Source organism: Pelobates fuscus, chromosome 13 (assembly GCF_036172605.1).
Source record: "Pelobates fuscus isolate aPelFus1 chromosome 13, aPelFus1.pri, whole genome shotgun sequence".
NCBI classification, from domain to species: domain Eukaryota; kingdom Metazoa; phylum Chordata; class Amphibia; order Anura; family Pelobatidae; genus Pelobates; species Pelobates fuscus.
Window position 1 is genome coordinate 74,335,564 of NC_086329.1, and position 144,179 is coordinate 74,479,742.

General features: G+C 40.8%; 3 protein-coding genes across 6 annotated transcripts in view; 1 reads left to right on the forward strand and 2 right to left on the reverse strand.

Moving 5' to 3' along the window:
* LOC134583566 (fibrinogen-like protein 1-like protein) overlaps positions 1 to 3,518 on the reverse strand; it is a 12,879-nt gene extending 9,361 nt beyond the window's left edge. The window contains exon 1 of the mRNA XM_063440522.1: positions 3,465 to 3,518. The gene's annotated coding sequence lies outside the window, so the exon portion shown is untranslated. The remainder of the gene's footprint in view (positions 1 to 3,464) is intronic.
* Positions 3,519 to 9,214: 5,696 nt separating this feature from the next.
* On the reverse strand, positions 9,215 to 21,828 carry EMC7 (ER membrane protein complex subunit 7). Its single transcript, XM_063440357.1, has 5 exons — positions 21,546 to 21,828; positions 13,394 to 13,513; positions 11,820 to 11,958; positions 10,648 to 10,728; positions 9,215 to 10,020 (listed from the first exon to the last, which is right to left on the reverse strand). Exons 1-5 carry the CDS (start codon positions 21,764 to 21,766, stop codon positions 9,871 to 9,873), a joined length of 711 nt encoding a protein of 236 aa, XP_063296427.1. The 5' UTR covers positions 21,767 to 21,828; the 3' UTR covers positions 9,215 to 9,870.
* Positions 21,829 to 23,305: 1,477 nt separating this feature from the next.
* Positions 23,306 to 95,481, forward strand: FSIP1 (fibrous sheath interacting protein 1). Of its 4 annotated transcripts, none has more exons than XM_063439016.1 (11): positions 23,306 to 23,361; positions 24,437 to 24,617; positions 26,685 to 26,889; positions 27,486 to 27,581; positions 44,033 to 44,175; positions 49,694 to 49,787; positions 61,956 to 62,054; positions 63,448 to 63,566; positions 70,980 to 71,087; positions 73,784 to 73,918; positions 95,214 to 95,481. In XM_063439016.1, the coding sequence occupies exons 2-11, from the start codon at positions 24,459 to 24,461 to the stop codon at positions 95,388 to 95,390; spliced, it is 1,335 nt and encodes a 444-aa protein (XP_063295086.1). In that variant the 5' UTR covers positions 23,306 to 23,361; positions 24,437 to 24,458; the 3' UTR covers positions 95,391 to 95,481. The 4 variants fall into 4 exon arrangements, with proteins under 4 accessions (XP_063295086.1, XP_063295087.1, XP_063295088.1 ...); XM_063439017.1 differs by having other exon boundaries at positions 61,959 to 62,054; XM_063439018.1 differs by lacking the exon at positions 73,784 to 73,918.
* The last annotated feature ends 48,698 nt before the right edge of the window (positions 95,482 to 144,179 follow it).

Below are 144,179 nucleotides of genomic sequence, written 5' to 3' on the forward strand. Positions count from 1 at the left end.
TCCTCTAGCTATATCTTTCCTACTCGAATGGGATACTTTGATGTCCTGTTACATTGTATACTTTTCTGAGATATAGATATAACAGTTATGAACTACATTTCTAGTGGCTTACTTTGAAACATAATTTAAATTTCAATCAAACTCTACATTTAGCCATTTAAGTCTCCATTCCTTTTTAATTGTTATTGTTTATATTTTTTCATCACCTTCACTTTTTTGGTTGCAGAATTTTTTGGCACTAAAGATTATTACCTAAAATGATTTTTAGGGAGATCTCTGACCTCATTAGTTCTCTTTTTTTGCCTATTTGTATTTCCAGGGTTATGCCCCCATTACCGCTGTAACCTACCCTTAGCAACAGAGTAAGTCTTTCTTATGTCTGTGGCTAGGTGGTGTTTCTTACTTTACTTTTACTCTCCTTGAGTGAGGCATATTATTACATTTATCTCAATCATACGAAGAGTTCTATATTGTTTTACTTTCATCCTATATACTGGTGAATTCCTATTGCCATAATGCTGCACATTGAAGGAGAAGACTCCTGATTGCTTGGCATCAAGAGTGACTGATTGGCCTGGAACATCTTCCTGTAAGGGAACGGGACTATCATCAAATCCAGAGACAGGTATTGTATCGCCAAGTGCATACATCTGGAGATGATCATGAGCTCCAGTAAATTGTAAGTGTTACTCCATTTATTGAATTTATCAGTTACCAAAGATACTATATAACATTATATACTGTTTTTATTCTCTTTTCTTTCATACTACCTCAACACTACACGGATTTGAGGATACTCTAAAGGCGCTGCTTCCCTGCATCCAGGGCCGGCCTTAGGCCTTTAGGCGCCCTGTGTGGAACAGGCAGAGTTACAGGCAGACAGTCACAAACACACACAGGTACAGATGGACAGTCACACACATACAGCCAGCCAGTGTAACACACACCACTACATGCAGACAGCCACACATACACAGGCAGACAGCCACATACACACAGGCAGAGAGCCACACACAGACAGACAGCCACACAGACGTACAAAGGCAGACGGCCACACGCACACAGGCAGACAGCCACACACACAGGCAGTCAGTCACACACACAGAGGCAGACAGTCACACACACACACACACACACTCAGAGGAAGACAGTCACACATACACACAGGCAGTCACAAACACATACAGACAGACAGCCACACACAGGCACAGGCAGACAGTCACAAACACACGCAGACAGTCACACACACGCAGTCACACACACATAGGCAGACAGACACACACACACACAGGCAGACAGTCACACACAGGCAGACAGTCTCACACACACACACACAGGCAGACAGTCACACACTGGCAGTCACACACACACACACACACATTTAGACAAGCACATACTGTTACCTCTATTCATTATATAGGTTGAAGGAGTGCAGTTCCTAGATTCTGCTTGTTGGGGAAGCAGGGACTCCTTCCTGCTTCCCATGCAGCAATTGCCCGGTCCGGCACATCTAGCCCCGTCCCCACACACACACACATTTACTCCCTTCACCCTGCCAAACTCACATTAAACCATTTTAATCCTGTCACACTTGTCCCCTCCAACCATGCCACACTCACTCCCAAATCCTATCACACTCACCCGAACCAATCACGACAAACCTGTCACCCCCCAAACTGTGGCTCTGCCTCAATCACCCTATCACAATGACCCCCTATCAGACACTTGTACAGTTATTTTCTGTCTTATTTATTTTTTAGATTGTATTATATTGATACTGTGTCTTTAAGAAGACACTTATCAGCATAACGGGGTGCGTTATTTAAACATACGTCATCAGTGCTTTGGCGCATTATTGATGTGTTCCTCAATATGTCAGTTTCCATTATAATATTCTCCCTTGTACAGGTACCTCCTAATTAGGCCCCACTGCTTCGTCTTCAGGACAAACTTGAGGAATCTACTCCTACCATATCAGAATTCTTGTTGCGGATATTGGACTACTCTAGACAACTCATTTTCAACACTCTTGCTAATCCAGATGTATTTCACATTGCCAACCTGGACTGTTGTACGGATTACTCTTTTATGCCTTTACCTTTTATGCCATTGAACTGATACATGGTTACAACTCTGACTGTAATACTGAATTATCTTTACCTACTTTAATTATTTCTGGTTCCCTTAAAGGATCTCGACCTTCGTCTTTCTTTCCTGGATTACGTTTTTTTTTCTTTTTTCCTTGGACAGATACCTGGATTTGAAATCAGCCCTGGATTTGAAATCGTCTGTCTCATTTGGATTAAGGAATCTTCTTGTTCTGACTAATTTCTTCTTATTACTGGGTTACCTACTTGATTTCTTAATTTTCATTTTACAAGCATCTCCAGATTAGTTGTCATTTAGTTCTTCTACTGCAAACATTCTAAAAGTAAGTAGTCTTATTTTTATTTGTTTAACAATAGATAACAATAGATAAAATATTATTACACACCACTTAAAGGGATCCTATAGTGCCAGGAAAACAAACCCATTTTCCTGGCACTATATGCTCCTGGGGTGCCCCCCTCACTCGCGGTCCCCCTCCCACGGGGCTGAAGGGGTGCAGTGATTTACCTGAATCCAGCACCGATGTCCCTCGGTGCTGGGTCAGGCTCCACCAACTCTCCTCCCCCACCAATGTCAGCCGGCAGGGGAGACCTAATGGGTGTGCGGGCAATAAAAAATTTGACTCTGGAGGTCCTTGAGGACGTCCAGCGTCAGATAATGGACCAAAATTAAGTTTGGATTCCGGAAGCCCTCTAGTGCCTGTCTGCAGACTCAGAGCTGCAATGTAAACATCAGGAATACACACACTCATGTTTGAGTTTGCCAAAGGTGTCGCAAAGTCTAGAGCTGGGCATCAGACTTACTTTATTGGAAAAAGGAGACACATAGACAGCAGACAGGGGGATACTTGTAAAACAAATTAAGAGGGAGATGTTTGGGGGATTAGCCAGGTGCTGGTGGGATAAATAAATTGAAGAGGTTAATGAAAAGAGTGCAAGGCAGCAGTTAAGAGATGAAGAGGAGATGATGTAGAAATATAACCCTTCTTGAGTTTGTCATATGACATTCTCACTAGCTGAGGTGACTCTATGTAAAGCAATAAATAGCGTTATGTTGATGCCAGAGAACAATAATTGTGATGTAGAAGAAGAGGTAACATGTCTGAGTGCATCACAAGTGCCCACAGGTGAGAGAGGGGCAGCAGAATGAAACAGTAAGCGTGAATTGTGTCTAAAAAAAAAAAACACTACCTAATATACTTTTTAGTGAACATCATTTTTCCAATTATTTGCTAAAGTGAATATTTAGGGCTAGAGTCTTTCCCCCAATAACCCCATACAAAACAAGCACACCTAACGTCACAGAGTGAAACATCAAAAAATACAGCAAATATAAGGGAGAAGGGAGAATTTTACCTGTTCTTCACAACAAATGGCAGCAGAGTGGTTGTGTTTGATTGTTTATATATGTGCAACCTGGACTTTGCTTTATCCTGACAGCATTAATACCAGCAGAGCACAGGCTGCCTGCTAATTCATTTATCTCGAGATGAACTTTAACCTGACACCTCACATCAGCTACTACAACATGATTCATTTCAACAAAATATTATTGATCCTCAGATTTCACCATTATGGACCTTGGGCACATTAGACAATACTTATTGAAATCCTCATTCACTCTAATGTCAGACATTTTAGAAAAACAGAGTATAGAAAAGCACATTGTTGTGAAATACCTTTTTAGACTGCATGTGGTACACAAATGCAAAATCTAATATAAAGATCAAAGAGGACTTGCACCGTACAAAGTTTGCACCCTATTTATTTATTATTGGTATTTTTTATTTATTTATTTTTTTTAGCACAATTTTCCAATGGCTAGTCTATAGAATATTAAGAACAAAAAAAACAGGGTTGAGACATTACCAGCTCCTTAAAGGTACACAGTAGGTACACTATAACCATTTAATCTCATTGAATTGGTTATAATACCCAGAATGCCCTGGCTCTGTTCCTCCATTCAGTGTTAAACTATTTCAAGCCGTTAAGCACTAAATAGGGGTGCGTGGCCACCCCATGCCCCTACTAGAGGTATAGCTAAAGCAGTGATTGCATACTTCCTTCTAGCCATATCAATTCAGCCAATAACAGCTACCCACTGCTTCTCAGGCTAATGCCTCCTCATTAATCCAAGCAGAGTGGACTGCTGTGGATGGGCTGCTGTGGACTCTCATTCAGCATTAAAAATGATTTGATGCTGAATGGAAGGATGGCGCCAAGAGACTCTATAACCACTTCAATCAAACAAAGAGTTACAATGTCTGTCTACACTGTCCCTTTAAATGCCCAAGATTACCAGTGATTTCCTATCCCTAAATTAGTTTTGGCATTCAGACAATATTGAGATGTTATTTGTTCAGTCCACCCCATAGGAGTTAGTAATTGCACCACTACACAATTAAGATAGCTGATTTACAGTATACATAAAAGACGACTAATGTAGTTATATATCATGCTGAGATAACCAGCAGAACTGACATAACATAAATACGTTAGCACATTGACTACAGCACAATGCGTTATTTCATCAGCACTTGGGTTTAAATGGCCTGTCTGACCAATTCACCTTCTATATACCAATAATTTGCATCCATGTTACAACCCCCTGTTTCAGTTAGTAGTATGTTTATCCAATATGTTGGGTCCATGTTTTATTTAGTCTGTGAATATGCTTCTGGATTCTGGTGTATTTCTTTTATTGGGAAAGGAGTAGATTTTTTTTTTCCTGATTGGCGCATTTGGCGTGCTCTGCAAGTCCGAATGTAAGCACTAAGCAGGGTGGCAGTAGAGAATCAGAAGGTGGCACTTCCTGATCGTGAGCGCAGGAAGCAAGAGCAGCACGTCAAACGGGTAAGTACTGAATAAGCCTAGCTCTGATCAGCTTGGCAATATGCCTCCACTCACATGGCAACGCAGCTGGTTGCATTGCTGGTCCAGTAGCTATCAAACCCTTCCATTACAACGGATTCTTTTTTTTATTTTGGCACTTCCTGTTTTTATAAGCTGCTGGTCTGTCTGATATACATAATTTCAGTAGTTGTTTTAAAGGGACAACAGACAATAGTCAACAGAACAACTTACAGCTTAATGTGTATAGTCAGTCACTGCAGGCATTTTCATGTAAACACTGCCTTTTCAAAGAAAGCACAGTATTTACAATGCTTCCTAGGGACACCTCCTGTGGCAGGCACTCAGACGGCCAATAGAGGTGCTTCCTGCATTGTGCAGTACTGACGTACAGCATCTCCACGCTCTACAAGGAGGCACTGAACTTTTTCCATAGAGATACATTGATTCAATGTATGACCAACGTCTGCATTTATTAGATATCTTTTAGTATGACATGAATCCAGTTATCTGTAATCCTCACTAATATAAACACAGCCTTTTCTAACATCTAGGTATCTATAATCCTCACTAACTGCTTTATTACTCTTGCAACCTAAACCATGTCTGTTTCTGGCCATCTTTCTGGGATTGATTATTGAATTGAACATTGTCAAACAACTTCTGTGTTAGTTTATTTTTAATGACTGGTTTGTATTCTGATTTGTTTACTAGTATTATATCAAAACCAGGTTTCAAGGTTTTGTTTTTACTTGCCATGTTATTGAAATAATGTACCTTGTTTTACACCACAGGGGTGTGTTGAGTAGTTGAACAGGGCCAGATAATTTCTTAATGAATTTACTATCATATAGGCTGCTGCCACTAGAGTGGTGCTCCAATCATGTCTTTATCAGTTTTCCACTAGTCACTTTGCACATTGGCTGGGCTTCATATTGTGTGTGTAGCTTCAAAGCCAGATAGGTCCAGCAGTGGGATAAACATTTTTTAGTAACCAGTTCTGAATTTTCATATGTAATGCATGCAGTCATGCACGCCGATGCAGTCACACTTATATACCCTGGGGGGGCAAAGGGAATGCTATTCATTCATTAATGTATAAACCTTGTCTTTCAAGCCAATGTGCATTAAAAGCATAAACCTTGTATATCATGAGAATGAGTGGTATGCATAAACCTTGTAAATGATGCCAATTAATATCAAATGCATAAACTCGGTATATCCAACCAATTAACATTAAATGCATAATTTTGTGAGAGGGTGACAGTGCATGTGGGATTGTGATAGTGTGTGTGGGAAGGTGACATCCCCCTTCCATCCATGTCTTGCTACCCTTTTTGTCCCCTAACCCCTTGCATCAATGTTCCCCTCCTCTCCATGTCGCCCTCGCGCTTCCATAACTGTCCCTCATCTCCATGTCCCCCACCTCTTCTATCCACTCCTCCTCTCCATGTCCCCTAACCCATTCAATACATATCCCCTACAATACATTCCCCTTATCCATTCCATCTATATCCTCCTCCTCTTCATGTCTCCTTACCCCTATCATTCCTGTTCCCCTCCACGTCCCCTTGCTCTTCTCTCCATGTTTCACTACCATTCCTGTCCCTCTCTCCTCCATGTCCCCTACCAATGCTGCCCCTTCTCTCCATGTCCTCCTATCATTCCTGTCCCCCCTCCATGTTCTCATATCATTCCTGTCCCCCTCCCCTCCATGTCCTCCTATGAATCCTGTCCCCTTCCTATCATTCCTGTCCATGTCCCCATGACCCTTCTCTTCATGTTCCCTAAAATTCCTGTCACTCTCCCCTCACCTAGCCCCTACTCTCCATGTTCCATTATCAATCCACCCCTCCATGTCCCCTTGTTTTTCTCTCCATGTCCCCCTATCATTCCTGTCTCCATATCCCCCTATGATTCATGTCCCCCTTCTCTCCATGTCGCCCTATCATCCCTGTCCCCCTCCCCTCCATGTCCTCTTTCTCTTCTCTCCATATCCCCCTATCATTTCTGTCCCCCTCCCCTACATGCTATTTATACATTTTCAGTATGTCTCTATAAGTGCTTATTTTCATATTTATTTACATGAATGTTGTATGTCAAGCCTGTCAGGTGAGAGAGGATGGTGTAACTACCCATTTGTGATTGCTGCTTGAACTATGGAAAATTGCATTTACAGTAAACTTTTTCTTTTATCTTCTGCAAACTATTTTCAAAAAGTAAAAGTGTGAAATAACAATTGATACATACTATACGGTTTTCATTTTAGGTCTATTTAGAAATAGAGCACTGTTAAACTGCTTCTAGGACACAAATTGGAACTGGATTAATTGTAATGAAGAAAGAAAAATACAGGTTTGTTTGATCCACCGAACCCACAGACCTCAGGAAATAGCAAATCGCAAGTCTTTCTTGCTACGTTGGTGAAGTGTTATAAATGTAATATGAGAACATTAAGTCACTAATCTCAATAGTGGGTGCAAACATAATGATATACCTCTTTAGAGTAACTAATAGCAATAAGCTTTTATTAAATTCACTTAAGCGTTATACTATATAAGAAACAAAGTGGACACAGCTAAATAATAGCCTAGCAGGGTGAGGCATGCGTCCTCCTCGAGGGACAGTCACAGGGTGTGTGCGCTGATCCCTTGGGGGTTCTGTGACATCACAATTTTATGTCTTGCTTGTTCACTTTATTTGTTTTTTGTATAGTATTGCTATAACTGAATTTTAGAAATATTTTTGCTGTAGTTGGTGAGCTTCCTTTTGTGTTTCCAGTATATTGCAGTTGGAGAGTAACATTGTACACAAAATAAAATGTCTCACAAACACATCCATTAGTTTTATATTTATTATTAATTTAAAACAAACCCTTTTACAACATAGCAATTTGTCATACACGCACTTTCATTACACAACAAAGATGCACAAGCAGAAGACACTCATACTAGCCCAAGAAGCCTTTTGCATCTCTTTACTAAACTAAAACAAAATGGTTTCTCATTTTACAGAGCGAACTTATTCCCATAGCGTAGGCTACGTGTTTTTCAAATTGCATCTCTATTTTAAGAAGTGCCCCAGGGGACAAAAGGATGTGACTTGGGATCTGCTGTACTCGTGCTGTAGATACATCTATGCCTGCCTTACAATGTATTGTATTAATTTTTGCACTCACTTAAGGCAGTGAAAAAAAAAAAATTAAAAATGATCTTCTAAAGAATTACATTAAAAATAAAACTAACAAATTGCTGAGTGTTTAAACTAAAATGTGGAAGAAAAGCAAAACTTAGCACTTAACTGAGACAGGCTCGCCCTATCGTACTAATCCTATAATATCGCTAATTAAACAGCTGTAGTGTTTGTAATTTTCATGCAAACATCTACAGCTTTTAATAGAAATGCGGATTGTAAGCAACATGTGGTGACATGCCAACTTCTACACTAAACATGTTTCGCTGTGTCACAAATGGCTGCATATTGTGAAAGAAACAATATCAGCAAACCCATCATCATGAACGTGAAAATATGCAATAAAATATAAAAAATTAAACCCCTTACTGTCCAGAACATGTTTTGATTAAGAATGTTTTTGAGCTATATACCCACTTGAATGGTTTAACACTAAGCAAGAGTTCCTAGCTGTTAAGCCCGTAATGTGCTGCTCAGGCTATTAAGGAAGCATTAGCCCAAGCAACAAAGGATTGCGGTGATTGGTTCTTTGTCAGTGCCCATCAACTTAATATTCACCTTCACCCAGCGGTATGTCATCAGTTGTCAGTTTTCTCTATAGGAAGGGCAGTGGAGGAGATCGGGTGCCTGCTTATGCTGTGGGATTGGGTACAAGGACAAAGAAACATTAAGTACCATAAACCCTACAGCTGTGGTCCTTAAAATGATGTGTTTTAATATGGTGGCTATGGTGCTACATACTTTGTATGAATAATCACATTCAAAGTAACAATGCCATAACTGAGCACCTTCTTTAGCAATATTCTGCTTTAATAAACCTGTTTCAGGGTGATGGAAATTGTAGTTTAACAGTAGCTATTTAAAAGAACACTAAGTACAATAACCACTACAGTAGGCAATAGTGGTTATGGTGCCAGGGGTGCCCCCAGAGTCTCAATGTAAGTTGTCAAGCACTCAGTGCTGAGCTAAAGCCCAACAGTGCAGAGCTTAGCTCAGGATAAATGGATACACAAATAGGTGAAAGCTCAGGATAGCCAACAAAAATGGCTAAACAGTAGCTTCTGACTCTCCTAAAGGCTGAAGCAAGGAGTGGCAGCCAGCGAATACAAGGTAGTAAGGTCAAAACATTAAAAAAAAAAGTGTGCCTACATACAATGAGTCTATTTTTTAAGGTATATTTATTTTCACAATTACATACTTCTGGTTACTTTTTTTTTTAGGACAGAATTATTTGAGTTTAGAGGTATATTGCAGTAGATTAAGAACTGAAAATGGTACTTAATATACAATATACAGAATATATTAGAGCTTTATAAACAATATTAATTACACTATGCATTAACTTAATATCCTCGGTAATAAACCAGGTCTGGGTTTTACATTGTGTAACAAACGAACCATAACGTGAATATCACTCCATGAATAGTTCTACTGTACTGAACTTAAATTTATTTTTTTAAATAGATAAAAGACGGTTTAAATTTGCAATCCTGAATAACCGGCCACGACAGAAACTTTTTACATGAAGTACCAGGACAAAGGAACGTTACCAGATGAAAATGAATATCCTAAAAATTCAAGGTATCAAGGTAACAAGGACAGCAAGCAGGAATTAACAGCAAGTACATGCCATGTAGCTAGTCATAGTGGCCAATTCCTGCATTCAGATTTTGCAGATTCCATTGAGATAGTTTGATGGTTAGATAATAGGCATCTTGCACTACCTTCTTTTCCCAACCCCAGTCTTCCCCGCTTTGCCACTACTACTAGACTTGCTTGAAGATTTGGACGTGAATAGTCTGGTCATAAACTCAGAAACATCAGGGAGCTCTGGGTTTGAATTCAGCATGTTCATGGATTGTTCCATTTCCTAGGAGAGAATAAATACAAAGTCAAATTGTAGATTTACAAAAGAAAATCAATTGAAAGATACCCCAAATGGCATTTCCCTACCTTTTTAACGTATTCTATAGATAATGTGTTTGTAAAACAGATTTTAAAAAAAAAAAAAGGGGGAGGGTTCAGCTTCATTAATTACCTTTTGCCAATTAAGGAAGTGTAGCTATACTACAACTCCCATAAACCTGTGCTGTTTAGTTACAGTAAATAAGTGGGCTTATAGTACAGAGCAGTTAGGGCTTTTTGTTTTTATAATTAACAAAAACAAACCCAACCAGGTTAACCTAAGTGTTACCTAATCCCATTATTACACATGTAGAATCTTGTAGAATATATCGGAGAATATATCGGAGTGTGAGAGGTGTGTCGAAAAATTGTGTTGGGCACACATTTGACATTCAGATAGTTAAATTTACCTCTGTGGGTCCTTGGCAAAACAGATCTTCAGACAAATAAACATGTACACTTTTAAAAGTACACCTGCTTGTAGAATGTCTCAAACCTATGTCCAATAACTATTAGCGCATTTATGAATATATACAGGGGAATGGACAAACATACTGTGCTCAAACCAAGATCATCAAGGTGTATTACTTACCCTTCGCATTTCAGGATCACTAGTGTTCACAACTTTAGGTAGCAGCACAAAAATTAGAAGAGGTAGGACCATCATCATTACCTAGACAAATGACAAAGGGGATGAATGGCAGCTTTTGCATACTAAATTCAGTGCCAAATATGCTATCACTGCTCATACTGAGGCCCTTAATTTCACTAGGGGGTTTAAACCACCATAAATTATGAACTAATGTAATATATAGTATCTTAAATAACTTAAAACCTGGCTCTTCCCATTATAATAGAGGTCTTCATTAATTGCAAGAAAGTGTTTTTGCAGTACACTAATGATAGTGGGTATATGTCTTTGGCACTAGCTTGTCTGACCTATTAGAGTTCCACTAAAAACAGCATGAGGAACCAATTGCTATGCCAGATCAATGAGGTGATGATCAGTTAATACGAACATCTTCACTGGGTAAACACTGGGTAAGCAATCTCTGCATTACAACATTACAGGCAGTATAGAGTACATTACACACAAGGCTATGCTGTAGTACATAGCTCCTGAAATTGCCGAATTATCTCCTACATATGCTTCAGGATGCCTTTGGAGTATTTTTTTTTTTTTTTTTTTTAAACAGCAAATCTTCCATTTAAAATTTATTCTTAAGGTATTATAGTTGGCACTATATCAATAATTAAATTTAAAGCTTATGCTAGCCAAACTTGCTTTAACCCCTTAAGGACCAAACTTCTGGAATAAAAGGGAATCATGACATGTCACACACGTCATGTGTCCTTAAGGGGTTAAATGCATGGATTCAATTTTAAGAATATCTTCTTTGCCCTTTATGATATATAATCTGTTAACATGGCTGCTATTTGAATGTTCATGCACTTTGGCTCCATACCTTCAGGGACTCCTATCTTCATTTACTAAAGATATTTTTTATCATACATATGAAATTTGAAATGAAAATTGACAAGTCACATTCCATAAAATCAAATGGTATACGAACACTAGCACTTTAGAGCAAATACAATACCTCCCAATTCCAAGAGGATGTAGTTAAGAAAATATTTTTAATGTAGATATTTAATAAATATGCATACTTAGTGGTGTTTGCTAGTATACAAAGTTTCAGTCTTCCACGAGGGAGAACAAAAGCACTGATTATCAAGAATACAATGTTTACGGCACAAACATACCATTGGGTTCATTAGAAAGTCTGTCCAACCCCAGGTTTCTCTCTTAATAAAGTAGGACGGGGGACCAGATGATTTCATCTGAAGAGGATAAGGAAGTCGAAGAACTTCTGATGTCTTTATATGGTTGACATATCTAGCTCTAGAGAGAGAGAGAGAGAGAGAGAGTCATTTTCAAAGCATTAGAACAAAAATGAGTAAATCAAACAATACCCCATTGTAATCATAAGTAACTAAAAACAAAAAAACCCCACCATGTTCATTCAGAAATATAGGATTGTAAGCGGTTGTGGCCTTTAGGGCAATAGGCATGGTCATTGCGGCATGGCTAATGACTTAAGCCATTTTGGTTTTACAGGAAGATATTTCTGGTCAGATCTCTGTTAGACAGTAAGGGTTCATCGCGACATATGCATATTAATATAAGTTAAAGATAAGAGGGCGGAAAAAATTAGATGGCTTAAGTTCCATTTATATGTTTGTTCAAAAAGTCATCAAGGAAATTATATATAAAGAGACTTCCAATTATGCCCTTATTTATTTGCCCTTAAAGGGGGGTGTTAAAAGTACTCTGACACAGAGTTGCAGAAGCCAGACACCAATTTCACTTCTGTGCAGACTAGACGACAATAGCCAGTCTTTTAATCTGGGCAGGCTAATGAAGTACTAATGAAGCTGCTAAAGGTGGAGTTACTTACAGCAGAAACATAAAACATCTCTGCACATGCAGTGTTTCATACCTAAATGCAGCAAATACAGACTGCAAGCACTTTGTTAAACCTTTTCAATGCTACCTGTCCTGTGGGAAATGGGCAACTACATCCCACTTGCTATGACTGCCGCTTGGACATCTGGAAAATATATTCTTAATTGTATAGCTTCCCTCCACATTCTTGATGATTTTTGCCAATTCAAAGATTTAATACAGGGTGTAAAACGCTCCTCCAATCAAAAGCTCTCTAAGAGAAGCATCTGATTGAATAATCGAGTCTGACCTTGTTATTCCAGTGGAAGGGCCTCTACTGGCTGTCAGGAAGACAGTCACTAGATTACAGGGTTAAAACAACAGGTGCACTGCACCCAGGTCACTTCATTGAGAAGAAGTGGTCTGTGTGGCTTTAGACTCCTTTTAAAATATCTCTAACTCTACATTATATATTTAATAGGTCTTCATTCCAAAATGTGTCATTTTGCATTTATGAATAGCAAATCCCATGCCACTTGCCTGACAGTGTATGACTAAAGAAAACAAATGTGAAGGATAAAGCAAGTATGTAAACAAGAAGTGTACCTATACAAACAGGGTAATTCGCTAAATGGCAAATTTTAGAAAATTAAAACCGAAATGAAATCTAGGCTAAAATTTCAGATTTGGAGAAACTCTCCACCTCAGCTATACGGTCTACTTGATTATTTTTGCCTCAATTTCACCATCAGAATTTGTTTCCTAAAACCCTAAGCGAATAATTCTGAGAGATGAAGCAGCTACATTCTTTTACAACATACATGGATGAGCCCTTGAAAAATAATTGTTGAATCATGAAACAGCAATAGTGTTTTTTAAATGGATGCTTTACCTCATTTTTCCTTTGGAAGTGATGTCTACTCTAGCAGGCTCAAAGCGGTAGGCTGGTGAAAATATTTCTACAACATAGGAGCCAGAGGGGACATCGTGAACCACAAAGCTGCCATCTGTCCTATAAGCAGGTAAAGAAAAAAAACAAAACACTTTACATTATCAATAAAACATAAAGCAGGCTAAAAATAAACTTTGTTTTAACATGTTTCACAGTGCTACACTGCAAATGACAGATAGATAGATATATATATATATATATATATATATATATATATATATATATATATCTATCTTTGATGATCATTTTAAATATGCTTTAATAAAATTTGTTTTTTTTTATCTGGACCGTGAGTGCTGCTACCTCTTGGGATTTCTTGGATATTTAACCCCTTAAGGACCAAACTTCTGGAATAAAAGGGAATCATGACATGTCACACATGTCATGTGTCCTTAAGGGGTTAAAGCCTTGGCTTAGCACCCGGCACACAAGGGACATTTAAAGCGTGAGTGCAAGAGCATTTATTTATTTATATATATATTTGTGTAAGGGGCAAATAGCCATATATGGAGTAAGGATCCAGCATAAGCGTAGGATAGTATAAAGGGAGCAAGTCGGTTGTGGTGTGCCGAGACCGACGATACGGTAGGCCTGTAAATAAAGAGGGCAAAAAGGAATAATCAAAGATTTAATACAGTCAACAAATATAAACAAATTAACCAGACATTTCCTTAAATGCATTACAGTATTTAATTCCTGGAAGAATTTTGAAGGTAGGAATCTAGGACCGAAAGTGGACACCATTTGTTGTGGGTAGGATAGTATGTTATCTCTACTGTTGGTCCGTGTTGACTCGTTTCAGAATGTGGTAGAGCCAATAGGTAATGATATATGTGTTTACGTACGTGGGATCGTTGAAGACAATGATCTGTCTGAGTGGTGGTGATGGTAGTGGATTCTCTGGCCCGAGAAAGGCATAAAAGGCAATGCGCATGGCTGGTAATGGCCGACTTGGTAGTATAATTGAATGGTTGTAGATCTAATAGGTCCGATAAGGATGAAAAGTTGGATGGCTATTGGTAATCTCTGAGAGTATTGTGGGGGAATGGATTCCTGAAAACCTCTGAGTATATTCTTGTCTGTTATGATAGCATGAAGTTATGGTAGTTTTGGCCATAGGTTATCCTGTGTTGTTGAATGCCTGTAAAATATATAATTAATGGTGTGTGAGATAGTTTAAGGTGGCAAAAAGAAGCAAAACCTAGGAGAAATGTTATGACACAGGTTGAGCTATGTTGTGTTCCAATGAGATTCTTTAAGCCAGGTAAAAAGCTGTGTTATGTGTTCTACAAGTATGGGATGAAAGTGCTAGATGGGATAGTGCATGCTATGCTGCGTGAGTATGTCTAATCCATGATTTTGTCTCTGGAACGAAAGAGTGGCCGTGACTGTATGGGCGGCTGTAGGAAGCGTATGATGAACATGCCTGGAATATAAATGAGACAATTGTCGGCAGGGATGTATACCCCCGTCTGGTACATGAAAGTGAAATGTGATAAGTGGCCAACCAAGTGAGTTCCCCAGAAATATCATGACCTTATGGATGAGTAGTGGCGTTTGTTGATGATATGACATGTGCCTAGTTGTCTGAGTAACAACGGATTGATGACCCTGACCATGATTTACCCCATGCCACAGCAGCTGCTACAATGGGGTAGATCTCCCAAAGGGGCTGAGGTGGTGCAAAAATTTCCAAACCTGGATGTCATGACCAACAGCTCCAAAGCAATTGTTCCCGGTAGATCGCTGCCAAACCCGTGGTAGACGCCGCATCTGACCATCTGGTTGGAGAAGTGTCAGACAATCCTGGAAGGAACATGCTTTTACCATGCCAAGTGGTTAAGAAATTCTCCCCTATGTGCAGGTCTGCTGTTGCTGAGGTGTCTAGGGACATCCTCTGATCGTCATGTTGGAAGTGTGGAAAAAAGGGGAAGTACTCTGGATGTGAAAGCGTGGTCTTGTGGTATGATTGGCATGGCAAAATTAAGGAACCTGGTAGGGATTGTAGTTCCTTGCAGTTTGTAAGTACTAAGCAGGAGGTAGTGATTGATGTAGTTGAGAATGTTCCCTATTTGCCTTGTGGTAACTTGCGTGTATGGATGCCGACTCAAGTCATATGCCCAGTAATGTGATGATAGTGTCTGAGCCTTCTGTTTCTTATGGGGTACTGGGACGCCCAAGTGGTCAACCAGACTAAGCTGCCGTGAGGCTTCTAGTGAAAAATATGTTATCTTTGATCAACAAGAAGTCTTCTAGATAGTGTATGACTGTAAGGCCTCTGGATATGTTATCATAACCAGAACAGAGTATCTGCGAATATCGATAGTAGGCTAATCTGTAGCTCGAAAGTTGAGCAGGGAAAGGATTGCCCAATTTATGCCATGTAAGTGCCAGTGTGTAGGGTAGATGGTAGCCGTTTACTGCGTTGATGATATTGGTCTTACTTAACCAAGCTTCAACCCATGCTTGAGTGATAGCTGTAAAGGTAGATCAATGGTGTTGTATAGTAAGGAAACTCCTCGGAGGGTATAAGGGAGTTGAGACTTGGGGTAGCGGAGGTGTGTGGTGCCAATAAGTCTATGGTTAGTCTTTGTTTAAGGGAAGATTCCTTGTGACAATACCAATGTGTTTGGTGCCATGCTGTAAATGGTGGAGATTGGAAGACCCCTCTTCAAATCTTGGCTATGAGTGTGTATACAGCCAATGGTTTTGTTGTGCTGACTGTAAGTGAGGGCATGCTATATTCCTTGAAGGTGTGTTTATGATACCTGTATGGGAGCCCTTTGAAGCTCCAGAGCTTTAGTAAATATACTACAAGTCTGGAAGGGTGATGAGTCAGTAGTGTTGAAAATGCATTAGTGTGTACAGATGGTGAGTACGTTATTTGTAAGTTGTATTGGGACACATGGTTTGTCATGTGCCCTGAACCATTTGAACATATATTGAACAGTCTATATGCAATGCAACTACTCATATCAATTGTCTCTGGTAGTTCAGAGGTGCTGGTACCTGGAGCCTGAGAGTGCTCGTTCATTTGTTTGGGACAAACTCCCTTCTGTATGGGTACCTGCACAAATAAACATCTCTACATATTCCAAATGCCAACCCAACCAAGGGATGGTCAGTTCCCGATTTACCTGGAATCCCTGGATATGACCATCACAGATACATCATCATACATATATATGCCTTGCTTCCCCAATGTGCTGGGATCATACGTGCAGGGTTAACGTCTTGTGTGTCATAAGAATTGATTGTACCAGGTAACCGAGTTTCGGTTGGTGCTGGTTGTAGAGTAGCGTGAGGCCCATCCTTGTGAGGGCTGTGGTGACCAACTCGAGATTGCCAGTCTATCATAATTTTTTTTTTGGCTCATGAGTTTATGAGTGAGGCTAGCATAGCCTGGGTGTCACCTGAGTTGATGCAGCTGGGCCTTCCCCTGCCTCCGTGTTGTCTGTTGATGTATGGAGGAGTTTGAATAACTCTGCTTTCCTTGCTGTAGCAGGGTAGGGGATTTGTCACCTCCTTAGGTCGGTGGTAATGTGTGGGATCGTCCAGGATCTGATTGCTGCTGGACTAGCAACATCTCCTCTGCTTGAAGGTGTATCAATTCTAGCCAGGGTGCTAGGAAGAGGTGATTCTTCACCATCTTTTGGAGAAATACTTAAATAACAATAAAGATTGCAATTATTATTTGTACCCAGGGTTCTTGTACTGGCTTGCTAGCTAAGCCGTAAGGCGAAACGATTAGGCTTGGTGTTTTTTGTTTTGTTTTGGTGACTGGTGAGGCCCTGCTAGTTGCCAAGTGGCTTGAGAGGCTCTATCTATGCTTGGCGCGAGGGGATTTTGTGTGGCCACGGAATGTTGTGGCAGGATGTTGGCCTCTCGGTGACAGTAACCAGAAAATAGGAAGGGGAGTGACAGGTGAGGCCCTCTCTATGATACAATGCGAGGCGGCTAGCTCATGAGTGGCCCGAGGGGTGTATGCCTCCGAGTGTGAGGCGGGGTGTTGGCCTTGCGGGACCACTAACCGAAGCATAATGCAGAGAAAAAAGGGGGTAATACCTATTGGGCCCTAGAACCCTAATTGCCAGTACACTATTACTATTCCAGGGAAGGTAAGAGATGAATAACTATGTGAGCAGGTGTATGTACCTGGTAGTATGGTATTGAACCGGACAATCCGTATAGGTTTTTAGTAGTAACTGTAACCTGAATGGATAAAACCGTATGGCATAAGGAAATGTGGCATAGACCAAGCTTATCTTAATACGTACAGTATATGTGAAAAGTAAAGTGCCGTGATGTGTAAATATTAAACATCGTAGACATACTGGTTAAATATGTATCAATCTTAACCCATTAAGTGCCGTATGTACAAGTGAAAATGTGGTCTGTCCCCAGCTTGTAAGTTGTATGTCCCCTTGCTAGGGGAAAGTCTGTTGTGTGAGCAGCGTGCTGTGAAAAATGTATGTGAACTATATTACCAGTTACGTATATACAGATGCGTCTGCTACTGTGTAATAATATATGTATTTAAACCAGATGTTGATATAGTGCTTGCTATGAGAATTGTTGTATGTCTTATTGAATGGTAGGGGTCAGTGAACATGGTGTTGCAAAATGCAAGTGCACTGGAGATCTGCCGAGTGCCCTATAGGTGGCAGTGTAGTTGGATACTGATTGGTATGTGAAATGTTGTTTGTCTGTTGACCTATAGGTGTCAGTGTTTTGGTGTTTGTAAAACCCCATGAAAATTGTCAATGTACTTGACAGACCTGTAGGTGGCAGTGTTGATAGAACCACTGTTGGTCTTGATGTGAAACGTAAATTATTGTGACTTAAACCTGAAGTTGAGCCCGTGCTGGAGTTTAATTTATGGTTTATGGTTATGTTTAAAACAATCTTATGTGTAATTTATATTGGCTGGTAAATTGTATATGACATGTGAAGACAGTTTTGCTGTTGACCAGTAGGGGTCAGAAATGCTGATGTATGTTAAAATACCCTTTAACCCCTTAAGGACCAAACTTCTGGAATAAAAGGGGATCATTACATGTCACACATGTCATTTGTCCTTAAGGGGTTAATCCTACCGTTTGACAGATAGGAGTCAGTATAAAAGCGAAAATGCTGTAGTTAGTTTGTTTGCTTATGAAGTGAAATAAAGTCTGAGAAGCCTGTAGTATACCGATTGACCGGTAGGGGTCAGCATGTAGGCGAAAATGCCGTGGTTAGTTGGTTTGTACATGAAATGCAATAATCTCTGAGAAGCCTGTAGTACACTGAATGACCGGTAGGGGTCAGTGTGTAGGCACAAATGCAGTGGTTCGTTGGTTTGTACATGAAATGCAATATTGTCTGAGAAGCCTGTAGTATACTGAATGACTGGTAGGGGTCAGTTTGTAGGTGAAAATGCAGTGGTTTATTGTTTTGTACATGAAATGCAATATTGTCTGAGAAGCCTGTAGTACACTGAATGACTGGTAGGGGTCAGTTTGTAGGTGAAAATGCAGTGGTTTATTGTTTTGTACATGAAAAGCAAAAACGTCCTAGAAGCCTGTAGTACACCGAATGACTGATAGGGGTCAGTGTGTAGGTGAAAAATGCAGCGGTTTGTTGATTTGTACATGAAATGCGATAATGTCTAAGAAGCCTGTAGTACACCAAATGACCAGTAGGGGTCAGTGTGTAGGCGCAAATGCAGTGGTTTGTTGGTTTGTACATGAAATGCGATAATGTCTAAGAAGCCTGTAGTATACCAAAAACCGGTAGGGGTCAGTGTGTAGGTGAAAATGCAGTGGTTTATTGGTTTGTACATGAAATGCAATAATGTCTGAGAAGCCTGTAGTACACCGAATGACTGATAGGGGTCAGTGTGTAGGTGAAAAATGCAGTGGTTTGTTGATTTGTACATGAAATGCGATAATATCTAAGAAGCCTGTAGTACACCAAATGACCAGTAGGGGTCAGTGTGTAGGCGCAAATGCAGTGGTTTGTTGGTTTGTACATGAAATGCGATAATGTCTAAGAAGCCTGTAGTATACCAAAAACCGGTAGGGGTCAGTGTGTAGGTGAAAATGCAGTGGTTTATTGGTTTGTACATGAAAATGCAAAAAACTTCTAAGACGGCTGTAGTACACCAAATGACCGATAGGGGTCAGTGTGTAGGTGAAAAATGCGGTGGTTGGTTGGTTTTTACATGAAATGCAATAATGTCTGAGAAGCCTGTAGTACACCCAAAGACCAGTAGGGGGTTTAAACAAATGATATGCATGAACATGCAATGGTTTTAGAACAGACTTAGACAAAATGCAGCCTTAAAGTGAGGACCTGACCCGTGCGTGGTGCCGTGGGACTGATGCCTGGCGTAACGGGTAGGTCAACTTACGGTTTGTGAGTCACTTGGACACCATCCATGGCGATGGATTGAAGAAAGAAGGTGGTAGGCCGGAAATGCCTGTGGCTGGATTCCTGACACAGCTCTGCTTAGAAAACCTCATGGAGTAATCAGGTAAAATGGCGTCTGGATGACCCGGAAGTGGAAATCATTCTGATGCTGACCTCAAGCGATATGAGTCAGGTAAGGGGTGTCCCTTATATAGGGGAGTGAATTAATTTAAGCCCCTCCCACAAATACAGGCCAAACGGCCTTAATACATACATATATATATATAGTATATTTTCTTGTCCTGATGAAAGCTCAATGTGGGGGCTGAAACGTTGACTTTTTATATGGATTAAAGTTACATTTTATTTATAAACTATCACAAAGACCTTGGAGTGCGGTCCTTTCTACTATATTTACATGATTTATATTATTTATAACCCTTGCATTCCCTTTAGTAAGTAATAGAATAGTTTTAGAATGGCTTCACTTCTTACCTGGTGTCCACTAAATGCTGCCCTCCTTTCCTCTCTGCAATCAGGAGAGACAGAAGCTCCTGCTCAGGAGTTTCTTTAGCTCTCCTGAACTGAGGCCTGCAGTGCACATCTAGCTCAATGACCATTGTGCATAGCTCAGAACTTCTGGCTCTTTGAAGGCTGAGTCTAGAGGACGCATGGACCTGCCTGACTCCAGGTAAGAAATCATATGGTTCTAAAACGGTTTGACAACTTATATGTGGGGTGCCATGGCACTCCAGAAACCATAACCACCACAGATCAATTTAGTGGTTATGGTTCTTAAAATGTTCCTTTCCATCCAGGTCATTTATGTCCTATCTGGTTGTGCTGATGAGTCAAGTATTTTAAAGGCATGTCTACTATTACTGTCTCAGTATATTTTCCCAGGAAACAATAGATCAAAATACAAATACCCCTGCCCTATTCTAAAAATTTAGTTTCCAACTGAGGTGCCCCATTTCCAGTAAACAAAGGATACAATACATGAAATGCAGTACTTTATCACATTAGCTGTTTAATAGATAGCATGATGCAAGTGTATCTACATTGTTGACTGTTACACAAGAACAATAAATAGAAGGGCACTTTCAAATTGACAAAGAGTGGAGTTCATTTGAAAGTAATATGGGCATTAGTATCATACAAAGGCAGATTTAAATAACTGACAATAAAAGTAACATTCATTATTGTATGAAAACAGGTACACGGTGCAACAATAAGTCAAGGTTTATAGAGACACCACTGTGGAAGGGCCTTTATAATTTGACACTGTCGGCTCTTTTCCCAACGCCACATCCTAGTATTATAGGTGTACATACTTTATAATTCTAGGCCGAGCTAGCCGAATAAAGGGGGGCAGTGGGGGAGCACCTCCAACAGGGTTATTCACTAAAGTGAGAATTGTGGGGAATCCAAAGTGAATGTCCAAATTTAGCCAACTTGGAAAAAATTTTTCCAAGTCAGTTGTTTTCAGCTTGGCTATTTTGGTCTGAAATGTGAAATTTACTTTGAATTTCCAGTAATTCTCACTTTATTGACTAACCCGAAATTCAGCTATTCTGACCCAGCACTAGAAACTCACTTTAGTAAATAATCCTGTACTTTCGTAGAGATATTGACATGATCACAGGGGCTTAATGCTCCATGTCAGCCCATTATGTCCATTCGGCTCTTTATATCGCCATACCTCAAGAAGCCGACATGCTCTTCCCCATCCACCAGGACCCGGGCACTGTTCACCCAGTCCTGCGGTCTGATCCCTGGCACCACAGCCCGGCCTTCCACCTTGAACTTATCCCCAGCCGACCCGGGGCTCAAGATATCAGTGTCCGCCCAGCAACACGACAGGACAGCAAGAAAACATAATATAAACCGACGACAACCGACAGCGGCCATCACAGCAGCCATGATCAGGACAGGACAAGCAGTGGACGCCTGTGACACTTCCGCTTCCGCTCTTCACAACCCCCTCCACTTCCGCCAGCTTCCAGCGTCAGCACTGGAAAACGTCATGCGTCACGTGACGAGAGCCCTGTTGCAGAAATAGAATATGCTGCTGTGGTAGAACTACAATTCCCGTGATGCTTTGCCAGTCACGGACATGCAAAACATGATGGATGTTGTAGTTCTACATAAAACTGGGCGGAGCTACATTTTAGGCACGCTCCATGTTGCATTGACTGTTTTACAGTACTGTAGTTACTGAGGAAGTAGCAGGAATAATGATTAGTAGAAATAATTAAAACCAGCCAGTTTACTTGTTTTGTGCACAATTTAATTAGTTGAACTTACCCAGGGACTATAGTGGCAACCCTTTCAGGAATACTAACACACCTGTCCAGTTTATTCACAAAGAAACCTTGAATTGCCAGGAATTAGTATAAGCATTGCAAAAGCAGGTCAAAATGCCATATTGGAAAAATTCTGTCATGTTTGTAGCTGAACTATTTTTTTGTGGTTCTCTAACGCAGGGTTTTCCAAACTCTGGCCCTCTAGAAGTTGAACTACAACTCCCATGATTCCTTGGCTAACTATTTCATTCACAGAATTGTGGGAGTTGTAGTTTAGCAACATCTTGAGGGCCAGAGTTTGGAGACCCTTGTTCTAGTTCATTCCTGACGCCACTGTCTAGTGAATAACCCTGTGCAAAGTAATCATCTAGGGTTCTAGCTTGGATATTTTTTTCACTTTGAATTCTCACAATTCTCACTTTGGTGAATAACCCTGTATATGTTTACAATCAAATGTAAACAAATCACGACACCGTAAACATTATTATTATTATTATTATTAGTGTTATACCACTGTTTATTTTCAGTGTTGGCAAATTATGGCCATAGTACGATGATACTCGCCCTTTTCATGTAAGAACGTTTTAAAGTGAAAACAAGTTGTTGTTTTTTAAAGCTGCTTTCTTGAGCAACCTATATCCTTCTGGCAGTGGCACCTTGTGTTCTTATTCATTTACCATTCACTCCACGGTCTCCACCTATATGGCATTTACTATCTGTCTATATTCATGTGGTGTTTAATGCGAGCCATATAAATATCAGCTTGTGGGAGATATCCATGCAATTGAAATGAATGGAGAAAATAGGAACCCAAAATATTTTTGCAGACTATTTAAGTAAAGGATACAATGTTTAAAATATATATATTAAAAAACAGCAAATACAAAACTTGAGTGGGGAAATTGATTCCATCTCATAACAAAAATTACAAGAGTTTTTTTTTTTTAAATTAAAGTAAAAATAGAGCATAATTATAATATGCACTATTCTTAATAAATAATTATCTTGGTAATTCTAAATTATATTTAAAAAGACAATTTTGCTTAAAATGTTTTTGACAATAATAACCAACATTATATTTTATAAACACACACCACAGCTGACTGTAAAGCTGTATTTTGGGCGGCCACAAGGTGGCGATATGAAACTGCAGCGTCTGGTAACCTAGTAACGGACGACACCATGTTCGGGGCCTGAAAAAGCCGACGTTGGGTAAGAAATTATAAACAAATGGGTTTCGATTTATCGATTAGGGGCAGAGGGGATTATGGAATTGTGATAAAATATCGATGTAGTGAGCGTGTTTTCCTTACAAAGGAGGTATTAATGGTGGTTGAATCGTTTTCAAGCCTGTGTTTGAGTGGGCTGCACTCTCCTATCAGCCAGCTCTTTATATACTGTATTGCATTAATGAGACAACTGCTGTTGGTGTGGACTTTCTTTGCCTAGATAATCAGCATGCAAAGTGTCTGGCTGAGCATCATGGGAAATGCAGTCCACTTCAGTTGGAACTCCAAAGTATGCATTTCCCTGTTGTAAGGAGTATTAGTATGTGTAAATATTCTTGCAAAATGGAGTTCATTCACCAAACTCCATATTGTAGATAGTCATAACCATAATGGAAAATTGAAGATTTAGATTGAAAATGTTCGTTTAGTATGTCTTTGTGTGTTCATTATAGCTAAACATGGGAACTAGGTTAGTAAACTAAAAGCTGTTTTGATATTTTACTAAAAAAATAAAAATTCTGCCATAACAGCTTGCAATTGCTACCATATTTGACATTTGAGTTTATCCACTAAACCTGGTATTACTGAAAACTGAATAACAAAATGTAGTCAATAACAGCTGATTTGAGAAAAAAAAAAAACACATTAACACAGCAATACATACAGCTTGGCTATTGTAGCCTAAATTTTGCAATCCAGTTTGCATTGTGCTTGTCTTTGGGATATTATGTATAAAGAGTGAATCTGGGGCAAAGTTCGAAAAGTGGAGCAGTCACCATAGAAACCAATGGAATGTTTCTGATCATTGCTTCACTTTTAGAACATTGCACTATAACTACTCATTATACATATAACTCCTTTAGTATTTATTCAATAAACCCCAATATTTTGGTTATAAACTGCAATCCTATTTAGCTAGTGTCTTTCTTATTTAAGGGACTACAAACCATTTCATAATCCCTTATCTAAATACGTTTTTTTATTTGTATACTTGGATTGGGAAATTTGAATCTATTATTTTAAAATATACGTGTGATTGGGTGTTCATCTATTCCCAGGTCTGTGCTTTGACGTCTTGATATGAATATTATAAAAGGAGAACTGGATTTCGATTGCAAGGCTGCAGTCTCTAAATCTCGTCCCGGAAGTCGTATTTCAAGTTCACGTTATGAAGATAAACCGAGAATAAATCCTGTTACTGGATCTTTGGAAGTATTAACTCCTGAGCTGGTGTCCCAGGTTTGAAATACCTAATCCGAAATTTGCCCGATCAAAGTCAATAGTCCTTAAAAAAAATAAATCATCAAATAAATCCCCAAATAAATAACAAAAATCACTTTTTTAGTAGATGTAGTCACAATGAAAATATGCATTCATTTAATAATAATAATGCATTTTTTTCATTGGGATTATATGTAAAAAAATGTTTGCAAAAGCTGCAGATCTTTTGTCTCCTGCTTTTGTGCCTTTGCATTCTCCCCTCTTCTATCCCAGCCCAGTCTTTCTTTGGCTGTTCAATCACAGGATTCTCAATACAGCTCAATAAGAAATCTTTGCAAGGCAGGCACACTATGCAATTGTCTGCCTCTTGAGTTTAGCTCCACTGAGCTAAACAAACTAGTAAGTATAATGGCAGTTTGTCTGATTGACAGCCAAGGGAGTGTTACAAGCTAAATATAAAAGTTCTATTATTATCTGCACTTTTTATACAGTGAAAAAAGAGGACACAATGTTCACGCATAAAGTGGTCTAAAGTGTCCATTTAACCTCTTCACTGCTGAGATAATTTCATTGAGAAATAAGGATATATTTTTTTTAAACATGAGACATATAGCTAACACAAAATACAATCTACTAATTGGTTACAGTTACCTAAAATAAAATAATGCAAATGTACAGAATTTTTATTTTTCAGTTATGCATGAATTCTTTGCAAATGTATGGGCTGGTTATAACACATATTATTTTGTGTTTCTTGTTCTGTACAATATACAGGTGCTGAAAACTTTTGTGAACAGATAAAACCTGCCTAATACCTTGCTTTTGTTTTCTCTTTGTATTGAATATTTTTATTAAAAGACCATAGTGTCAGGAAAACAAACTAGTTTTCCTGACACTTTATAATCCTTGGGTTCCCCTCCACCCTCAGGGCCCCCCTCCCGCTGGGCTGAAGGGGTTAACACCCTTTCAGCCACTCACCTTTATCCAGTGCCGGGCTCCCTCGGCGCTGGTGACCTCTCCTCCCCCTCCGACGTCAGCTCCCAAGTGGAGCCGAATGCGCATGCGCGGCCATTGAGAAAAAAAAAAATATCTATGCTTTCCTATGGACGTTCTGCGTGCTCAATGCGATTTTCACATTGAATGTCGGGGAAGCGCCTCTAGTGGGTGTCAGAAAGACAGCCACTAGAGGCTGTATTGACCCTGCAATGTAAACATAGCGGTTTCTCTGGCACCCAGACTACTTAATTGAGCTGAAGTGATCTGGGTGACTATAGCGGTCCTTTAATGAATTCAAAATTGACAATCAGATCTCTAACAACACAGTGTAAAAAAGCATAGCAATTATTAATTTAAATTAAGGGAATAATGATCTCAAGTGTATACAAAAATATCAAAAAAAGATTTGATGAGCAAGCAGTAGTATGGTAAGGAATCAGTAATACAAGATTTAGCAATGGCATTCAATATTAATATAAATATTTTAGGATACAATAAAATTAGAATGTAGGTAATATGAAACAGGATGTAGAGAAAGAAGGCAAGGCATCAAAGTGGAAGCGAGAAGGAAAGGCGAAGAGAAAAGAGAAGAAATATAATGAAGGGGCAGGGAGAAGATGGATCCCTTTTCCATTCTCTCTCATTCCGTCTGAGCCTTTCTCCAGGCCAAGGCTGATAGACTTATAGAGACAGAAGAGACCAGTAATTTATGGTACATTGCAAACTACTACTGCACCCTGTATATTGTACTAATATATACTGAATACAATAAAAATATAATAAAATACAAAATTAAACCTGCCACCACTGAAGTTACACTAAATTCAACAGAGCCTGAAGATTTTGCTTAGGAGCTTTGGTTAGCTCTGCTGTGTGAAGTCCTATGCAGGGCTTGCTCATTGGCTGAGAGAATCAGCATATCACTTTTCGCTAATGAGTTAAGCCCTGTGTGGTTTATGTTAAAGAGAGAGGTGTAGTGGTTATGGTGCTTGAGGTGTTGTTTTAATTTATCTAATTTCTTGATATATAGTTTTTTAATTTCATCACAAAATACAAATGAATCCTGCTACTTGCCATATTTTACTCTAGATGCAATTTTGTGAAATGAAAGTATCATCAGATGATGGACGAGGGACTCCTGGAGAAGATAGACAAGAGGACCTTCATGGAGAAAAAATGCCTCAAAGAAAAGAATACGTAGAGAACTCTGATGAAAATATTTCAGAAAATAATACAAATGGAGATGATTTTGAGGACATTTTTCAACTTCCATTCTCTCCTGTGGATATAACAGGTATTATAATTGCTTACTCTCATTTCACTTTACAGTTGAAAAATTACAAACATTTTTGTATTTTTTTAAATTTGTTTATGTGTAGTAATTAGTGTAGCAAACAAATCTTTATTTATGCGTTTCCCTCCACCTCACCTAATATATAATATTGACAAGGGTGGCTAATGGCAAAGCCCCCTCTGATTATTCTCAGGGTCCTGAGTCTGGAGACCCCACCATCCATGTGGATTAGCGGGATTCTGCTTTGCTGATTGTGGCTGTACTAGGCTACTTTCTCACTACTTTGTCCCATGTCACATCAACAAAGCACCTATGCCAGAGTAACCCAAGAAGTAGGAATAGTCGTTGGAGGTTAATTTGCAAATTAGATATTATTCTTATGTGCCGTGTCTCTGTCTATGTCTGCAAACATAATATTAATTTTATGTACTTCATCTGGAAATGTTGTAATGGGTTACCAACTCATCAATGTGTGTTAGCAAACAGCCTGTCAGGGTCAATTATCCACTAAATTTGTTAATTGTTTATGAGTTCATTTTAGCTAAACCTGATGTTGTAATGTAATCCCACTAACAGCTGTTTTATATCATCTGCAGATATTAGTAGACCCTCTATCGAAGCACAAGATATCCAGGATCTCAGGGAATCTGAGTCCCCATCATCAACCACTTTTGATTCCACATCACCACAAGGTAGATTTGTGTTTTTAACCTATTTAATCTGCTGCCCACAGAATGCGTTTGTCTGAAAGTGTCTTTACGAGATTCAATTCAGGACATGTTGGCCAGATAGTATCAAGGATATGCTGCAAACAATGTGGATAAAAATAAAGTAATGGTTGCTTTTATTCCTTAATTAACACAAGCTATAAAACATGTCTGTTCTCCTCTACCAACAAGTTACCTATGCTGTTTTTGTTTTCCCAATAAAATTATTATGCTTTTATTTGTTCTTTTAAATTTACGCTATTGAAAGTTAAATTTCATAATTTGCAATTTAGCGGAGTCAGCAAAGATTTATGGGATCTGTAGTTCAACCCTTGAACCTGCAGTTCTACTTATCAGATCTGATTTGTGAAAGTACTCTGTATGCTGATTGCTGCCACACCAGAGCATTTATCAGTTTAAGTATAGCACTATTGACAGTTTTAAGCTTAGCATGCTGTGTACCAATCAATGATGTCATCTACAAAGTTATTAGTAGATACCCAGTCAGTTATGGTACTTTTGATGAATGACTAACAAGGACCTTGATTTAATATTTTTGGATTAGCTTTCCAAATGGTTTAATGTTTTGCCAAAAACTTGTAAATTGAATGAGTGTTTTGACACTATTTTAGTATTTTTCGATATATTGATATGTTTAATATATATTATATATTTGGTAAAATTTAAATATTTTCAAAATAATAATTTAAAACATTTATTCAAAAATATTAAATTATTTGAAAAGCTTAGCCAAAAATATAAAATCAAGGCCTATATCCCGTGTTTCAGAAGGTAGGATAGTAGAATAGCCATTTGCACTCACAATACATTATTTAATGTTTTCAGTATACACTTACGGGTGTAGTAACCGTACAGTGACGTGGAGTGAGTTAATAACCCACTGAAAAAAAATAGGACAAAATAACAGAATATTGCTGTATTCAACTGTATCATGGTTCTTTACATGTTATATGTAGCGGTACTTACCTTATCCGGGGGCCGGACGCGGTCCTCTCTTCAAGCCGCGCGCGGTCCTGCGGCTGCACGAGCCGCGCGCGGCTCGTCCGACTGTTCTGACAGGAAGGCGGGCAGTGACCGCGAGAAGCGGTCACGTGTCCCGCCTGCAGCTAAGAGCGCGCCGCGAATCTCGGGCGCGCTCTTAAAGAGACAGTGGGAGCCTAAATTGCAAAAAGGCTCCCATTGGCTCCTGTCATGCCAATCACCCCATACACTTACCTGTTGGGGGAGTGGAAGTGACAGGAGCCAATCACATTAGTTTGAAGGCTACTTATACTTACCCTTTTCCCTTAGTTCCTTGCCCTATCGTGGTTTCTGCTACAGTTCCCTTTAGTGCTTGTTGTGTTCAGTTGTGTTTCTCCGTATTTGACCTTGGCTTTGTATTCTGACTTCGTTTTCGCTTTATCCTATTCTGTACTGTTTGCCGGCTTGCTGATTCCTGTGTACCAGTCCCCGGCTAGTTTTCGTTTACGCTGTCTCTTTGTGCCCTTGACCTCGGATCGTTCCTGACTCTGTCTTATCCTATTACGTCGAGTCCGGCCACTCTAAGGTCCGGTAGACGTATCTCTCCTCTGTACTGTCATCTGTTAGGACTGGATCCTGCGTGTAGGGGTATATACTCGTTACATTACGATAGGGCCATGGACCCCGCAGATTTAGCTCAACAGATGGCGACCCATGAGGCTAGATTTGTAGAGCAGGATCACCGTATGGATCAAATAGCTCAGGCTCTCCAGACGCTCTTAGCTAGAACCATTCCAGCAACCGCACCTAACCCTCCTGCACCCCTGCTTCCTGAAGTATCGACTATGCCTAACGCTACAGCACATTTAACGCCTCCTCCTAGGTATGGAGGGGATTCTAAAACATGCAGAGGGTTCATTAACCAAATAGAGTTTCATTTTGAAATGTATCCACGTTCATTTCCCACAGAGAGGTCTAAAGTTGGGTTCTTTATGCACCAACTTACCGACAAAGCACTTGAATGGGCAAACCCTATTTGGGAGGCTAATGGACCTATGGTGCATAACTTTCACAGTTTCCTAACAGCTTTTCGCAGAACTTTTGATACTATGAAAAGGTCTAAGAATGCCGCTAGAGCATTAATGAGGGTTAAACAGGGTTCTAGGTCTGTGGCTGATTACGCTATACAGTTTCGTACCCTTGCCTCACAGGTCGATTGGACCAATAATGGGTTAACTACGGCCTTCATGGAAGGGTTATCAGACTCTATATTGGATGAGGTAGCAGCTAAGGAGCTTCCTATTGCCTTAGAGGACCTTATTGACTACCTCATCGATATAGATAATAGGATTCGTGACAGGCTCTATACTAAGAACAGGAATAGACGTTTTGTTACACCTATTCAACCCAGAGTTAATATACCGGAGAGTGTTAAAGTACCTGAAGAGGAACCTATGCAATTAGGGGTTGCCAAACTCTCAGATACTGAGAAATTACATAGGAGAAGGGAGGGACTCTGCCTATATTGTGGTAAGAGAGACCATATGGTAAAGGAGTGTCCTCTGCTCCCGGAAAACTCTCGCACCTAAGACCTTATAGGGGACTGGCCTTGGGTGTGATTTCTAAGTCTCCTACTTTGCCTCCTAACCGACTGCTTCTCCCTGTTTCTTTACATATGGGAGAGAGTTGTATAGTTGAAAACATATACGCCCTGGTTGATTCTGGGGCAGCCGAGAACTTTATAGACTCTGGTTTTGTAAAGAGAAACAATATTCCCATCAGAGAGAAGGAGATACCCTTGGCCGTTGAGGCCATAGATGGTAGACCATTGATATCTCCTGTTGTTACTCACGAGACTGCACCGCTACACATGTACACAGGGGTTCTACACTATGAAACCATTCGGTTCCAGGTCATCACCTCTCCCTCTTCACAGTTGGTGTTAGGGTATCCATGGTTACGTGCCCACAATCCCATTTTTGACTGGGAGACAGGGCAGATAAAATCATGGAGTGAAGCCTGCCATGAGTCATGTACTATTGAAGTCACGCCTGTGAATTCTATTAACGTTCCTACTGTTCCTCCTTTATCTACGACTATACCCTCTCAGTATTTAACTTTAAAGACTGTCTTTGATAAAAGAGAGGCTGACAAATTACCGCCTCACAGACCCTACGATTGTGCTATTGATTTGTTGCCTGGTACTATACCTCCTAAGGGCAGGGTGTACCCCCTATCGGTTCAAGAAAACCGTGTCATGGAGGAGTACATTAAAGAGTCATTAGACAAGGGATTTATTAGAAGATCCTCTTCTCCGGCTGGAGCGGGGTTCTTCTTTGTATCAAAGAAAGAAGGTGATTTAAGACCTTGCATTGATTATAGAGGTCTTAACAAGATCACCATCAAAAATGCTTACCCTATACCTCTAATAACAGAATTGTTTGACAGGCTCAAACATGCTACGGTATTCACCAAATTAGATCTTAGAGGAGCATACAATTTGATACGTATTAAAAAGGACCACGAATGGAAGACAGCCTTTAACACTCGGTCAGGTCATTATGAGTATACCGTCATGCCATTTGGGCTTTGCAATGCCCCAGCAGTGTTCCAAGAATTTATTAATGATGTCTTAAGGGATTTTATTCACTCATTTGTTATTGTGTACTTGGATGACATTTTAATATATTCTACAGACATTCACGCTCATCACAGACATGTTACAACAGTTCTGAAGACCCTTCTTGCTAATGGTCTTTATTGCAAATTAGAAAAATGTCTATTCGACCAGTCCGAGGTCCAGTTTTTAGGGTATTTGATTTCCGCCGAGGGTTTTCGGATGGATCCCCAGAAGCTCGCTGCAGTCATAGAATGGCCTCTGCCGCAAGGTCTGAAAGCCATCCAGCGTTTTCTGGGGTTCTCTAATTATTATAGACGTTTTATCAAAGGTTTTTCGTCTATAGTAGCGCCTATAACTCGTATGACTAAAAAGGATGGCAATACACGTGTCTGGTCTACTGAGGCACTTCAGGCTTTTGACTTTCTTAAGACTACGTTCGCCTCTGCCCCTATTTTACAGCATCCTGTCCCCTCATTGCCATATATACTTGAGGTTGATGCTTCCGATATAGGGGTAGGTGCTGTCTTATCCCAAAGAGAGTCTCCTGACAAGCCATTGCATCCTTGTGGCTTCTTTTCTAAACAAATGTCCAAGGCAGAGAGGAATTATGATGTGGGTAATCGCGAACTCCTTGCTATCATTTTAGCACTCAAAGAATGGAGACATTTGCTAGAAGGAACTAAGGATCCTATTCTCATATTTACAGATCATAAGAACCTATCCTACCTTAGCGAAGCTAAAAGATTGTCTTCAAGGCAGGCTAGGTGGTCACTGTTCTTGTCTCATTTTAATTATATAATCACCTATAGGCCAGGTGACCGGAACACTAAAGCGGACGCTCTGTCCAGACAATTCGAGACTATTGACAAACAGGAGATTGATGTCACTCCTGTCATTCCCCCAGACAGGATAATAGCAACTACTATATTGTCTATTTCCTCGTCCCTCTTGCAGGCCATACAAGCGAAACAAGGCATGGCACCCAGCGAGAGGCCTAATGATAAATTGTTCGTTGACATTCCCGAGAGACGGGATATTCTGTCACTTTATCACGATACTAAGACTGCTGGACATCCTGGTATTTCCAAAACAGTGTCAGCCGTTTCTCGGTATTTCTGGTGGGATACCTTACGTAAGGATGTTACTGACTATATAAGTGCTTGTACTACTTGTGCATGTATGAAAACCTCTCGTAGAGTTCCTTGTGGGCTGTTGCATCCGTTGCCCGTTCCCGAGAGACCTTGGTCTAATCTATCAATGGATTTTATTGTTGAATTACCCCCTTCGAATGGTAACACAGTCATCCTAATGATAGTAGATCGGTTTTCCAAAATGGCTCACTTTGTGTCTCTTCGCAAGTTGCCCACTTCCAAGGAATTGGCTCTTATCTTCGCTAGAGAAGTGTTTCGATTACATGGTATTCCCTTATCTATTGTATCCGATAGGGGTAGCCAATTTATTTCCAGGTTCTGGAAAGCCTTTTGTTCGGAGATGGGTATTTCCCTCTCATTTTCTTCCGCTTACCATCCCCAGTCTAATGGAGCTGCTGAACGTGCCAACCAGTCTCTAGAGCAGTACCTCCGTTGTTTTGTGTCTCACCATCAGGACAATTGGTCTGACCTGCTTCCTTGGGCTGAATTTGCTCGGAATAATGCCACTCATGATTCTTCCGGCAAAAGCCCTTTTTACGTTGTCTATGGCCAGCATCCCGTTGTTCTTCCGGCTGCATTCTCCTCTCAGGACATGCCAGTTCTGGATGAGCATTTGGCTGGTTTGCGTAATACTTGGGAGCAGGTTCAGCGTTCTTTGGTGGACTCTGCTGCCCGCCAGAAGGCTCAGGCTGACAAGCATCGCAGAGCGGCTCCTTCCTATGTTGTGGGGGACAGGGTTTTGCTTTCCACACGGAATATTCGCCTCCGGGTGCCTTCTATGAAATTGGCTCCCCGCTTCATTGGTCCTTATCGCATTATACATAAGGTTAATCCCGTTTCTTATGCCTTGGGTCTGCCTAAGAATCTGCGTATACCCAATGTATTTCACACCTCTTTGTTGAAGCCTTACGTACACAACCGCTATACCCGGCATACTCCCCCTCCCCCTCCTGTCTCTGTGGAGGGTCATGAGGAGTTCGAAGTATCTGCTGTTATTGACTCTCGTTTTCTTAGGGGTCGGCTTCAGTACTTGGTACATTGGAAGGGTTATGGGCCTGAGGAGCGCAGTTGGATTTCTGCGGATGCTGTTCATGCTCCCCGCCTTGTACGTTCTTTCCATTCGCGTTTTCCTGCCAGGCCTGGTCCTGCCCGCCCGGAGGGCGTGTCCTCAGGGGGGGGTACTGTAGCGGTACTTACCTTATCCGGGGGCCGGACGCGGTCCTCTCTTCAAGCCGCGCGCGGTCCTGCGGCTGCACGAGCCGCGCGCGGCTCGTCCGACTGTTCTGACAGGAAGGCGGGCAGTGACCGCGAGAAGCGGTCACGTGTCCCGCCTGCAGCTAAGAGCGCGCCGCGAATCTCGGGCGCGCTCTTAAAGAGACAGTGGGAGCCTAAATTGCAAAAAGGCTCCCATTGGCTCCTGTCATGCCAATCACCCCATACACTTACCTGTTGGGGGAGTGGAAGTGACAGGAGCCAATCACATTAGTTTGAAGGCTACTTATACTTACCCTTTTCCCTTAGTTCCTTGCCCTATCGTGGTTTCTGCTACAGTTCCCTTTAGTGCTTGTTGTGTTCAGTTGTGTTTCTCCGTATTTGACCTTGGCTTTGTATTCTGACTTCGTTTTCGCTTTATCCTATTCTGTACTGTTTGCCGGCTTGCTGATTCCTGTGTACCAGTCCCCGGCTAGTTTTCGTTTACGCTGTCTCTTTGTGCCCTTGACCTCGGATCGTTCCTGACTCTGTCTTATCCTATTACGTCGAGTCCGGCCACTCTAAGGTCCGGTAGACGTATCTCTCCTCTGTACTGTCATCTGTTAGGACTGGATCCTGCGTGTAGGGGTATATACTCGTTACATTATAATTATTGTGAATGTAACATTTTAGGACAAAATTGCAGAAATAGTCAGTTAAGTTTTAAGATAGGCTAATTTGTCCTAAACTTTGAAATTCACCTTAAATTCATATACAGTTTACACCAGGGGTAGTCAACCTGATCCCTACCAGGATTTCAGGTAGGCGGTGGTGTGTTCTGCAGAAAATGCCCGGTGGGCCTCGATGGCCGTGGACCAAGACTGGCAGGGGAGATCCTTCTGCCGGCCCATGCGAAGCCCATGCTGTAAGCCCTCTCAGGCTGATGATGAGATCAAAGGTCTCCCTCACCGGCCTGCTGGCACTTGGCTCCAGCAGAGATAGAGAATGGCCAGGGATGCTCTGTGTTCCTCCCGAGAGCAGGGTGCTCGGAGCGTTGCTACGAACTACCATGGCAACGCTCCGATACAGTGCTCTGCTCACAGGAGGGCAGGAGAGTCAGCCTGCAGCCAGAGGAGCTGCAGGCTAAAGTAAACATGCCACCACTGGACCACCAGGGCTTGCAGCATTATGTCCCCCCTACCTGGTAAGAGGTAAGAAGACGAGAGGGGGAGACATTAAGATAGATTTTCACATCTCACCCACCTACACACAGCATAGACCCTATGCACCCTTCACACACAAACACAGACTGCCCCCCTACACACACACACTGCCCCCTCACATACACACAGACTGCCCCCTCACACACTTCACCCCTCACACACACAGACTGCCCCCTCACACATTGCACCCCTTACTCACAGTGCACCCCTCACACACACACTACCCCACAATGCACCCATCACACACACTGCCCTCACACACGACTTACCATGGCAACGCTCCGATACAGTGCTCTGCTCACAGGAGGGCAGGAGAGTCAGCCTGCAGCCAGAGGAGCTGCAGGCTAAAGTGAACATGCTACCACTGGACCACCAGGGCTTGCTGCATTATGTCCCCCCTACCTGGTAAGAGGTAAGAAGAAGAGAGGGGGAGACATTAAGATAGATTTTCACATCTCACCCACCTACACACAGCATAGACTCTATGCACCCTTCACACCCTTCACACACACTACACCCCTCACACACAGACTGCCTCCCCCCCACACACAGACTGCTCCCTCATACACACACACTGCCCCCTCACATACACACAGAATTCCCCCTCACACACACAGACTGTCCCCACACACACACACACACACACACACACTGCACCCCTTACTCACAGTGCACCCCTCACACACACTACCCCACAATGCACCCATCACACACACACTGCCCTCACACACACACTGCCACCCTCACACACACAGCACCCTTCACACATACACTGCACCCCTTACACACAGCACCCTTCACACACTGCCCTCTCACACACGCACATACTACCTACACACACAGCACCTTTCTCACATACAACACCATTCACACACACACTTCACCATTCACACACATCACACCTCTCACACACACACTACACCTTTCACACCCTTCACACACACACACACACACACACACTGCACCCTTCACACACACACTGCACCCTTCACACACACTGCACCTCTCACACACACACTACACCCTTCACACACAAAAACACACAGCACTCTTTATACAAACACAGCACCTCCCAGACACACATAGAAAAGAATAAAAAATAGAAAAAAGGAAAAAAATAGATACATTTCAGTACATATATATTAAACCCTACCTTCTAAAAAAAAAAAAAAGAATCGCACTTGCACTGGTGGACGGTAAGGACATTTTACCATCAACAAAGATGCAAAAGTGGGCTGTAGGTATTAAAAGGTTGACTACCCCTGGTTTACACGAACAGCATGCCAGTGTAAAGTTCCTATGATTAGGTACTTGCAAACTCAAATACTTTATAATTCTTCCCACCCCTCTCAGTCAAAAAATTCCCATATGCTATTACTTCCTATATTTACTTTTGTGCTTTGACTGCTGTGGACATTGCTCATATACTTATCCAGAAACTTTTAATTCACTTTAGATTCCTAACACTTGAATGTGGAAGTAAATCACTCTGGGTACCATGTTGCATTATGACATTATGTAATAATATATGTATGAAAGGGTGCACAGTTATTGCAAATATTATCTTTACATATTTACATTTGTCCACAATAATGCATTAACTCAAATCTTTACTCAGTTTAGGAGCCATGGTCATCTGTGCTGAAACCAGACTGGAAAGTGGTATATCAGTAAAGTACTATAGAAAACTAGGTGGACCTAAAGTAAATTATATTATTCCAATCCTAAAGGGACACTCTCAATACCAAAACTACTATATCTTAATCTAACGTTTTGGTGCTTATATGCTGCCCCTTTTGTTTAACAATGTAAACCATTGCTGTTTCTGAGAAGTGTCAATGTTTCCATTTTGCGAAAAACATACCTCTCTTGGGTCCTCTCCCATCTTTGATTTTTGAAGGTCTTCATATTTAGTGTTAACATGCACAGCATAATCACTCCCAGTAAAGCTAATGGCAATATTAAATCCCACGATCTCCGCTGGTATTAAAGGTAATCCACAGTCAGCGCTGAAAAGCAAGGCAATATCCCCAATCCCCCAGTAACCGGACGAAACACAGTTCTGGGAGTCAACTGAGGTCTTTATTCACAGCTTCCAGTATTTATGCAAGTCCCCATGCAAGGGGTTTCCTTACTGACATAGCAGGGGTAATACAGTAAGGGACTACATGGGGGACTTAACATTTGGAGCATTTCTCCCATCAGGCACTGCTGCACGAGAGGGACACTCCCACTGAAATACACCGTTAAGTGGATTATCCCTCCGTGCAGCAGAACCGGCATTTCACATTTAAATCTATAACTCCAACAATATTCACATTATTTGCCCGAACGGACGTTCGGTAGATAGCTGGGGTCTGAGTGCACATTTCGTGTGAATACCGCTCAGATCCCAGCTAAAACAACCGAACGCCGCACAAAATACATTTGCTTATTAAATTTGTTTAAAAGTACCGAACACCGATGGGGTGTCACGACAGTGACCCCTTCACGCAGAGTGCAACCTAACTATAGAACGTATACCGGACCTTAGAATGGCCGGGCTCACGTTAGAGTAGTCAAATGGGATAGCCAGAGGTCAAGGGATAACAGAAGACGGAATAACGATTAACAAGCCAAAGTACAGGGAACCAGAGAGTAGAATAGTCAAATAGAGTAGCCAGAAGTCAAATACCAGGAGAGAATACCAATAAACATAAAGAGCACTATGGGAACTAGCAAGAACCACACTAGGGCGTCTTACTGCTGTCAAGACAGCCCTTTTATAGTGTGGTGTGTTTTGCTTTAAAACCACGCCCCCAAAAGGTCCGGGTGCGTGGTTGCGTCATGATTCTGTCGGCTTCCAGCCGACGGCAGTGGCGCGCATGCGCCGAAGTTAGAAATTCCGCTCTGAGTGAGCGGCCGGCGTCAGAGGTGCCGTGCCGCTCAGTGAAGGAGGATGCTGTACTGCGTGGGTCCGAGGATGACAGGTAAGGTATCGTGACAGTACCCCCCCCACAAGGACCGCCCCCAGGGCGGTTAGAACGCCTCCTTTCAAATAAACGAATCAGGCGGGGGGCGTGCACATCAGAAGCGTCCACCCACGAACGATCCTCAGGTCCATAACCCTTCCAGTCTAAAAGGTATTGAAGTTTACCCCTAGAAAAACGAGAATCCAAAATAGACCTCACCTCATATTCGTTTTGTCCCTCCACAACTTCAGGAAGAGGAGGAGGGGTATTACGAGTAAACCGATTACAAATTAATGGTTTGAGAAGTGAGACATGGAACGAATTCGGTATTTTCATATTAGAGGGCAAACGAAGACTGTAACAAACAGGGTTGATACGCTTGAGAACCTGAAATGGACCAATGAATCTGGGAGCGAATTTCATAGATGGGACCTTAAGTCTAATGTTACGGGTACTTAACCACACTTTATCCCCGATCATGAACGTGGGAGCAGGTTTCCGATGCCTATCCGCATTGGCTTTGTACACACTAGCCCTTTGAGTCAATATTTGTTTAACCCCTAACCAAGTCTCCCTCATGTTCCTAACGGTGTCATCTACACTTGGCACTCCGGTAGAATGAATGGAACTCGGTAAAGTTGTAGGATTAAACCCATAATTAATAAAAAACGGGCTGTGTAAAGTGGATTCATGGATATGATGATTGTGAGCAAATTCTGCCCATGGTAACAGGTCCGCCCAGTCATCTTGATGAACCGAAGTGAAACAACGGATGTATTGTTCCAGGCATTGGTTCATCCTTTCTGTAACCCCATTAGATTGGGGATGATAAGAAGAGGAAAGGTTAAGGTTGATACCTAACTGTCCACAAAATGATTTCCAGAAACGAGAAATAAATTGAGGCCCTCTATCAGAGACAATATCTTGGGGTACCCCATGTAAACGGACCACTTCTTTTATAAATATATACGCCAGTTCAGATGATGTAGGTAATTTATAAAGAGGAACCAAATGAGACATCTTGGAGAATCTGTCAATTATCGTTAATACGACAGTGTAGTTCTTAGAAGGGGGTAGGTCTACTACGAAATCCATAGCAATACTTGACCATGGAGTCTCTGGAACAGGTAAGGGCATAAGGAGTCCTATAGGACGACCCTTAGGTGATTTTGTAGTGGAACAAATATTACAAGCAAGGACAAACTCACGCACATCCTTTTTGTAGGAAGGCCACCAGAATAGTTCTGCCAGCAATGAAGTGGTTTTACGTATCCCTTGATGCCCTGCCATTTTGGAGTCATGCATGAGGGATAATACTTTATTCCGATAGGTTAATGGCACATATAGTTTTCCTTGAGGAACAGTCAAGGTAGTACGATCTTGGAATGTAGAGATCTCCTCTATTAATCCCGATGAGACTTTAGCAAAGACAGTTGCTACAATACGATTATGAGGGATTAAAGAGGACATAACTTCATTGGAGGAAGTAACAGGTTCATATTGGCGGGATAGAGCATCCGCCTTAGTATTTTTTGACCCTGGCCTGTATGTAACAACATAATTGAAACGATTGAGGTATAAAGACCAACGTACTTGTCTGTCAGACATTTTCTTGGCTTCACTGAAGTAAGAGAGGTTTTTATGATCTGTAAAAATGGTAACAGGGATGGGTGACCCTTCAAGCAAGTATCGCCATTCTTTAAGGGCAGAAATAATTGCCAACAACTCTCTCTCCCCTATATCGTATCTCTTCTCAGTTTCCGTTAATTTTTTTGAAAAAAACCCACAAGGATGCAATGGTTGATCATCCGAAGGTCTTTGAGATAGTATTGCTCCTATCCCTGACTCGGATGCATCTACTTCCAGTATGAAAGGACGAGAAGGATCAGGATGTCTTAATACTGGTGCTGAGGAAAAGGCTTCTTTCAATAAATCAAAAGCTCTTTTAGCTTCAGTACACCATTCCCTGTGATTTCTTCCCTTCTTAGTCATAGCAGTAATAGGGGCTGTTATTGAAGAGAATCCTTTTATGAATTTTCTATAGTAATTGGCAAACCCCAGGAAGCGTTGGATTGCTTTGAGTCCAACTGGTAAGGGCCATTGCTGAATGGCTTCTAACTTTTTCGGCTCCATTTGGAAACCCGTACTAGAAATGATATATCCCAGGAAATGCACTTCTTCCTTGTGGAACAAACATTTCTCCAATTTACAATAGAGACCATTCTCTAATAACCTTGAAAGAACCAATCTGACATGTTCATAGTGTTCGTTTATGTTTTTAGAATAAATCAGGATATCATCCAAATATACGATCACAAACATTTGTAAAAAGTCTCGCAACACATCATTGATGAAGTCCTGAAAGACTGCTGGAGCGTTGCATAAGCCGAAGGGCATAACTCGATACTCATAATGACCATAACGAGTATTAAAAGCAGTCTTCCATTCATGCCCTTCTTTTATTCTGATTAAATTATATGCTCCCCGCAAATCTAGTTTAGAAAAGACAGTAGCTCCTTTTAACCTGTCAAATAGTTCAGTCACTAAGGGAATAGGATAAGCATTACGGATAGTAATCTTATTCAACCCTCTGTAATCAATACAGGGTCTTAAATCCCCTTCTTTCTTAGATACAAAGAAAAACCCCGCACCCGCGGGCGATGAGGATTTAGTGATAAACCCTTTCTTTAAATTCTCGGCAATGTACTCCTCTAATACTTTATTCTCGGCTATCGACAGGGGATAAACCGTGCCTCTTGGAGGCATAGTACCAGGCAACAATTCAATAGGACAATCATAGGGACGATGGGGAGGTAACTTTTCTGCCTCTTTAGGTTCAAAGACATCTTTAAGGTCAATATATTGGTTGGGTATTTGGGTAGTCAATGGTTCCATAGTAGGTATATTGATTAAGCCTACTGGTTTAATCGGAGTAATGCATTTACTGTGACAAGAATCTCCCCACTTAATGATCTCCTTCTTTTCCCAGTCAATCGACGGATTATGCTGGACTAACCAAGGAAACCCAAGTATTACAGGAAAAATAGGAGATGTTATCTGTTGCAGAATGATAACCTCCCTATGAAGAAGACCTGTAGATAATACTAGAGGAATGGTCTCCTGGGTAATAAGAGGTATCGATAATGGTCTACCATCTATGGCCTCAACGGCCAAGGGTGCCGATCTTTTTTGGAATGGAAGGGTATTTTTCTGCCCGAATGAGAGATCTACAAAATTCTCAGCAGCCCCAGAATCAATTAAAGCAAGGGTGGATATTTTCTTTCCCTCCCATTCTAAAGTAATAGGTAGAAGAAGCCGGAGATCTTTTTTATCATTGAAGGAGGACATACACATAACACCCAAGGCCTGTCCCCCTTGTGAACTTAGGTGCGAGAGTTTTCCGGCCGGTTAGGACAATTCACTCGTGTATGTCCCTTCCTGCCACAATACAAACATAAACCTTCCCTCCTACGGTATTGTCTCTCTGTCTCAGACAATCTTGTAGCCCCTAATTGCATGGGTTCTGGAGGGGTTTCGGACGAGGGATAGGTTAGAGCAAGACGTTCCGGTACTCTCCTAGGTCTCTCTCTGGTGTTCTGCCTGTACCTAAGACGTTCATCAATATGAGCTAAATATGTTATTAGCTCCTCTAGAGTATCTGGTAAATCTCTTGTGGCCACTTCATCTAGGATTCTATCAGATACTCCATTCAGGAACACATCTACGAATGCTTGTTCGTTCCATCTGACTTCTGCAGCTAAAGTACGGAATTCCAAGGCATAATCTACTAGAGAACGGGCATTTTGTCTTAGACGCAATAAGGATTTGGCAGCGTTAGTCTTTCTGCCTGGGGTATCAAAAGTTCTCCTGAAAGCTGCAACAAAGTTAGTGTAATTAAAGACTATGGGGTTGTCATTCTCCCACAAGGGATTAGCCCAGGTTAAAGCCTTATCTACTAACAGGGTTATAATATACCCAATCTTAGCTCTATCTGTAGGGTAAGCTCTAGGATGGAGTTCAAAATATATGCTTATCTGATTTAGGAACCCCCTGCATCCGTTAGGATCACCCCCATACCTGAGAGGTGCTGTAGCCTGATTGGAAGTACCTGTAGGTAGTACTTCCATGGGATGTTCTTGGGGTCTCAGACTAGGAGTCTGCTCCTCCGGCTGGAGATAAGCAGTGCGGTTAATTAAGGTCTGTACGGCGAGGGCGATCTGGTCCATACGATGGTCCAGCTCCTCAAACCTATTGTCCGCACCAAGCCCAAGAGGGTTAACACCTGCAGGGTCCATGGCCCTAGTGTAATGTCACGACAGTGACCCCTTCACGCAGAGTGCAACCTAACTATAGAACGTATACCGGACCTTAGAATGGCCGGGCTCACGTTAGAGTAGTCAAATGGGATAGCCAGAGGTCAAGGGATAACAGAAGACGGAATAACGATTAACAAGCCAAAGTACAGGGAACCAGAGAGTAGAATAGTCAAATAGAGTAGCCAGAAGTCAAATACCAGGAGAGAATACCAATAAACATAAAGAGCACTATGGGAACTAGCAAGAACCACACTAGGGCGTCTTACTGCTGTCAAGACAGCCCTTTTATAGTGTGGTGTGTTTTGCTTTAAAACCACGCCCCCAAAAGGTCCGGGTGCGTGGTTGCGTCATGATTCTGTCGGCTTCCAGCCGACGGCAGTGGCGCGCATGCGCCGAAGTTAGAAATTCCGCTCTGAGTGAGCGGCCGGCGTCAGAGGTGCCGTGCCGCTCAGTGAAGGAGGATGCTGTACTGCGTGGGTCCGAGGATGACAGGTAAGGTATCGTGACATGGGGAACCACAATAGGAGAAGACCGGAGCTCCCGAACGGCCTGGAAGTACAGCGGTGTTCGTGTCATCGAGTAGCCGTTTTCAGTTCCACGCGCTCGACGACCAAACACCGCTGGGGAGACAAAGGATCCAAGATGGGCGACCGCTGCGTGGTCGGTAGTCGAACGACGGCCACCTAGGAAACGCACTTGATTACCGATTGCAACAATGTTGCAATCCGGTAATTGGTGCCACACGACCCTCAGTGTGTGGGCTTGGGTTCGGTACATAATTCGTTTCACGAACAGCCGGTAAAACAGCTGTTCGTGAAACAACCAGGTAAATGCTAGCGGCTTTCGGCTGCCAGCATAGAATTCTATAGGGATTACAAGCAAATATACATTTCCACACAGCAAGCACAGTACAATAAACAGAATAGGACAGCAATGTTCTGGACAACCTTTAGAGACACAGTTCTCTAGTCTAAGTGGCTAGGTTTGCCACACTTCCCATAGAGAAACAGTAGATAGATGGGTGGCACCAAATGATGCACCTGCGCCATTAATCTAAACCTACTAAGAAGTACATCTGCAATTAAAAATAATATATTTATTTTTAAAGTTGGATTGTTCCTTTACTAAGTTAATTAAATAGCCAGTGATTCTGTACCCATTTCTCTATTGTCATGGTCCTGTTCTGTTGTTCTCTCTTCTACAATCTGTCTGTGGACATACCACCCCTCTGACATGGCTGTTCTTCAGTTTTTATCCCCCTCCTCATTATTTTAGTGGTTTGATTTTAAAGGGACACCCTTAGAACCATAACCACTACAACATATTGTAACGGTTATGGTAAGCGGAGTTCCCTCAAATGTTGTCAAACATTTGACCATGATCAAAAAACAGGACTGTCCTGGCACCGTTTCACTTTCTCATTATTGATCCAAAGCGGTCCAACCTTAACAATGATAGACTGTGAGTTTTTGGGTCTTTACTTTTCTCATGGTGAGGAGACATGGCTTCCTCCAAAAGTAAAATATGTCCTTACTTGGGGAAACATTGGTTTTGACCAATGTATGGAATTGTATCATTTTCCTTTTCTGACTAGAACATACTACCCTAGTTAAAAGGACGACTTAAGCTGAGTAAGGTTAACCATAAGATAACCTTAGGCAGTCACATAGGGCCCAATGGAAAGATGTGATGAATGATTTTGCTTGACTCTATTCACCATCCCTTTAGGACTCAATAACACAGGCTTAACAATGTTTTCAGGTTAGAATAAGGTCATCTGGTGGTCAGATGTTAATATAATTTTTTATATAAACGAAACATACTTAGTTCTGTAAAGTTTAAAGAAAAATAGACAAAATCTTTCATATTTTGCCTTGTGTTCAAGCGTGATCTGCAGCAAATGGGGGGTAACGTTTACCAGTTCTAAATAAATCCCTCTACTATTTTAACAGTGTTAATTTAATTGTAGCATTTATATTTTATTATTCTGTCTACATTTTCAGATATCAAGAAAGACCCAAACCTGGATAAAGCCATGGAGAAGATGAAATCACTTGATGAAATCTTACAAAGAAAGATTGCCAAGGAAAAGGAGGTGAAAGCTCAAGGCCGAGAAATGAGACAGCGACTTTGGGAAGAGCTACAGGTAGTTTAATTTAAAGGAGGGACCAGTGGGAGCATTTATGTTTAATTGTGTGTTTGAACATGAAAAGCATTAGATGTTTTTCCACGGTTGGGTATATCCTTTCTTAAATGTTACTAACAAATGAAGAGTTTTATTATATCACACCTTTTATTTTGTTTCTGTGTATGGCTAGTTCGCATATTCTTATATATAACAATTACACTGATTGTAAATGTAGGCATGTAAGCTTACTGATGAGGGCCCTCAATCCCTCTGTTCCTGTGCATCCACCTTGTCTGGTTACAATTACGTAGAGGAGATTAAAAATTGGGAGAAGCGCCTTTGTAAGCGCTAGAAACATCTTTTATCTTTTATTTCTTACAATTACGTGTCTGTTAGTCCACCTATTGTACTGCGCTATGGAATTTGTTGGCACTTTATAAATAATAAAATAATAATAATTGTTTAATACAGTGGGAAACATCTTACCAGTATTAAGTTGCTCTTCCCTTTGCCCTCATTGTAGCCCTAAATCACATGACATCGTTTGAAAGGGTTTCCTTGGTAATGCTGTTCCATAGTAACTCCAATAAACTCCAATTTGAATAGCTCATTCCTGAATTAGATGAGATTTATTGACTGGCAAGCCACTGGAGTAAGCAGAATTCACTGTAATGTTTGTGAATCCATATTGAATAATTCCATTGGTGGCGTATGACATTATCTTGTTGAAGACATCTTTTAATCCTTGATCAGCTGTGATGGCCAGACAGGAAAACGGGAAGGTGCGTTACCCTCTAGAATGTAAGCTCATTGAGCAGGACCCTCCACTTCTCTGTTCCTGTACGTCCAGTTGTCTGGTTACAATTACATGTCTGTTAGTCCACCCATTGTACAGTGCTACGGAATCTGATGGCGCTATATAAATAATAAAATAATAATAATAATAATCTTGCATTGGTATTTGAGGTAGAGATTGAGCGGATTGCTCCAAAAACACCAACTCAAAAATCCACTAGGTGGCACTCATACTCAAAAAATAAACTAGTAAACTTTAAATGCCCTGCAAACTTTGTTGATCTTGGCAGAAGGCATTGTGAAAGAGATTGACATTGTACTCGCCGTAGCTAGTGCTATTAACCTTCATGTTAAAACATGGTATGGAGGCTATGGGATGCAAGTTCATTTAGAGTTAAGATCGTTCAACTGATCGGTATAATAGCTAACTAGGACTTAGGAAGCTAGAGAACTGGTGAGTGGGAATGAAATTTGATGCGCAATGCTGTTGCCAGATGAAAGTGACCATGGAATTGTGTGTGATATACAATATTAAAAAATATATACTAAACTACACTTTAGCATTAGGAACGCAAACCTAAAGCCATGTCCCTAAGCAGAGCAGTGCCCCCGCCACTCAAAGAGCAATATAAATTAAGAAAATTAAGAACTTGCTTACTTTTTGCCAGCGCCGAGGCTACCTTGGCACTGCTTACCTCTCTGCATCCCACAATATGATCGAGGAGGCATAAAGGAGTATTGGGGAGCTAATGCGCATGTGCTGTTAGCACAGCACTGGCTTCCAATACGTCGCATAAGAGAGCATTGAATTCAAGGTTTTCTTGTGAGCTGCAAATTCATGTGAGTTTTAATCAGTCAGTGCAGCAGAAGATCCTAGTAACTATCTAGAATACAACCACTAGAGGTGTGCTTAATCCTGCCATGTAAACATTGCAGTTTATACAAAACTGCATGGTTAAAATGACAGGACCACTGCACCCAGACCACTTCATTCTTTAGTGGTCCTTTAATACAATTGTAGATTATGCTAATTTAGTGTACCTATAATATTAATTTTAGTAATGGCAGGAGGCGAATATTTGCATAACTCTCTTTACTGAAACTCCCAGCAGCACAGATCATAAGAGAACAACCAATCAAAAAACACTTCAATGTTATACAAAAGGACCTGTCACACTCATCACTTCCTCTTTCTTTGTAGCGAACTAATAAAGGTAAGGTTCAAATGTCCAAACATCAAACAATTGTAATCAAACATAACAACAATCAAGAAATCAAAACTGGAGCCGTGTCCATAACAGCCGCAGATTGCAGAATAGATATAGAAAGCACCGATCACACTGAAAAGAAACAGAAAGAAGTGACATTTTGTCTAACATAACATAACTGTCTATCTACTACTTAAGTTAGATGTCAATTAAATATAACAGTCATGCCTAGCCGGTAGAAACGACTATAACAATCTATCTAGCAACCAGAAGACGATAATACCATGCAATACATATAATAACACCATATATAATCATAGAATATCCTAATACCATAGAAAAATGACAGAAATATCGAAATATAGAATTCCAAGGGTGGGAACAAATAATAGGGTGATTCTTCAAGGCTGACCAGATTATTCGGGCTTATCCCTGAGACAGCTTTCCGTGAAGCTTAAGATGCTGTTGTGCCTCATATTCTTCAAACGCGTTTCGGATATTCAGGTTTTCAACATGGACGGTCTTTTCCTTTTCCCTGGATGGCTTTTCCTTTGTTTTATACGCCGGGCAGGATCGGATTCTCCGTATCCGTTTTCTAGCAATCCCAGACTGTGGATCGAAAATGGGTACCCTCAATTCATCCAGAAAAACCCCCCTCCGGTGGTCTTGGGCCGAGGTGTGCAGGTACCCTTTTCCTGATATTCGTCATCTAGCATGGTTTCTCCAATCACTTGGAGTCGGAGTGGGTTAGGTCTTGCCAGTCCACACTTTTAAAACACTTGGGCTTTTTCAACGGAGCTTAGACGTGCTCCCCGTCGGATACCTGGAACCCTGTCTGGCTCAGCGTCAAATCCTGGGGCGACATCAGTGTCTTGTGGCCTCGTTTGCTGAGGTTGGGGCGGGACCCATAGTAAGGCCTTTTCAACTGAGGCCGCAACAGCGGCGTTAATCACGGCCTGAAAGTCCTGCGTTGGTGGAGTTGTGTTTCTCATGGTAGTTGGTTTGCCTGTAAGAGGACAGCAACAATCAGTGGTAGCAAGATAAGTGGAGACGCACACAAGGTGCCAGGTTCCTAGTACAACTGGGGCTCACCCAGGGATCTGCTTCACAGTATAGCCATCTACTATCTAGGATAGTGCCGTGAAGAGGGGCTCACCCTTCAGGTGTACGAAATGGGGTTTCCCTTAAGTGAATGGAAGACGTGGTAGTCTCAGAATCATGGGATTGACCCCCAGCTTAGTTCTTAGTTGAATAACTTGTAGTAGGTACCTTAACTGTGGATTAGAATCAGTACTGCAGCCTCCAGTGGAATGGTAGAGTGAATATGGCTGTTTAGCTCAGTATATTCCCACATGGCTATTACACCTCAGTGTATGTCATTCTGTTGTCAGCAAACAGCATGTATCAGCCCAACATGCATTTGTAATCACTTGTAGCAGGTACCTTAACTGCGGATGAAAACATCTACACTGCAGTCTCCAGTGGTGAGTGTGGAGCCTCAGATACAGCTTGAAGGTCCAGTCCAGACCACTCTGGATGGAAAAAAATACCGATCTGGATGGAAAAAAGAAATGGCCGGCGTGAATCTCGCACCACTTGCACAATGATCGTCGCAATCTGCGGTTTGCGGGCCCGCGGTCACAGAAAAATCGCGCTGAGCACCCCCACCACTCACAGACACCCTCAGATAACCCCAAATAAGTAAAAAGAGGCTGAAAAGAGCACGATCGTGGCGCTAATGGCTGTGATCCGCACAAGGGGCAAAGGGCCAGGTCAGTCCCAGGCTCCAGGAGAGAAGGGAGAGATGGAGCAGGCCTCAAAGAGGGCTGTGAAAAGCAAGTAAAAAGGGGGAACAAGTATGAGCAGAACGGTAGTGGGGACAAGATAACAAGAACATCAGGGTAAATACCTATGTAATACAAATATAGCAACCTTTGTTTAAAGTGGAATAACACACAATGTGAGAATAAAACTTCTAAATCAGTTTACCTAATAAAACAATCTTCAAACTGTAGAAACATATATCAGCTAATAAAGCAATCTTAAATACCTATGAATCATTATACAAAATAAATCAGACAAGTAACAGTAAATAGTAACAAGGACAAAATGCTCTGACCTGTATTTGCTGGAGCAGCAAAGAAAGAGGAAGTGTTGTGTGTGACAGGTCCTTTTGTATAACATTGAAGTGTTTTATTGATTGGTTGTTCTCTTATGATCTGTGCTGCTGGGAGTTTCAGTAAAGAGAGTTATGCAAATATGAAGCCTCCTGTCATGTGATAAAATTAGCAAATACTTCAGTAAAACTCAACCAAATACATATATTTTGCTTTATAATTCTGACCAAGTCGGATTCAGTAATGGAAAGGTTATGACACCCATGTTAAATATATGCATCTATGACTGTATATGTGTATTACATAAATTATCTGATATAATCCATGCACCATGGGTTACTTAGTGTGCAACCTGTACATTTGTTTTTTATAACATTTAATGTAGATCTATGTGCTGTATCCAGTACCCAATTGTAAAAAAACAGGTATGTTGTAAACTCCTACAGTTTTTTTCAGTAAATTTTTGTTAATTGTCCAATTAGCAAATTGTAATTTTATTACGAAAATGTAAAAGAAAGGAGGATAAAGTGCAAAATATAGTGTAGTATGTTAAAATTCAGGAAAATTAAATGAAAAGTAATGCACTTACAGTTTCCTTGACTGATAATTAGTTCCAAATGCATGCGCCTGGGTGGTACAATCCCCGCCTGTGGATATATTCGTGGTGTCTTTATGCAATGAGGGAACTCCGGATGGAACAGAGCATAAACAGAAAGAATCAATATAGTGTAGTATGTTCAATACACCAGAATAAAAAGAATTTATGTAGATGGACTCTCACAATTTACTGAGTCTACTATTGGCTCTCAGTGATGTGTCTGTAGTGGGGTAGTCCACACACTTAGGTATACAGGGGTTCCCACTCTATTGGTTTACATAGCAGCAAATTCTCACCGGAAAACAGAAATAAAAATATATTGTTCACTGTTAAAACAGGTAAAAGGAATAAAAGGAGATGTACTCACAAGTGGAGAGAAAAACGTACCCGTATTTGCTTAACCTGTATGGCATAGGTGGTATAATCCCCACCAAGGAATTTAATGGTACGATCTTCTGATTAAAATCAGGAAGGTCTAAAATAAGGTATATAAAACACATTAATTTTATTGAAATAAAATGGAAAATCATAAAAGAGAAACACATTATTTCGTTTCACCTTGTTGACAGGCTTTCTCAAAGCATTTTTTTAGATCTGTTTATTTAATTCCAATTTGTAATCACAGTCACAAACATAACATTTTAGTTAAATAATATTATATCAATATGTCATATATATCAATATAGTATATTGAATCAGGCTATTATAGTTTAGAATATATCTGTACATTGCCTTTTGTTGTGGCCTATAACCAGTTAATATGTGCTTTTAATATATAATATTCTTTTTTCATTTCATTTTGTCTTTTATTTTCTCAGCTTGTATCAAAACACATATCTGTGCAAAGCAATGAAGAGATTCTAAACACAAACAAGTTTTTCGCATTGACTCCACAACTGAATGAAGAAGAATGTAAGTTTGGAATACAATTACACACCACATGATAACACCGAGCACTGCTAATGCTTTGGCTTCAATGTTTTTCTGTAAAAAAAAAAGCATTGGATTGGCACAGCGTGGCGAGTGCCATGCATGTGCTGTAGATCTCCAGTGCTTCTATTTGGGAAGCATTGAACTTGGCTGAGATGATCAGTATTGATTATCTGACAGTCCGTCGATCTGGGTGCAGTGGCAAGATTATTCCACAGAGTTATTCACTAAAGCAAGTATTAAAAATTCATTTCAAATTGAATACCAAAATAGCTGAGCTGGAATCATAGCTTAGATCATTTTCCAGTTCATCATTATTGGACTTAAATTTGAAATTCACTTTGAATTTTAAATATCCCTGCCAGTGCTGAATTGCAGATAAGTTTAAATGCATTTTTTGGTTAAAGTAGGGAGGCCCTCAATCTAAAACATTGAAAGAACACATTTATCATAATATTAAATATTTTTGTAAATTTAGAATTCCCTTTAAGTGCAGGCAAATATGAATATCAGCCTGTTTGAAATTACACTTCAAATAACTCATACATTCATCTGACAGAAGAAAGTTTATTTTATACACTCCTACTTGATATTTCAAAAGACCATATGCACTAAAGGTATGAATAAACTATAAAACATGAACAGTAGACATATGACAGTTCTTTAAATTCAGGTTTGTACAGTCCAAAGAGATCAAAGCATCTATATCCATGTATCAGGTGACATCCTGTGTGAAAATAAAACTGTCAAATACAAAGTAAACTGAATATTCTAGCGTTCCAGCAGTCATAGACCACAGTCATAGACTTCCACAGGTTGGTGTTGCATTTATTACATTAAAACACCCTAAAGACACTCTCTATTAAAAAAAAAATATATATATAACTCAATCAACCCCCCAACAATTTATTATATATATACCACCAATGAAAATATGCACATGAGCAATGAGCTTTGAGTAGACAGTGTTTTAATAGGGGAATGGGAGAGGTGACACTCCCATAGCGTGGAGTCTGGAGGCCTATGTAAATCAACATCCCTGATTTGAATGCGCCAAAGGCCACTTTATGGTCAGGGCACCATGCTGGACTTCCAGCCCGCCTCAGCACTCTAACCACTGTAACGGAGCTTCTGTACCTAGAGTGGTACCTCCGTAGTAGGTGAATAGTGAATATTGTGTCCTTCTCCAATAAAACAACCGGTTTTATTGGAAAAGGACACAGGTTTATATAGACAGACCCCAAGCATGAGGTCTCTATTCAGCCCGCTCAGATGCCTCTTAGTCTGGGAGATAATTGATCATTGTGTCCGCTCTCGGTTAAACGAATTATCTCCCGAATACAGAGAGCACAACATAGAAAACATTTCTGAAACAACATTGCACACCCACATATCATATGTCCCTGGATAGGTCTGAGCCGAGTGCCCATTCTGTAAAAATAGTGCACAGATCCATGATGTATTCTCCAAACGCCATTGGGTTAAAGTTCCATCCGGCCAATACGACAGTTCAGACTGAAAATAGTTCCAGGTGTTTGTGGCCATATGCTGGTCATTTAATGGGAGCTCTAGCTGCTGCAAGGCATCGGAGCTCCCTGCTGCTCATAGGGAGTGGTTGGTCTCCCTGATGAATGGTAGCTTCCCTTCTAAAAGCACCCTTTTAACTTGTTGGGAAGGGGTCGAAAACAAAAGGCAATTATGACCGGGGCTGGGTGTTGATTGTAGCCGACCTGGAGTTCCAGAGGTAACGCCAGTAGCTCTAGATGGTGATGTTAGCTTACTCTAGCTCTCTGGAATGGGCAGTGGGGCATGGGAAAGGTGTCGCTGATTGGGGTACACATAGTTGAGTGGGGCTAGAAGTGGGGATATAGTTTCTGTCAGTGATTATAGTGTTTTTGAGGTACAGGTTCTTTACACCCACTATTCCCCCGAGGTCTGGGGCAAGTCCCTGAGTACTCGAATGCATGGAAGAGGATCCGTCAGGACGGTATGGGGAATGCTATGCAAGACGCTGCATGGTTCCCTACGTAGAGCCTCTGCCAGAGAGGAGATTGACGGACTTGTGAGTAGGCATGATGCGCCCCTTACTTCCGGTACTCCATGACAAATATCAAAGTTTTAATTTGTTTTATTTATTTATTTACTTTTTCAGTGAGGGGGTTGGCTAGAGAGTGCTGGCCAGCCGGTACATATTTAACCCATGTGCCTTTAAGGATTCTAGTGCTGCCAGTTGGCATATAGTACTTAAAATTATTAATAAAACAACACTCTAAGTTTAAGAGATATCGTGATAATGTCAGCTCCTGGTTTCCACGCACTATCTCTTAGAGTGTTGTTTTCTTGTTACTGTTTATAGGTTTTTGTGAATCCCTATTTTGTTTCCAGTGTGAGCAACTCAGTGTTAGTTAGACTCCCTCTCCTCTGTGCATACATTAGGTATACCTTTATTTTACTTAAAATTATTGTTTGCTTGCATAAAAGTTACTGAATGATGTGACTCCTGCTGTATAAATTTAAATCAAAATTGTATTACTTTAGGTACTTTGTGTATCTTCCAATTATATACTTTGTGTAGGATTTGGTTGCGAGATCACTAATTTTAATATGAACACATAAAATGCTAATGCAAAACTTATTGGTTATGGTGTCTCTAGAGGGTCCCTTTAATATTTTTTTTTTCACAGACTGCAGAAGTATGGCAGCTGAAATTAATTATGGCAACTTTAAACTAAGGTTACAATTTATGAATATTAGGGATATGGAAATAATTTGTCCCATGCACTATTAATCCATCTCTTTGATGATAAGATAGGAATTTAATATTTTCTTTATCTCTGGTAATTTAGAAAGGAAGCAAGGCAAAATATAACACATGTAAAACACATTGAGAACGGGAGGATGCAGTGGGTGCTAGAAAATGGATGAAGAAGATAAATGCTTATATGAAGAGGATACATGCTATTCATTCTACTACTGTAGAATAAAACCTAAAAGTTCACCAGGACTTGAAAATACTTTAAGATTTAACACCGTAATGGATGAGTTTATCTACTTTTTTGCATTAATTTTTTTTCTTCTGCCTGGGCGTGAGCTCCCCATTTTGATTTACCGGTAATTTAGTATAAGGCTGGAATTCAGGCATTCCTATGGCGACACTTTTTGGATTGTGTGTAGAGTGAATATTAAGTAAGGTATGTAATAGTAAGTTATGACGCAGTATCTGTATGGAGAGGGAATATAGAGTATACAAGGGAAGTTCATTTGTGGTCTAAAAAAAACATTTGTATTTTCAGCATAACTCGAGAAAATTGTCAGAGTCTGTTTTAAAGGGACACTCCAGGCACCCAGACCACTTCTGCCCATTGGAGTGGTCTGGGTGTCAACTCACACTACCCTTAACCCTACAAGTGTAATTATTGCAGTTTTTATAAACTGCAATAATTGGGGGGCGTGGTCTGGACGCCAGCGAAGATGGCCGCATAGAGCGAGTGCTCCGCACCCCGGCGCCCAAGTAAAGCACTGTAACCGGCACCAGCCCCGACCCTTGAGCTGCAAGCTTAGCCCTGGACTCCCCTTTTGCTGCGGCCAATGTCTAACCGCAAAACGCCCAAAAAACGAGGCACCAGCGATGCTCCGTCCGTGGTGGACATGTTTGCGGCCCAGAGGCCTGCTACACGTGGCCCGATCGCGACCACGAGCCCGAGCGCGTCTAACCACGGGGATCCACCCCGGGCACAAGATAACCCACCGGTGGACTATTCCAACGCCATCCTTCAGTCCATTGCGGATGTCAAAGGCTATCTGGCCGAAGAAATAAAAAAATCTGCCACAGAAGTCAAGACGGAAATTGCCGCCATCGGAGTCCGTACAACCCGGATTGAGAAGCAACTGGGCAATGTGGTGCAAGCGCACAACCAGGCAGTCACCCTCACGAACTCCCTCCTCACCAGAGTCACGGATCTCGAATTGGAGCTGGAGGACGTCTCCAACCGCTCCAGAAGAAATAATTTGCGCATACGTGGCCTACCCGAGGCGGTGGAGGACACAGACCTTGCTTCCAGAAGAGACCTACGAATATCAAGGAACCAGCTTTCAAATCTTCCAAGATGTGGTGCCTGCCACTCTCCTTCGTCGCAAAGAGTGGAAGCCGGTCACTGACCTGTTGAAAAGCAACGGCTTGCGCTTTGCCTGGCGATACCCTTTCAAGATCCTGGTCTTCAAGGGCCCTAAGCCATCAGTGTTGCTCCCGACGACGGATGTACCCACCTTTCTTGCCGACCTGGGATTGGACTTGCCATGCAGATTTCCAGACCCCGCAGTCCCACGCAGGCCTTTTGGCCAGGCTTGATGTGACCCCCAGCGCACAAGATTCTCAGAGGGACTAACACTAGTAATGGGCGGCCATGAGGGCCCAAGTGTGGACTGTGAGCAGGCCTATGCCAGCGGTTGAACGCTCTCGTTGACCACATGAGTATAAACTGCAATAATTACCTTGCAGGATTAACTGGTGTCTAGCACAGGTTTTCTGTGCTAGAACGTCGCTGGACGTCCTCACGCTATGTGAGGACCCCCAGCGTCGCTAAAATCCCCATAGGAAAGCCGAGTAGAATTTTAGAGGCTTGCAGTAGGGATGGTATGGAAAATGGGCTTAGGGAGGGAGTAGAAATAAACAGTTATATCATGGAATTTACAGCTAGGAGTGGCAAGCATGGGGGGAGGAGTGGGAGAGGTCAAGAAACAGTTGTGATTTACAATTTAGAATTTTGCCAATCATCCTAACAGTGTACACTAATATGTGAGGCTAAAACATATGTAGCTAAACAGTGTACCTAAATAGTATGGTGATATACAGTAGCATGTGGTTATGGGCTACTAGAATAGGAGGGCTGGCAAGCGGGATATGGGCTGCTGCAGCCTCAGACATCTCTTCTGTACATTGGGATGTCTTTTGGTAGGGTACTGCAGGAATGGGGCAGTCGGCAGGAATTCTCCAGGCCGTTGCTAGCCCAGCATTCTGTTGGTTCATTTATGAACTGGTGGCAATCAAAGTGCTCCACTGGGACATTTGCAAATGGACTGCAGATCTCTGTGAATGCTCACATATGCCAGGCAGGTCATACTGATGGATATTGCAGTGAAAGCCTTAGTTTATCAAATTCACATTTTCTATGCTCCATGTGACAAAAAAAACCCAACACTTTGCATGTCCTTCCAATAAACCACTATTGAAGCACTTTGTGCACACAGCATATCCTAGTAGCGTTGCTCTTATTTTTTCTTGTATTCTGCATTTTGATTTGTACTCCTGATCAAGATACAGGGGCTAGAGGGGAAAGCAACCAGGAGGTACCGTTTGTCATTGATTTTTTTTACTGCCCGTTTAATTTCTGATCTCATTCACACTGAGTCTTGACTTTCACATGTTGGAAGCAGGAAAAATTGGCAAGTGAAAAGATCTGAGTGACTCTGATTAGGGCCATATAGTGATCGCTAGACGACTGGGTCAGAGCATCTCTAAAACGGCAAGTCTTGTGGGTGTTCCCGGTATGCAGTGGTTAGTGCCTAGCAAAAGAAGTAGAAGGAAGCCGTTTATTACTTATGGGACTGCATAGCTGCAGACTGGTCAGAGTGCCAATGATGACTCCTGTCCACCACTGAATGCGCTATCAATGGGGACATGAGCGTCAGGACTGGACCATGGACCAATGGAAGGAGTTTGCCTGGTCTGATGAATCATGTTTTCTTTTAAATCAAGTGGATGGCCGTGTGCGTTGTTTACCTGGGGAAGAGATGGCAGCAGGATGCACTATGGGAAGAAGGCAGGCCGGCAGAGGCAGTTTTATGCACTGGGCAATGTTCTGCTGGGAAACCTTGGGTCCTGGCATTCATGTGGATGTCATTTTGACACGTACAGCCTACCTAAAGATTGTTGCAGACCAATTAACCCCTTCATGGTAATGATGTTCCCTGATGGCAGTGGCATCTTTCAACAGAATAAGTCACCCTGCTACAGTGCAACGATTGAGGTTTGAGGAACGTGATAAACAGTTCAATGTGTTACATTGACAAATAGGTGCACAATATGGAGTCAGCAAGTGTTAGTGAAGCTCAAAAAACACCTTAAGTGGTATCCCCTAAACCACTTCTATAGAATACAAAAGAAACATACATACATAAGGTGGAGCTTCTTACATGGGCGTTCAGTATATATCTATAATCATATGAGTACAAGACAATAGTGCAATATTGTTGTAACACAAATAATCTATAATATGAACATATGGAATATCACTCACAAGTCAGGAGTCATAAATCAAATAGGACTCGGATGGTAAACGCCTGTGGACACTTTAAGGATGTCCAGTACCCTCTTTGGTCTCCTTCCCTGGAGTCTGATCTGCTTTACTCCTCAGGATGGTAAGTATTAACCAATATTCCAGATATCAGGTGTATGTATACAAGATACCACAGGTGAGTTTCCGAAAAGGAGATGCTTTATTGGTAATCCATTTGAAAACATAAAATAAAATATAACTAAAGTGTTGCGGTCACCGGCCCGCCGAGCCTCACGGCCGTGCCTGACCGGCACGACCGCACCGACTACACGAGCTTACCTGCTCGTCGGCGAGCCGGGAACCGCGCACGTAGTTCTTCTGGGCATCACGCCCGAATCCAATATGGCGCCGACCACGTGGTCGCGCCTATGGATAGCCCCGCCCCCGAGAATTATACTAACGTGTGCGTGACGTCACGACGTCAACGCACACGCACGTTCTGGGGTCAGAGGTCGCCCTCTGACCAATCATAGCTTAGAGAGGGGTATTTAAACCCCTAATTCACCCCAGTACTTTGCCATGTCGTGGTTTCAGTTTCCTGGTTTCCTGAAAGTGCTATTCTCGTGTTTCTGATTTCCTGGTATCCTGATCCTTGGCGTTTCCCTGGTTATTCTGATCTCTGGTTTCCCTGACTTGGCTTGTTTTATCGGTATTGAGTATTTTCTGGCTTCCTTGACCTCGGCTTTCCCTTTGACCATTCTCTGTCTCTAGCGTATTAGTCCGGCCATTCTAAGGTCCGGTTTACGCTCTATCCTGTTATTTTCCGTTCCTTACTTATGTATATGTTTACATAGTTTCTGCGTGCTGGACCACATTACTAGTCGTGACATAAAGACAAATATAAATACCAGGTTCAGTGTCTCTGGGTGACTGAATAGTCCAATTACTGTCCAAAACGCGTTTCGCCCTTTCAAACGGGCTTCCTTAGTTGGCTGTGTGTCTTCTCAGTCTTCCTTTCTTTTAAATCTCCCACTTGGCTTCTACTTCCGGTTTCGTCAATGTGGAACGCAAATGTGTTACATTCAAATACCCCTGATCTCAATTGAGCATCTGTGGGATGTGCTGAAACAACAAATCACATCCATTGCAGCAATACTTTGCAGGACTTGAAGGATCTGCTATTAATGTCTTTGTATCAGATACCACAGGACATGTTCAGTGGTCTTGGGAGTCCATGGCTTGACGCATCAGAGCTGGTTTGGCAACACAAAGAAAACCTACATGATATTAGGCAGGTGGTTTTAATGGTGTAGATGATCATGGTAATAATTACTTACGATATAACTCCTTAAACATTTGTTTAGATTCCAAAACATGACAAGCTGCTCTGAACAGTTTCTCCTGTAGTCATTTCACAATTTGATCTTCTTCCAACAAGTAGTCCTTTTACCTTCTGTCTCTATTTCCCTCAACATCCAATTTTATCTGTTCTCACAATCTAATCTTCCATTTTATTGCAGGCTTTTTACCTTTTGCCTCTCTTACTCCCGATCACGGACATGACTCTAAACTTGCAAGAGCAGAGTCACCACTCCACTTTGTACCACTACAAAATGTTTCAACCTACTCGTTCTGTGGCATCTATGACATCAATTACACTCTACCTCTTTTCTTTTTCTCTTTTCCCTCTTGTTCTGCCATTAAAACTGCTGAGTTTTTGAAAGGCAATACACAGAGTTTATTCAGTAAAAGTCGAGTTGATATAAAACGTATGAATGTTTTGGGAATCATCAACACTTACCCAGACCATTGAAGCTCAATTTATCTTGGCTGCTTAGGTGCCATTGGCTCTGTTGCATTGGATGCAAAATACACTAAACTAACTCAAAGATATGGTCTTTTGGAGTACTTTCTGCTATAATCTGATATTTCAAAATCCAGTTTCCATCTTGCGAACTCCACAGAAATATATGAAATTGAACTAAAGATATATCTGCAAAGTTTTTGAGTGCCTAGGATTGAGTTGGCTGAAAATGCATCCACGCTCTGAATAATTTATTCGTGTTTAGCTTAGCTTGCTTCTAGTGAGTAAGCCACAGATTTTAGAGCTATACTAATTAAAGTTTATTTTTTACATAACATGTAAAACTGCTTTTTCTCTAAAAACGGCTTTTTTACGCCACTAAACACTAGTGAACTATTTAGTGGGGTGAGGATTGCAGGAGATGTAAGTATTGAACACACTTACCTATGCAGGACTTCTAGCTATATGCTCTTGTTCTGCCTGGACAACCATTTATATAATGTAGATTTTACAAAAAAAAAAAAACAACCCAAAAAAACCCCTAATAATTAAAAACAAAATAAAACAAAAAAAACTCATAATTTACTTTTTTTTTTTCTTTTTTTTTTTTTGAGGTTAAGTTAGCATTTCATTTTAATTTGTCTATCTTTTAACTGTGATCATTCGTTCCATTTCAGTGTTAAAAACACGGTAAACGTTTTATAGATGTCATAAAAATCTGCTGTATTATTCCTTGCGAAATCAGCGTGATTGACAAAGCTGCACACCATAATGCCACGGATATTAAAAGCAAATGACTGTATAATTTTAGTGCAGATACTGACAGCTGTTTGCGAGGCACAGTTGTAAAATGCGGTAAATCGTGGATCTAAATATTACTTGTATGTTTTGTTTATTTTAAGCATCATAAGATGTTTTTTTTTTTATAATTCTTTATTTTTGTTGTGCAATGCAAGGACAACAGGTAAGAGAAGGCACATCAGGAATAGCATCAAAAAGTGTCGACATTTCTCCATACATGTCAAAGATAACTGCACAATTTTTTTCATATATTCGAAGAGTACATGCTGCTTCTAGAACTGAGTAGCAGATAACGTGTAGCATGGCATAAGTTGGTGCCTAAAGCAAAACAAAATTTATGCTTACAATAAATGTTCAATTATAATGTCATATTTCCTAACATCCTACTATTAATAATAATATATGCATAGACAACAAGAAATGGACAGTAATAATTACTTACAGATGGTATGGCAAAACTGGTTAATTGTAAGGTATAGATAACAGTCTACATGGTAATCACATAGGAGATGCATGTATGCGTGTCTAAGGTGGTGATTACGGTGAGAAAGCGATTTAAGTAAGCGCCACAGTATCTGTCTAGTTTCTGCATATATTAAAAAAAAAAAAAGGTAGTATAAGCAATCTTCCTGCGCCATAGCCTAACTATATATAAATGCCCTGATGATAATAAGGCTGTATGTAAGTGATGTTAGCCATGCGTGCCCAAACTAGTAAAGTGATAGTGTGGCTATGTATTCCTTCACACTGTAACGGTACGAGTTAATGCCTTGGTAGGTTAAGTTGGTAGGTGGGTAGTAGCACAGGTTGATAAAACTTCATAGTTAGGCGTATTGACTTAAATCCTGTGCCTGCTAAAAATGAGAAGATAAGTAAAATGGAAATCATAGCAGAGATCGGTCCCTGGGAGCGTATACAGGTTGCCAGTGTTAGTTAAACCGTTAGGTACGACACTACTTGCACACTGGTGCAATATATAGCGGAGCTTATTCGGCTCGCCAGTAATGGCATAGGCGTATTGTGAGTTGCGTCAGGTTATATATATGTATGTATATATATGAAAACAGAAGAAGAAAAAAAAAAAAAAGTTATGGCAGTCCATAGTCTGGTAAAGGTAAACCTTGGTAGGCTGCCTGCAACATGGTAGCTTTGGCTCCCAGAGGGTCTTTGGCCTCTTTCCAGATCCCCCCTCCGTTCCATCCCGCAAGCAGAGTGATCTGTGGCAAAGTGGGCACTCGGAGAGTGAAACAGTCCGCGGGGCCCCCCCCCAGGGTCCACAGGCTGCTCATCTCCTGCACCTCCCCTACACCTTCAGGGACTCTGTGAGGCGTCGTCCCCTATAATTTACTTTTATTAGGTATTAGGCTGGGCAAAAAGGTAAAAACGTGACATTTCCAAATTATATATATATATATCACTCCTGTTATAATAATTATCTTTATTTGTGTTTTTGGGCAGGATGCAGGATGTAATTTTAGTATTTATACATGCATGTTACACTTTTCACATGCAGTTTTTATTGTCATTGCCTTGTCAGTTGTCTGCGCACAATTAATAGACAAAACAACATTTGTGGGTTTATTCACTAAATTTAGAAATGTTGCAAATTGAAATCCAAATGGCGAAAAAGTTGCTTTGGAAAACTCTTTCAACACAGTAGTCAGAAATCAGATATTTTTGTGTAAATTTTGCCATTAAGGTTTTCAATTCACTACAATTCGGAGTTTAGTGAATTATAGCCTTGATGTTGAGAAAACTGAATGCTCAACTAAATCTTTTATTATAATTAGTTTTTATATTTGCAGTAATAAAAACCCATACTATTCAGTGGGAGAATGTGGGAGGAAAAAAATATCTAGGTTATTTAGACATTTTAATGAAGAGTTGATAAAGTGATTTAAAGAAATCAAAGAAATAATTTAGAGCACATATTTTACAAGATGCCATCTCAACATTATTGAATACGTTTTTGGCAGACAGAAGGTGGAATACCTCCTTGTTATCAATAGGTTAATTATTTGCTGTTTGAAGAGAGAGGCCTTTACAATTTGATGAATAAGATCCCATTATTTGAGAATATAGCAAACACCGGTTTGACTCAACAAATGACCTTCTTCAAGCATATCCTTTCTGATATACTCAAACAAATACATTAAGAAAACAATAAAGATGCCTCAAGCTGTAGTTTTCCATACAGTTGATAGTGAATAGTCTAGTATTTGCAACATAAATATGTGTTGCTAAGTAGGACTGTGGCGTTTGACCTCTTTTTTGAACCTACGTTTAGTTTATCTTTCTATTTAAATTCCTGCTTAAAGGGTCTTTTGAGACCGTTCTTTCTGAACCACTTTCTTTGTCGTGAGAACCAGTTAGCAGAACATTAGATGATAGTTGTTGTATTGTTGTCCTCCTAATGGGTGTGTAGTTTACAATCCATTTAGCTTGACATATCTGCTGAGTTATAATTGATGTATCTGAATTAGTTAGGTGATGAATAAATTCCCATTTAAGATTCTCCTTGTAGACATAATATTACCATAATACTGGAAAGTGGCTGATAGAGAATATTGAGTGTGAGTAGATTTTAATGTCAAGTGCTTTGTGAGTTTCAGTTAAAATATTCTGTACTCTCAGACTTTGGCAGGAACAGATGCAAGAGTTGCGGGTAGGAGACTTCATATATATTTTATATTTGTGAGCCTTTAAAAACTAGTGGATACTGATGATACCGGGGACTGTTAAATCCCAATATGTTGGTTGTTGCAGTCCACATTGTCTTGCTGGTGATAAAAATCTCTTATTTAGCACAAGTACACCCAAATCCTGTGCGCACCATATAACATGAGCAGTGACATAATAATTACATCTTTATGAAGGATGCTGTGCTGTACGCATGTGGCTCTGCTGCAGCGTTGCTTGACCCAAGTTCAGGTTTTTGGTTGCACCTCTATGATAGTTTGACCTTTTGTAATGGACACTGTATATTTCATAGGAATGCGGCATGAAATATTGGATAAATATAAATTTTATATATATTTTAGCTCAGTACATATCTTTTGTAATATTGTATATAGTTATAAAGAATAATATTGGTATCACAATGGTTTTATTTAAAAGCAATTTACAGTAGGATCTGTAATCCCATTACCATATAGAAATTTTTACTTTCAGTTAATAATAGTAAATATGCCACGTGTTATTCAGATTCTTAGTGCCAAGTTGATAAGTCTTCATAACAATTGGTTTATCCTTTGTTTTATATTTTATTAGCAGACGCAGTCAGCCACCAGATGGAGGAAGCATTTGAATCTGTGTTTTCAACTCAAATTCCTAGTGAAGATTTTGATGATTTTGAAGAGACCATACAAGGTAGATTGATGGACTTGTACATGATCCATTTCTAAAAAAGTAACCTGATCCATTTTTTTTTAGAAAAGTAACCTAAACGATTGTATATTTTACAACACTAAACGCAAACATAAACACACAATTATAAAGTCAGTATTGCCTGAATGACTTAAAAAAACACACTTGATAAACTTTTCCTTATCTAGAGCACTATTTCTTTAACATGTTTTCAGAATTCAAGACTTTTAGTTTTACAGCACTTTGTAAAAAAAAAACATTTTAAACCTCTCAATGTACTAATCAGTTTGCTTTTGAAACGAGAAGAAATGTATATTTGATTTTAATGGTTAGCAAGATGTGTGTATCTTCATGAAAGCTATTGGAACATCTGTCAAATGATTCTGAAAGCAATGATTAATAGCATTTTATCAGTGTTTGGACCTGTTGCCAAACTTTCATTTTTGCACAAGCCCACAAAATATGACCTGTAGTACCCACCTGTTGGCTACTTTTCCAGCTGTTTGATGTACTTGGTGAGATGAAATGATTATTATTATTATTGCCATTTATATAGCACCAACCGATTCTGTAGCGCTTTACAATATATAAGGGGGGCAGGGGGAATTTAACCATAAATAGGACAATTACAAGAAAACTTTCAGGAGCGATAGGTTGAAGAGGACCCTGCTCAAACGAGCTTACAGTCTATAGGAGGTGGGCTATAAAACACAATAGCACTGGGTACCACCGATAGTTGACTTTATAATGGATTTCCATATGAAAGATGACAATGTTCAGGCTGTAAGCTATTGCTATTAGTTAGTAAGTTATGTGCTATTTATTTTGATAAATTTTATCCAACTATGTGAGAATTATCTCATTGCTTTCAAGCCAAACACTTTATGTGTAACCGTTAGCAACATGTTTTCTTAGTTTGTTTTGAGGATGTAAGTTTAAAAGCAGAAATAAATAAGAATCCTTTGGGACTTAAGAAAGGAGGTCAGTTTATAATATGAGAAGAAAATTGATGAATGAAGTGTGCCAAAAGTGTGTTCCATAGATTTAAACGAGAATATTGTCGCTCTAGAAATCACGCAGCATTAAACGTGGTAAATCCTTTATTGGGGTTGCTTCTGACAGTACTGAGGATAGTCATTGATAATATGATTTACTTGAAATAGTATAAACCTGGCTGACATTAAGGATAGTAAATGAGTATTGAATTTGAATTACATTTCAATTTTAATAAGATATTGTGTCGTTTTCTGTCATTGGCTTTAGGTGTGTTGGTGGTTTGGAATTAGCATTCATTATAATCTAATCTAGTTTTTACTCTCACTTTTTTAATATAATATATTTGTAAATATATTACCTTTGCTCAGAGGTCTCGGCTCATTTGTGTTTCTTTATTTAGATGAAGTGTCTGACATCAAAGCAAGTGACACATTTACCATTGAAACAAGTCATGAAACAAATGAAAAGAAAACTCACAGCCATAAGAAGGGAACAAATTTTATTCAAAGAAATATAGAGGTAGGTGTAAAAGGTAAATTATACGATTAGTGAATCAAAATGTAGGTGGACTGAGAGATCCAAAGGCAATGGAAATTGTAAATTTGACTATGTAACGTGTGCCTGGCTGATTAATTAGACTGCACACATGCCTTGCTTCATTCCTACTCCCACAATGTCCACTTTTTCATTTGCAAAAATAGCCCTTCCAGACAGTAAGACAGGATTTGTCTGTCATTCCATTTCTCCTAGCAGCTACCTTCTCTGTCTTACTACCTAACCTCCATATCAAGGTATGAATAACAACCCTACGCGCAGTGCCTAAACCTATAATATCCAAGGAGAGAAACAAAGGATAGCAGCATATTACTAGACATTAGAGTGGCCGGGCTTAATGCAGTGCCTATAGTAGGCAAAATAGTAAAGTCAAGAAACAAAGCAAGGTCAGGGATTCCAGTGGTACACAATGAGAACGAGAATCAAAGCCAGGCCGAAGAATATGGATAACAGAGCAGTCGGACAAGCCAAGTCGGGAAGCCAGAATATCACAGAGAAAGGAATGTACTACTGGCATCACAAGGAAACCACAACATGGCACTGGAGAGTTGTAAAGCTCAAGTACTTATGTGCCCGGGGTGTTTTCTTGATAGCTACTCCCCCCAAAACTTGAGTGGGGGTCAACAATGACGTGATTCTGTGTTGATGTCATGATATGGGTGTGACTCAAAAGGGGCAGAACTACAGTGTTTGGTTTCAGAAACACTGGCAGAGGTGTCTGAGGGATTAAAATTAAAGTGGTGCCAACTTGGGGAGGTAGCAGCACCACGTGAGTGGTGTAGTGCAAGGGTATGCATCCTTACATTTCATCAGTCCTAACTAGTAATCTTCTATTCTAACTCAGACACCAATATATTACGCTTCGGTCTAGTAGGTCTACTAAGTCAGTCAGCAGTCCACCTGCTATACTACCAGAGCCAGATCTCAGATACAGCCAGCATGCAGGTTTTCACACCTTGTATCAAGAGGTCAGAAAATAGTTTTTGTGCGTAGGATAAGTCTACACAATAGCATCTATGTTGAACATATCAGTGCAGTTTATTTAAAGAAATCAGAATAGAAAAAATAAATAGAACTGGAAACCTGTATAATAGCAGCAGGGCTTAAAATTTGCAGTCCTATGCCATAGCATACTCTCCACCATCGATAAATGTTCACTCGTCAATGGCCAATAGCAGTATTCATAACAAACAAATTACATAAAGCAATTTAAGATAAAACACAGAAGGATTATATTCAGGAGTAAAACACAGAACTGAATGTAATGTAATGGCTCTGGGTCCTTTGATTCACATTCAGAATTTAAAGGGGATTTCTTGTATACAAGGTAACTATACCTTAAAGTCAAGTAAATGGCAGCTATAGGGGGACAGGTTATGAGACCTTGTATTCTGCAGATGGGGGCTATTATAATAATAATAAAACATTATTAGTTGTGTTGGGAATTATAGATATTATTTGGCCTTTTTTGAGGCCAAATTATCTGATCTGGCCACCCCCACTATTTATTTTAAATTCCTTCACCCAATCCCCACAGGTAAGGGCATGCTGCCCAGTCGCTAGTTTAAATTATTTGAGCACATATGCCAACAGATGGCGCATAGGGAGGTTTGAAACCTCCCTTATAGTAGTATTGGGGTCTTAGTCACACCTATAGTTTATTTATCTATTATCTAATGTATGTGGCAGCTAGGCAAGTTTTATTATTTGCCCATTGGCTGCTGGCATGCCAGTGAGCAAATAGTTCTGATTCTATTCATCCCGAATTTCAGCTGTGCAGCAGAGCTTGGTCCAGCTGAAATCCACACCAAGTCTGTATTTTGCAGTCTGAATGGACCTTGTATGTAGGCTTTGCCCCATTTGGATATTAGTGCATATCCCTGGGTGACTTTGCCATATAGGATAGGACTTGCAGGTGACATAACTAAATGGTAATATAAAATCACTTGGAAGGAAGAAGATAGCAAATAGAAGAAATGAGAAAACTGAGTATGAAATAAGTGTAGTAGTATAAGAGAAATAAGAAAGAAAAGCATACAAAGCAAAGAAACATAGCAGTAGTGAGGGACCAGTTGGATGTCTTAGATGGGAGGTGATGGTAAGTATTTATGGAACATGCCCATCCCACAAATATTGGCCAATTAATAAATTAGCTTTCACATAAAATAATAAGGTATTTGGCATGTCTGAAGTGGACAAAAAGAATGATGTATATGTGCAGATCAAGGAATATGCATGTGTACTGTACACAGATCATTAAATATGTGCATGTGATGTATACATTCACGTCAAGGAAGATGTGTCCATGATGTATGCATGTATATCGTACTATAACCATACAGACAATGGAACAATACTCGTACAGTAACAAAACTAGAGGGCTAGATGTAAATCATATTTCAATTGGTGCTATTGTATTATCCATGTAATAATAAAAATAACCACCAGATGGAGGCAAAGTATAACATCCTGGCTGTTAGACGGCTAAACTGCTCTTTCAACTGATGAACACTGAATATTGAAGAGTGGCAGTCCCAAATATAATATGTTCTTGGTGGACTATAGTGCCATAATGAGCCAGCCAGCCTGAAGGGCCATACTGGTGGTAAGTGAGAACCCTGATCAGGTTTTGCCATATAGAATAAATCATGTCTACATCACCAGTTCCCCTACTATGATATATTCAGCCAGAATATGATGGTTCGCTGTAGCAAGACGTAGACCCACATTTTTTTTATATAACTGGGACTGTGTCTGAATTTGCCCATCAGATGCATTCTGCCAGTGTATACTGATGGTTGGAGTGAAGGAAGTCTCTCCCTCCAAGCACACTGCAGGAACCCTGCAGCCTAAACCAAAGTCACTGGAACCGGCAGCACCCGTATGCTTCATGTATGCTGATATGACTGCTGACTTTTTGTGATTAATGTCATATTCTGTGATATGTATTACATTGGAAGGTTGACCAATTTCAGGTTATAGCACCGCTCTGTCACGGGAGCCTTATTTCAGGGACCTGCTATTATTATTAATATTTGTAATACACCAACAAATTTTTCAGTCCTGTACAATGCGTGGACTAACAGACATGTATTTGTAACCAGATGAGTAGGACACATAGGAAGAGAGAGGATCGAGGACCCTGCTCAAATGAGCTAACATTCTAGAGGTTAAAACCTTGATTCATCAAAAGTTCCCCTCTCCCCTTGCAACATAGATTGAACATAAACTGAGGGTTACTTAGACTTAAGTCTTGAACTGGTTACTATAATCACAGATCACATTTTAAATGAAAAAATATACAAAGCTTAGCAGTATGTATAGACAGACATAAATAGTTATAAATATTAGTAAAAATTATTTAAACTTGATAAAGGACGGTATTATAAACTTGTAAGTTTATAATTCCAAACTATAGACAGCGCAATAAAAAATGTATTATGAGATATCACAATTATCTATCATTTACATGTTTCAGTATACCTGTCTATCTTGAAATTGTGGAAAATGCATGGTATATAAATGAATTGCACTAGCGCTGCACAACAGTTTTAGTTACAAGTATACAACATGTCTACAGTTAGTATTGTCCAGTCATACAAGTCTTGCATGTGATGAAGTATGGCACCAGAAGCCTGCATATAGCTGACATATAGAGACTAGTGATGTCCCGAACTATTCGCTGGCGAATAGTTCCCGGCGAACATAGCATGTTCGCGTTCCCCACCGCGGGCGAACACATGCGATGTTCGATCCGCCCCCTATTCGTCATCAAAAAAACAATAAGGGGGGGACCTACTGTCCTCAACCCTGGCCCCCACCCCTGCGCGGTGGGTGGGGGCCATAAATCACAATGGGGGGGACCTACTGTCCTCCCCCCCACCCGTGAGCATTGGGTGGGGGCCATAAAAATAATGAGGGGGGGACCTACTGTCCTCCCCCCCACCCCTGCGCGGTGGGTAGGGGCCATAAAAATAATGAGGGGGGGACCTACTGTCCCCCCCTGGCCCCCACCCCTGCGTGGTGGGTGGGGGCCATAAATCACAATGGGAGGGGACCTACTGTCCCCCCCCGGTCCCCACCCCTGAGTGGTGGGTGGGGGCCCTAAAAAAACAATAAGGGGGGGATCTACTGTCTTCCCCCGGCCCCCTGAGCGGTGGGTGGGGGCCCTAAAAAAATAAATAAGGGAAGGACCTACTGTTTCCCCCGGCCCCCACCCCTGAGCGGTGGGTGGGGGCCCTAAAAAAAACAATAACGGGGGGACCTACTGTCCCCTCCGGCCCCCACCCCTGAGTGGTGGGTGGGGGCCCTAAATACTAATAAGGGGGGGGGCCTAATGTCCTCCCCCCTGGCCCCCACCCCTGAGCGGCGGGTGGGGGCCCTAAATACAAATGGGGGGACCCTAGTCACCTCCACCCCTCCCCCCCCCCAAAAAATAGCCCTCTACCTACCCCCCTCACGCTAAAAATAATGAGGGGGGGGGCCTTTAACTAAGAACCTGTCAAAAAAATTAGAAAAAAAAAACCTACCGGTACCATTCGATGTTTTCTTTCTTCTTAAATCTTCTTTTTTCAGCCCCAAAAAAGGCCAAATAAAAAACCATAATAACCGACGCAATAAAAAAAAAATCCATCTTCACCCATGGAGGGCTCCGCGCAGACTGAGCTCTGCAGGGTGGGGGAAGGCTTATAAAGCCAATCCGAGTGCTCTTTGTCATTTTACACAGCGTTGGAAAATTCCAAAGAACTTTCCCACGCTGTGTAAAATGACACAGAGCACTGTGATTGGATGGCTTGAAATCCATCCAATCACAGTGCTCTGTCATTTTACACAGCGTGGGAAAATTCCAAAGAACTTTCCCACGCTGTGTAAAATAACACAGAGCACTGTGATTGGATGGCTTGAAATCCATCCAATCACAGTGCTCTGTGCCATTTTACACAGCGTGGGAAAGTTCTTTGGAATTTTCCCACGCTGTGTAAAATGACAAAGAGCACTCTGATTGGTGGGCTTGAAATCCATCCAATCACAGTGCTCTGTGTCATTTTACACAGCATGGGAAAATTCCAAAGAACTTTCCCACGCTGTGTAAAATGACACAGAGCACTGTGATTGGATGGATTTCAAGCCATCCAATCACAGTGCTCTGTGTCATTTTAGACAGCGTGGGAAAGTTCTTTGGCATTTTCCCACACTGTGTAAAATGACAAAGAGCACTCTGATTGGCTTAAACCAGCCAATCAGTAGGTCCCCCCCATATTGTTTTTTTTAGGGCCCCCCACCCACCGCTCAGGGGTGGGGGCCGGGGGGGGGACAGTAGGTCCCCCCCTTATTGTTTTTATTAGGGCCCCCACCCACCGCTCAGGGGTGGGGGCTGGGGGGGGACAGTAGGTCCCCCCCTTATTGTTTTTTTTAGGGCCCCCACAGAGGTGGGGGCCGGAGAGGAAGAGGACAGTAGGTCCCCCCCTCATTATCTTTATGGCCCCCAACCGCCGCCCAGGAGTGGGGGCCGGGGGGGAGGACAGTAGATCCCCCCCCCCTCATTATCATTATGGCCCCCACCCGCCACCCAGGGGTGGGGGCCGGAGAGGGGCAGGACAGTAGGTCCCCCTCCTCATTATCTTTATGGCCCCCACCCGCCACCCAGGGTTGGGGGCCGGAGAGGGGGAGGACAGTAGGTCCCCGCCTCATTATCTTTATGGCCCCCACCCGCCGCCCAGGGATGGGGGCCGGGGGGGGGGAAGGAGAGTAGGTCTCCCCCCCCTTCAATCACTATTGTGGCCAGAAAGAGTCCCTGTGGGTTTTAAAATTTGCCTGCCTATTGAAGTCTATGGCGGTTTGCCCGGAACATTTGCGGAAATTCGCATTCGCGAACCGAAAATTTTATGTTCGCGACATCACAAATAGAGACTCATTACATTATTTATCCCACATGATCTCTTTCAGGGTTATTCACTAAAGTGAAAATTGTTGCGAATTCAAAGTAAATGTCATATTTCAAGGTCAAAATAGCTAAACCAGAAATATTTGTCAAGTCAGCTATACTTCTAATTGAGCAATTTTTGCCTGATTTTAAATTCCCCAAAATTGTTCACTTAAAATGAAAACTAAGAACTAACTTACACATACAAGTCAGACGGTACCATTTATAATAAAGACATTCAGATGTGTAACTAGAAACCCCCGAGCTCCAGTGTGAATATTGCCCTACCCCCCCATGTGTTGTATTCCCTCCTCCCCTGTTCCTCCATGTGTCTCATTCCCCCCATCCACAGCTTCTCCATTTATCTAATTCCCTCTTTCACCCCCCAGCCCCCTCTTTGTCTCATTCCCTCACTCACCCCCCGTCCCTCCATTTGTCTCATTCCCTCTCTCTTAACCCTGTATTTGTCTCATTCCCTCTTTCACCCCCCAACCCCTCCATTTGTCTCATTCCCTCTTTCACCCCCCAACCCCTCCATTTGTCTCATTCCCTCTTTCACCCCCAGGCCCTCCATTTGTCTCATTCCCTCTTTCACCCCCAGGCCCTCCATTTGTCTCATTCCCTCTCTCTTAACCCTGTATTTGTCTCATTCCCTCTTTCACCCCCCCAACCCCTCCATTTGTCTCATTCCCTCTCTCACCCCCAACCCCTCCATTTGTCTCATTCCCTCTCTCACCCCCAGGCCCTCCATTTGTCTCATTCCCTCTCTCACCCCCAGGCCCTCCATTTGTCTCATTCCCTCTCTCACCCCCAGGCCCTCCATTTGTCTCATTCCCTCTTTCACCCCCCAACCCCTCCATTTGTCTCATTCCCTCTCTCACCCCCAGGCCCTCCATTTGTCTCATTCCCTCTTTCACCCCCCAACCCCTCCATTTGTCTCATTCCCTCTCTCACCCCCAGGCCCTCCATTTGTCTCATTCCCTCTTTCACCCCCCAACCCCTCCATTTGTCTCATTCCCTCTCTCACCCCCCAACCCCTCCATTTGTCTCATTCCCTCTCTCACCCCCAGGCCCTCCATTTGTCTCATTCCCTCTCTCACCCCCAGGCCCTCCATTTGTCTCTTTCCTTCTAACCTATTTAAAAAAAAACAGGATAAATAATGAAAGTATAATATACTTTCTCGTAGCACCCCCAGCAGTTACATATTATTTTTAATACATTTTATGACTTACACAATTTCATCCCTCATTTGTCAGCACTTTTTCTATAAACAGGATAGAAAATGTTCAATATCTGAAAATGAGGGAATACCTATCTCAGAATGGAACCGTTAGCCCGTGTGTGGTCTACCCCATTGTAAAGCGCTACTGAATCTGATGGCGCTATATAAATCATAAAATAATAATAATTGGAAATATTAATGTCATTGTTAATTAATGTCATGTGTTCATAGTTAGCAAAGGAAGCTGGGTCCAGTTTACTTCTTATGGAAGACGAGCAGTTACGTTTGGAGCAACTTCTTGCAGATATTGACAATGACTGCGATGAGGAAGACACTACAGTAAGTATTATAAAGAATTTTTCTTATAGTTTTACATAATGCAGAACTGTTACATGTAAGCAGGGCCGGTGCTACGATTTTTGACTACACAGGCGAAGATGCATTTTCACTGGCGTACATACCGTGGTCGCAGCCCTGCGCCCTCCTTTTACCTGACCAGGTGCCTGCCGCCATGTGTTGCGGCCCCGGCCCGCGCAGAGTAAGCGCGGGGGGGGGGGGGGAGGCACGGATCATATTTCGCATCAGGGCCCCATGGGTTGTGTGTACGCCACTGCATGCATGAAACAGTGATTTCTAATTTTTCTTTCTAGTATGGGCAGAGGAGTTTTCCTTTAAGGTTCATTAAATGTAAAAAATGTACAAAATCAGAAGTGAAAGTTTGATGACAGTTTTCCTTTAAATAATGACTATTCCCCACAATAAGTCAGGAATACTATTGCAAAGTGTGAAGTGTCTTTTGTCATACTTGTTTATGCCCCTTCTATGCTGCAAATTACTATTGAGTTGCAAAGCCCTCTTTCTGTTAAATCTGTATTAGGTCCAAGTTCTATAGTTTGATTGAACGTTGTATAGTCATATTGCTTACACAATGGTGCACACACTGCAATCAAATTGATATTAATTTAAAATACTTATATTGTTAAAACCGGCTAATTATGATTAAAATAATAAAAATATCTGCATCAATAAAAAACATAAATCTAAAAGAACTAGCCTTATTTATTCACAAAGAATTGTTTCCACCCAGAACTCAATGCTGCAAACTTTCACTTACCCCAAAAAAGTATTGCAAATTAATTTCCAGAAATCGAAACACATCTTATTGATTAAGCAAGACAAATATGGTTTGTGAGCAGAGTGTGGAGATCTATTTAATTTTTGTTTGAATTTACAATGAATTTGCATGTCAAGGAATATTAGAATTGTAAATACTACCCACGAAACATTTTAATATTATGTGAAATGGAGAGACATGTTTACAATAATTAATGCGAGTAAGATGTACGGAATCTTTTTTCACTCTGCATACACAGGCTACTGACTATTTTGTAGTACAGTAGAGGAGCGGTTTTCCTTAGGTTAACTCTGGTTAATGGGTTTAGCAAATGCGTAATTTAATTAGCTTGTTCCTGAAATCCCCCAGAGTTGGCAACGTGCTTCTGTGAGAAGCCAGATCACCTCCTTGGCATATTTGATGGAATGGGCACTCACAGAAGCTCAAAATCAGCACTGCCTTACATGCTATATGCCTTCGTAGCCCTAAAGTTCCTTGTTTTTTTCCAGAGATTCTACTACCATGCCATAGAAACATAGAACCATAGAATGTGACGGCAGATAAGAACCATTCGGCCCATCTAGTCTGCCCAGTTTTCTAAATACTTTCATTAGTCCCTGGCCTTATCTTATAGTTAGGATAGCCTTATGCCTATCCCACGCATGCTTAAACTCCTTTACTGTGTTAACCTCTACCACTTCAGCTGGAAGGCTATTCCATGCATCCACTACCCTCTCAGTAAAGTAATACTTCCTGATATTATTTTTAAACCTTTGTCCCTCTAAGTTAAGACTATGTCCTCTTGTTGTGGTAGTTTTTCTTCTTTTAAATATAGTCTCCTCCTTTACTGTGTTGATTCCCTTTATGTATTTAAATGTTTTTATCATATCCCCCCTGTCTCGTCTTTCCTCCAAGCTATACATGTTAAGATCCTTTAACCTTTCCTGGTAAGTTTTATCCTGCAATCCATGAACCAGTTTAGTAGCCCTTCTTTGAACTCTCTCTAAGGTATCAATATCCTTCTGAAGATAGGGTCTCCAGTACTGTGTACAGTACTCCAAGTGAGGTCTCACCAGTGTTCTGTACAATGGCATGAGCACTTCCCTCTTTCTACTGCTAATACCTCTCCCTATACAACCAAGCATTCTGCTAGCATGCCCAGCTGTATCCAACTGAAGTAATAGGTTAACTATTTTATTTCCACGTTTAATGGACATCCCTTCTGTTTGACCACCATTTTTGGTTTATTTTAATGCAGCACCTCCACATGTTCATACTGTTATGATACTTGTCTGTATACCCCATGGGTCTCGCATTCTTTTATATTTTTTTCTTTATTATCCAATGCCAATAGCTTAGTGACAAGTGACACTGAACTATCACATTTGTTAAGTTATACTATTTATTAGCAATATCGCCTTATCCCCTTAATTAGTTGTGTGGTTTATGTTTACGTTGTAAAAAAAATTGGTTTCTGTTGCAGGAATGCCAGCTCCTGTGTTTATACACTGTAATCTGCACACTAAAAATAAATATTGAAAAAAAAAACAATAATTCATTGGCCACTTTAAAATAGAACTGACACAGATGGATTTTTAAAACTATGTTTACTTATCCTTTTACTGAACGCATATGTATTTGTGAGTTTTTAAAAATAAAATTAAACATAGAAATACACAGCTCTTTAACCTGCATCTGGTCGCCTCCGTGATAGCTCTCTGTTATTCATTGTTATAAGCTATGTCTTCTGCACCTGGCACTCAGCATAGAGAAAGTATACACAGAAGAATAGAAATTAAACAATGTTTGCTCTTAAAGCGCTAGCCATCCCAGAGGAACTTGATAACCTTTCTATTTACAATGTCCCTGCATAATCTTTGACATGACTGTGGAAAAAACTATATTTGCTTAATTTTTGAAGGGAAATATGTCCATGTACCTAGTACCTAGAGAAGGCTTCACAGCAGATTCCGAAGAATGTAAGCATCTTTCAATAATAGAGACTGAGCTACTGAAGTTCCACTACGTTGAAGAGCCCTGCGAGTCCAGTGAACATGTATGTATAAATGTGAATTATATGGAATATGTGTACATACACAGTGAGAAGCACATGATCATAGTGAGAATCTTAATAAATTAAAGTGAGCTGATACGTATTCTCTATTCATACTGATTACATTATAAAACCATATATTTTAAGTGAGAGAAGATACCATGATGGTAATAAGGAAATTGATGAGATATGAGAAACACAGAGAGGAGGGGTTTTTTTGCCGTCTCTTGGATGAGACCAGTTAAATATGCTTGTGGAAATGTTTCCTCTGTAGTATTGTGAGTGAGCTACACCTTGTGTGAGATGCCATTTAGATGATGATATAATGTATGAGAGTGATGATAGATGTTTTTGAGTCTGCCTTCCCAGTTTTCATTCTCTCTATATCATGTCCCACTTCCCACCAACTATATCAGTCCCCACTTCCCACCCTTGTCTTCCCTCCCAATAAGTAAGTTCTATTCTGCACTTACAGTTCCTCTACGATTAATATTTGCTTCCTTCCTTATTCACTCCTTACATTGTTTTCAAAAAATTTAATCAGAAGGGTCTATATAGCTAAAAATGTCTAAAACGGTGCTGACCATCTATGTGTCCTTCAGAATTAATGGGGATCCTATAGGCAGATGCAGAATGGCCTAGAGATATACCATTGGACCAGTGGTCTCCATCCGTATTACCCTTTACTATTAGATGCCAAGTGCAACTAAGTATAATAAGATCCCATTGTCTGGGGCGTGGTTTGGCAAGAACAAAGGGAACAATATTGTCCTACATCAATTATGGCAAACCTATGACATGCATGCCAGCACTTAAATAAACTCTAAGACTAGTGATGTCGCGAACATAAAATTTTCGGTTCGCGAACGGCGAACGCGAACTTCCGCAAATGTTCGTGAACGGGCGAACCGCCATAGACTTAAATGGGCAGGCGAATTTTAAAACCCACAGGGACTCTTTCTGGCCACAATAGTTATGGAAAAGTTGTTTCAAGGGGACTAACACCTGGACTGTGGCATGCCGGAGGGGGATCCATGGCAAAACTCCCATGGAAAATTACATAGTTGATGCAGAGTCTGGTTTTAATCCATAAAGGGCATAAATCACCTAACATTCCTAAATTGTTTGGAATAACGTGCTTTAAAACATCAGGTATGATGTTGTATCGATCAGGTAGTGTAAGGGTTATGCCCGCTTCACAGTGACAGACCAAACTCCCCATTTAACGCACCGCAAACAAGCGCAAACAGTCCATTTGCACAACCGCAAACTCCCCATTTGCACAAGGTTGGATACCAAGCTAGCCATGTCCCGTTCCTTGTCCTCACTGATGTAATTGAAGGTCTCTCTTCCTCCACCCAGCCACGTACAACACCAAGGGTCCCGAAAGGTGACAACAAGCCCCCTGGGACGCCTGCTGTGTTTGGTCTTCCACCTCCTCAAAGCCACCTTCCTCCTCTGACTCCTCTTCTTCAGACTCCTTTCTCTGCGTTGCCTCTCTCTGCATTATTATAAGGTGTGTTAAGTAGTACTATTCCTATCAGTTTAATCTGATAGATTAATCTGATACATCCCCTGTCAGGGGACGTGTATATAAGGCATCGATTTTAGGAACCGGGAGATGGAAAAAGATGCTTGGTCGGTCCTCCTACTTCAAATTTGGGGCACTGCGCGTGCAATCTAATGTGCCACCAGATAGAAGTGGTGTTTTAAGTAGTACTATTCCTATCAGTTTAATCCCTGTTACGTCCCCTATCAGGGGACGTGTATATAAGGCATCGATTTTAGGAACCGGGAGATGGAAAAAGATGCTTGGTCGGTCCTCCTACTTCAAATTTGGGGCACTGCGCGTGCAATCTAATGTGCCACCAGATAGGAGTGGTGTGTTAAGTAGTACTATTCTTATCAGTTTAATCCCTGTTACGTCCCCTATCAGGGGACGTGTATATAAGGCATCGATTTTAGGAACCGGGAGATGGAAAAAGATGCTTGGTCGGTCCTCCTACTTCAAATTTGGGGCACTGCGTGTGCAATCTAATGTGCCACCAGATAGGAGTGGTGTGTTAAGTATTCTTATCAGTTGAATCCCAATGTCACGACTACTAGTGTGGTCCAGCACGCAGAAACTATGTATACATATACATAGGCAAGTAAAGGAAAATAAAAGGACAGAGCGTAAACCGGACCTTAGAATGGCCGGACTAATGCGCTAGAGAATGGTCAAAGGGAAAGCCGAGGTCAAGGAAGCCAGAAAATACACAATACCGTTTACACAAGCCAAGTCAGGGAAACCAGAATTCAGAATAACCAGGGAAAAGCCAAGATCAGGATACCAGGAAATCAGATTCACAATGATAAAGCACTCTCAGGAAACCAGGAACAGGAAACCATGACAGGGCAAGGTACTGGGGTGAGCTAGGGATTTAAATAACACGCGGCGGGCTGGCAGCCGTGACACCCTGTTACGTCCCCCTCATCAGGCCTTGTTTAGTCGAATGTATCACCCACTGTCAGTCCCTTCGGGATCCATCCCTCATTCATCTTAATAAAGGTGAGGTAATCTAGACTTTTTTGACCTAGGCGACTTCTCTTCTCAGTGACAATACCTCCTGCTGCACTGAAGGTCCTTTCTGACAGGACACTTGAAGCGGGGCAGGCCAGAAGTTCTATCGCAAATTGGGATAGCTCAGGCCACAGGTCAAGCCTGCACACCCAGTAGTCAAGGGGTTCATCGCTCCTCAGAGTGTCGATATCTGCAGTTAAGGCGAGGTAGTCTGCTACCTGTCGGTCGAGTCGTTCTCTGAGGGTGGACCCCGAAGGGCTGTGGCGATGCATAGGACTTAAAAAGCTCCGCATGTCCTCCATCAACAACACGTCTGTAAAGCATCCTGTCCTTGCCAGGGTGGTCGTGGGAGGAGGAGGATTACTTTCACCTCTTCCCTTGTTAGATTCCCGTTGTGCTGTGACATCACCCTTATACGCTGTATAAAGCATACTTTTTAATTGATTTTGGAACTGCTGCATCTTTTCCGACTTGCCGTAATTCGGTAACATTTCAGGCACTTTCTGCTTATACCGGGGGTCTAGTAGCTTGGACACCCAGTACAGGTCGTTCTCCTTCAGCCTTTTTATACGAGGGTCCCTCAACAGGCACGACAGCTTGAAAGACCCCATTTGCACAAGGTTGGATGCCGAGCTACTCATGTCCTGTTCCTCGTCCTCGGGGATCTCTCTGAAGGTATGTTCTTCCTCCCAGCCACGTACAACACCACGGGTACCAGATAGGTGACAACGAGCACCCTGGGATGCCTGTTGTTGTTGGTCCTTCTCCTCCTCCTCAAAGCCACATTCCTCCTCTGACTCCTCTTCCTCACAATCCTCTTCCAGCGTTGCCGCAGGTCCAGCAAGCGATGCTGATAAGGCTGTTTCTGGTGGTGATGGTGACCACAACTCTTCCTCTTCACGCTCATCTACGGCCTGATCCAGCACTCTTCGCAGGGCACGCTCCAAGAAGAAAACAAGTGGTATGATGTCGCTGATGGTGCCTTCGGTGAGACTGACTAGGTTTGTCACCTCCTCAAAAGGACGCATGAGCCTACAGGCATTGCGCATGAGCGTCCAGTAACGTGGCAAAAAAATTCCCAGCTCCGCAGAGGCTGTCCTAGCACCCCGGTCATACAAATAGTCGTTAACGGCTTTTTCTTGTTGGAGCAGGCGGTCGAACATTAGGAGTGTTGAATTCCAACGTGTCGGGCTGTCGCAAATCAAGCGCCTCACTGGCATGTTGTTTCGCCGATGGATATCGGAAAAGTGCGCGATGGCCGTGTAGGAACGCCTGAAATGGCCACACACCTTCCTGGCCTGCTTAAGGACGTCCTGTAAGCCTGGGTACTTATGTACAAAGCGTTGTACGATCAGATTACACACATGTGCCATGCACGTCAACTTGACAAATGCAATGCCGCCAACAAATTTCTTCCGTCACAAACCACTTTGCCAATCTCCAGTTGGTGCGGAGTCAGCCACTGATCCACCTGTGCGTTCAGGGCGGACAGGAGTGCTGGTCCGGTGTGACTCTCTGCTTTCAGGCAAGTCAACACCAAGACGGCGTGACACTGCCGTATCCGGGATGTGGAACAGTACCTGGGGAGCTGGGGGGGTGCCGTTGATGTGGAGCAAGACGCAGCAGCAGAAGAGGACTCAGCCGAGGAGGTTATGGAAGAGGATGGAATAGGAGAGTAGAGGAGGTGGCAGCAGGCCTGCCTGCAAGTCGTGGCGGTGTCACCAACTCCTCTGCAGAGCCACGCATTCCATGCTTACCAGCCGTCAGCAGGTTTACCCAATGCGCAGTGTAGGTGATATACCTGCCCTGACCATGCTTTGCAGACCAGGTATCAGTGGTCAGATGGACCCTTGCCCCACCACTGTGTGCCAGACATGCCATGACTTCCTTTTGCACAATCGAGTACAGTTTGGGGATTGCCTTTTGTGCAAAGAAATTTCGGCCGGGTACCTATCACTGCGGTGTCCCAATAGCTACAAATTTTTTGAACGCCTCAGACTCCACCAGCTTGTATGGTAAAAGCTGGCAGGCTAAGAGTTCAGTCAAGCCAGCTGTCAGACGCCGGGCAAGGGGGTGACTTCTTACGCTCAAACATGTCCTTGACAGACACCTGACTGTGGGCAGATGAGCAGGAACTGCTCAAGGCGAGAGACAGAGGGGCGGTTGGTTGAGAGGGGGCAAGGAGGACAGCAGTGGTTAATGTGGCTGAAGATGCTGGACCAGGAGGAGGATGGCGGCTTTGAGTTTGTGTGCTGCTTGTACTCATGTGTTGATCCCATAGGCGTTTGTGATGTGCGATCATGTGCCTTCGCAAAGCAGTTAGGTGGGTGTTGGACTTCCCACGACTCAGTTTCTTTTGGCACAGGTTGCAAATGGCATCGCTGTTGTCAGAGGCAGACACACAAAAAAAATGCCACACTGCTGAGCTCTGCAATGACGGCATTCTGGTGGTGGCAACAGCATGCGTTGATTGGCGTGCTGTCTGGCTGACCCCGGGTGCCGATGCATGCTGTCTGACTGTGCCACTAGCTCCTTGCGACGACCTCCCCCTGCTTCCAACTCGTCTCCTCCTCCTCCTCTCTGTCTCCCCATCTGAACTTTCCCCCTGTTCTTCTTCTCTTCTAGCGGGCACCCATGTGACATCCACGGACGCATCGTCATCATCAACCGCTTCACTTGTATCTGACAACTCAGCAAAGGAAGCAGCAGCAGGTACAACATCATCATCACACCGTACGTGTGTAATGCTGCCTGACTGAGACATATCCCTGTTATCTACATCCTCTGGCAATAATGGTTGCGCATCACTCATTTCTTCCAACTGATATGTAAATAACTCCTCTGACAGATCAAGTGAAGCGGCTGTGGTGCTAGTGTTGGTGGTGGCGGCAGGTGGGCGAGTGGTAACTTGAGAGGTGCCCGAAGCTAAGCTGGAGGAGGATGGTGCGTCAAGGTTCCGAGCCGAAGCTGTAGAAGATTGGGTGTTAGCCAGTCAACTATGTCCTCAGAACTTTTCAAGTTCAGGGTACGTGGCCTCTGAACACTGGGCATTATTCTAGGGCCAAAGGGAATCACAGCACCACGACCACGACGGCCCCTGCGGTATGGCCTGCCTCTGCCTGTCATTTTTTTTTCGATTAGTGGTAATATGCGTGCAAGCTACTGTGACAACTGATATGAGTGGCACTGTGCAGTGGCAGAAGTTGGCAGAGTAGACGCTGTAGGCCTGACACACATGCTTGCAGACAACTAACTGCTATTCAATCTATTACAGTCAAAATTTTATTATTTTTTTAAAATGTACATTACTGTTACACCAGATATGAGTTGCACTGGTGTGACACTGTGCCCTGGCAGGCCCTGAAATGCACACTAGTGAAGGAAACTGACTGCTATTATATTACAGTCAAAAAAGTTTTTGTTTTTTTTTAAATGCAAGCTATTGGGACACCAGTGAGTGAGTGGTGGCACTGGGCAGGCCCTGAAACGCACACTCGTGAAGGAAACTGACTGCTATTATATTACAGTCAAAAAAGTTTTTGTTTTTTTTTAAATGCAAGCTTTTGTGACACCAGTGAGTGAGTGGTGGCACTGGGCAGGCCCTGACACGCACACTAGTGAAGGAAGCTGACTGCTATTATATTACAGTCCATATAGTTTTCCTTTTTTTTGTTAAATGCAAGCTATTGTGACACCAGATATGAGTGGTGGCACTGGGCAAGTGGGCACAGTATACGCTGTGAGCCTGACACACACGCTGGCAGACAACTAACTGCTATTCAATCTATTACAGTCAAAATTGTATTTTTTTTTTAAAAATGTACACTATTGTTACACCAGATATGAGTTGCACTGGTGTGACACTGTGCCCTGGCAGGCCCTGAAACGCACACGTGTGAAGGAAACTGACTGCTATTATATTACAGTCCAAAAAGTATTTTTTTTGTTAAATGCAAGCTATTGTGACACCAGATATGAGTGGTGGCACTGGGCAGGCCCTGAAATGCACACTAGTGAAGGAAACTGACTGCTATTATATTACAGTCAAAAAAGTTTTGTTTTTTTAAATGCAAGCTATTGTGACACCAGTGAGTGAGTGGTGGCACTGGGCAAGTGGGCACAGTATATGCTGTGAGCCTGACACACAGGCTGGCAGGCAGGCAACTGCAATTACATTACACAGAAAAAAAAAAGAAGCAGACTGATGTTCTAGCCCTAAAAAGGGCTTTTTGGGGTGCTGTCCTTACAGCAGAGATCAGATGAGTCCTTCAGGACTGTAGTGGACACTGAATACACTAGCCTAGCTATCAATTTCCCTATCAAATCAGCAGCAGCTACACTGTCCCTCCTCTCACTAAGAATACAGCTTCACAATGAATGTAAAATGGATGCTTTCCAGGAGGTGGGAGGGTCTGGGAGGGAGGGTCTGCTGCTGATTGACTGGAATGTGTCTGCTGACTGTGAGGTACAGGGTCAAAGTTTACTCAATGATGATGAATAGGGGGCGGACCGAACAGCGCATATGTTCGCCATCCATGGCGAACGCGAACAAGCGATGTTCGCCGGGAACTATTCGCCAGCGAACAGTTCGGGACATCACTGTCTAAGACGCTATTCTGCTTATGTCTATAGTAGCATCACCATCAATCCTGAGAGACAAATTGATGGTCAGCACAGGAAAGTTGAAATATTTATTCATGTATATCTAAGTTTGCTTTCTCTCTCTCACACAGAGGGAATCTGTTTTCCGGACTGGATATTTATTTATGTATTTTTTAAATAATTTACCTGGAAGTATACATTGAGTTTTCTCTATTGCTCAAGTATGTCCTTCAACTGGATATGGATATAAAGATGGTGGAACTGCACTCAACCCTTCGCTTTGGACTCTCAGGGTGCTGCTGGATCAGTCCCAGTACCAAAGAGACCATATGTGAGGTATAATTGTAGAAAATAATCCAGGCACTCCAAATTGTTCCAAATGATAGGCAATTTTTATTGGTCCCAAGAACCACACAACGTTTCGACCCCTTAGGGCCTTTGTCAAGCTTGAGCTTGAGCTTGACAAAGGCCCCAAGGGGTCGAAACGTTGTGTGGTTCTTGGGACCAATAAAAATTGCCTATCATTTGGAACAATTTGGAGTGCCTGGATTATTTTCTACAACTGGATATGGACTGCTATAAGCCAAAGAACACGATGGACTCTTGCTTACTATGCCTCTCTAGTCTCTTACCAGGTTGTACCTCACTAACAAGTTTAATGAAATACAGGAAAGCATGCAGAGAGGTTTTTTTCAGTATTCTATTGGATATGACCAATAATGGCCTAAGTAAACTAAACCTTATTTGAAAAGATTCCAGGTGTTTAAGTTTATGTAAGCAATCTTAGATAACGTGTTTGCAGAGTTGGCAGAAAAGTAGCGTTTGTGGGAGTTTAATCAGTCCAGTAGATGAATGGAATGCTGTCTCTTTCATCACTGAGAAAGATTGTGTTTACGAGATACAACCTGCTTTTTTTGGAGTCCTTTCCTTTTCTTCTGAAAAAAAAAAGATATTCTTTATCCAGTTGGAACCCCTATTAAGTCATGGGGAAGACAGAATTCTATTAAGAAATAAATCATTTGTAAAATAACATAATTTAATTTAATTATATTTTTCATTTATCATTGGACAATTGTAGACATAATCTAGACATTTGTAAATCTTAAGAACAATGTCTGGATTTTACAGTCTGAATGCCTCCAGATGGTCCTGCATTATTTTTGTTAATCTGTACTAAGGCTATTCGGTCCATCCTGAATAATACATATGGTGTACATGGAGAAATATTGTCTCCTGTAGCGGTTATAGAATGTGAAGCATAGAAACATAGAATGTGACGGCAGATATTAACCCTTTGTCCTATGTAATCTGCCGAATTTCTAAATCCTTTCATTAGTCCCTGGCCTTATCTTAAATGTAGGCTAGCCTTATTCCACACATGCTTAAACTCCCTCACTGTGTTAACCTCTACCACATAGTTACATAGACTGAAAAGAGACTTGCGTCCATCAAGTTTAGCCTTCCTCACATTTGTTTTTTGCTGTTGATCAAAAAGAAAGCAAAAAAAAAAAAACCCAGTTTGAAGCACTTCCAATTTTACAATAAACTAGGGGGAAAAAAATCCCTCTTGACCCCAGAATGGCAGTCAGATGTATCCTTTGATCAAGAAGTGATTCCCCTACAGTTGAAAGATTATATCCTTGAATATTCAGTTTTTGCAAGTATGCATCTAGTTGCTGTTTAAGCATCTGTACGGACTCTGATAAAACCACTTCTTCAGGCAGAGAATTCCACATCCTTATTGTTCTTACAGTAAAAAAAACCTTTCCTTTGCCATAGACTAAATCTTTTTTCTTCAAGTCTAAACGCATGACCTTGTGTCCTATGTAAAGTCCGGTTTGTGAATAGATTTCCCCGGATATATTTGTACAATGTTATCATATCCCCTCTGAGGCAACGTTTTTCTGAACTCAAGAGGTTTACATTTGTTAACCTTTCTTCATAGCTGATATGTTCCATTCCTTTTATTATTTTTGTAGCTCGTCTCTGCACTTTTTCTAGTGCCATGATATCCTTCTTTAGAACTGGTGCCCAAAATTGCACAGCATATTCAATGTGTGGTCTTACCAGCTGGAAGTCTATTCCTTGCATCCAGTACCCTCTCAGTAAAGTAACACCTCCTGATATTATTTTCAAACATTTGCCCCTCTAATTTAAGACTATGTCCTCTTGTTGTGGTAGTTTTTCTTCTTTTAAATATACTCTCCTCCTTTACTGGTTTGATTCCCTTTATGTGTTTAAATGTTTCTATCATATCCCCTCCTGTCTCGTCTTTTCTCCATACTATAAATTTTAAGATCCTTTAACCTTTCCTGGTAAATTTTACTCTTCTCTCTTTTACTCAATCCATTTAGTAGCCCTTGTCTCCAAAGTATCAATTTCCTTCTGAAGATACGGTCTCCAGTACTGCGTACCATTCTCCAAGTGAGGTCTCACCAGTGTTCTGTACAATGGCATGAGTACTTCCCTCTTTCTACTACTAATACCTATCCCTATACAACCACGCATTCTGCTAGCATTTTCTGCTGCTCTATTACATTGTCTGCCTACCTTTAAGTCATCTGAAAAAAAATTACCCCTAAATCCTTTTAAACATGGTGCCAGAAGTCATTTTATGCCACCCACACTCATGAGATATATCTAAAGTTACAACTTTTCAATTAGTGTTATCAATGCTGTTAATGTTTGGGCAGAATTTATTGGCTGAGAGTGTCAGCTGGCACTTCCTGTCAATGAATTTCCCCCACATAGGACAGAATTGATATATATATATATATATGTATATACACACATATATGTGTGTGTGTGTGTGTGTGTGTATATATATATATATATATATATATATATATATATATAGTGTTCAAGTAGAGATTGTAGCCGTATTAGTCCAGTGATATAGATGTAAAAAACAGATAAAATTCGTATCTTGTAATACCTTTTTTATTGGACTAACAGAATTTTTTAATGACAAGCTTTCGGGATAACCTCCCTTTCTCAAGTCTGAAGCATTCAGACTTGAGAAAGGTCGGCTTAAATTAATTCACTCCCCTATATAAGGGACACCCCTTACCTGACTCATATCACTTGAGGTCAGCATCAGAATGATTTCCACTTCCGGGTCATCCAGACGCCATTTTACCTGATTACTCCATGAGGTTTTCTAAGCAGAGCTGTGTCAGGAATCCAGCCACAGGCTTTTCCGGCCTACCACCTTCTTTCTTCAATCCATCACCGTGGATGGTGTCCAAGTGACTCACAAACCGTAAGTCGACCTACCCGTTACGCCAGGCATCAGTCCCACGGCACCATGCACGGGTCAGGTCCTCACTTTACGGCTGCATTTTGTCTAAGTCTGTTCTAAAACCATTGCAAGTTCATGCATATCATTTGTTTAAACCCCCTACCAGTCTTTGGGTGTACTACAGGCTTCTCAGACATTATTGCATTTCATGTACAAACCATCAAACCACTGCATTTTCGTCTGCACACTGACCCCTACCGGTCATTCAGTATGTACTACAGGCTTCTCAGACATTATTGCATTTCATGTAAAAAAACAACCAACCACCGCATTTTTCACCTACACACTGACCCCTATCGGTCATTCAGTGTACTACAGGCTTCTTAGACATTATCGCATTTCATGTACAAACCAACGAACCACTGCATTTTCGCCTACACACTGACCCCTACTGGCCATTCGGTGTACTACAGGCTTCTCAGACATTATTGCATTTCATGTACAAACCATCAAACCACTGCATTTTCGTCTGCACACTGACCCCTACCGGTCATTCAGTGTACTACAGGCTTCTCAGACATTATTGCATTTCATGTAAAAACCAACCAACCACCGCATTTTTCACCTACACACTGACCCCTATCGGTCATTTGGTGTACTACAGGCATCTTAGATGTTTTTTGCATTTTCATGTACAAACCAATAAACCACTGCATTTTCACCTACACACTGACCCCTACCGTTTTTGGTATACTACAGGCTTCTTAGACATTATCGCACTTCATGTACAAATCAACTAACCACTGCATTTGCGCCTACATACTGACCCCTACTGATCATTTGGTGTACTACATGCTTCTCAGACATTATTGCATTTCATGTACAAATCAACGAACTGCATTTTCGCCTACACACTGACCCCTATCAGTCATTCAGTGTACTACCGGCTTCTCAGACATTATTGCATTTCATGTACAAACCAACTAACCACGGCATTTTCGCCTACATGCTGACCCCTACCGGTCAATCGGTATACTACAGGCTTCTCAGACTTTCTTTCACTTCATAAGCAAACAAACTAACTACAGCATTTTCGCCTTTATACTGACTCCTATCTGTCAAACGGTAGGATTAACCCCTTAAGGACATATGACATGTGTGACATGTAATGATCCCCTTTTATTCCAGAAGTTTGGTCCTTAAGGGGTTAAAGGGTATTTTAACATACAATCAGCATTTCTGACCCCTACTGGTCAACAGCAAAACTGTCTTCACACGTCATATACAATTTACCAGCCAATATAAATTACACATAAGATTGTTTTAAACATAACCATAAACCATAAATTAAACTCCAGCACGGGCTCAACTTCAGGTTTAATTCACAATAATTTACATTTCACATAAAGACCAACAGTGGTTCTATCAACACTGCCACCTACAGGTCTGTCAAGTACGTTGACAATTTTCATGGGGTTTTACAAACACCAAAACACTGACACCTATAGGTCAACAGACAAACAACATTTCACATACCAATCAGTATCCAACTACACTGCCACCTATAGGGCACTCGGCAGATCTCCAGTGCACTTGCATTTTGCAACACCATGTTCACTGACCCCTACCATTCAATAAGACATACAACAATTCACATAGCAAGCACTATATCAACATCTGGTATAAATACATATATTATTACACAGTAGCAGAAGCATCTGTATATACGTCACTGGTAATATAGTTCACATACATTTTTCACAGCACGCTGCTCACACAACAGACTTTCCCCTAGCAAGGGGACATACAACTTACAAGGTGGGGACAGACCACATTTTCACTTGTACATACGGCACTTAATGGGTTAAGATTGATACATATTTAACCAGTATGGCTACGATGTTTAATATTTACACATCACGGCACTTTACTTTTCACATATACTGTACGTATTAAGATAAGCTTGGTCTATGCCACATTTCCTTATGCCATACGGTTTTATCCATTCAGGTTACAGTTACTACTAAAAACTTATATGGATTGTCAGGTTCAATACCATACTACAGGGTGCATACACCTGCTCACGTAGTTATTCATCTCTTACCTTCCCTGGAATAGTAATAGTGTACTGGCAATTAGGGTTCTAGGGCCCAATAGGTATTACCCCCTTTTTTCTCTGCATTATGCTTCGGTTAGTGGTCCCGCGAGGCCAACATCCCGCCTCACACTCGGAGGCATACACCCCTCGGGCCACTCATGAGCTAGCCGCCTCGCATTGTATCATAGAGAGGGCCTCACCTGTCACTCCCCTTCCTATTTTCTGGTTACTGTCACCGAGAGGCCAACATCCTGCCACAACATTCAGTGGCCACAAAAAATCCCCTCGTGCCAAGCATAGATAGAGCCTCTCAAGCCACTTGGCAACTAGCAGGGCCTCACCAGTCACCAAAAAACACCAAACCTAATCATTTCGCCTTACGGCTTAGCTAGAAAGCCAGTACAAGAACCCTGGGTACAAATAATAATTGCAATCTTTATTGTTATTTAAGTATTTCTCCAAAAGATGGTGAAGAATCACCTCTTCCTAGCACCCCGGCTAGAATTGATACACCTTCAAGCAGAGGAGATGTTGCTAGTCCAGCAGCAATCAGATCCTGGACGATCCCACACATTACCACCGACCTAAGGAGGTGACAAATCCCCTGCCCTGCTACAGCAAGGAAAGCAGAGTTATTCAAACTCCTCCATACATCAACGGACAACACGGAGGCAGGGGAAGGCCCAGCTACATCAACTCAGGTGACACCCAGGCTATGCTAGCCTCACTCATAAACTCATGAGCCCAAAAAAAAATTAATAAATAAATAAAACATTTATGATAGACTGGCAATCTCGAGTTGGTCACCACAGCCCTCACAAGGCTGGGCCTCACGCTACTCTACAACCAGCACCAACCGAAACTCGGTTACCTGGTACAATCAATTCTTATGACACACAAGTCGTTAACCCTGCACGTATGATCCCAGCACATTGGGGAAGCAAGGCATATATATATCGGTGATGGTCAGATCCAGGGACTCCAGGTAAATCGGGAACTGACCATCCCTTGGTTGGGTTGGCATTTGGAATATGTAGAGATGTTTATTTGTGCAGGTACCCATACAGAAGGGAGTTTGTCCCAAACAAATGGACGAGCACTCTCAGGCTCCAGGTACCAGCACCTCTGAACTACCAGAGACCATTGATATGAGTAGTTGCATTGCATATAGACTGTTGCATATATGTTCAAATGGTTCAGGGCACATGACAAACCATGTGTCCCAATACAACTTACAAATAACGTACTCACCATCTGTACACACTAATGCATTTTCAACACTACTGACTCATCACCCTTCCAGACTTGTAGTAGATTTACTAAAGCTCTGGAGCTTCAAAGGGCTCCCATACAGGTATCATAAACACACCTTCAAGGAATATAGCATGCCCTCACTTACAGTCAGCACAACAAAACCATTGGCTGTAAACACACTCATAGCCAAGATTTGCAGAGGGGTCTTCCAATCTCCACCATTTACAGCATGGCACCAAACACAAACACATTGGTATTGTCACAATGAATCTTCCCTTAAACAAAGACTAACCATAGATTTATTGGCACCACACACCTCCGCTACCCCAAGTCTCAACTCGCTCATACCCTCCGAGGAGTTTTCTTACTATACAACACCATTGATCTACCTTTACAGCTATCACTCAAGCATGGGTTGAAGCTTGGTTAAGTAAGACCAATATCATCAATGCAGTAAACGGCTACCATCTACCCTACACACTGGCACTTACATGGCATAAATTGGGCAATCCTTTCCCTGCTCATCTTTCGAGCTAGTAGATTAGCCTACTATCGATATTCGCAGATACTCTGTGCTGGTTATGATAACATATCCAGATGCCTTAGTCATACACTATCTAGAAGATATTTTTCACTAGAAGCCTCACGGCAGCTTAGTCTGGTTGACCACTTGGGCGTCCCAGTACCCCATAAGAAACAGAAGGCTCAGACACTATCATCACATTACTGGGCATATGACTTGAGTCGGCATCCATACACGCAAGTTACCACAAGACAAATAGGGAACATTCTCAACTACATCATTCACTACCTCCTGCTTAGTACTTACAAATGCAAGGAACTACAATCCCTACCAGGTTCCTTAATTTTGCCATGCCAATCATACCACAAGACCACGCTTTCACATCCAGAGTACTTTCCCCTTTTTTCCACACTTCCAACATGACGATCAGAGGATGTCCCTAGACACCTCAGCAACAGCAGACCTGCACATGGGGGGAATTTCTTAACCACCTGGCATGTTAAAAGCATGTTCCTTCCAGGATTGTCTGACACTTCTCCAACCAGATGGTCAGATGCGGCATCTACCACGGGTTTGGCAGCGATCTACCGGGAACAATTGCTTTGGAGCTGTTGGCCATGGCATCCAGGTTTGGAATTTTTTCCACCACCTCAGCCCCTTTAGGAGATCTACCCCATTGTAGCAGCTGCTGTGGCATGGGGTAAATCATGGTCAGGGTCATCAATCCGTTGTTACTCAGACAACTAGGCACATGTCATATCATCAACAAACACCACTACTCATCCATAAGGTCATGATATTTCTGGGGAACTCACTTGGTTGGCCACTTATCACATTTCACTTTCATGTACCAGACGGGGGTATACATCCCTGCCGACAATTGTCTCATTTATATTCCAGGCATGTTCATCATAGGCTTCCTACAGCCGCCCATACAGTCACGGCCACTCTTTTGTTCCAGAGACAAAATCATGGATTAGACATACTCATGCAGCATAGCATGCACTATCCCATCTAGCACTTTCATCCCATACTTGTAGAACACATAACACAACGTTTTACCTGGCTTAAAGAATCTAATTGGAACACAACATAGCTCAACCTGTGTCATAACATTTCTCCTAGGTTTTGCTTCTTTTTGCCACCTTAAACTATCTCACACACCATTAATTATATATTTTGCAGGCATTCAACAACACATGATAACCTTTGGCCAAAACTACCATAACTTCATGCTATCATACCAGACAAGAATATACTCAGAGGTTTTCAGGAATCCATTCCCCCACGATACTCTCAGAGATTACCAATAGCCATTCAACTTTTCATCCTTATCAGACCTATTAGATCTACAACCATTCAATTATACTACCAAGTCGGCCATTACCAGCCATGCGCATTGCCTTTTATGCCTTTCTCGGGCCAGAGAATCCACTACCATCACCACCACTCAGACAGATCATTGTCTTCAACGATCCCACGTACGTAAACACATATATCATTACCTATTGGCTCTACCACATTCCGAAACGAGTCAACACGGACCAACAGTAGAGATAACATACTATCCTACCCACAACAAATGGTTTCCACTTTCGGTCCTAGATTCCTACCTTCAAAATTCTTCCAGGAATTAAATACTGTAATGCATTTAAGGAAATGTCTGGTTAATTTGTATATATTTGTTGACTGTATTAAATCTTTGATTATTCATTTTGCCCTCTTTATTTACAGGCCTACCGTATCGTCGGTCTCGGCACACCACAACCGACTTGCTCCCTTTATATTATCCTACGCTTATGCTGGATCCTTACTCCATATACGGCTATTTGCCCCTTACACAAGTATTAAGGCCGTTTGGCCTGTATTTGTGGGAGGGGCTTAAATTAATTCACTCCCCTATATAAGGGACACCCCTTACCTGACTCATATCACTTGAGGTCAGCATCAGAATGACCCTCCCACCCACTCCTCATTTCAACACTCTCTTTTCTTTCCATTTACTTTTACTTTCTTACTCCTTGGTGGGCCCTCTTTATTTACAGGCCTACCGTATCGTCGGTCTCGGCACACCACAACCGACTTGCTCCCTTTATATTATCCTACGCTTATGCTGGATCCTTACTCCATATACGGCTATTTGCCCCTTACACAAATATATATATATATATATATATATATATATATATATGTGTGTAGTAAGATGAAAGCTTGGCACTCTCCTTACAAAACGAAAAATATGTATAACTTGCCTGGGTGCAGGCATATATATATATATTGCAGAAGAAGAATTTACTCTTTAGATATATCAGAAATGTTGGCCAGAACTGAGCGCCCACAAAATATTGGGAGGGCACATAACTAATACAGTGCGCTGTAGTAGTTATGGTGCCTAGACTGCCCCTTTTAACCTAGCCAGTGTGTGCAGTATATTTGGAAAGATTGAAACTGTGGTCTGGATATTTTTGTCAGACATCTTGTTTAGGAAATGGTTTTACTTTATTGTGGGAAAATACCTCATCAATGCATGCTTTAATTGTAAGGGACCATTATTTTAGAAAACATATACTGTTGCAGGATATTTATACGACAATGCGTAATTTTCCTTGCCAGAGATGAGATGTTTGTTTTTCCATTCAGCTCTGAACCATTATGTACGGAACATTCATGAAAATCATAGGTCTATATTCTCAAACAATGACATGTATAGTGTACAATTCTTTTTCCATTGTAAAACAAGAGTTCATACTTTATTTGTGTAAAGAAACAGACAAGCACTGAGTGATTATATACATTTTAATATCTTCATTTCCATAAGGTATTGTGAAAGCCTTTGCGTGGTGATAACAGTAAATACATTTGCAGACATATTAATTAGTGGGTTTCAATGGTGCATCTGCTTCTAGAAAATGTTTTACTAGTAACACACACACACACACACACATAAAAAATATATATACAAGATCCAGCGCACTCACTCATTCACTAAACAGCAATTTCAAGGCACACAGAATGTAATAGTTTTATTTTTAAAAACAAAAATAACAATGGGGGTTTAGTTACAGTATATGATCATACATTGTATAAGCCTACCACAACGCCAATGTACCCCAATCTTGGCAGGTCCTATACTACCAACTTGTTGCCTGCTCTTATGAGATTAATCCACTTACTTGGGAAATGCTTCCTCCTGGGACTCTCTGCAGGTCAAGGTTAAATAGAGCCCTTGGAATTAACTTCACTATTATCAGTCCGTGGCTTAGAAGTACATGTTAGATTATATATATGTTTTTCATGTTGGTTATTGGCCAGGCAGTAAGGGACTTTCTTAGACCTCTGACCATGATGAAAAACTCATTTTGCATAACATCATTTTAAATAGGATCTGACACACTAGCACTAAAATCAGAGTGTTATAAAGAACCAACACATGAATAAATTGAAAAATGATGCTTAGATGCCTACATATTTTTTTTCATCAGACTCCTAGTTGTTTTGTGGAATTTAGGACAAAAGGAAATCATATGGTATAATAGTGTAAGCAAAATCCAAGCAGATGTTAGGTTTCACAGGCATACACTAGAGATGTTTGAGCTGCATACAAATTATAGGTAATTTTTCTGAAAGGAAGTTAGCACGCCCTGATTCATGCTGTCCAAGTTATATTGAAAGCAGTAATCTTAGCCTTATGGGTGTTATTTTGTAAAGAACACAAGTGTTTTGGAAAAATGACACAAACGTGCTATTAGCTCTTACCGCGTACCGCTTAACACAAGATCTCCGGTTTTAGTAATCTAGATTTATGTCTTTGAGGTTTGAATATTTTGCACAGACGGCTCCGTAAATAAAAGTCGGAACAAAAAGAGTAATTTTTATCTCACTTATTCAATAGATTGTGAATATGTACAGTGGTCTGTGTGATAAAAGGTCGCTTTCAGATATATATAACCGTGGGCTATGTATATATATATATATATATACACACAAGTAAATTGTGTGATTTTAATACACTACTACGCGTATGATTTGCTACTACACTCTAGTGGGAATCCTTCTCACCCGCCTTAAACATGCAAAAAAAAACAGTGGAAGGGAACCTAACAGCCGCCAACCTCAAAAGTGGAGCGTAAGTGGTATTGATGTGACCATCTAGCGTAATTGGGAGCACAAAGTCCTTCTGGAGACTGGAAAAGAAAAAACGATATAGTGTAGAAACATTTACCAACGTATAGTATATATAGTGTAATTAGTCCAACTCACATGGACATGAGCCACGCAAAGACAGGCTCAAATCATAAGCGTTGTAGTGTATTAAATCACACAATTTTCTTGTAGCTCCATTGTTATGGCAAATATCCTCAAAGGGAAAGCAGAAAGAAAAAAGAACAAACTCCTCGTGAAGTATATCTGGACAAGTATAACAGTAATTATGTGATGGGCTTATTATACAGATGGGCTAATAAGTAAGACGAGGCTTGGGGTGAATTATATTTTTGCTAGAAAAAGAGCCAAGATTGTGGGTCACATGGCAGTGGCCTTTTTTTTAAAGAGGGCAAATGTAGGTAAAGCAGGTCTAAAAGACCAAAAATGGGTGTCATGGCAAAAATGGGTGTAATAGAAAAATATGCATAAAGGATGAAAATCTTTGTTTACTCACTTTACCAATGTGTAAATTTGACTTATGCTACTGAAGAGGTTATGACAAACTATCATCCAAAAGGTGGGGATTATACCACCCTCTGCCTGAACCATTGTGACATAAGCTCACCTCTTGGGCCATCTGCCATCTTGTGCCATTTGCCATCACATTTATTATTCACTTCAAAGTTACAATATCACACTATTGTACTTTCTTCTCTCCTTTGTGTATTACTATATATCCATCACTTAATACCTCTGAAGCCGTGCATGAAACAAATGTATCCATAAGTGGGAAATATATTACTGCACGCTTTTGAGTCTGAAGCTGGTTTTAATCTCGATTACATGTGAGTGGTCATTCACACATTTTTGTTGTGTCCTCTGATTATTGCAATATACCGCACCATTGGTTCTCTTCTCTCTGTTTCTTTACTGTACCTACAAAATATTTAAGTCCTAAAAGAAGATAGACCACCTGGCAGATTCTAGACCTTGTCCCTTGGACTTTTTTCTAAATTTCCATTTTAACACATTATGCATCTAATATTAGGTGCATCCTGTTGTATTGGTCTAAAATGGTACCTTATCTACCTGCTATTTAGACATGCCTCACCAAATATTTTGAGGTACCCATTATTGTGCATCTCCTGGGCCCCATTATTACCCTTTACTTTGTTGCCAGAGTGATGAAGCATGGGGTAGGGGCCACTTTGGCCCCTCTGCAGTATTTTTGTGGGCCAGGGGACTCTTACTTATTTACTTTATTTATTTATTTTGTATGTTTCATTGCTGCAGTGTAGAGCAGTATACTGCACTATTCTAAGCTGCAGCACTTTGTTGTCCTGCAGGTCCGATCTGCTCTTAATGACATTACTACCTTTCATGGCAGTCCAATGAAATTTTCATAGAGAAGCATTATTAAACCTAAGACACATGTGCAATAATCACGCTCACTCAGCCAGCGAGGTAGAGGAAAGGATTGAGGAAGGCGAGCAGGGGGACAGTACACTCAATAGGCATTCTATACAGCATTGTCAGCATTTACAGACATATTTTACGCACATAATTCACATTACTTAGCCTAGGCTGCTAATTATGCTGCTGGAACTGGAAATACACCTCTGCCAGCAAACTCAGATATCTCTATATGTGCAGCATTTCATACTGAAACGTTGCACAGACAGACACCTTACACCATGACCACTTTGAAACACTGAAGTGGTCACGGTGCTTGGAGTAACCCCTAAATGATGATCTACATTATTATTGTTTTTCATGCTGTATGTTACAAAGTTACCTGGTGACTTTATCTAAGATGAAAAAATGCTGAAGTCTATCACATTCAAGCTTTTGCGCATCTGTTCCTGCTGGTGATCTTAAAGAAGCCTTAAAAACACACTTATCTCTGCTTAAATTTCACACAATCTGTCTAGCCATAATATCCTTATTCTGTAAAGAGTTGACGTGACCATTGCTGTTATGTCACCAAATTAATCAAATTTAAATAGTTGTTTTAACTATAAAAGTTTTAACCTTTATTCTACCATTTATATTCTACTATTTATCATTAAAAGGAAAGAGGGTGGTGGTAATGTGGCGCTATAATGTGCTGCTAAACCACAGTGAAATCAACCACACAGTTTCACAGGAAAGCATAAAGCAAAAAATATATAGGGTATATATAGTGGATAGCGCACTGAAGACCCAAGAATGTGTATTAGGGTATTTTTATACAAATAAAGAATGTGTATCATTGTATAGAAAGTACTGTTAGGAGTAATTTACATTAAATTAGAGATTATTCACTTGGATGTATTTCACTAGTTAAAGCGACAGTTTAGGCACCAAAACTACCTAATCCAAATGAAGTTGTTATGGCGTCAGAAGGCCCCATGGACGCACTCTTGCCCGGCAATAAGCTTCATAAAATTGTGACTTCAGAATCCAGATGTCATCTGGGAGGCCTGAGAATCGGCGCTGGAGGCTCACTTTGAAGTTAATCTGTTCGAGAATTAAAGTAAAAGTGCGCCCGTGGGCCTCCGGGCACAATAACTACTTAATTTAACTGAAGTTGTTGTGGTGCCTAGAGTTCCCCTTTAAGTTTGGAACTACTTGGTTATCAGAATTGATAGATTGATTGAAGACAGTTGAAACTTTCCTGGAATCTTTGGCAACAGATTTTGATTTACAATTTATTTTTATATTCAATTCATGTTGTCTGCACAGCTGTTACATAAGAATTATTTATGTATAATATCTGTCCAGAGTTACAGGAAACTGAGTAAAGAAATCTGCTCATGCAAGCCATCTATGCAGGCAAAACATTTAGAAGAATTGCATATGAGTGTAAATATCTCCTGCTTTCATGTCTTACAGGAATTTTCAACGATCAAGAATGCAAATGTGGAACCAGCACCTGGGGAAAAAGTTTTAAATGACACAAAAATGTTAAGAGAACAGAAATTACGACTAAGAGAAATAGATCACCAGATTAAGGAAATACAAAGAAACATTAGTTCATTGTCAGCTCCGTCATCTGTATGTGGTGAATAGTTTTATAATTTTGTTAATTTCATGTTAATCATTTAGTTTCGATACACATTTTATTCTGTTATATGTTTTATTTTGTGGTTTATCTTTTAATCTCTAGAATTGCTGTAGGGTAGTTTTGACAACTATTATGGGTGTAATTTTTTTATACATATGTTATTTTTTATAAATTTTAATCCTTATTCATTATTTGTTAAGGATTTTGGATATATAACTGAAGGGAAAGTGTACAGTGATATGTTGTACAGACAAGTAGTGAAAAAAGGAGCTCGACAGATTAAAGGACTTTATTTTTGCCTTTATAAAATTACTTAATTTTTGCATGGATGACTCTGATCTAATAGAAACATATATGCAACTCATATATTGCTAGTTGACTGATCAAACTTAAACGGTGATTATCCACTAACTCAATTGCTATAGTAAGTTCCAATACATAAACATAGCATTTGTAAAAGCCAATAATAAATTATTGGGCCACAGCACCAAAATTAACTTTCAAGTGGCATTCCATATTCCAACACCAAGTGAAATAAAGCCTAACCAGGTACATTTCTTGGTTGAATAAAGAAGGTCACTTAAAAATGTATTTTGGCATTTGGCAGCTCAGTCATTTATTGTATTCTGCTTATTTATTTATTTTATCCTTAAAGGAACACTGTAGGGTCAGGAACACAAACATGTATTCTAACCAACCCAGGCTTCCACTTGCCTGCCGAAATACAGTAAAATCTTACTTGTATTCCAGTCTGCAGCTGCTGCCTCTGCCCCTGATCTGCCTGCTTGATTGACATCATCAGAAGTGATTCTCTGAGCCAATCACACTGCTTCCCCCTAGGATTGGCTGAGACTGTCAAGGAAGAACCTCTAGTAGCCACCTGAGGAGTGGCCAGTGGAGTTAACCCTAGGCTGTAATGTAAACACTGCATTATCTCTGAAAAGACAGTGTTTACTGCAAAAAGCCTGGAGGGAATGATTATACTCACCAGAACAAATGCAATAAGCTGTAGTTGTTCTGGTAACTATTGTATCCCTTTAAACAGGGGTACTCCACCTACTCCAGGTATATGCTGCCAGTCTTTATTAAATATTTATATGCAAAAGGCAACACTCTGCAAATTCTAGTTTTTGTAGTAGTCACCCAACTACTATTAAAACTCTTGCGTTAGGATTCCTGTGTTATTCATAACCTCCATAAAACGTGGGTAAATTATCCAATCTCCTTACACTTACCTAATTTCCTTAAATATTAGGGTACTCTTTCAATTACAAAAGAATCACCTGTGCAATATCCCTGTAAGTAGAGTGCAAAGGTAAGACTGCAGTAGGGAAGCAGTAGTGAAGTAGTTCTACGAATTAAGTAGTAGTGAAGTAGCTTAGATAGCAAGTATTTTAGCTAAAAAGAAAACAAAAATAATATAAGATGTAATACTCATAAGAGAGTACAGAGTACTGTCTAAACAGAGTGTGCCTTATGAGCTCTGCACACTGAGATGTGCAGAGAAAGATGCAGTGAGCGTGCTTGGCATAGCAAAGCTTCTGTGTTGTGAAAGAGGCTGGCTTGAATGACGTGAGTAGGCAGTGTGTGTTTATAACGTACAAATACTTGAATGACTCAGTAGGGAATCTGGACTACGCATATGATGTCAATGAGAAGGATTGCAACTTGGCTGCTACACATTTAATTTAAAATAAGCAAAAGGTAAGGGAATTAAAAAGTAAATTTTTCAGGGACAGCTTCCTAGCACCATAACCACTACACACAACTATAGTACTTATGGTGTTTTATGTGTCCCTTTAATGTGTCATTTTAGCTTTTGTAATAGTGGTATTCTCATTTCCAGTTGTACATTACATTCTTATGAACACACCTATTCCCACCAGACAAATATCTGCAATAAAGTCTCCAGTCATGTGTATTAGTTGGCAACTTGTGGATTTTGCGTATTTAAGACCAGTGTGCATGCAAGCACATTTAATGTGTTTTTTGTTTTTTTAATATTAACTACTGAATAAACTAATAACAATTCAAGAAATAAGGTTCTTCTCTCAAGGGCACAGGTGATGGATAATTCATTCATACTTCATCATGAAGCATGGAGTTAATGTTAAAGGAACATTCTCACCAACAGCTCAAGCACATTTATGTTATTATGGGGCACAGATGTCCAGATGTACAATTTTCTCAATAGGTGCCAATTGATAGACTGATGCTCTCAACCAGCTACCAAGATAACCCTTCCTCATTTGCAATGCAACGGAACGGAAGCAGAGAGACAGAGGCATTGGGCGCATAATCCCCAGTTTCATGGTTAAGCCATTGCTGAATATTTTAACCCTTGATGGTAAGAAAGCGTCTGGGCAATTCTGCCTCTACAAAGACGCTTCAGTTATGGGGTGGGAGTGTTTCTTTAATGACTCAATCACACAATGGAAGTGTACTTTATGTTAAGTAAGTAATATCAACATTTCTACACTGAACAAAATTATGAACGCAGCACTTTTGTTTTTGCCCCAATTTTTTATGAGCTGAACTCAAAGATCTAAGACTTTTTCTATGTACACAAAAGGCCTATTTCTCTCAAATATTGTTCACAAATCTGTCTAAATATGTGTTAGTGAGCACTTCTCCTTTGCTGAGATAATCCATCCACCTCAAAGTGTGGCATATCAAGATTTTGTTCAGTGTATAAGGACTGTAAATTTTGGACAGTGTAAATTTTGTTCAGTGTATAAGGACTGCTCACGGAACCATTAAAATCAGATCTATCCAACAATAGATATAAGCTATTAAATCATGCTCTCACAACGTAGAACCTATAGTAGCTGCAAAAAAAAAAAAAAAAGAGTGGTACACTATAAAGTACTATATTATTTACATTGAATCTAACGGCCAGATTCATCTACGATATAAAACATAATGTAGTAGGCAAGCATCAAAGTAAGTAAAGAAAAAATGGCCCTACCATAAGAGAGTCCCGATATGTGGGATCTTCTTCCATTTAACATATACATTTCTATGAATGTATCCACAGCACCAGGTCACGTGGCACAAAAATACCAGACTCAATCTCAATCAATTAAAATAAGTGCTTTATTAGACACAGACTTGAGAAGACGTGAGTTAAAGATAAACGTTGGGTTTTTAGTTAAAGAACAGACTAGACACTTTTCATTTTCATGCCATTAGACAGAAGGTGACTATAATATGAGTTGGAATACCTGCAATTCTTACCATTTTTGTCTGAGGACAGTGCGTTTTGTGTTTGTTTTTATTGTGATTTTGTTTATCCTATTAGCCAACTCAGACTCACCTGAATACACAATATGATTGAATGGATCAATTGCACTAAAATAATTAGGCTAAAACTACACATGCACATGGATGCAAAAAAATAATGTCTTTGTTTAGGTATGCTTGTTTATTCAGTTCCCACGTCAGAACAGATATCTGTAAGACAGATGAAGGCACGACAGTTTGTTTTATTTACAGATAGATTTCAATCAAACTTGAGAGCTGATGCAAGTGTGTTAACAACCAGAACTTGGTCCTCTATTAACTATTCCGTTTGTTGCTGTTTAAGTTGTTTTTGCTTCATTAAATGCCTTAGTGATGCTTAAGAAGACATACACTGAATGTCAATCAACCAAAGTGACCTGGAGCCACAGGTCTTGACAGTCACAGTCAGGGCCGGACTGACCTACCGGGATACCGGGAAAATTCCCTGTGGGCCGGCTTATCTTTGGGCTGGTGTGCAGCCGTCTAGTGCGCATCGGACAGGGATGCACGGCCCAATCGCAGGGTGACCGGCAGAAGGGGAAGCACGGAGGAGGAGCTCCTGTTCCTCCACCCGGTCTGACAGGAACTGCTTCCTGTGCCAGACCTGGGAGAGTGAACAGGAACTCCACTATCTCAGCTCGGCCACGCTACACAGGATGAACTGGGGAGAATGGGACACATGGAGAAGCTGGGGTGAAGGAAAATGGGACACATGTAGAGGCTGGGGAGGGGGGAAATGGGACACATGGAGAGGCTGGGGAGTAGGGAAACGGGACACATGGAGGGGCTTGGGGGGAGGAATAAGACACATAGAGGTGCTGGGGGGATGGGACACCTGGAGGGGCCGGGGGAGAAACTGGACACATTGAGAGAGTGGAGAGCAGAAATAAGACACATGGAGGGAGGGGCAGGGGAGGGGGAAATGGGACACATGGAGGGGCTGGGGGGGTTGAATACATAAAGTGGCTGGGGGGAAATGGGACACATGGAGTGGCTTGGGGGGAAATGGGACACATGGATGGGCTAGGAAGGGAATAGGACACATGAATGGGCTGTCAGGGAGGAAAAAGACATATGGTCTTGTGGTGTAGGGGAAATGCATCTTCTCCTGTCTCCGGCTCTCTCTGTAATTCAGTTCTTCAGCACAGCTGATTTACAGGTGAGAGAAAAACGTCTTATTAAAGGGACAGTTTAATGTAATGGTACTGGTGTGTATATCCTGTCCCTGCAGGCTGAGCACTGTGAATGCTGCCTTTTCAAAGAAAAGGTAGTATTTACATTTCTGCCTAGGAACATCTTTAGTGACAGTCACTCAGACAGCTACTAGAGGTTCTTACTAGTCCAGTGCTCTGCAGTGTGCAGCACCTACATTGAGCGTCTCCACACTGAATGATGCCCATAGAGATGCATTGATTTAATTATTCGCTATGAAGAGATGCTTATTGGTGTAATGTGTCGTGGCGCAGCGTTTTTGCCACACATGCGCAATAGCCTCCCAATGCCTCCCAATGCCTTATCAAACTTGAAAAGTGAAAAGCACCCTCATATTACTCTAAAATAAACATGGAGGGGCTGGGGCAAAGAAGACACATACGTTCACCATTTCAGTCCCATCATCAATTTTTTCTTAATATGTCAAGGTAGTTGGACTGAAACATTAATTGTATGCAAAGGCACGACTGCTTAAAGGAACACTGTGGGCACCCAGACTACTTCAGCTAATTGAAGTAGTCTGGGTGCTGTGACCCTTTTGCACTTAGTGCTGCAATGTAAAACATTACAGTTTCAAATGAACAAATGCATGTTTATATTGCAGCTCCAAGTCTGCCCTGTGTGGCTTTCCACCAGACAGCCACTAGAGGGTTTCCGGATTCCAAACTGACTTTTGGTCTGTTATCTGACGCTCACGGACCTTCAGCGTCAGTTTTCCCCATAGGAACGCATTGGATATAGGTAGGTCTATTCTGTAAAGGACTATTCTGTAATGACTTTTATTATTCAATAAAATTGTAAAATGTATCTATAAACAATGCTTCAAAGCGTCAAACCCATGCATAGAAATATAAAACTATACAACAGTCACATGTTTCTCATTGGATGCAGGTGTCTGGGGCCTGGCATGTAACATGAAATAGTTGGATGCCTCATGTACCCTGTACATCATCCTGAATGACATCACCAGGAGCTAAGGGTTGAGCCAGTCTTGGCAACACTGGGCTATTGATGGATATTACAGTAATAGGCCCACATAGGATAATCCTGCATGCGTTGTTTGCTGTTGTAGTCTGTAGTCATGTTGATCATTGTGAGACAGCATGAGGTCCCCCGAGGTTCGCATTATTGCTGGATGCATTACATATGAAACAGCCCAGCAATAGCCCATAAAGGCTGCCCCAGTAGTAATCAAATGCTAATTAATCTGCAAACAACTGTGTTAGATTGTGGTACAATGAAGTACCTGTATTGATACATGGGTATGTCTCATTAACTCCTGCTTAGCACAAAAAGCTGTGAAAGACCCTATTACAGAAGTTTGAGACTCGTACATTTTCTAACTCAGCAAGTGTACAAAATACAAATGTTTGGGTGTGCATATACTATTTCCTTCTGGGATGCCTGTGAGTGAGGGTATGTAATTATAGCTGCAACCTTTAAATATATATATTTTTTTCATATTTTGTTTTTTGCTAATCACTACATTTGTTATAGCGATGGGAACAGGAGCCTTCCTGTTGTGACAATGTTTAAACCCTCATAAGTGTGTATGGAGTGGTTGATTAAAGACAACATATTTTAGCTAAGAACAGACCACACACTCGGGGATTCTTCAGCTCACTAAAATGAAAGTTTTATGACAATAGAATTTGGAACTTATGCTAGTAGCAGTTTCTTTCTGTCCTGTGCACATTTTATATCCTCTTATTTTTCCTCTTGGTCCTAGCATGATGTTTTCCTCCATATGGATATAATTAAAGGAACACTATAGTCACCTAAATTACTTTAGCTAAATAAAGCAGTTTTAGTGTATAGATCATTCCCCTACAATTTCACTGCTCAATTCACTGTCATTTAAGAGTTAAATCACTTTGTTTCTGTTTATGCAGCCCTAGCTACACCTCCCCTGGCTATGATTGACAGAGCCTGCATGAAAAAAAAAACTGGTTTCACTTTCAAACGGATGTAATTTACCTTAAATAATTGTATCTCAATCTCTAAATTGAACTTTAATCACATACAGGAGGCTCTTGCAGGGTCTAGCAAGCTATTAACATAGCAGGGGATAAGAAAATCTTAATTAAACAGAACTTGCAATAAAGAAAGCCTAAATAGGGCTCTCTTTACAGGAAGTGTTTATGGAAGGCTGTGCAAGTCACATGCAGGGAGGTGTGACTAGGGTTCACAAACAAAGGGATTTAACTCCTAAATGGCAGAGGATTGAGCAGTGAGGCTTCAGGGGCATGTTCTATACACCAAAACTGCTTCATTAAGCTAAAGTTGTTCAGGTGACTATAGTATCCCTTTAATGCTATCATCATTGAACGAGAGCAAAAGGTATGGCACTTTACCTACTTCAAGCTTTCTTGAGAGGTCTTGGACAATAGAGCTGAGCTCAGTTTGTTTATGACTACTTCCCAATTGTAGACATATCATATATCAACACTAGTGTCTTAGTGATGCTAAATATTCCTTGTGCATCTCTCAGATGAAGTCACCATGAGCCGTTGGTCTCATCAATCTTTATAAAACTGGGCCAATGCTGGATGGTTTATGAGTAAACCTTGCTTTTAATAGCACCCCAAGGCATGCAATCATGCCTGTCGTATTAATCATGTGCCCATCACTGTGATGGTGTGTTGAGGATTTCACGGATCCTGACATGTTCCAAGCTTTTCTGGATGCCTCACAAGTTTTGCTGCCAAGCAATAGCCCATCAAAGACTGCCCTAGGGGTATGATCACTGCCAACCAATACGGCCCACCACAGCAATTGCATACCTCATCCCATAAAGCAAGACTTGAGGCAAGAGTCTCCTTCATTGATTTACAGTAAACCAATAACTCAGTCATATATATGGGTTTGAATTTCACTTTAAGGCAGTTATTTTAATCCATGTGATAGGTAATAGGATAATTAGGAGAAGGATTGTGATAGAAGAGGCAGATGATTAAAATGTGGTAGACTTTTTTGGAGAGGGTGTCAGGAACATCAAAGTGGAATTAAACAGTGTATTGGGGATAGCTATAATGTAGCTGTCCTGGTATAATGAGACACAACAATACTTAGGTGTTTTTAGTTAACATTTTATCATTATATTATTGATCACTTATGCAAAGCCAATTCCCAAATGTCCTTGATTGATAGAGAACCTAAAAAGTTTATCTGATCGTCTTCCCTTGAATTTACTTAATTATGTTCTGTGTGTGGCTTTAGTAAGCTTCAACTCTGCTTTAAATGAGCACTATAGTACCTTAATTTGAATAATTTATTGTGACTCAAATCGCAGGGCAGGGGGATTTAGATTGAAGGGATCCCCTGTTTATTTAAAAAAAAAAAAAATGATTGAAATAACACTTTACTTACCTGCAATCCACTGGAAAGAGATCCTCATCTGAGCAGTCCAAACTGCCTTTCTGATGTCATCAGGCTTGATGACAATTTGTCCAATCAAATGCTTCTCATGTGGACAAAAGGCACTTCTGCTGCATTTGCCATGCTCCAACAATCAAATGCTTCTCATAGAGAGGCATCAGAGGATGTTCTAAATCCTTGTGCAATGCGTGAGGACATTGAATGTCAAAGAACCAAATCTGACCTGGTTATGTTTCTGTAAGCACTGTAGTGGCTGTCAGAGAGACAGCCACTAGAGGCGTGTTTAATCTCACAATGTAAACCAGGGATAGGCAACCTTCGGCACTCCAGATGTGGTGGACTACATCTTCCATAAAGCTTTTGCACCCTTAATGCTGGCAAAACATCAGGGGAGATGTAGCCCACTAAATCTGGAGTGCTAAAGGTTGTCTACCCCTGATGTAAACATTACTGTATCGATAAAATGAAAATGGCTCCCCATCTCCCTTTTTTTGATGCCTGCTTCCAGTTGAACATGCTCTCAGACATGTTCAAGGAACTCTGCAAATCCTTTCTGAAGTGTGTTAGGGGTTAACAGCACGTTGTTATGGTTCCCAGTGGTCCCAGGCACTGGCTCACCTTAATGGGTTAAATGTATGTATTTTTTTCAAGATGGTTTTACTAATGGGGAACTATTGATTATACACTCACAGATGTTCTGTTTCAAGAAACTGAGAGCAGCAGGAGGGCAAGGCCAGTTCTATCTGACTTCCTAACACTGTAGTTTTCCTCTGCCTGAGAAAAGCGAACAAAGGGTTAAATAACCCTTTTAATACTTATCTGATTCCAACGCCAAGCTCCCTTCAAAGAGGTGACTTCATCACTTGGTCTGGGTATCAATAGTTAGGTTTACCATATATATATGTTTTCAGGGACACATACAATTTTGTCAATTTTATGAAAACACATAAAAAGGGTTGCCCTGCAGTATGTATAATACATATTTTTTAGGATTATACACCTTCTGAATTCTACATAATACAGGGCACCTTGATGCGCTGCCCATTAATATATATATATATATATATGTCCCTGAAAACTTGGGTGCATAATTTATTTTTAATAAAATATTCATAATTTAAGGGTGCATAATTTATTATTACACTATGGAATATTGCTATTTAATATAACTTGGGCATCAATAATTTGACCCCAGGGTAGAGGAAAAATTGCTCTTTTGATCAAAATGGGCTTCTGCAAGCTGTGAAAAGGATTGCCCTTTTGATCTATCAAAGGCCCTGCAAGGTGAGACATTTTACACTTGAGCCACCTGTATGTCTAGTTTCAATGTAAACTAAATAACTGACTTTGACCATATGGCCTGAAACTCTCAATTAATAGTGCAATCCTTTGATATGGTAATGGTATTAGTTTCATGAAGACCCTTGTGTTCCAGTATCATATCCAAGAGAAACATTAAAGGGACACTGCAGTGCCAGGAAAATAATCCGTTTTCCTGGCACTGCAGGTCCCCTCTCCCTCCCACCTCCCATCCCCAGTTGCTGAAGGGGTCAAAACTTCTTCAGTGACTTACCAGAGGCAGCGACAATGTCCCTCGCCACTGCTTCTTGGTCCGCCCACGCTCCTCCCCGTCCCCACGTCATCCGGCGGGGGAGACCTAATGCGCATGCGCGGCAAAGCCACGCATGCGCATTAGACCTCCCCATAGGAAAGCATTGAAAATGCTTTCAATGCTTTCCTATGGGAAATGAATCAGGAAGTGCCCTCTAGTGGCTGTCTAGTAGACAGCCACTAGAGGAGGAGTTAACCCTGCAAGGTAATTATTGCAGTTTATAAAAACTGCAATAATTACAGTTGCCGGGTTAAGGGTAGTGGGAGTTGGCACCCAGACCATTCCAATGGGCAGAAGTGGTCTGGGTGCCTGGAGTGTCCCTTTAATACTTATCCACAGCTTAATAATTAAGCCTCATTTTTATTATATTTGGAATGAGGCAAGCCCAATATTTTAATTAAGCCTAAACATGAGTTGCACAACTTAAACTGTGTGGCAGGAATTGTGATGTCCATTCTATTGGATCGTGGGTAGCGTGCGACGTCTCTATGGGATGGGAAAATAATAACAAATTCATAGATGCAATTATTATTTCAGTGGAAGGTACATAAGAGAAGATAGAGCCAAATGTTTCCATTTGGATTGACGTCGGTCTGCAACAAAGGAGGTGGTCACTTAATATTTCTATAGATCCACCTTAACTCCACCCCTGAGCAAGACTTGATAATCCACAGGGTATATATCCAATGATTTGGAGGGGTGTGGGTGTACTTGCTTGGGGCCAAGATCTAATTTTGAGTGAGTCACCATCATCCTTCCTTGCCAGAGACCCCCTGGGCAGATGTTTTACTTTGAAAACCTAATTGAGTCATTCAGACTTCTGTTATGTTATCCTTTTTGTTGTTGGTGTAAATAATTTGTTTATCATATATTTTTGTATGTACTGTGACTATTTTGTTGCTCATAATAAACATTAATTTATTAAGTTTTGCCTTTGGTTAAGAATCACGTTACCTGAAGAGACTAATAAGTATTTTGCAATTACATAGATATTGTGCTAACTAATATTTGATGGGTTTTTATTATTGATTTACGTGGGGGACCATGGCACCCCATTTATAAATTGTCTTGGTGGTGGCAGTGTTAAAAAAGTAATAGTTATATTATTATGTCCAGGATTTTATCATTATTCCCGGTCTAGTGCAGACAAATAGTGAGCTTTAACACTTTCACCATCACAACTACATCACGTACAATTTTGAATTTGTGACACTGCCAATAGTGTCCCTTTAATTATGTGTTGTTTTATCGGGGTATAAATAAAACCATTTGCAAAAGCTGCTGATCTCTTTTCTTAAGCCTTTGCAAGCCATCCTTGTCTAACCCCGCCCAGACTTTCTGGGACTGTCCAATCACAGACTTCCCAATGAGAAATCTTTGCAAGACAAGTGCTCTGAGCAATTGCTGCTGCTTGAGTTTAGCTCCACTGAACTAACCAAACCAGGAAGCAACATGACCTATTGTCTGATTGTTGTGCAAGTGTAACCAGGTTAATCATAAAAGTGCTAAATTCTATTGAAACCTGCACTTTTTGTAAATTGAAAAAAAAAAAGAGGACAAAACTCTTCACACATAAAGAATTTTTGCAAGCTAAAGTGCTTTAGTGGTATGGAGTGTCCCTTTAACTCCATGAGGCAGAATAGTCTCACTAGTTTAGAGCTTTCCTACAGAGTGTTGTGTTATTTTCCTGCTACTAAATACGAGTGGTTCACACCTGAAATAACTCTTTAATCAGGAACCAGCCAGGGAAGGCACTTCCCTTCCCTCACAGTGAATTGCAGCTTGGACCAAGGTAAGAATCATTGCACAGGTCTAGTGCCCTTATTCTGCATTACTATGATTAAGACTCTGAACAGTTTATCCGGGGTGTGCGTGAATGTGGTCCTATAAATTTTTTTTTAAATAAAAAAATAGAATATGCTTTAGTACTTCCCAATACATATGTGTTAAAGCTGCTGTGATAGGTCCCATTATTACGAATAGTCTGAGCCTTCATTTGTTCCTATGCAGCTGGCTGACCACTCTGATGTGGGTTGCTTATTTCAAGTATCTTATCCTCTGATCTCTGCAAGTTTGCCACAACAGATACCCTGTGCTGGTTATACATCTTATCCAATGTTCTTCATTAAGGCTAACCTTGCTTGGTTTGTTAGGGGGATAAAACGCCTGCTGATAACTGACTAGCTATTTCCTGGAAAACCACCCTGCTATTATACCTGTGAGTTTTAGACACTTTTTAACCTGCTGATATATTTTATATAAATAATATCTGTATCAATGGCTTGGATTAAGTCCATAAAATGTATCCACAGATTTGGTTCTGAATGGTAATACTTGAATATTATCCTCCTTTATTTAAACTATAATTATTTATGGATTTCTCATTGCTTGCTCTGGCGCTGCTGTTATACAATTTCTTAGGTATTAATGTTCAAGCTGGTCTAAATACTTTAAATACACAACTTTGGATTCTGGGGTGCAGACTGGTCCCCGTTATCCTACACACAGAGGGTCTTTATTTACCTCGGAATACATGCTTTGACAGACGAAAATATAAAGTGTTTTTAGTTTTTTATACTTGTAGTACAGTGGAGTGGACTGAAGCATGAATGTGTAGTGGAAGAAGTGCTTATGAGAGCAGGATTTCTTCCTGAGACCCTCCACGGAGCAGTTAGGGGGCAGGTGTTGAATGCCTTGGGGGTTTAAAGGTAGCTAGTGAGCTGTAGTGTAGCAGTGGTGCAAATGTATGGCTTTATTGTATATAACTGCACTTGGAGTAGGTAACTTTATGTATGAGAGGTGAGATAGGAGTGAGGTGCTAGGGACTATTATCATTGGTGGTTATGTTTGGAGAGTGTGGTGAGGGGTATGACAAGACCACATTAACAGGTTGTGGTAAGGAAGAGGGAAAACCGACTTTACTCAAGAGGGGGGCGCTGAATATTTGAGGTGGATGGGGGGCTGGAGATAGCAGGTGTTAAGGGTCTATAAAAAGTTATATTAAAGTCTCTCTAAGCAGTTCAGATTTGCATAACTACGAAATTCCCCTGTTTATAGGGACAGTCCCTCTTTTCTATCCTAATTTCCTCCTTTTTCTAAGCACTCCATTTTACTAGTGTGTCTGAGTGTATAACAGAGTTCCACAGCGATAATACTCACAGTAATGTGGCTTTAAACTATAAACATGTGCTTAAAAATTGTTGTGTGTAAATAAGATACATTTGTTATTATTTAAAATAATTTTTTGTTGCATAAATTGTTAGTAAGTCGCCTAAAATTTCTCACAACTGCCCCAACCCTAAAATTAAAGTGTTCCTCTATATGTCCATTGGAAATGTTGGGAGCTATGGATTTGTTGCAATAGAGAAATTGAGTGTAGCCGTAAACACGAGAGCCATGTGTACAGGAAGTAAATGGCCCGATTGAGTAAACTTCAAACTAGGTAAACGAGTAAGATGAATGAGAGAGATGCAATGCAAAATATAGGAGAAGTACGCTAACACCATAGTAAGAGAAAATGGCAATGGTGGGGTAGTGTCTGAGCCTGGTGTCAGTATGAGCCAAAATTGCCAAAAAAATAGATACTACAATTATTAGTTTTGGTATTGCAGCAGCTCTGTATTCATGGGGGAACAACATTGCAAGTGTTACCCCATGAGCAGCCTGGGCATTTAGGGTGCAGAGGATGAAAAGGTTCCATATCATATTGAAGGCAGTCCCAGAGCATTAAGGGACAGACTGCAATACTTGCTGAGGGCTTGGGCACAGTGATATCTGTATTATTAAAGGAGCAGGTGTTTGCTCCCCTGCTGCCACAAGCCAGTCCCTTTATAATGCAATGTATAACACGTACTGAGGGAGTGTGTGGGGAAATGGCGTCTTATGCTCGCTATTAGCAGGCCTTGCTAATGAATCGCACAATGTGGGAGCTGCTGTGCTCTGGTGGTGAAGAAGAAAGCAATGTGGTTACTACTTGTTAGTGTCTTTGGACCACCAGGAGGCTGGAAGAGAAAGAGAGAGGGAAATGTAGCTGTGGGACAGAGGGTTATATGGTATTGGCGCAATACTGTGAATTGTGCATGAGTAACAGACTTAATAGCAATAGAAGCATATCACAGAGCTCTGCAGTACTATTCAGTGTCTATGACTGTATCACAGAGCTCCACGCTAGTGAAACTCGGCAATGTCCTGTGTAAATAAGTTTCTCTCATATCTGCACAGCTGTAAAACCCACAACCATGTGCACTGTATTTGAATGTATCACATAGCCTGAAAGCCATAAACAGTCATGTTATGTTTTTTTTTTTTAATGTGCCATACCGCCAAAAGGTATGGCAGTACTTTGTTGCTTGGTAACCTGGATCTGGATTGAAGTGTATTGAATGGTGAGGTTGCGAGTGGCCTAATTGTGTGATAAATGAGGTGGGAACAGATTTAGGCAGGCTGGTCAGGTTTTTGGAAAATGTCACCAGCACATGGAAGAAGAATACAAACTGGGAGCCATTTGGAGTGAAACCTTTCTCTTTCCTTTTAATTCTTAAATAACTCTTTTAATCCATTCAAAAAAATACTCTCCAACATGCGTGTTTATGTTCTCAACCCACACCTTCCTTATTCAATTCAACATAGAGTACAGCCATCAGTGAGGGAAAAATCAGCCCTTGACTCTCCTCCTTCTTATCCTGAACTGTGTGACACATTGCAGCTAATCAAAATTGAGATTAGGAACAAATTGGTGAACAGTTAAAAAAAAAATAAAAAAAAATCTGAGAACATTGACTGACTGACACTCTGAAGTCAAATACTGACCGTGGCTACTTCAATAACCCGATCAATGGTGACTATGAAAAGCATAACATTACATTAGTCATAGTTATTCTAGAAATTCATTCAAGATTCAAATTGAAGGATTCGTTGAAAATACGGACGATTTGAAATAAAGTGCCTAACTCGATGTGGGGTGATGGGGCGACGTGCGATTTGCTGGACACGTAAACCAAGGACAAGCCACTACACACTCTCACCCACCCCCTTTTTTTGTTCTTCCCTCTTCTTCACTTTCCCTTCACCTCATGTACTCCTTTCCTTCTCTGAAAAGGAAAAGCCATGATGTTATTGAACCTCAAACGTGCATATTGGAGACTGACCCCGTACAGGGCTACACTGTAATTATACCATGCTAGGTTGTTTAACAATGTTTGGATCAAAACATCCCTGTATGTCTAACTGATGAATGCCATTGTGCTAGTCTTGAGATTTAATACTATTGTATTTTATTTTTTTCAAACTTAACTTAAAATAAAGATTGTTGAAAAAATTAAATAAAATCCCCAAGTTTAATTTGATTTCAAAACTAATCTGCATTCAAGTAGGGGTAGAGTAGACCAAGTAGAGGCTATGGGGATTATTTACTAAACTAAATAAATATTGTAGAACGAACTAGGGAAAGTGCAGATTTTAGGGCAAATCAGCTAAATTGTGAAGATTCTAAAACTTTTTTTTTTTTTGGTCCTTTTCAGGTCAACTCTTGGCATAAACTTTGCAGTTCCCTTGTAAATTACCCACAGTTATAAGTTTAGTGAAGCAAACAAATGTTGTACTTAGGAGCATAATCAGTACTTTAAAAGTAATTCATACACAAAATGTATTACTAAGGAAAATAAATGTTTGAAATATAATAGTAGAATATAAATGCCCACAGAAAATCAGATTAGTAAGCATTTTGCTGATTTCAGCAATTTTTATGCCCTAAGTAAAATCAAAGCTCTCTTAAGGGGGTATATCACATGCATAACTGGATCATGTCTGCTCAGCTCATTGTTTCAAATAAGTCTTAAACCACAAGTTCACCAGCCTAGCAGCATACATTGAAAGGTATTTTAGGGACATTCGAAACACCACAACTAACCCCATAGCATGGAATTTGGCATGGTGACAGACTTTACACAAACGCAAAAAATCCTCTCTGTAAAACTAAAATATTTAAAGAAAATGGAAACAGGCAGCTGCCCAAATCAAGCAAAACCTTTAACAGATGAGATTAAAAGTGTTTCTCATGAGTCATCTGTTAAACTGGTTGTTAAACGTGATAAATGATCAGAACCACACCAACTATGCAAGAAAATAAATATTGATTAAACAAATCAAACTCTTTTCTTTGTACCATGATACTATAAATACTATATTCATTTGATTTACCCATTATACTTCATCTTATACTAAGCTTTGTGATTTGTATTTGACTTAAAATTTGATTGTAGCAACAACACAAACATTGCCATCATTTTAAAAAGGATTTTTTTTTGTTGTCTTATGCTCCGTGAAATCTTGGAACTTTTTGGTATTTCCCAATTGCTATATAAACAGTCTTAATACCATCTATCTATCCATTGTTTATCATATCCTTCTATCTAACCAAGAACTTTTGGTTAGCCATACACCATTTATTTAGTATGTTATCTGCTTTTTAAACTGAGAGAGGTGGAAAGACCGTGGTGGTTGACTCACTTGTTATCGGTTAAGGTGATTGTCTAGGTGTTTGGATCTCAAGCAGTCTCTGCTTACTTGTTAAAGAACATTTAGGATATACATGTTAGACATGTGAAAAACTCAAGCTAACCAGTCTTCCTGCTAATCCTAATGTGAGGTAGTGTTCTAGTAACCACATCGTATCTATCCAGCCATGCCAGTATCGATGTTCCTCCACATTGATTCCCTATCATGGATTGTCGCGATTGTCAACATGTCCTAGTCTCCAACCCAGAGTACCGGGTTAACTTACAAGGGAGGTGTGGCTCCTACTCTTGTCCAATCCCTTGATATGTCCCCTCCAAAAATAGTGTGAGAAGAAAAGCTCTTTCTAATTTTGGGGCCTTATCCATTCACAGTAGTAGACAAGTCACATGGAATGGGGGAAAAAATTAACATTTGGTGGACGGTTCAATGTAAAATGCTACCGCTTTATCTTGTGCTCTAGAATCACCTTTCACCTCCATACTTCATTTTCTTTAAATTTATATTAAAATTTTAGTAAGTGACCTCTCAATCAAGTTCAGTCCAGACACAGTCAAGGCAAACATTGCGCATGAAGAGGAGAAACAAAACATTTTTCAATGTCTCTTCTTCTTTAAATGCTTTTTCTGTTCCCTGACAGGTACACGGGACATAGCTTATAACCATGACCAACAGAGAGAGAAATGATCTCAATACATTTTTTTATTCAAATAACCACCTTTTATTTATTTTTTTTACTTGTGGGTCAGTGGGTTGTACTGAGATTCTCAACATAAGTATTTTCTGTTTTTTGATGCCCACTGTGAACTCTTGAAAGACCGCAAAGCAAACTGCAGGGAGAATTTCTGTGAGATACTTTCTAAAAAATTTTTATTATAATTCTTTATTTTTTCTGTGCAGGAAATGGTAAACACACTTACAATGCCACATTATAGAGTTGGCAATAGGGATCATTTTAAAATTGACTGTTAGGTAAGAGGTAGGCTTAGATATCTCAGGATTAGTTAGACATGTAGAGGAAAATTAAGTATATTAACTGTGGAAAATACTAATCTAAGCTTTCGATTTGAAACGGGCTGTGATAATCTAGACAATTGTGAGACTCGAGGAGTGTGTACTCTAAGTAGGGATTACGTCTAGGTCATAAACAGGCGATGTGTGTTAGTGTGTATTCAGCATGTTAGTTATAGACCTGAGATGGTCAGATCTTAGAATAAGTCAGCCACTGGGCAACAGAACATATATACAATGCTGCTTCATCCTGCTAAAAGAATGTACCAAAATAAAAGTCTACTTATAAGCTAAAACTCAAAGATAGGCACGATGATAAGGCACACAGCTAGATTGAAACTCGTGGGAGCTAAGTGGAATTGGTGGGGCCAGGGTAGCAGCGGTTGCTCGCGGGGAAGTCCCATAGCGATTATGCTGTCCCGGTTGAGGCACTGATCTTCATCCACTTGAGAAAGCCCTAAGGGGTGAAATATGTTGTGGTATTTTGTGAGTCAGCCATTTTACTGTTTTATTTTTACCTTTATTTTTACCTGGCACCAGAGTTTTTATTGTTCCAGTGAGAATTTTACTACAAAGAATCCTTGGTGGGGATAATACCACTCACGCTTTATCCATTGAGCAATCTGCCTGCACAATAATATGTGAGTAACCACTTGGTATTTTATTATTTCATCTCTGGCTTTTATACAATAAGCACTATTATTGTTTTTTTTTTATATTTCATATGATCCTTATAACAACAGCTACAAAACTTTACGTATCACATAAGTGGGATCTTACCACTGTATGCCATCCACACTAAAGCTAGTCTTATAGCTCTGGAAAACATGAGTAGGACCATATAGGCCACTTACAAAATAGTACTTAGTACCTGTTGGGATATACTGCACCATTATTTGCTGTCTTTTTATTTTTTCATACTCATACGGATCTCACGAATATCTCATACCTTACTGAGGAATACTTCCCCTGACAAAATTGTGATCGACTTTTTATACAAGGGGGAACGGGGCTGCAAGGTAAGCCTAGTGAAGCACCGCTCTGTACAGCATGAGAGATAGGTCACCTCTCCCGCCTGATGGTTCCGCTAGGCCTCGTTGGATCTTCCATCGGAGAACCAGATTCCCAACCACAGAAGTGGTCCAGGGCACCTCGACTGGCACCAGTTTAGTCACGATCTGTATTGTTGGTCCGACTGGTGAGCGATAATTGAGTGACCTAGCGAGATCAAGCTTGGCGCTCATAGAGAGAACGTCCAGCGGCCATAGAGCTCTGGCCCCACCCCGTGAGACAGCACTTTTCATGCATTTACCACAGACTATTCTGAGTGCTTTGGACTTATTACTGAACTTCCAAGGTGGACTGATTTACGTTTTGCATAAATTGTTTGATTTGATTTTCTGATTTTTACACCATTGCATATGTTGTTGTCTAATGTAGTTTATGCTCTTTTTTTTCATTTTATACTTTCATTAATGATTTTAAGGTTAACACAGTGTATATCACAACATAAAATAAGTAAAAAATCCAAATATCAGTAAAAAAAAAAAAAAAAAGTCCAAGAAAAAGCATCTTACTCCAATCAAATATAGAATAAAGTGCTTAAACTAGAGTAATATCCTCAGTGTCTTTTTCCAGATGAATAAACTCATATGAAAGACAAAAAACAGATTAAAAAAAAACAATAGTGCAATATGAACAGTCCAATATGTATATAGATGGAATAAACTATGATTTAGTAGAGCTATAGCTAGCTCTGGTGTAAAGGGTGTACAGCAGTATAATCCCTGCTTATGGGATATGTTGTGGGTTTCTTCCATCTTGGGTATGGCCCACACTCAAAAAAGAGGTTAAAAAGAGACAACTAATAGTGCTCACTGAATAAAAACAACATTATTTTATAATAATTAAAATAGTACTCCCAAGCAAAGAGCTAACTGTTCCTTGGTAACAGCGCTGGTGGTATTCCTCGGATTTCTTGGCGTGCACGATACTAAAAAATGCCAGGTAAAAATCAAATGTATAAAAAAAAAGAGTTGGCACAAGGGAAGTGACCAAAAAATCGTTATTACAATACACAATTAAAAATCCACAAACTCGTTTTGCCTCAGGGCTTTATCAACATGGAATAACCATAATTTTATATATGTATATGAGATGGAGGCGCCCAGTTCATGATAAAGAGGTGTTGATTTTTGCTTTTCATTATATTTTTCACACCTCACAAATACATATTTATTAAATGTAGGGGAGAAGTGAAGCTAAAATTAAAAATCCAGGGAAGTGACCATTTCCCTTTAACATTGAAAACACTTGTAAATGGCATGGTTTTATTTGTCCTGGGTAGATACTTACAGGTGTAGAATTTTTAGATTTGTAAATCTTGGAAAAAGAAAATAATTTGATACAGAAGCAGTTAGTGGTGGAGAGCGTGGTCAGGATCAAGATGTCTTCAAGATCCACGTCAGGGGCAGGCTAAGGGTAGACACAGAGCAATAAGCAAGAAGGTCCCGGGTTAACGGAACAGTGGGGAAGTATAGAATAATCTTTAGGATTGGGGAGAATATAACAAAGGCATTCCAGATATGCCAGCATTACGGTTGGATTTTCGAGACTGCAGCTAAAAAATCCAGCCAGAAGAAGAAGGAAAAAAAAGCTGTATCATAGAATCATTGAGATTAATGTGTTTGCTGGTAAAATATACTAACTTGTAATGAATGGCAAGGCCAGTTTTACTCATACATGCCATTCACACACTGCAGTAATAAATCTCTCACACACACACATTTAACACCTTCAGCATATATACATCATACCATCCTCCTTTAAGGGACTGAAAGCACTGCTGCAACATTTTTTCCTTAGCAACATAAATATGAAAGATTGCAAATAGTAACAGAGAACAGGGATAGCTAACCTTTCCAATCCAGATGTTTAGGGGCAGAATCGTATACATGATATATAGCTAATATATTAAGCTAATATATTTGGTGAGATATTTAGATCGGCCCTTATTGTATGTTGCCAAAATATCAGTCCATATATATAATGTAGATACTTTAATATCAAGCAACAGCTGGAAAGGAAGCTGTCCAAGGTCATTTCTGTTCCCTCGCTTGTCAGAGAGGCTGGAGGCAATGCACTGGAGGAGGCTGATTTTCTGTCACATGGGATTGGTTCCTGCAGGTGTTTGGGACAGATATGGTTCTGGGATTTCCAGGAAATACATATTTTTCATTTGTAGCCATGCCAGCTGGTGCCACTATATCCCATTATGAAGATTCAGTAGATCTTAAACATATGACTCCTCAAGTTCTCAAAGCAGGATGTCAGAAGGATTAAACTGAAAATTAATGATTGTCCTCTCTGACATCTGGTATGTATGGAAGTTGATGTCATATTTCTCCTGTTTCCCTGTAAGTCATTAAACTACATTTATAAAATATACTTCCCATCTCTCCTTTATATATTAAAGAGTTACTGTAACCCTTTTCACAACAATGTCTGTTTATAGCTTTATGATGCCCTGTGGGCACTATTGACCTTGTTCACTCCTTTTAATTAATGTAAAAAAAAACAAAAAAACAACATATTAAATAGCTTAAAACCTACTTCGAATCTAGCACCATGCAAGTCCCTCCTCTCTTTGTTTCCATGACCCATTTGTCATCACTCCACATCATCCGTGGTCCAATCAAATGCTTTTGCTAAAGAAGCATTTGATTGGACTGTTTCACTGGTTCTGTGAGGGTAGGACAGAAGGAGTGTGGGCTTTAATACTATATATATATAGTAAGGATATGATAAAAGATCCTCACCTGTGTGAATCACTCAAATATCCCCAATTAAAGTGTAAATATACAATAAAACTGTAAGAGCTCTCAGTGCATAAATAAATTACCATAATATATTGTAGAGTGGAATCTAAAGAATGCAAATAAAAAGAGAAGACCATAGGATAATACAGTATTGCACAACATATATATAAATGTACATTCTACTGGTCCAACTCACATGGTTCTGAGCCACTTAACAAAAGCTGGCTCAGGCTAGTAGCTTGAAATGGAGGATGCGGTGAATACTTGTAGTGGGTCTGGATATTTATTTTCCAATCTTTAGTTTTCCGTTATTTCACCAACAAAGATCCAGGATGCAGGAAATAGGTGGTAAAAACACTGTTTATTGGGCAGAAATCTAAATAAAAGAGGCCACTGGCAAACTTGACACGTTTCGGCTGATCGCCTTCCTCAAAAGTGGATTGTTTCTGTTATCCTCCATGCTCTTCCTTTTCAAATCTCAAATTTGGCGCTATTTTGTGATCGGTAGTGACGGTTCCAGTCCGTGGTTCCGCTTTCATCATCACGTTACATTCAGGCGCATCCTAATGTCCTGACGTTGTATAAGCGAGTGCCGGCACCAGAGTTGATTGCCTGTCTTCCCTATATCATTAGTATCACTAGTATATTGGTAACTTAAACGCCATTTTGGTGGAGTCCATTCAGTACAACTTCTTACCTTAACTTAAGATCGCAGCAGTGAATATGAAAAACCACATTAAATAGACATCATATTGAAAAGCATATCTTATTGAATAAAACACATATTATAAAAATATATCCTAAAAATACAAACCTAAATATTAGGCATTTTTATGATTCTGATGTGTTTTCAATAAGATATATGCTTTTCAATATAATGTGTATTTAATGTGTTTTTTAATATTTACTGCTGCTATCTTAGTAATAAGTTGTACTAAATGGAATTTTTTTACACTCATTCAGTGTCTCCTTTTTCTAATAATACCTCCTCCCTTCGTCCTGTCTATGTTCTCTTTATACTGCCTCTCTTGCAAACTTACTACCTCATTTGGATTCCAATACCACCTTTACGCTGATGGCACTCAGATATACCTTTCCTCCCCGGACCTCTCCCCAGCCGTCCTGCAACGTGTCACTGCTTGCCTTTCTTCCATCTCTGGCTGGATATCCTCTCGCTTAAAAAAAAAAAAAAAAAAAAAAAAAAGTTCTTTATTTTATTTTCTGTGCGAGAAAGATACAGGCATACTTTCAGGGCCGGATTAACATAGGGGCTGATGGAGCTGCAGCTCCAGGCCCAGGCCCATGGAATAGGCCCATTGAAAAAAAAAAATCTTTTTTTTTTTTTTTTTTTTTTGTACTTTTTTTTTTTTTTTTTTTTTCACACACACACTACTCTTAGGTTTGCCACCTGACTGGTATTTTACTGGCACAGCCGGTATTTGAGACTGCCTGGCCGTGCCGGTTTTGCAGTAATACTGGCAATACAAATGCAGGTATTTTTCTCAGAATAAGTGGAGATTACTCTGCAATACCAGCACCGGCCAGTAGGGGTCACTGTGTGTGGAGAGAGGCAGGGATAGGAAGTTACAGCATATCCCCATAGACCTATAATACCTAGATGCCGCATTGACCTCGGGGGGATCCCTAATTTTTTTTAATTTACTTTGCCTTAGTGACAAATCTCACTTTAGTAAATAGTGATGTGTTTGTTTGTTCTCCTATTCTCTTTATGCCATCTCCATGCGGACTTCAAAGTGCAAAAGATAGAGCTCACTATAATAAAGAGTTGTAGATATCTACATTTTATTTTGCACAGTTCCAAAATCCATATTAATTAAAAAAAGGTGAAAAGTAAATACATTACAAATCAGGCAAAGATCCAGTCCCAGTTTAAAACATGTATATTAAGATGATAGATTGTGGGGTTAGTTCACTAAACTTATAATTTTAGCAAACCTAAATCCAAATGCAACGCATAGTTTCAATCTGGAAATTCAAATAATTTCAATGTATTGAGTAAACTTAGTCGATAACGTAAATAACCACAGAGGTCTTAAAGCAGCAAATGTCAGTTAATATTATTTAATATCCCAGGATTAAACATCATGCTACTGGATCTATACACCCTCCAGGTGGATTTTAAGACTAACCATGTTTACTTTGAGGACCTTGCTCTGCAGATCATAGACATATATATTCTATATATGTCTATGCTGCAGATCACACTGTGACCGATCCAAGATGGCGGCCCCGCGGCTCATCAGCGCCAATAGGAAGTAGCAGTCAATGCGGCGTCTAGTATTTTATGTCTATGCATATCCCTGCTTCTCTCTACTACTACTCACTGATCCGTGGGGACCAGCAACACAGCACAGAGTCCAGACAGCAGCTCTACAGCTCAGATAAGTGAGGGATGGGGGGGAAAGGCAGCAGGTACACATGGGGACACTGAGACACTAGGGGACACATGTGGACACAGACACTAGGACACAGGGGAGACAGACACTGGGAGACCTGGGAACACTGAGACACTTGGGGACACTGAGACACATGGGGATGCTGAGACACATGGGGACGCTGTTTCTCCCAGTGTCCCCCATCCAGTGTCGCTAGTGTCTGTGTCCCCAAGTCTCCCAGTGTCTGTGTCCCATGTCTCTGTGTGCCTAGTGTCACCATGTCTATGTCCACAACTGTCCCCAAGTGTCTGTCTCCCAGCCAGTGTCCCCTAGTCTCCCAGTGTCCCCTAGTCTCCCAGTGTCCCCTAGTCTCCCAGTGTCTGTGTTCCCATGTCTCTGTGTCCCTAGTGTCTTAGTGTCCCCAAATGTTTCAATGTCCCCATGTCTCCCAGTGTCTGTGTCCCTAGTGTCTGTGTCCCCATTTCTCCCAGTTTCCCTAAATGTCTGTGTCCCCATGTCTCCCAGTGTCCCCGGGTCTCTCAGTGTCCCCAGGTCTCAGTGTCCCCATGTCTCTCAGTGTCCTAGTGACATGGGGACACACTGAGACACTGGGAGAAATGGGGACACTGAGACACTGGGAGACTAGGGGACTGGGCAACATGGGGACACTGACACTGTGATACATAGGGACACTGAGACACTGGGTGACTTGCGAGACTGAGACACTGGGAGCAATCCATCTATACAGCAGAATCAAACTGTGAGTAGTTTGCTGGTGATTTTACAGAATTTTCTCTGATGTCACTCCTTGTGATTATACAAAGGATTAAGGCTGGTATTTTGTTCCAAGAAAGGTGGCAACCTTAACTACTCTTCACATACTCTTGCTTAAAGTAGCACTATAGGGTCAGGAACACAATCATGTATTTCTGACCCTATTATGTTAAAACCACCACCCTGCCCCCTTCGTGCCTCCCTAAGTATAGTAAAATATAACTTGTATTCAAGTCTGCAGCTGCTGGCTCTGCCTCTGAACTGACTGTCTGCTGACATCATCAGAAGTGGTGGTCTGAGCAAATTACAATACTTCCCCATAGGATTGTCTGAGACTGTCAACTAGGCAGATCAGTGGCAGAGCCAGCACAAGTCATAGCCCTGGCCAATCAGCATCTCCACACAAAGATAAATTGAATCAATGCATCTCTATGAGGAAAGTTCAGTGTCTGCATGCCGAGGGTGGAGACACTGAATGGCAGTGCTGCACACTAGGCAGTACTGCCCCAGGAAGCACCTCTAGCAGCCATCTAAGGAGTGGCCAGTGGAGTTATTTTCTCTGAAAAGACAGTGTTTATTGCAAAAGGCCTGAATGGAATGATTCTACTAACCAGAACAAATACAATAAGCTGTAGTTGTTCTGGTGACTATAGTGTCCCTTTAAGTTTGGAAGCTTAAGAGGGATGTATAGGGACAAACCTTGTGTGGACTGGCTGACAATAATATTAGTTTAGGTAATGCAGACGTTGGTCTCTCTAGCACTGTGGCATGTCCCCATTCATCTACACTCACTACATACACCTTTTATCTGTCTCAGACTATATACCAGGAACTTCTGCCTGCTAGTAAGAAGGTAAGCAGACAAGTGGACCAGCGAGTGCTAGGGGACAGTCCTTAGAAAGCATTGAGTGAGCGCATCATTAGACGCATTTATGTCAAGCTAAGGGTGCTGCCTGCATAGTATGCCCTTAGTTGGACAGCCTGCATTATTGGCGGGCAGCCTGACATGCATTCATGCCAGGCTGTCCTTCAAATTCTTTGGACAGACATGCCCCCTTTTTGGGCATGTTCTCCCCTTTTGGCAGGTCTGGTCACGTGATTTGCACCAGTGGCCACCCTTTTACCCCGCCCATTGACTGCCTGCTTCACTGGACACTGCTTTTAAGGGTTATGGATTTAATTGAAAGATGAAAGATATAAATTAGAGAGATATTAGCATAGAGTATGTGTTTTCTTATAGCTGCATCCTATGAGTTACCCTCCAGCACCATCTCCATCAGATACATGACGCTTGGGAGGTATGATTGTTTTAATGTTTTTGGTCGATAAGATTCCGTAATTAGGCCCATCATAATTGTCAGCACCAGGCCCAGTGTGCTCTTAATCCCGCCCTGCATACTTTAAGTGCCACAACAGCATGCATTGAGTAGGCATCAATCATTCGATTTAGCACTTGGAATCTGCACATTTTGTATTTTTGTTAAAACAGGTTAAACATAGTTTTGGGTATGTTGCAAAGAGATGATACGGTAGACACATGTCAGTATTGTATATTGAGACCGTAGATTAAACTTTAGCTGGTCTAGCTTCCTAGGTTAAGATGGGTTACTACAGGTATCTGGTAACCCCAACAGGGGTAGAACACTAGCCCATGCATCTCTATGTAAGTAGCTGGGTTGCGGGCTATTCATGTACATCTGAGTGTCAGCAGGATTAAAAGCTATTACTGTGCAGACAGTAGTGTGTTATAGCATCCAAGCAAGGCTAAATAAGTGTATGACTTGGCTAGGTGTGTATAAGGTGGCCAGCAATGCATCTGTTCCATATTGGAGCACTATTGAGCTTAGGTCAGTGCTTGCATATTTTAAAGGCTGCTTTTTTGACTGCACTGTATTGATTGATTGTTTTTAATATTGTGGTCCCTGAGGAAGTCCCATATTCTGTAGAAGGGACGAAACGCGGAGGACCATTGTTTGTATTTTTTTTATACATTATTAAAGCCGCTGTTTTTTCAACCTTCACCCGGAGTCCTGTACTTGAGTGGAAGTATCCAGGGGAATCTCCCAGGCCTCCCATATCATCAGGGGAGGCACCGTAAATGCCTGAGTCATACAAGATCCTGTGAGTGCATTTCAAATTGCGCAGTGTGAAAATTGTATAACAGTATTACACTATATTTCTTTTGTATATTTTTATTTAGATAATCAGCCGGTTCCCTCATTGTGTGTGTATATTTTAAATGTGAATGTGCCCCAGCTGTCGTTCGGGTGTAGGCATGCTTGGGTTGGTACCTTAATTTGTGCCGGCAAGTAGTCTAGTGTCTGTGCTATTGGGGTCAACTCTTTGAAAATACAAGTGTATGTGCTCTGCAGGGAATACAACTTTTTAAAACTTGGGTTAATAACCGCAACTGTGCGTTTGTCCATAGTGGTGCGATAGCAGTCGTGCGCCCGTCTTCGGGTCCTTAAATGGATCCCTGCTCACAATTGGTAGGGTTTAGTGGCAGTTCTGTCAGGCAGTCCATTCCGCCAGGGTCCCCTCAGTCCCTTCCCGTTTTCAGGTGCCTGATGGGTGTTTGGCAGCCCTCTGTGCTTTGAAGGTAGTGGAGGTAGAAAATGCAAAAAGATGGGGGGAGGGGGGGTAACCCCTAAATGGTTAATAATAAAGTGGGAAAAAAGGGAAAAGGAAAAAAGCTACCAGTAGTTGAATTAATAACTCTGACACTAGTCCCCCCCCCATATAGCAGCAGTTTGGTAATGAAAATAAGGAATAAGTAAATGGACTATCACTCGGTCACAGGATGCCAGTGGAGAGTAAGGTAACTTGTAGAATATCAGCAATGCTAGTAGCAAACATGGGGGGGGGGGGGGGGGAGCTAGTGTCAGAGTAGACATTTGATAAGGGGTGAATATGAAAATAGTGGTAAACCACGCCAAAAGAAAGTAATCAAATAATCATATCATACATACATATCGTTCTTGGGTTATACAGCATGAAGAAACCTCAAAGGGAAATGAAGATAATAAAATAATAGTGCAGTATATTATAGATATTATGATGGAGTATATATAGAGTAAATTATAGGTGAAAAGCAAACTCACACTTTGCAGAGCTGTTAAGAGCTCTGCTGTATAGCGCCTGGACGGTACAATCCCCGTCTTAGGATCTGAAGGTATCAGGAGGTCCAGACTCAGCAGTCGTATGTATGTAGAAAAACAAAATATACAGACCAATGGTACAGTATCATAGACTAAAATAATATAGTAAAATGGAGATATCCTACTTACAATATCCAGAGCAATAACTTGCTCTGGTGATGATAGCTTGGAGTGCCTGTGGTCCTTTCTTCTTTCAAGGATAGGATTTAAAGCTATACCACTTGTTTTGTATATACTTTTATATATATACTTTTTAATATATTTTTAACTAATAAATTGAAGCTTTTTCCTCTAATCCTTTGGCTTCTGCATATCTCCTGGTGCTGCTGGTTTCCTGCTATATCCTCTGGTGGGGATTATACCACCACAAGCTATCATCACCAGAGCAAGTTATTGCTCTGGATATTGTAAGTAGGATATCTCCATTTTACTATATTATTTTAGTCTATGATACTGTACAATTGGTCTGTATATTTTGGTTTTTCTACATACATACGACTGCTGATACCTTCAGATCCTAAGACGGGGATTGTACCGTCCAGGAGCTATACAGCAGAGCTCTTAGCAGCTCTGCAAAGTGTGAGTTTGCTTTTCACCTATAATTTACTCTATATATACTCCATCATAATATCTATAATATACTGCACTATTATTTTATTATCTTCATTTCCCTTTGAGGTTTCTTCATGCTGTATAACCCAAGAACGATATGTATGTATGATATGATTATTTGATTACTTTCTTTTGGCGCGGTTTACCACTATTTTCATATTCACATTCACCATATAGCAGGAATTGGGAAGTCCTGAAGGTTCACTGCTGCCTTATACATCCATTGGTTTTTAGTGAGCGCCTATACCCTTCTTTTTTTATTTGATAAGGGGTGCCCACGAAGGCACGTTAGATTGATCTGTTACAACCTTATAATAGGCTTTTGCTATACTCTTTCCTCTCCTCCCATAGCACTTTTGTTCTGACAATTTTTTAAGGACCTTTTGGTGACTATGCGATCTATACAGAGCATTCCTATTCTCACACACTAGCCTCTTTCTGCAGAAGAGTCTAGCTAGCTAACTGTGAAGATAATTGCCTCCCAGTGCCGTACTATTGTGAAATAGAGATATATAAATATATTCTTTCACCTGACAACTACCAGAAATAAGTTTATCCATTATCCTATTTCTCTCTTTGTTGTTTTATGTGCTGTTATAGCAATACTTATCAACTTTATGGACTGATTATCTCGGTTTTTATGTATCTTTATTTATCTATTGATCATTTTTCTATTACTATTATTTTACTATACATTTATTAAAAGTTTTACTATTTGACAATTTGTTACATAACATACATTCAAAATTAGTCAAGTCTTACAATTTATCTTTGGTGACAATTGACACTATTAAGACAACTACTGGTAGCTTTTTTTCCCTAGTGGAGGCTGGGGCACCGGGGTTGGCTGGCTGAAATGTCTTAACTGTAGCCACATCCCATACGTGGGGGGTCACTGGTCTCCGTGCTGGGGTGAATTGTTCTGGTCGCAGTGGCAGGTCCAGTGCCGACAGTACTGAGTCTTTTTCAGATGGGTCAGCTATGCGGGTCGTGGCTCCCCCGTGCGTGATGACTAGACTTCTGGGGAATGTCTAGCGAAGGTATGGAGTGTTGGCGAAGTGTTGCTGTCAGGGGTTTGAATAATCCTCTCCATATCAGGGTTGGCTTGGATAGGTCTTGGTAGAATGATAAATTGGCCGTAACGAAGAGGTGAGTGCATATTTATCTGTATGGGCAGCATTTGAGGCAGAAACGTTACGCATGCAGATTCCTACCACCATAATCACTTCTTAAAGCAGAAGTGATCATGGTGGTTGGAGTAACACTTTAATCTACCACCTTATGGTATGGACATGTTAAGTCCTATCAGGCAGAAGAAGTCATGTACTGACCCACATCATGTAAAATATATTAGTATTTTGGTGGTTCTTCTATCAAACTGGAATATAAGCATTGCACGAGTTGTTAGTAGTAAAAACACCACCCAATGCTGCAATCAATCTGACTAATCAACATAAATTTAGCAATCACATAGCATTTAAATAGCATTTAAGTAGCAAAACTACCACCCAATGCTGCAATCAAGTCATTTTTTTGTGTTTTTTTTTTTGTTTTTTTGTAGAATTGATTAGGTTTGAAAGTTCTAATAAATAGATGCTGGAACAAGGATGATGCATATTATAAATAAACAGGAAGGATGGATATTTCCATCCTTAATTGAGGATATATCCATAATGACTTTATTTTCAGGTGATGTAAAAAAAACAACAACAAACAAAGAAACTGTTGTTTTGATAGAAATTCATGTACAAGGTGCGTGTCAGATATTTAAGCTTTTTTAGAATAACATGTACGTGAATTCCAACTGTTCTCTAACAGATGGTGGAATAGCTCTGATGAATGAGGATAATGAGAATGGAAGAAGAAGAAACATTAAAAATAATGGCATTGGATTCCTGTCCAAATGAACAGCCAAATACATAAGTTGTTACAGCTCACTCTCAGACTGGCTGGCTTTGAATCTGAGCTGTATAGTCTTTTCATTTATTCCAGGGAGCTTGCCAAAATCTGGAAAAGTATGAGGCAGAATTCCATTGCAGAATTTTAGATCAGATCATACAGGTACAATGCTACACCTGTTGCAGAAAGATAATGTCAAACTGGGAAGGACCATTACCTGTTGTTGCAGGATTGCGTGGATCACAAAGGAGACACATACTTTCGTAGAAAATGTATCCCAGATATTTGCACAACTTGAAGCTCAGGGTTTTTTCTATTTTTAAATCTGACCTCTTTCAATATGTTAATTTCCATGATTTGACTGACTGTCTATTGTGTTCCATGCTAAGAAATTTACAACTTTTTTTTATATCTAAACAGGATTAAGCAGAGTAGGTAAACTAGGTAGGTCTAGAGCAATAGTTTGAACAAGGCTGGTGGACTCGAGTGGTGTGTTAGGCCTGGTAATTAGTTTCAGGGTAGGAGTAGCATGATGGGGCCCACCAAGCGCAGACTAAATTAGGATGTCGAGCCTTTTTTCTCATTTACCTAAATAATTGATGGAAATAAGTCAGCATAATTCTCATGTTATCAACTATTAAGCGTACAATTCAAATTGTATTGAACAAACCTCCTAATGATAACAGTATTTTTTTTAAAACATAAACTTACAATGCACTGTTGCAAATTATTACCCACAGTGAGTTTCAAAGCACTCTATAGGTTGTAAAGAACTGAAAATTGTCATTTGTTGTGTTTGCAGCATATTTACTGAAATCAAAAGCTATTTCAATCAAACTTTTTAAACATTTTAACAGGTCATATTACATTTTAACATAGGACCCCTTATTTGATAGCTTCACAAGTGTTGCATCCATTGAACTTGTGAGTTTTTGGACAGTTTCTGCTTGAATTTGTTTGCATGATGTCAAAATAGCCTCCCATAGCTGATGTCTGGATGTAAACTGCCTCCCACCCTCATTGATCTTTTGCTTGAGGATGCTCCAAAGATTCTCAATAGGATTGAGGTCAGGGGAGGATGGAAACCACACCATGACTTTGCCTCCTTTTATCAAAAATAGCAGCCGTTGATGCAGAGGTATTCTTTGCAGCATGAGATGGTGTATTGTCATGCATGAAGATGATTTTATTACGGAAAGCATAGTTCTTCCTTCTGTACCAGGGAAGAAAGTGGTCAGTCAGAAACTCCACATACTTTGCAGAGGTCATCTTTACACCTTCGGGGACCCTAAAGGGGCCGACCAGCTCTCTTCCCATGATTTTGGCCCAAAACATGACTCCACCACCCAGTGGCGTACTAAGGGGGGGGCGGGGGGGGGGGCGGTCCGCCCCGGGTGCCATCCAGTAGGGGGGTGCCACACTCTGTCCCTCCTGCTGGTCGTCCTCTCCCTCGCGGCTCCGGCGCTCAGTGAGTGAGTCAGAGCACAGGGAGGGGATTCCCAGCCTGTGTTCTAAGTCATCACTGAGCACCAGGGATGCTGTTATGGAGTGTGCCAGCAGGGGGCGCAGAGCGTGTATTCTGACAGGTTTCTCCCCTGCGGCCACTCTGCCTGCACCTCCTGCACTGCCTGGGCTGGGATAGAGAGAGACAGCCCCTGAATCATGGTAAGAAACATTATTGTAAATTCACCCTCACCCCCTCCCTCAGTCACCCTCTCACCCCCTCCCTCAGTCACCCTGTCACCCCCTCAATCACCCTGTCACCCCCCCTCAGTCACCCTGTCACCCCCTCAATCACCCTGTCACCCCCTCCCTCAGTCACCCTCTCACCCCCTCCCTCAGTCACCCTCTCACCCCCTCCCTCAGTCACCCTGTCACCCCCTCCCTCAGTCACCCTGTCACCAATCACCCCCTCAGTCACCCTGTCACCCCCCTCAGTCACCCTGTCACCCCCCCTCAGTCACCCTGTCACCCCCCCTCAGTCACCCTGTCATCAGTCACCCCCCCAGTTACCCTGTCATCAGTCACCCTGTCACCAATCACCCCCTCAGTCACCCTGTCACCCCCCTCACCCTGTCACCCCCTCACCCTCCTCAATCACCCTGTCACCCCCTCACCCTCCTCAATCACCCTGTCACCCCCTCCCTCAGTCACCCTGTCACCCCCCTCAGTCACCCTGTCACCCCCCTCAGTCACCCTGTCACCCCCTCACTCAGTCACCCTGTCACCCCCTCCCTCAATCACCCTGTCACCCCCTCCCTCAGTCACCAGTCACCCCCTCCCTCAGTCACCCTGTCACCCCCCTCAGTCACCCTGTCACCCCCCTCAGTCACCCTGTCACCCCCTCACTCAGTCACCCTGTCACCCCCTCCCTCAGTCACCCTGTCACCCCCTCCCTCAGTCACCAGTCACCCCCCCACTCAGTCACCCTGTCACCCCCCCCTCACCCTGTCACCCCCTCCCTCAGTCACTCTGTCGCCCCCTCACCCTGTCACCCCCCTCAGTCACCCTGTCACCCCCCTCAGTCACCCTGTCACCAGTCACCCTGTCACCAGTCACCCTGTCACCCCCCTCAGTCACTCTGTCACCAGTCACCCTGTCACCCCCTCCTTCAGTCACCCTGTCATCCCCCCATAGCCACTCAGTCACCCTGTCACCCCCCTCAGTCACTCTGTCACCAGTCACCCCCTCCCCAGTCACCCTGTCACCAGTCACCCCCTCCCTCAGTCACCCTGTCACCCCGTCACTCTGTCACCAGTCACCCCCTCCCCAGTCACCCTGTCACCAGTCACCCCATATACTCACCACCTCACCTGCAGTCACCTCCTTCAATCCACTGTGTGCAATGGCACACACTGACATAGTATCCACCACACTGTCCCACCCTGCCATATACCTTTCTCCTGATCGTAATACTCACCCACTTACATATACATCCACGTTGTCACATTCCCCCAGACAGATAGGACAGATATATACTGGAAGGCAGTGAGATTAAACATTTTTATGGACCATATAGGAGCTTGTGTACGCCCTGCAGTAAGCCGGCAGCCGGGGTATGACGTCATCCTGGCATCGGCATCACTACTGGTCGTGCAAGTGAGCTGTGAAGGAAGAGCACAGAGATCCCAGCAGCAACCGCTTGTCACTCCCAGAGTAAGGTAGGGAGGTTGGTTGGACCTCTTAATAACTAAATGCGTGTGTATATCTGTGGTTGTGTATATGTTTAGTAGATAGCTCCCTAATTTGGTGTCCTTAAATATGTCAATCCCACATAAGGATAACAAATAAGTGAGTTATCTACTAAACAACCTAAATATTAAAATTAAGAAAAAGGCTTTTAAAATGTAGATCTTTTAGCTATTTAGTAGAGAATTCCCTAAATTGGTGCCCTTATGTGAGATTCCATATGTAAAGATACCAAATTAGGGTGCTGTTTAGCAGATAGCTCCCTTATTTGGTGTCCTTAAATATGGCAATCCCACATCTCAGCATCTTGCCAACACTACACACAAACACATCCCTGCATTCCAGTGCAAACACTACATACAAACACACCTCTGTATTAAAACATCACCATTATATATAACCACACCACTGCATCTCGCCAACACTACACACAAAAGCATGCCTGCATTAAAATGCCAACACTACATACAAACACACCCATTCATTCACTCGCACTCACTCCATACAAAAGCATGCTTACATTGAAACATGCAAGCACTGCTCAATGCTACATACATTAAAAAAAATTGTGGGTGTTTTGTACATTTTAAAGTGCAGGGGGGGGGGGGGGGGGTGCCAAAACTAGGACCCGCCCCGGGTGCCATATGCTCTAGGTACGCCCCTGCCACCACCGCCTTGCTGACGTCGCAACCTTGTTGGAACAGGGTGGCCGTCCACCAACCATACACTACTCCATCCATCTGGACCATCCAGGGTTGCACGGCACTCATCAGTGAACAGGAATGTTTGAAAATTAGTCTTCATGTATTTTTCTGCCCAATGCAGCTGTTTCTGCTTCTGAGCATTGGTTAGTGGTGGCCGAATAGAGGGTTTATGCACAGTTGCAAGACTCTGGAGGACTCTACACCTTGATGTCCGTGGGACTCCAGAGACATCAGCAGCTTCAAATATCTGTTTGCTGCCATGTAATGGTATTTTAGTAGCTGCTCTCTTGATCCGATGCATGGATCTGGCAGAAATCTTCCTCAATGTGCCTTTATCTGCACGAACCTGTCTGTGCTCTGAATCAGCCACAAATATCTTAATAGTGCGATGATCACGCTTAAGTTTTCGTGAAATATCTAATGTTTTCATACCTCATCCAAGGCATTGAACTATTTCACTCTTTTCGGCAGCAGAGAGATCCTTTTTCTTCCCCATATTGCATGAAAATGGTGCTCTGCTTAATAATGTGGAACACCCTCCTTTAGTAGTTTTTCCTTAAATTGGGCTCACCTGGCAATCTAATTATCACAGGTGTCTGAGATTGTTTTCAGTGATCAATGCCATCCATGAGTTTAACTGAAAAACAAAATATTCAATCTTTGTGACACTTAAATAGAATTTGCATAATTTGGAACAGGGTGTATGGCTGACATCGTGTAGGGGAGCTTTAAAGATTATCTGGCAACTGTTTAGGCTATAAGCTAGACATATAAAGTATAAGGAAACATGAAACTTCGCGTTATATGCCAGGAGTAGGGGGGAGTTATCCCCTGTAGTTGCAAAGGTATAACTATGGACCCACATATGTCGCTATAATCAAGATATCTGCATTTATGAGCAAATAAAATGAAATCAATAACAAACTTATTTACAACTGAAATAAAAGAGAAGGATCTTGCTTAGGTGTGGAGAGTGGTCGCTGGATATTTCCTTGTGCATGAGTTGGTAGGTAAAACCCGTGGGTTAGAGTACAGGGGTCACTGAGAGTCATTGTCCGCTTATGGATTAGGCATTACTCAGCTATGGTAGTATAATTCTCTTCGAGTGTCAGTTCGTGCAGGATGCTTGATCAGGTGTGTGGGCCCAGTTCTCGGATCGCTGCATCAGCTGATTCCCTGCGTGCACATGGCATTATAAAAGGAATGCACAGCACACAAGTTCTTTTACGGCATTTGTTTGTAGATATTCAATTGAACATGCATGTAGTGGAGTAATCACAGATTGATCACTTTGCCACTTAATAGGTCTTTAGTGTATTTATTATTTATAACGACTGCTTTACTCACTCCAGTAGGATATTGTAGTGCAGGTCGTTGATTAACGCATATTTAAATTAACAAATTCTTATTAACCCCTTAAGGACCAAACTTCTGGAATAAAACGGAATCATGACATGTCACACATGTCATGTGTCCTTAAGGGGTTAAAAGGTTAGTTTTAAGCACCACAACAGATTCGAATTACTGCAAACGTTCATGGTGCAGAGAGTAACCCGCACATACTTTCATTTGTGAGAGTATAACTGCAGCAATTTCTCTGTTGTGCTCAAGTCATTGGGGCAAAAAAATCTTGCCCCATGACTTGAGCACAACAGAGAAGATTTCACTTCCTATTTTGCTATATCAATTTTGTTAACCTTTTGCTGTCTTCATTGGTTAATATTTTATCTCTACCCTACTGATCACGTTGTCATTTTATATCTGTAATCTGTACTGATACACCCTACTCATTTGTGACTTATAACACCAATTCTACTTCCCATGCCGGTTACACTGCAATTTCCAGTGTATCTTAATGCCATCATCATTTTCCTTTTAGTGTTGCAGTTGGGGGGAAAAAAAATACATGATTCAACACAGTGTATTGTGGAGCACAGAATTTGTGCCATATACATTCTGCTGTCCATGTGGGTTGGAGTACGTGAGGATGACTGATCCTTCACTCAGAGTATTTGTGGCCACCAGTTATCTAGGGGAGATCTATATTAAGAGATATAACTTCCTTTTCATGTTTGGTGACTAAAATATCACATATATAATATGTATGTACCAGAAACCAGAAGAGAAGACGATTGTGGGAACATTTTTGATAAACCTTTTTTGATAAAGGAATTGGATACCATTGCATCAGAGACTTATCACAAAATTACCTCTTTACTGGAGCCAAGATACCTTTTATCTAAAAGATCACCTGATATTCGTGACACATTTTAACTGAAATGATGAAATACATCCAGATAATTTATACTACTGCATTATAGTTTAGAATAATTTACAACTACATGTAAAGCGCTGCAGAATTTGTTTGGGGCTATATAAATAACATAATAATAATAACATAATAATGTATTTATTGTTATTGAACAATGTTTGCATTCTTGGCCTAACAATAGGGTGTCATACCTTGTGTCCCGCGCCGTCCCGGTCCCGCCGTCCGTCCTCTCCTGTCGGACGGTGTGGATTGCTGGCGGGCGGGCGTCTGGGAGAACGTGCGCGCGCGCACACAATGTAACCGGCAGGGGTAGCATTTAAAGATCTCTTAAAGATATAGTAGCCAATTGCTACTACCTATTTTATACCTCCCTCAATTCTGTCCCTGCCTATCAGTATTCACCTTACCCTATATATACCTCCTTCTGACATCACTTCCTTGCCCTGTCGTGGTTCATTATAGCCCGAGAGTGCGTTCTGAATAGTTGTCTTTTCTTTGGTTCCTGACTTCGGCTTGTTTATCGGTTATTCTTGTTTCTGGCTCCCTGACCTTGGCTCTGTCTATTCGATTTCCCGTATCTCTGTGTTCCTGACCTTGGTGTGTTTGACTATTCTTCTCTCTCGTTCCTACGTTAAGCCCGGCCACCTTAAGGCCCGGTAATACGTCTATCTGTGTTCGCCTTTATTGTTCTCTGGTTTGCGTGTTGGGGAGTATTAACCTTGACATAGGGATAGTTTGCCTCACATGGTATTGCTTTTTCTTTTAGATATATAGATCTGGCATAGGTTCTTAATTCTTCATTTTATTTTGTTTTTTTACTTCTTTTGAAGTAGCCAGCTCTTAAAAATAAATAAATAAAAAACATAATTAAAATTAAATATGTAAAAAAATCATAAAAAAATATCAATGTAATTCTTGGGGTTCATACTTGTTGTGATGGATGCGTTTGCTTTCAGATTTGTGCACGGAGGAAAAATTTAGTGCGGCCAAATCATTTCATCTGAAGAAAAAAGTCCATGTGGTGGTTCAGCTTGGACACATGTTGGCCATGCATTGGATTTGTTTATTAGTTAATTATAAACGCAGTACTCTCAGCCAGAGAACAGTCCGGTAGAGAGTACAGAAAGGGTTAAAGGGGTACTAACAGGGCTTAACCCTAAATCATACAAAAGATACAAAAATAAGGAAATGAGGGAGAAGCATCCCTAGACAGGGAACAAATCCCATCAAGACCAGTACCCCCAGTAGAGCACTATATAAAACCTTGCAAGAAACAACTGTATCTCAGACAAGGTAAAAAAAAAAAGTTTTAATAATAAAGTATATTAGAAAACTAAACACCAAGTGTCTAAAATACACCAGACTGTTAAACCTATAGATATAGAAAAATACTGAGAAATATATAATTTCAGCCCAAATTTTGTATCCAGGATCCCACACAGGCAGACTAAAATAGCCCTATATGTTTCACACAAAGTGAGTAAATCGAAAGGACAGGAAGAGGTAGATTGATGAAAATTAAAGTAAGAAATAATATAGTGGTATAGAGGGTTCTCACAACTCCATACAAAGTTTATACATCTATCACAAAAAGCAGAGACTCAGCCTGCAAAATAGAGTCCCTGCATAGGTGTAGCGTGTTCTAACAGGCTACTTCGAGACAGTCTGTAAACCGTGAAAAAAATACCCACAGCCCGACGCGCGTTTCGGCGATACTAATCGCCTTTATCAAGGGCACAAGTAAGCAAGGAAAGTCCCCTTACCTCCTTCTCCTTAAATATGCCGCCAAAAAGCTGCATTCAATTAGTGTCTCTCTTTGAACAGCCAGTACAGTTCGGCGGTGGGAGGTCCCGAAAAAACGACACTTAGCCAGAATCCCATACAGGCGCATGCGTGTATATATCTTGCCACGCATGCGCACGGCACCCTTCAACCACCAAGCCGCCAATGCAGCCCGGCGGGAAGTCTCAAGAATCGGCACTTAGCCAAACTGTAAAAGAGGCGCATGTGTGTAGATATCATGCCGCGCATGCGCGCAGCGTCCTTCCTCGCGACAATGTAACTGCAACTTCAACTTCAACCCAGAGGTCTTTTTTCATAACCCAAGGTCCAAAGCCCATTAGTGAAGTATTGTTTATATGAAAAGATTCCATAGATCCCATATATAGCCTAAGTATCCTGGGGCCTGGTATATTTGCTGTCTTGTTCTTGCGGTCAAAGATACGTAGGCAAGACATTCCGAGCATTCAAGGAACGAATCATGGAGCATGTAAGATCCCCCAAGAACCGTCTTGAGACACCCATCTCAAGACACCTCAAGGAATACCATCAGGGTGATCCTAGTAATTTGAAGTTCTGTGGCCTGGAATGGGTCAAGAGACATCCGAGACGTGGGAACTATGATCGACTACTAAGACAGAGGGAGTCAAGATGGATTTTTAGACTTGGGACATTACAGCCTCTTGGTCTTAATGAGGGGTTTTCCTTTGCCCCTTTCATTTAATTTAACTTTAATTTAAATTTACTTTAATCTCTAATGATGCCTCTTGTGTCCTCAGGATACTTAGGCTATATATGGGATCTATGGAATCTTTTCATATAAACAATACTTCACTAATGGGCTTTGGACCTTGGGTTATGAAAAAAGACCTCTGGGTTAACTTGATTTTCGCTGTTTGTGTGTTTCTTTGTTGTTTTTTTGTTTGACACATTTTGATTTTACCTGTCTGTTTATTACTTTATTTTTGTTGTTGTCCCCTTCTTTCCTTTCTCCAAAGGCTACTCTTTACTACTGATTATTTACAAAAATGTTTTTAGTGTTAAATTGAGCATGTACACTTTAAATGAATCCAAAACATTTTGTGTTTTGTTTCTAAGTAATAATAGTGTTATACATTCTAACAATATACCTATAGGGGCGCCTTTGAAACCTATTGAAGCTGCAGTTACATTGTCGCGAGGAAGGACGCTGCGCGCATGCGCGGCATGATATCTACACACATGCGCCTCTTTTACAATTTGGCTAAGTGCCGATTCTTGAGACTTCCCGCCGGGCTGCATTGGCGGCTTGGTGGTTGAAGGGTGCCGTGCGCATGCGTGGCAAGATATATACACGCATGCGCCTGTATGGGATTCTGGCTAAGTGTCGTTTTTTCGGGACCTCCCACCGCCGAACTGTACTGGCTGTTCAAAGAGAGACACTAATTGAATGCAGCTTTTTGGCGGCATATTTAAGGAGAAGGAGGTAAGGGGACTTTCGTTGCTTACTTGTGCCCTTGATAAAGGCGATTAGTATCGCCGAAACGCGCGTCGGGCTGTGGGTACACGCTACACCTATGCAGGGACTCTATTTTGCCGGCTGAGTCTCTGCTTTTTGTGATAGATGTATAAACTTTGTATGGAGTTGTGAGAACCCTCTATACCACTATATTATTTCTTACTTTAATTTTCATCAATCTACCTGTCCTTTCGATTTACTCACTTTGTGTGAAACATATTGGGCTATTTTAGTCTGAGTGAGCTTTATAGGCTTTGAGGTATTTTTTGTATAGCATTTAGATACATATATGATTCAAGGGTTCTTTCATGTCCATGATTTCATCTGTTTGGACTAATCTGAGCATATTTCAGCTATTACTATGAGTTGATACTTTTTGTTACCTATAGTGTTATAATTTGTACTAATCACTCTGTTACTCTGAGTGAATTGACTATAAAGTATCAATGTATATTACACTCTTGAAGTTATACAAAATTTGGGCTGAAATTATATATTTCTCAGTATTTTTCTATATCTATAGGTTTAACAGTCTGGTGTATTTTAGACACTTGGTGTTTAGTTTTCTAATATACTTTATTATTAAAACTTTTTTTTTACCTTGTCTGAGATACAGTTGTTTCTTGCAAGGTTTTATATAGTGCTCTACTGGTCTTGATGGGATTTGTTCCCTGTCTAGGGATGCTTCTCCCTCATTTCCTTATTTTTGTAGGATTTGTATATTACCAAAGATGATCAAGGGGAACGTACTCCATTGCAAACTAACACTGGGTGCTTAACCGAAGTAGAATCAGCAAATCCAAAATAGCATAGCAATGTAAAAGAAAATATTCAGGCACTCTGGCCGTATGCAAACAGCAAGCAGATTTTTTGGATTCAAATGGAAGTGACAGAGAAATATTTAGACCTTCTATAAGGTTTTTGTCAAGTGCTGCTATACAAAGGATTCAGTCCCTCTCTCGGGTGGATATCCCCATGCTGGTATTCACCCGAGAGAGCATTTTTCTGGGCAGCCACGAGCCTAGCCTCGTAGCTCCCAGGTAGGGGTGTAAAGAGTGGTTATAACTCCATTGGGAGCAGGTAGGATGATCGAAGACAATGAGCGCAGGCGGTTCGGGATGCGAATACTCCCCTTGGTGGGCGTTCAGTGGTACGAACCGGCGGCCACCCAGGGGAAGCACTCGCCGCTTGTTTCCCTTTCGATCTGCAGTTTACAAGCCTCACTAGTGAGGTGTGAACGTTCTAACCACACGCTCTAAATGGAGTATCGGGGTGATCCGGTGCTCGGTGCACCGGAGCGCCTCCGTGTGGTTAAAAAGTCATTTGCATGATTTAATGTGAAAATTACAGAAAGGAGGAAAATTAAAAAGGGAAAACATACATTCCAGGAGAGCACATCCACAAATAGAAGAGGGCAATTCACAGTTAGGCAGCGGTCCCGCCACAGACCCACTTACCTCATCTGCCCTGAGAAGAACAAAGTTTTCCCACACATCCAGTTTGTAACGTGAGTTACCGTGCTTCAGTGTGTAAAAAAACATCAGTGACCGAGGACCCGACACCAGGAGAGAGCCCGACGGCATACTGAGCAAGGTGCGAGGCCCCTCCTGTCTTCCCGGCCAGCAATCGCAGACATGGTCTTCAGCTGCGCAGTGTTTCGAGCTGCAGACCATGTGTCTCATGAGAACTGGCCAATCAGAGCGTTGCCGTGGGTTACCATGGCAACGCTCTTACGGGTCTCGCGAGATACATGGTCTGCAGCTCTGCGGAGCTTCAGACTGGATATAAAGGCCACCGGACCACGAGGGAGCCCATCCAACCACTAGGCAGCCCACAGTGGACCACCATGAAATAAAAATGGGTATTTTATGATTTATCTTTTCTAGGCACCTATTCGCCTAGCTCATGCTGTGTTGTATGTTTTGAAGTAAGTGTGTGGTCACTATGACAAATGAACAAAGCAACACCCTGGAACACTTCTTGATCTGGTGGGTCGATATGCATTGCCGTATTGGCTTACTAAATGGTAGAAACTATTCTTTATTCTAACAATAAAAGTATAATGCACAATACATTTTTGTCCTGGTGACTGATTAAACAAACTGAGACGTTGATGCAATGAATCAGGAATCATTATAATGCTTTAAATAGAGGAGTCTCGAGAGGGCCACCCATACTTATTAAGAGTGTGTGTATGTATGTATATAAGAATTTTGGCTGCAAATACATTTGATTTGATGATTGAGACATTTGATGATTGTTAGATATAAAAAAAAAATTATTGTTGGCAGTAAATTCTACCACGCCCTATGTGGCCATGGAATAGTAGAAACAAAACGTTATACAAAAATGTTAACATTTTCCCCAGAGACCTCAAATTCCGGTTGATTTGGGTCAGTCGTAAAATACAACAAATCGTTACTTATTTACTTATTTTAATTCATGGATATGAGTCACCGGAAGTCCTAAAACATGGATATTGTAATAGCTTGGCTCTCATGAAAGACCTATATAGTGTGGGAAATACTAACAATCGATGGCTGGAGATAGAACAAAGCCAAAATGATATCATCAGATAATATTACATCATCCAAATTCATGAAAACATCTGTTGTATAACAAACATATGGAGAGATGCATGTCCCAAAAGACGATGAAAATCATCCATGTGATTAAAAATTAATTCCTTTAATAGTTATGTCCCTGAATTGGCAGACACATTTCTCTGAGGATTTTCCAACCATTTCCAACAGACTCGAAGCTGGAAACTCTCTGGATACATTTCATCCTAGTTCATTTGCATGACTTTCTATTGTTAACTATTTTATACATATTACAAAGTACATATTTTAAAAGGCCAACCATATCAATATGTTTCCTGTAATTACACAAGTTATAAACTGCAATTATGGAAAATAAAAAAGGAGATTGGTTCACCACAAGGTCAAGTTCTGCATCTGATAGTTCATATGTCTTGTGTTGGTTTGGGTTTTGGTATGAAAGCCCAGTGTATTATGTTGATGTATTTTTAATGCTTAAAGGGACAGTCCAGTAAGCAACACAACCCCTATGCTTTAATTACGATTTTGGTTTTGGTCCAAGTTTACTGGTGTGTTGCACACTTAAATTTTTATAGCTTATTTTTAATAAATAAAATAAGTGTTTTGTGGCTTTCCTACATCCCTGATTCTATAATACTGATTACTGTACTGCTGTTAAATAACACTTTCCTATCTCAATTAGCAGAAGCACCAACTAGACACTTAATTTTAAACAGGCTGTTTTAATAGGATAAGGACTCCTTATCCTACTGCAACTAATTAATTAGCAGGAACTATTCACTTGCAAAAGCACAGATAATAAATGGAAGATCTTTAAACTATTACACACAAGTAGATTTCTCAAAAACAAATCGAAAAGAAAATATAAACAAATCTAAAAGTAGCAATTTAAAACCAACTTGGCTTAGTAAGAGGGTCAGTCAGGTAATAAACAAAACCTAAAGGGCATTCAAAACACTTAAATCAGATGAGTCAATAAAACAGTATAAGAATGCCCACAGAGCTTGCAAAGGGCAATTAGACTAGAAAATGAATAGTTCATGTCAGGTTTGATGTATGAAACCCAAAATGCAGTACTTATAGTGGTAAAATAAATGGCAACCCATTCCAGATGGGGGCAAGACAAAAACAGAGGCAAGGCCGTTCAAAGGTCAAAATCCAGGCTGCAAGGTTCAGGAGCAGAGAGAAAACAAGTGTCCAAATAGACAGGGCAATATAGCTGAGTGTTCACTGAGAAACAGCACAGAACAAGTGAGCAATGAGAGTTCAGTTGTTCAATGTCCAAATAGGGCACCTATTAGAAACCATGACTTGTCTGACACCTCTCTGTACAACTCTATTGGTGTATTGAGTGTCAGGGGGCTTGGGATTTGTCCGGGAGTTTGTTTAGTTGCTCCCACAGGGCTGTCTTGTACCATAGTACAAGCGTGCAAGTCTCCTAGGCGTCTTGTGTTGCCCAGGAGACATGACGTGAATGAGTCAAAGTTTGCGGCCTGCCTCCTATAATCGCTAGTGTTTGTGCCACTGGAACAGCAAGGAAGCTGATTTATGTCTTGACACAACCCCCTTCAAACCAGACCATAGCCCATCCAGTGGATGCCAATCACTTAAGTTGTATACGTGAATCTAGGATTTCCGAGACTTAATACTCTTCACTGTTGACTTGGATGAGACCGGGAGGAGGAGGGATGTCTGTCGGCAGAGCTGCCTGTTATATAGGGTTTAATCAGGGATATGTGAACCACAGGATGTGGATGTACCTGTCACATTAGTTCCTTAATTAGTTCCTTTGTGGTTTTCGTACAAGATACTCAACATTCTAATGGGTCTCTGGGGTGGGCTTGGTTCGGGAACTGAACAAAATAAACAAAGCAAAAACTAAATACGAATGCATTATACGAAAGGAGCCAAAAGTGATGGGGTTATTCCTTCACATAGGGTACTTTATTGGATTGTATTTGTGTGGGAGGATTGAGTACAATGGTATAAAATCAAATCCATAATCGTATAACAGTGCATGAAAGTGCCATCAATTGAAATTGACTATTTAAAGTGTACATTATTAAAGTACAGTAATCAGAACAAATATAAGTTATATTGAATAATCTCATTTCAGTGACAATTCCTGAAACAGGAGTTATATAGTTAGAAGGTCATACTGATGATAGTGAACCTAATGTGTTAAATTAAAGAACAGTGATAACCTAAGTGTTGTTTCTCAAATATCAAAAGAAAAAGTTAGGAAAAGTAAAGAAAGCATGTTATGATTTATATATTAAGTGAAGAGAAATAAATCCCTTCTCAAACTCTAGGATACTAAATTATATTGTTAGTGTGGTGAATGAAAAATTCTCTATTTGTAGTGTGTATATGATGTTAGATCAATGATATACTCTAGCATGAACATGTCCCTAAGGACAGAAAAAGGTATCAAAAACGTTTTCACATTGTTCCATGTGTTACTACAGAATGTGTGTACCTAAAATACATGAAATAATACAAATACAAAAACTATATTTTAAAAAAAGGAATATATATATCAATCGAATATTGCTGTCTTTGGTTTAAATTGGAACTATTTTGCAAACAATATCTTGTAACCAAAGTGAACAATTAACCTACATATAAGCCCTCGGATATAAATCTCATAAGAATGCCACAAAGGAACATAGAACGCCGTAACGGCTTTGAGCCCTGGAGCGCACGGGATACTTACCTACCCGGCGCTCCGCTTCGGGAGGACTGTCTCACAGCCCAGGCAGCCCCCCCCCACGGCAAATCAGGCCCCCGGGGGCCATGTGATCGCTCTCAAAGAGCGATCACATGGCCCCCTATAGCTGGCTATGGATCTGCCAGCAGGGGGACTGTCTGAAATATCTGACAGTCCCCCTGCTGGTGGGATCTGTAAAAAAAAAAAAAAAAAAAAAAAAAAATTAGACATGTTAAAAAATAAAATATATTTATAAATTATATAATATATGTATATATTATATATATATATTTAACGTCATACATAGTGTATTTTAATACTAATATAAGTACATATATTAGTATTAAAATACACTTAGAATGACGTTACATGTATATAATATACAAATATTATATATATAATATATACTCCGGTATTGGTGATCATTCGCTAAACTGGTTTCGATCGTATGCATCGGATCGCTCGCAATATGTGTCCATTTCTGACAGCGACTCCCTCCCTCTCCCAGTCACGTGTGGTGTTCCCCAAGGTTCCATTCTCGGCCCCCTACTATTTACATTATTTATAAATGATCTGCCTAATGTCTGCAAATCCTCAAATGTACACATGTACGCAGATGACACGGTAATCTATGCGAGCAATTCCGATCTACCGCAGCTTAAAGGACCACTCTAGTGCCAGGAAAACATACTCGTTTTCCTGGCACTAGAGTACCCTGAGGGTGCCCCCACCCTCAGGGACCCCCTCCCGCCGGGCTCTGGAGAGAGGAAGGGGTTAAACTTACCTCTTTTTCCAGCGCCGGGCGGGGAGCTTTCCTCCTCCTCTCCATCTTGATCGCAACGTCATCGGCTGAATGCGCATGCGCGGCAGGAGCCGCGCTCGCATTCAGCCGGTCGCATAGGAAAGCATTTACAATGCTTTCCTATGGACGCTTGCGTGCTCTCACTGTGATTTTCACAGTGAGAAGCACGCAAGCGCCTCTAGCGGCTGTCAATGAGACAGCCACTAGAGGATTTGGAGGCTGGATTAACCCACATTATAAACATAGCAGTTTCTCTGAAACTGCTATGTTTATAAAAAAAAGGTTAATCCTAGAGGTACCTGGCACCCAGACCACTTCATTAAGCTGAAGTCGTCTGGGTGCCTAGAGTGGTCCTTTAAGGCTGTGCTCCAAGACCAGTTTACAGAGGTAGAAAAGTGGATCGCAAACCACAAACTCTTCCTGAACATTGACAAAACTGTCACAATGATCTTTGGAACAGTACCTTAATTACACAAATTACACAATTCCCACCTATCCATCAAAACAATTTCAAATGGTACACTGACCGCAGTCCATTCTTTCAAATACTTGGGTATGATGTTAGACCCCAATCTATCTTTTGGCCTGCACATAGAAAAGGTTGCATCTAAACTTTATCCAAAACTAGGTGCCCTGTACAGAAACAAATCCTGCCTAAGCCCTACAGTAAAGGAAAAGATTGTACAGCAAATGCTGATGCCAATCATTGATTATGGGGATGTAGTATCTGCGTCGCAATCTCTCATTAATAAACTAAACACATTGTATAACTCGTTCTGCCGATTTGTGCTACAATGTAATTACAGGACCCACCATTGTGACATGCTAAAAGAACTAAACTGGCTGTCGCTGGAATCCAGACGCACCTTTCATCTTTCCAGCCTTTTGTTTAAGAGCTTTTCTGGGAAACTCCCACCCTACCTGAACACAATGCTTTCCCCGGCTGTTCCCACTTCCTATAACCTCCGATCCAGTAACACCACTTTACTTAGACTACCTCAATACAAAAAGAAAGCAGCCCGATCCTCCTTCTCCTAGAGAGCACCGCAATTGTGGAACGACCTCCCCATACAATTTAAAATCTTCCCTAAGCTTAAAGTCCTTTAAGAGATCCCTCTCTAAATACCTCAAAACAGAATGCACCTGTCAGGGTTGATTATATATTTCCTACCTGTTCTATGTTAAATTTTTGTATATATTGTATATTAATATTGTTTTTGTATTTTATTGTACACTAACTGTAACAATGCAATGATTTGTGGATCCAGGACATACTTGAAAACGAGAGAAATCTCAATGTATCTTTCCTGGTAAAATATTTTATAAATATATATATATATATATATATATATATATATATATATATATATATATATATATATATATATATATATATATATATATATATACGTATAATTACAATAATAAATAAATACAATAATAAAATTAATAAAATATTTAATCCAAATTTAATATAAATTATATATTCATATGTAATTTCATTCTAACTGTATTTTGTTATTAATATATATATATATATATATATATATATATATATATATATATATGTAACAAAATACACTTAGAATGGCATTCTATATCTATCTATCTATATATAAAATACAAATAACCGCAAATATATATATATATATATATATATATATAGATAAATACATATAACTACATAAAAGATTACATTAGTATACACGTAGAATTTAAATACCTATAAATGTATATATATTAAACTTCTATGTGTATATTTAAGTCATCTTTTAACATAATTAGGTGATTAGATTAATTAAAATTTGATTGACATGCCTGACAACACAGGGAGAAAGTGCAGAGAATTTAATTCGCAAGCACTATATTTGACCCTGTAACTCTCCAAGACACCATAAAACCTGTACATGGGGGGTACTGTTTTACTCGGGAGACTTCGCTGAACTCAAATATTAGTGTTTCAAACTGGTAAAGTGTATTACAAAGAATTAATTACAGGTACCAATAATCAAGTCCCCAATATAATGTTTTCCCTTCAATAGATGGGGAATCTTTGCAAATATATGCTTTGATATTGTGGGAGCATAACTCTCCTTATGCTCCCACAATATCAAAGCATATATTTGCAAGATTCCCCATCTATTGAAGGGAAAACATTATATTGGGACTTGATTATTGGTACCTGCAATTAATTCTTTTTGGTTTTTTAGCAAGTACTATGTTTTTTTTTTACTATGTTTTTCCTTAAAGTGACAGTATTGTCCTTTTTTTTTACTACATATCAATAAAATATTTTTTTAACTTTTTTCTTGCTATCCTTGGACATTTGACTAGAAGATTACCTATAGTTCTCAGATCTGATTGGAACAGTAAGTTCCACATTTTTTGATGGAGGATTTTTATGTACAAGCTGGTGCCAGTGCATCACAAGCGAATACATTACAATTTAGTGATGCTCAAACTGATGACATTTTGTGGAATACTACTAGCCGAGAATTCCCTGTCACTACAACGTTACGTGATATTTACTTAAAAATTTTAAAACTAAAGAAAAAAGAAGTATATTTGAACCTTCATGGTACATTTCTGTCCGATTACCATAGGGCTAAACAAATACCCCGGGGGTTTAGAATGAGAAGTATTCCCACCATAGGCAGATCGAAATCTAAAGTATGTCGTGATTGGACTTCTGTATTCAATAAATGCTCCTTGGATCTGATGCTTGTGACCATCCAGGATGTAAAAGAAGATTTGGTCGAAGTTAGAAAGAAAATCCGAAACCTTGAATCTGAATTTGCCTTGCAACTGAGTACCCAGGAGGGTGCTGAGACCATATTGAAATTAAATGAGGAAGTTCTTAAATATAAGAACCAACTCATTAAATTCAAACGTCAGAAGATGGAAATGGTCCAGCTGGACTACCAGGAAGGAACTGTATACAGATGGTTAACAGGCGAACACAAAGGAAGACCTAGGAGATTCCGTAAGAGGATCGTAAAACCCTACAACTATTGATGTGACATCAGGGGAAGCCAGAAATAACAGATCAGCTTTTTTAGATCAAATCAGGGACCAAGACAAAATACCACCGTCTCCAACAGTAACAAGGAGCAAGGGAAAACACGTAAAAGGATCCACACCAGACGTGGACAGAAGGGAAGAAGGGAAACCACCGGTTCGCAGGTAATTCCTGTATTTAATCTCTCAAAACGTGAGTGGGAGATTGATCGGTATAAATTTGGCCAGTCTATTAGAGTTAAAGAATTTTTTAAAAACTCAGTGACTCCACTTACTGATTTATCCAACACACGTAATTCATATTGATTTAAACCACCCAGTACTTTTGATCCTCATGCTACTCATGGTTCAATTAAAACATTTCTGTCTACAACAAAGTGGGAATCTGAAGGAATCTTCAAACAACATCGACCGAAGCATTTCAATCTCACTAAGGTTGAACGTAACTTGATAAAGAATTTAACTCCTCAATAGTGATTCGTCCGGCAGACAAAGGAGGGGGAAAAGTGATCTTGCAATATGAGGCATATGCAGCAGAAATCAGACAGCAATTAAATGATATAAAGACCTATTAACGTTTGGAAAGCGTTGGGGGG

Bases quoted from the DNA above. Each gene is read 5' to 3' on its own strand.
- EMC7 (XM_063440357.1), bottom strand. From the start codon at position 21,766: ATGGCTGCTGTGATGGCCGCTGTCGGTTGTCGTCGGTTTATATTATGT. The intron at 10,729-11,819 runs GTATGTTTGTGC...TCATTTGTCTAG, and splicing joins ACTTTCTAATGAACCCAATG to GTAATGATGATGGTCCTACC. The intron at 10,021-10,647 runs GTAAGTAATACA...ATTCTCTCCTAG, and splicing joins GTGATCCTGAAATGCGAAGG to GAAATGGAACAATCCATGAA.
- FSIP1 (XM_063439016.1), top strand. From the start codon at position 24,459: ATGAATATTATAAAAGGAGAACTGGATTTCGATTGCAAGGCTGCAGTC. The intron at 62,055-63,447 runs GTAGATTGATGG...TTCTTTATTTAG, and splicing joins TTTTGAAGAGACCATACAAG to ATGAAGTGTCTGACATCAAA. The intron at 63,567-70,979 runs GTAGGTGTAAAA...ATGTGTTCATAG, and splicing joins TTATTCAAAGAAATATAGAG to TTAGCAAAGGAAGCTGGGTC.